This window comes from Antennarius striatus, chromosome 1 (assembly GCF_040054535.1).
Source record: "Antennarius striatus isolate MH-2024 chromosome 1, ASM4005453v1, whole genome shotgun sequence".
In the NCBI taxonomy this organism is placed as follows: domain Eukaryota; kingdom Metazoa; phylum Chordata; class Actinopteri; order Lophiiformes; family Antennariidae; genus Antennarius; species Antennarius striatus.
Window position 1 is genome coordinate 21,134,977 of NC_090776.1, and position 137,527 is coordinate 21,272,503.

Consider the following 137,527-nt stretch of genomic DNA (forward strand, 5'->3'; position numbering starts at 1 on the left):
GGTGAACATCTTCAATACAAAGGACCCACCGGGGCTGAGCAGCAGCAGCGCCGCCGTGGCCTCGCAGTAATGCAGCGACGCCACCAGCGCCTCCTGCTCGTCTGGTTTCTCCTGGCAGTCGAAGCTACCGTCCGCAGTTACCAAATCAACTCTGTGCATGTTCGCCACGAAAACCTGCAGCTCCAGCAAATGCTTCTGGACCATGATGTTGCCCGTGTTGTCTGAACCGAAGAACCACCAGGGCAACGTGTTCGCGATCAATCGATCGTCTGCGATCGTTTGGCTCCCGCTGTTGCCCTCATGGTAAGGGTTGAGTGTGTTCGCAGCCCAGCTCCAGTCACAGTACTGTGTGGATTTGCTGGTTTTGATGTAGTGGTTGAGAGCGGTTATAAAAGCTCCCGGAGCCTCACACAGATGGACCGTGTTGAGCTCTCCATCAAGAAGAGCTTCCTCTGGCAGAGGATGAAACGTTCCCAGGATCTCGTAGAACTTGCACCAGGCCTGAGTGCAGATCTCTGCGTTGGCCACCGAACGCACGGCACTGATCACCTTTCCCGCTCGATTGGTGGAGTTGGTGTGTTGATGCCAGACGTGCACATTCTTGTCGCTGAGCTGGTTCTTCACAGCGTTCAACGATGCCTTCAGGGCCTGCAGGCGACAGTTTTCCTTTGCAGAGTCTTTCAGAGCAACGCTTGGGTCTGGGAGGTGCCACTCCCCATTGGACGGCTTCACATAAGTTCTAACCTTACTGAAAAGACTACAAATCTCTACTTCTGTTTCAGGATCCAACGGTAGCATGTTGTTGGAATGATGCAGCTTGCTGACTTTCCTCCGGGTCCCATTGCCTGAGGTCATCCTCTAAAACTGCAGCAAAACAGTCACAACTGGGTGTTAGAAATACTCAGATTAAAAACACATCTGCATCATCCTGGTTCGATGTAATCCAGCAGTGTTGATGTGATCTACTTACATTACACAGGTAGAGTCCCCCCCAAAAAAGAAAAATCCAATTGATAATACGTTTCACTCCACAACCCCTTCGTTCTTCCCAACATTAGTGAGTGTTATCAGGTTATGAATGGTGAATAATTGTGATGTCATGCCCTCAGGACGCAGGGCTGACTGTAAAGTCGGATTTATTTTCTCTTGAGCGACGTCTGAATAACATATTTTCTTATATCACAACAGCAATATACAATCTCAGATAGTAAGTCCTGACAATGATAATATTCACTCAATACTGACATTGTTAGTATTTGATGGCAGTGTGAGGGAAGTTATTTTAAAGAATTTGTTGCTGTCCCGTCAGCGATGGTACAACCTTATTCTAGATCAGCAGGGTGTGCTTAAGATAAGTTTTAACAATTCATGAAATTACTGGGTAATTTTAAATTCATGACACAAAATAAATTTAGTCAGAATAAAATTAGGCCCGGGGGCTAATCCTCTGCTCATGCGCACATGATTTAGATGACTACACGGGCCAGGATTGCATATTTCTGAGTCATTTCTTGATTAGTCTACAATGACTCAGTGATAAATGGCAATATTTGGTGTATTGCTAATGGAAGCACATTCATCAATTATTCCTCATCAATCAAAACGTTAAGCACTGCTTGTGTTTATGCAAGAAATCTGCTCTACAGAAATCTACTCGAAAGGTTTCAGTTGTTGGTGAAAGATAGACAGCCTGATATATTTTTCTATCCAGAGGGAAGAAGAAATCCTAATGATTTTAGGTGGATGAAATTGATTTTTAATAAGTTTTACATTGATGATCAATCATCAATAATCTTCATTACATCAGAATTTACCATCTCAGATGTGCGATGGTTTGTTTTTGTTTTTTTGGCCTTATCTCTGATAAAAGCTAATAAATACAGACATCTCAATACTAACAGTGAATTACTTTCCAGCTAAAACAATATGCAAAACAAGAGTGATTACAGAAACACCCAAGAGAACCATTTTTAAAAAAAAATTCTGATAGAAATAAAATAGGACGTGTGAGCTGCCTTTGGTTCTGAGACCATCTGAGGTCCATGTGGGATGATGTGGTGATCAATGATTCAATCATCAAATTCATTCAATGATCAAATCAATTCTAAAGGGAACAGGAGCCAATGTGACGATAAATCAGGCCTTACGTACATATTCCATATAAAAACTGTAGTTTTCTAAGCTTCAATCTGGAGGTGCAGAACTGTAATAGACTTTTATTATAATTATTGTCTAGCCTGCTTAGTGGGGGGATTGTTGAAGGCATTTTATTGAGGTGTGTCTTGTATTTTTAATTTGAATTTACTTAAATGATCCACGTAGGGAAATTCTTAAATTTTAGATTATTTTAATCTGTCCTGATGTTAAAGTATAAATTAATTATCTTCGACTCTAAGTCAACTAGGTCTATTCACGGACTGTTAACAGCAGTCAACACTCCTCATCATGGCCATTTTTCCTGCTAGCAGGCGAGCTTTGCCTCCGAACTCCCGCACAAGGCTGGACTTCCGGCCTCACGGTGACCGGAAGTTCAACAGAGACGGTTCCGGTCCAGAGTTCAGGCTGGGAACCCAGTTGTGGGTCAGAGAACCCGGTCCCAGACCAGAGGGACTCGGCTAGCCCTACAACAACGAGGAGAAACTCACCGGACTTTATGTCTCCGCGAGCAGGAACCACGATGTCATGTGACTAGGAACAACACCGCGCATGCGCAAAGTGACGAGGGCTCGGCTTCATTTAAACGAGCAGCGACGTTATTTTTAAATTAATCAGACAGAATGAGCAGCGATCACAATGTTTGATGAAAAATAAGGTGAAGACAGGACGCAGCCATCCCTGTCTAAACGTGTTCATTACACTCCAGGGATTAAAAATGTAAAACTCAATCTTAGTCCGATTTGAGAAAAGCTTTTTAATTAAAAAAAAATTTTTTTTAACATGTATAAACAGGTCTGAGATCATTCTCAACACATGGGAATAATCTGACTGACATGACTGATCTTTTTTGAGTAGGCTTGGTTGTGAAAAGGCTATTTTTAAAGAAACAAGCATGATACATTTATCTAATTTATCCTTAATGACAACTCAGTTGTTAAACTAACGATCTGGAGAACCCTAACTTTAACCCTAATCATAATCCCCAAAATAAACGCTATTAAAAACCTTTGGAGTCAGGAGGAGGTTTACTGCTGTAGGCAATAAATGGTGTGGGACACACTACTTACTGAAAGCATAAACGAATGTCATTTAACAATAAACACAGAAAGACATGTGTAAGACAAATAACTAGAACACATAGCAAAAATAGATAAAGGTCTTCATATCAGTAAACTTCCAGAAATATGTTATAATCTGTTTTAAAATAAAACAGTTGTTTAAATTTGGTGGAGTTTCTGCAGGTTTTTGAGGAACATAAAAAAGGTCTCATAATAAGGGCATCAATCAGTTCAATCACCTGTTACTAAACAGGCGGTAAGAAGAAAAGTCACCCTAAAACTACAATACTGTATATGGCAGCTTAATGCACCTAAATCTGTTTGGATGTTTATCTGGATGAACGATTGTTATCATTTCATTGGACTGGATTTGTTCATGAAAAATAGTAGTTCTATTTTTGATTGGGTGAGATCATTAGAAGAGGAAAAATTCATATGCATCTATAACGTAGAAACATTCTTTTGCTATTGTAAATTGTTGATTGTTTTTGTAGGTTAATTAACATAAGACTACACAGACTTTATTCTGATTGATCCTGCGCATACTGTACATGCCTTGATGCTGTTAATTTTAGTCCTTGGTTTTAGCTCTGTGGGATTTTCATGACAAGACAATGTGTATTTTTTATGTAAATCGAAATGTCTAAATTCAGACTATATATAGATCCACGTTGAAGTACTATAACTTTACATCCTAGATAACTAAAAAGAAAAAAAAAGAGTCTCTGAATAAACTATGTGATCCTCTTCGGGATTTGCTTGTGTGTGCATATTTCCAAGCAGATTATCCACAGTGAACTGATCTGTGTCGACTGTTATATAATTATTAGAGCTCTTTAAAGTGTAATCTGGTGAAAACAGACTTTTGAAATGTTGTGTTTTGTGCCATGTTTGAATGTGGTCCACCAATTCTGTCTGTCTCTACAATTGCTTTCCTTACAATAATAAATACACATCAAACAGTCCATGGGGTAATCATGAAAAGGAAAAACAAAAGACTTCATAAAGAAATGTCGGGTCGGGTGCAGTGTGGCAGTGACGACAGGGGGTCACGACGGACCAGACCCGGGCGGCAGAAGCTGGCTTTGGGGACGTGGAATGTCACGGCGGGGAAGGAGCCGGAACTTGTGTTGGAGGTGGAGCGTTACCAGTTGGATCTGGTGGGGCTTACCTCTACGCATAGCCTCAGTTCTGGATCCAAACTCCTGGGTAGGGGTTGGACCTTGTTTTACTCCGGAGTTGCGTCAGGCGTGAGGCGCAGGGCGGGTGTGGGGATACTCACAAGCCCCCGTCTGAGTGCTGCTGTGTTGGAGTTTACCCTGGTGGATGAGAGGGTCGCTTCCCTACGCCTTAAGGGTGTGGGAGGTAAACTCTGACTGTTATCAATTCAGAGTATTCGGCCTTCTTGGGGTCCCTAAATGGGGTCCTTGATGGGTGTCCTTGATGGACACTCGGGTGAAGAGAGGGGCAGAGCTGTCAACTGATCACCATCTGGTGGTGAGTTGGGTCCGTTGGCGGAGGAAACCTTTGGATAGACCTGGTAAGCCCAAACGAGTAGTGTGGGTGAACTGGGAACGTCTGGAGGAGGACTCCATGAGGCCCTCAATTCACACCTCCAAAGGAGCTTCTCGTGCATCCCTGTGGAGGCTTGGGGCACTGAACCTGAATGGTCGATGTTCAAAGCTTCCATTCTTTTTGTGATTTTCATGGATAGGATATCGAGGCGTAGTCACTGTGAGGAGGGGTTACAGTTTGGTGGCCTGAGGATTGCATCACTGCTTTTTGCAGATGATGTAGTCCTGTTTGCATCATCGGCCTGTGACCTGCAGCACTCACTGGTCCAGTTTGCATCCTAGTGTGAAGTGGCGGGGATGAGGATTAGCACCTCCAAATCTGAGGCCATGGTCCTCAGCAGGAAACCAGTGGACTGCCTTCTCCGATTGGGGGAGGAGGTCCTTCCACAAGTGAAGGAGTTTAAGTATCTTGGGGTCCTGTTCACGAGTGAGGGAACAATGGAGCGTGAGATTGGACGGAGAATTGGGGCAGCAGGAGCGGTATTGCAGTCGCTTTACCGCACTGTTGTCACAAAGAGGGAGCTAAGCCGAGAGGCAAAGCTCTCCATTTACCGTTCAATCTTCGTTCCTACCCTCACCTATGGTCATGAGCGATGGGTCATGACCGAAAGAACGAGATCGAGGATACAAGCGGCTGAAATTGGCTTTCTCAGGCGGATAGCTGGTGTCTCCCTTAGAGATATGGTGAGAAACACTGCTGTTTGCACACTGCTGTTCGCACGTCCAGCTGGGAGGAGACCTCGGGGCAGACCCAGGACCAGGTGGAGGGATTATATCTCAACACTGGCCTGGGAACGCTTTGGGATCCCCCAGTCAGAGCTGGTGGATGTGGCCGGGGAAAGGGAAGTTTGGGGCTCCCTGTTGAAGCTCCTGCCCCCACGACCCGACTACGGATAAGTGGTGGAAGATGGATGAATGGATGAATGGATGGATGGATGGATTATATCCTGACACATTCAGTGTGAACAAAACTGGAGGATATCCAATGTAATCAGGCATTTGAAGAGGTTTGGTGAGGACAGGTATTTGAAAACTCCTGAAGAGCAGAAGAACTGTGTTCTCTTGTGTTATTAGATTTTGCCTTCTTTAATCGACTTTTTTCTTGCATATTATATTAGCTGCAAATCTAATCTGTTTCAGCTGCATTAGCTCTGATTTCTGAGTTTGAATTTGTTGCCTGTGACTTCTTGCAAATTGTTTTCTTCTGTGGACTTTGTTTCTGCGCTTACAAAAGTTTTAGAACGTGCAAAGATATTCAGAATAAACATTCAGATTTCAAAATTGTGCGTCCAAAAAAATGTCTACCAGAAATTCAGTTTTGTTGACACATCATCAGAGATGTAACCTGAGATCACTGGGTGTTTGGGGCCTTCCAAACATCAGACCCATCTGAGGTTGATCTGGTGGAAATGATAATAATCCAGGTTGAGTTCTCTGACTGTGGCTGGAATGTGGTGCCTCTCCAGTGCTTTGAGGACCAGTTTGTGGGGCATTGAGTTGATTTGAGCCACCTTTCTGCACTGAAATGTCATTTTGTATTAATTCTTGAGAAGGCTGAAGAAAATCTTCCCTTCATCGCTGATCAACAAGATGATACAGAACTTGCCTCCACTTAAGGATACACAAAACTTCTGGAAAAACCCATTGCTGCTGTTTTTTTCCTCTTCTCCAGATGACCTTCAAGATCTTCCAAAGTCACTGTAGAAGTGTGGGACAGTGCTTGTAGATCTTGTAGGATGTTCTGCCACGCCTGAACTTTTTTCAAGAACCCAGAATCTGATTTACTTAAGATTCTCCTGGTGAATTATATTTTTAAATAAATTGCATGAATGAATAAATTGGTTAAATACGTTTTTTAACACATATTTTTCTGAAAGAAGATAAAGTGATGTAAAGAAAAAAAACCTGGTCCTTTATGATGAGGGGGAACGTATTGCAATCCTCAAATCAATGGCGACAGCATACTCTATACATCACAAATTTTATTCTAGAGATTAGACTTTTAAAGGTCAAGTGGGACTTTGAAAAAGTATTCATTACAAACAGGGAGAGACAGACTGCATCTATACTTGGTGTAGTATATTGTTCCTAAAGGGCAGCCACTCCAGTTCCATCCAGCATTCATCCAGGGTCACCTTTCTGTGGAAGCTGCCTTTATACCTGCGTACAATACCAATACAGTAAAAAACAAATCCATTATGGACCCGACAATCAGGCTGCAGTTTAAATGACTAACCTAACCATATCTTTGTAGATAGTTTACAATGGGATTTTGGATTTTGTACATTTGGAACATTTTCTGTCTCTATTTTTTCTTAATTTTTTGCTATAATGCAAAGTTTTTGGAAAATGTGACATCTCAAAAGTGTCTTGGACAAGAAATTATCAAAAACTGTGCATACTCCCCCTGAATTTGGTTAATAAATAACCCTTGCATGTTAATATTTGAGGTGTTTCCATTTTTGTTCCTGATTATTCATCGTTATAAGCAACCCGTCCTCCAAAGAACACATGGTTTCCTTTAAAGGTTGGAATTAATGATGTTTTCATTCAGGAGGTGTCTGCGAATGCTGTAGTCATAAATGAGATATTTATCATGCCCTATATGCTATCAGTGGATGGAGAGATGAAGGAAAGGATGAATAAATTCATCATACGTTATCATTTATCTTTGTCCTTTCTTCATTGGTATTCTTAATCTCATGTTTGACTGTCACAGAAGAATTAAATCCATGTATCATGTTTCTTTTTCTGTATGTTCATACACCATATCTAACTACTATAATAAATGTAATTATTCATACTTGTAGCGCGAAGATCGTCTGAAAATCCTCTTACTTTTTAAGGTCTTTGTGTTACTTTAGGCTTTTGTGGAATTGTGTTTTACAGAGACAAACATCATGTGGTTGTAAATTTATTTTTACAGACATTTCAGAAAAATATGCCACTTCCAATTTCAGCTAAACCAAACTTCTGTGACTTTAATGCTCAAATAGATAATGGGATAAACCATGGGATAGGAACAGAGATTAATTGATGCAATGATTATTTATAGCAGATAATCTACACAGTCTTGCCAGTATGGAATCAAGTGGGTTCTATCACTAGTATGGTGTGTTTTCACTCAATTAAATAAATGGAAAAGATTGTGTAAATGCAGAAAAAGCAACAATCAAATCAATATCTGAGCACATGCAAGATGTTATGACTTCTACGAAAGTGGAAAGGAAGGGAATGCTGAGTAAACCATAAAATTGTCCAGAAACCACCCTTGAAATGAATAACAAATTAAACATTAACAAAATTTGGACCCTTCTCAAGAACTGACAAAGAGGTGTGCAAAGCTTCACGCCTATTGGACCGAATGGACGGATTAAAGCAATAATCTACCAGAATAAAATAATTGAAATTGATTTGTGACATGCAAAGTATGTATAGGTTGACAATGTGCTGCAATGACAGAGATGTTGATGATCAAGGGGACGGGAATCTTTCAAGCGAATGGCTTCTGCCCGTCAACCCTTTTTTTTTCTTTTCAGATGTTGTTGCTGATGTCTCAACACTGAAATCTGCTGTAATAACAGGTCTGGAAAGAAGAAAATAAACGGAATAAATAAATAAATAAATAAATAAATATCCTTTACCTGCTGTGATTATCCTGCTAAATTCATCTTAGAGGTCAAAGTTCAACTGCTTCCATCTGCAATAAAGGTCTGATCAGTGAAGTGATGGATGCCTGATATCTCATCAGGATGGTCTCAGCCTGCTGGTTATGACCTTGATATATAGGAGACAAGGTCAGATATATACAGTATACAGTACATGCACACAATGATGTCATGCAAGTGGAACTCTTTTAGATTTATTCAGTCACAACGGTGATAAAATAACATTCTACTCGCATTAATGATTGGAATGGCATTGTGCTACAAATTTCCATTCCATTAATTAGGACTGCAGGAAACAGACGTTACAAGTAATCCTTCAGTTAGTCAATACAGGGGACGGCATAATAATTAGGACTGGAAATAATGTTACACAGGCAAAGGAAAATTAAAAGATAATCACATGCAGACAGCGATTGATGATTTTTTTTTAGTTGAGAAAGGCGGTGTGGTTGGTGGGTTGGTCCACTTCTTTAGTTTCAACCGAAATATCTCAAAAAAAAACCAATGAATAAAGTTGGAGGGTTGTTCTTGTTTAACCAATTAAACAAGAAAAAATAAACGTGTATCAGGGTTATACATGTTAAAAAACTAACACAAAAAAGACCATATAACTGAGTGACTGTGTAATTTCCCTCCGGGGATTAATAAAGTGTACTTCTTCTTCTTCTTCTTCTACATCCTTACCTTTCTGTTTTTAAATTAAACTCGAAATCTGATTTCTTCTGCAATCTCAAAATTATCTGACACCCTCATTAGCATCCCTCAGAGGAGCTCACATTTGCAAATCAGATGTAGTTAAAATATTGTTCCAACCTTCCTAGACTTGCTTTGGTAGGAGTATCCTGTAGTTTTTCCTAAATTTACATCAGGGCTCTTTGCCAAAACTTCAAGACGCCATTGCTGCCGAATAAGAAAAGCAAAGTCTAGATTGTAAAAATTTGCATGTATATAAGAGAACATCCTGCCTGCAGTGAAGCACGGCTGTGGCCCAGTGACGCTCTGGAGAAGCTCTGGTTCCTCACGCACTAAACGCCTGCAGCATATAGAGGGTATGATGGATTCTATCAACTGTCAGGAAATCCTGGAAGAAAAAATTCTTCACATTTGCAAGTAAGTTGAAGCATGGCCATTTTTGTGACATTCAAATCAGTCCTGAAAGTGCACCAAGATTTGAGTTCAGAAGACGTCCTGGGGGGAGGTCAATCTCACAGAGTCGATGGAATCCCAGAAATAATCTTGACTGGGATTTGAGGTCAGTGGTTGTAGCGGTTTCATCTAGAGATGTTACACAGCTGAGGCTTTGTCCATAAGGAATGGGATAAGATTCCCAAGGACTGCTGCCAGAAGCTGATTACCAATGTATCATGTCTGCAGTAGGTAAGAACTAGAGACACATGATATGAAAAGGGTTCAATCCTTTTGAGACTGCAGCTGTCAGTAAAAGTAGCATTTTGATTTATTTTGAGGAAATCAAATTGTACTTAAGTGTTTCTGTTTGATTTGTTTGCTGCAAACATGATTAAAAAGGACATTTTGCAGATAAACTAAATCATAATAGTTATCTGATTGGTTGATGAGGAATATAGATGTGCCTCAATTCACAGTTATCTATCCATCCATCCATCCATCCATCCATCCATCCATCCATCCATCCATCCATCCATCCATCCATCCATCCATCCATCCATCCATCTAGTTCACCCTAAAATTTAAAGTTTGGTTCAAAACATTAAAGACTGGGTCAAAAACTGGTACACATTAATGTTCCGGATGGAATGCCTTATGATTGAATGAACGTAATGTCACTTCATTAAAGAATCATTAATTGACTGTTCCCTCACCTCATGCATTTTCTTCTGTTCTTTGATTTACAATCAGATGTCTGCAAAACTAAGCGTACCTGACGTTTCATTAGTACTCCTTACGTTAACATATGATAATATATGCTATATTTACATGCTATGTAAGCATACTGTACATGCATGTATGATAAGTTCAGCATTTGGTTTTAACAATCACAACCTCACAGAGTGACTAATGGGGCTACAGAGGCTCAGTTTTCTTTTTGTTCATGAAACTAAACAACGTTTGTTGTAAAATTAAGATTTACCAGGTTGATCTTTTTGTAGTGAGTCATATATAGGATTCAAGATTCCTATGTTTAGTGGATTAAATAATTCATCAAGCAGGTTGAAATATAATGCCCAGGGGAGACGTAGCATGGACCTTTTGTATTTTGAGGCTTCCCCTGAAGGATAATCACTCTGCACAAGATGAAACAAACCTGTTGCATAACTGAAGCTTCAATAATTAGCCACTGTATGTGGTTCTCCATGGTCTATTTTTTAATCTATTTCTGACTCATTCCATGTGTGCGTTCAAACAAATAAGGATGGTAAAGGCACACATATACACACACACATATACACATACACTGCACCTACTTTGTGGATTTGACGATTTACACTCCGGCGGTGTGCCATAACTCCTTTAAGCTTGAAGCCAATAAACAGTCAACAGTAATATTCAGCATACACTTCAAACATCAATCTATGCTCAATGAAAGCTGCAGATTTATATCGCTTATGTCACCCATACCAGGTGGAGGTCAGAGAAGAGATGAAAAATACAGGGGAAAGGATAGAAATCATGATCCTCGATGGGAAAAAAAAATGTGTCATGTCATTTGCTCACATTATGGTTGAGAAGATGTAAACATTTATTCCAAGGGCATAAAATCCATCTGTTTACATTGATTTACATGTAGCACAATCTTGTCAAAGTGGTCCCTCGGGCCATAATAACAATGATGCAAACACGTTTTTCTCTTAACTGTGTTATCTTTATGGCTTCCATTCATATGGAACATAAAATAAATAAATAATGCTTGTGTAGCACAACACAGCCCCCTGGCAGTGGTTTCAGGTACATGCGATTCAAAGTCTGTATGAATACAGTATACAATATAAAGCTCTAGTATGTTAGTGGTACCAAATAAAACACATACATTCAAATGTGATTTTTTTTCTGTGCATTTTACTTTTTAAACACCTACAAATGCATCTTGATACCATTATTATCCATTAAACATCACACAAGGAAAAAAAAACACGTTTTAGATCATAAATATATGTTCATCTTTATTTAAAGTGAGCGTTAAAAACCTTTCAAAAGTCACAGTAAAGCTGTTGCTGCAGAGGGATGTAATGATGATGTCAAAATTTGTGGAAAAGCTCCATAATAGCGATGGTTGTGCTCTGTCCAAAGATGAAGGTTCCGACTACAATAGTGATCACCCCCCAGACAGTTAACATCAACCTGCAGAGAACAGTATCATGGGAAAAAACCAGGACCAGTTGTCAAGCAAGATGATGAATGTTCTGCTTCGCAAAAACTCGATCATTAACCATTATTGCCTTGATTCTAAGTTTCTCGTGTGTTAACGCAAAGGATCAAATCACCTCTGAATTAACAACCAGACAGGAGTTGGATTCATGCTCTGAAAGTCAAATTGTCACTTTGCCACCAGCCAGAATTTGAATTGGTGAATTTGTAGAAAAATGAATGATCAAAGCTGTGGAATGATCAGTTTCTTCACTTTTCTAAATGGCAGTCTGACCTGAAGGCAGCGTTCTTCTAAATATTTATTACAAGGAAATGAGAAATTTCTTTAAAACCAAGTCAATCATAATTCATTATATTACAAAACTTTCTAAATACATTACAAAGTGAAAGTTCACATGAAACCCGTTTAACTTTTTCATGCTGTGACGTCACTTAAGGAGCCTTTAGGTATATTAGCAGATGGACTTCAGTAATTGAAGGTGTACCATCTGATCTTCAGCTGTTTATCCAGCGATTAGTGAAAAGTCGTCCAGGAAATCTCAAGGAAACGATCAAGGACTGATAAAATGTCAAAATGGATTGTCCAAAAAAAAAAAAAAAGCCTTCATATTTTTAGAAAAAAACAAAAAACAAATAAGCACTTACTTTAATTTTGGTGACACGGATTCTGTTTGCATTGTGAAGACTAAGCAGAGACCTGCAACACACAAACACACTAACTCTCAATAACATGCATGACTATCAGTCAAATTATATGACACACTTTACATAGATTTAAATCCAATTCAGAATGATTTACAGGTGACGGGCATGTATATAAAAAGACATATAAACATAAACTGTTCAGGTGTATAATTATAAATCAAATTCCAAACACAGATTCATGAATTTCTTTATATACCAGGGAAAATGAAGATGAAGAAGGCGCAGATTCCTCCGATGACACTGATAACCTCAGCCATGTCTGGGACAAACATGGCGACCAGGAGAGTGACGCCAATCCAGATGATGGTGAGAAGAACTCTGCAGCGATTCTCAAATGAATGAGTCACGATTCCTCGATGATGCCTCTGAACGCGCAGAATCAAGTTCAAGATGACAGTTCTGTTCCACAGAAGGTGAAAACGTGGCAGGTGTTAAAACATTTCCTCAAAATAAAACCCCACTAATGATGTTTGATGAGGCTCACCTCCCCAGAAGAAGAATAATCGGATAGAGGGTGATGATTGAGACTCCAAACAGTAGCCTAGAAATGATCATTGTCACGTCATTTCCTGGATATGACATTAAAATATCTGAGGCCACATCTCGTCCGAACGTCATGAAGCCGTAGACGCCTGCAGACAGACAGGCAGACAAGACAGACAGGTGTGATCAGCAGCTCGCAGGTTGTGCTCAGACCATCAAGAGGCTGATGGGTCGGAGGTGAACGCACCGGTTAGGGTGTAAATGAGTAAACAGAAAAACATGGAGATCACGGAGATGAGCACCCAGTGGGAGATCTTCTGGTTCTCCATGCTGCTGTAGATCGCTATGCAGGCTTCATGGCACTGCAGACACACACAGGTCACAGGTCACTGGGTCAAATCTTAATTTACCTCTCTTCTGTACTTTCTTGCTGCTTTTCAAAAATTATGTGTCTTATTATCATTTTTAAGAAAAAACATAAGCCCTTTTTTGTCGCTGAGTAATTCTTGAAATGCTGATTTAATTTTAAAAATGATGTCAGGGTGCAAAGAGATGCAGGGAAAAGCTGGAAAAATCACCTCCAATTTAAAAACAAATCTCTTAAGCACAGCATGCACCAGTGATGGCTCAAGATGTTCTAAATCACATGTGTCAAACTCAAGGCCCGGGGGCCAAATGTGGCCCTCCACATCATTTTATGTGGCCTGCGAGGGGATAAAAGGTAAGTGTCGAAATATAAGTAGGTCAAAAGTGTGCTTTGACCAAAAACTACATTTCCCAGAATGCAGTAATTAAGCCCATTTTAACTCTGACAAAAACTTTTTTAACAAAGTAAATATCCTAACTTGTGTTTGAAGTTGTTTTTCTTTATTCATTGATAGTTTGATCTTTGATTGATGGAGTTTTGTGGGTTTAATAACCTGGCAAATTAAAAGGATTTATTATAACAAAAGCAACAAGGAAAACTTTTTTTTTTCTGTGCAACTGTAATGTTTAACTTGAATAAGTAATAAATTCAGGGCTATTTAACATTAAGAAGTTGTTGCATTTATTTTGCATTACATTGAGTTGCATATAGTTATATTTATAAGTTACATTTGTCCACGATGCTGATGTGGCTCTGTTCTAAACTATTGAATGAGAACGGCGTATGTGTTTGTGCAGGGCACAACACGCTACAGCCGTGGAGATTGTAATCATGTGTTATCACTTCGTCTTTACAGTCATTCCCTGTTTTTCTTTGTTAATTTAATGTTTCAAAAAGCAACAAGAAACTATTCAGATAAAAAAACCAAAACAGCAAACACAACAAAATATGCAAAGCAAAGCACAGAGGATCACATTTCCAACCTCTGAGCCCCCCTGTCTGTTTTTTTTTTACCTCATTAAGGAGGGAAGTTTCCACAAACATCTGTTGGTTTGTTTGATCATCTGTTCAGTGTAAAGTCGTTCTAATGGTGCATGTCTTTTATCTGCTTTAACGTTGACATTTGAATTCAAATATCATTTGATTAAGCTTTTGCTCCATGTGGGACATGGCAGAGGAGCTCTGCTGAATGTCTGTACCAGTTGTCTTTGCTTTTGAATTGCTTTTTTTGGAGTTTGCATTATTCGGTTTTTGTATCAGTCGTCTGTGGGTCAGAAAATGTGATCAAATGTGGGAAAAGTGCAAAAAAATCTGATCCTGATTGCATTCATAAAAAATCACATCATACATTTGAAATAAAAACCATTCCTCGTTTCGTTGCTGTCTTATTTCCCTATCTAACCTCTTCAGGCTGTTCATCACACGGACTAAAACCATGCTGAAGCTCATCCTACCTGGAAGCCAAAGCAAATGGTGGGCACAACGCTGAACATCGACGCCCAGGAGCTCACACTGGAAATCAGAATAACACACACACAAAATTACTGATGCACACAAAACTGCAGCTGCATGCAAGGTCAGCGAATAACTCCACGTATGTATCTGGTGAGAACCTACTTACTGCCACTGCTACTGACCCTTGGCTGTGTTCTGGTGTTATTACAGCAGTGTGGTCGTCCATCAGGAAATACTTGACAATCACAGCCACGCACAGGTACGTAGCAGCCAGCGTCCCTAACACACTGACATGAGAACACCACCATTAAAACCTTTAAAAAGTTCCCCTTTTGTCAGTAAAAACCAGTTAAAATCAGTGTAATTCTGACCACATGATATTTGTGCACCTTGTGTATTTCTGGATACCGATTTCTTTTGAGACAGACAGGGGTAGGATGATGACGAGGCATATGATGAAGAGGGCGAACCGTTGGTCGGTGTACCAGTGATACGGCATCTCTTCCTCCATGGATCCAGTCACAGTCTCATAAAGAGAAACACACACTGGAGGAAAGCAAACCAGTCAGACTGAACTTCATTATCTGCTGATCTAAGAGTTTCTTTGGGTTCTGGCACAAGACTAGACTGATTGAATCATTCATTTATTTTACACTAAGGAGTAGTTACATTTATTTTACATCAAATTGAGTTACATTTAGTTACATTTATACATTACGTTGGGCTTTTTGAGGACAGCCATGATGCTGATGTGGCCCTCTAACTCAACACTTACACTTCTCCAGCTGGTCCTGCACCACCACCAGGAAAGCCACACATATCATGAAGACGTTGAAGCAGAAGCAGACTTCACAGAGCTGACCCACGGCTCGTCCACACACCTCACGCACCACATCCTGATAGGTGGTCTGTCTGCTGACCGACGACGCGTAGCCCAGGATAACCAAACCGCTGATGAGGAAAACCAGAGAAACCTGCACAGACACCAAGAGAAGACGTCAAATGTACTCCTCATTTACACACAAACACAAAATGATAGATTCTTAAACAATGAGCCCAGGACAGAGGAATGACTCCGCTTAGCCAGAATTATGAAAACTGCAGCTGAATTTCAGGACTTTGTTCGTTTGCAGATGAAAAAAAAATGAAGTCGTTTACAAGTTGCTTTTATTTTTAAATGATCTATTGATCTGAGGATAATGAACTGAAGGTGATTAAAAGAATATCAAACGCTAAAGCTGATTCATATTCAATCATCTATAATTTCTCTAACCAGAAAAGAAACTAAAAGGCAGCCACAAAATGTTTGAAAACAGCTTCTAAAAAGGTATCTATCTTCTGAGCATCTAATCGTCTAGTTCAGTGGTCCCCAAATTATGGCCCTCGGGCCAGATGCGGCCCACCTCCAAATTTGGTACGGCCCCCTAAACAGTACCAAAAAACACCCTAATTATTATCTATTTCATAAATGATGTTACTTATTTCATTAATAGTGTTATTATTTATTTCTTAACTTGTTTTCTATTAAGATCCCAGAAAGGTTTATGAATATTTAGTTATGTGTGGCTGTGAACCCCAGGGCTCATTTCTAGGAAGGAGCTGTGATTTGAGTCATGGGGGGCCCTGAACCAGAAGAGGTCTACACATTATATGTTGGGGTTACAGCCAGTAGATGCAGGGCAACGAAAGTTCAGGCCTTCACCTCATGTGGAAGCTTCATTAGAGCTCACCTGTGAAACAGATAGGTCTCCTTCACACCCAGGAGTCAGAGGCAAACACACACACACACACACACACACACACACACACACACACACACACACACACACACACACACACACTGTCTACTGGCGAATTGACAAACGGACCCCGAGAAATAACAAAATATTCAAATGTATAAATAAAAATCACATCATTGAGAGGGAAACTTTCTGGTTATCATGTTCATACCAAGAATTTATTCATTCAATACATTCTGTGTGAGTAACAGGTCGTTAATGTCCAAATCAAGTCGCCACAGTCACGGTTAGTGACATCCTTACCAGCTCCACGCTGATGGCGGTGGTCACCCCTCCCGCCTTCTGGAAAGCCCAGGGGAAGTTGAGCAGCCCGGCTCCCAGGGAGGACTTCAACAGGATGAACACGGCCCCGAAAGAACCCAGACGCGGCGGCTCGTTGTGGGACGCAGAACGGGCGATCAAGCTGATGCTCTCCCGGGCCAGTTCCTCCATGACCCCCACCCAAATGCAAGATTCCCAGCAGGGAGACGAGAAGCTTTAAATTAAACTTCACTTAATTTAATAAATATTTTTGCTTCACTAACTGGTCCAGGTGAGTTTCATTTGGATCAGTGAAATGAGTGGTGGTCTGAGCCAGTAAAATATATAACCTACACCCACCAGTCACATGGTAACGGGGCATTTTGAAGTTTTAACATTTCACCCTATGGTGGCACATTTGTCACTTTAGTGAGTGTGGTCTCTCTCTCTCTCTCTCTCTCTCTCTCTCTCTCTCTCTCTCTCTCTCTCTCTCTCTCTCTCTCTCTCTCTCTCTCTCTCTCTCTCTCTCTCTCTCTCTCTCTCTCTCTCTCTCTCTCTCTATCAGCGCAGTTGAAGAATTATTTTACAAACTACAAAAATCCACATTTTGTGTAATCCACTTAATCTGACTTCTGTACAAAGTGGAATCTTAAATACAGTATACTATAGATATTTTACAGAACTTCACTCGGTTTTCAGTTCACATTACTTCATTTCACTTCACTGTGTATATGATATTAAATATACAAACCTAAATTATGTGGAGATTGCATTAAGATATCATCTGAACTGAAGTGATTTTGCTTGTACAGATTCATTTGTGCATATTTGATTTTGGGTGTAGTTTACACAACTGTAGATACAAAATAAAGTCCAAGTCATTTATCTCAGATTATACAATCCACTGCATATTGAATCTGTAATCCCAGACATGTTTTATGTCACAAACCATCTACTAAACATCTGAATATTGTCCTACGTCTCACTGATTTTCTGCTGGAAGGGAGGATAAACTTTCGTGTATTTTAGATTTGAACAGCTGCATGCAGATTGTCAGTGGTTCTGGGGGGCCTAAAAAGATTTGATAGTGATGTCAGAGATTTCCTCAAAGGAAATGTAGGAGGACACATAAAAAAAATACACATAACAATTCCCTTCTCCCATTACGCATCAACACAGACACTGACGTATTGAATCATTACACTTGTCTTCTCGTTCCCTGCCTGTTGTTGTTATGCTTTCAGCCTCTTACACATTTCTTACATTTCAAAAAATAATTATTAAGCCTGATTGTTGGATTAAATTCTAATTCTGCAAACCAAAGTTGGGGGAGGCTTTGTGTTCACCCCTGCTGAACTTGTTTCGTTTTCCATTTTCCAATGTATTTGGATGAAATGTTGTGCATAGAAGGATCATAGAAGAGTTGATTACATTTTCAGGTGTTTCGTTTCATGCAAAGTTGTGAGATAGGACCTTGTTTTCTATTTTTGCAAATGGGATGGAAAAAAAACAGCCTCTAGTAGGTTAAGATGAAAGAGTGACAATAAGGAAATTTAAATTATTTCTGCAGAGAGATTGTTGCACCGACCGTGTTTTGCAATCAATGCTGAGGAGAAAATAGATCAGTGTTTCATTACCTGTGGTAAAACAGTTAAGAAAACGTAGTGGTAATGAAATCACTAAACTTGGTGTACATGCTATAAACTGTTATAACAGAGAAGTAATTACAATGGACCAGTCCAAATAAAAAATGGCCAGACATAGATAGCTCATCATTTTCTGCTCCAGTATGTGTAATTGGATCCAGATCTACATCTTATTTCTAATCCAGATATTGAGAGTGGGTCAGCTAATGATAATGACAATATGATTACCATTAGAAAAAAAGGTTGAAGGGAACTTATTGTTAAAATAAATACTGAAATAAAGCATTTATAATAATTTAAGTAAATAATACAGTGTTTGCACCTCGAAACGCTTTTGTTTCGAGATGCAAACGGTTGCAAAGACACAAGTTGATTCTCCTTGTTGTCCTGATGTTACCAAACAGCTGGAGAACATGAAGAATACTCACAAACACACAAGCGACAAAATAACTTCATGAAGCAAAGTTAAAATGGAGAATCAGTTGTTGGATTGTCAGCCTTTAATAGAAGTTGTTTTTTTGGGGGGGGGGAGGGGGTTAAAATCAAATAAACTTTAAAAAAAAAAAAAAAAAGATCAAATAACCACAACCAGAAAACGATACGGTGAAAACGCTGCTAATGTGAACATCAGTGAGTCATGATAAATAGAAAACATTCACTAACATGATGACAAATGTTAACATTATTTTCTACCCCCCCCACCACCACCACATGCAGCTGATTTTTTTCTTCGCGTTGTTTTATTCTCTGCGCTTCTTTGAGATGTGTCCCTTTATACGTGTCCCTTTATAAAGCCCCACAGGGGATGCAAATTCATCACATTGATGGAAGTCAAACTACATCAACATGAAACACCCTAAAAGAAATAAATAACTGGGAAACTACTTAAAAAGGGATCACATGACTTTACTTCCACGTGGTTTGATGTTTAACCAGTCATACAAGGTAATCAATTAATCTTACTGGATAAAAAAAAATCTCTCTTTGCGCTGACATAATTTAGTATTACTGCAGAAGTGATGAAAAAATACTTAACATACAAAATTATCTTATGAATGAGTCCTTTTTTTATTTTCTAATAATTTGTAGGGTCAGGGTACTTAAACTGTTATTTATTCCCACGTCTAAGTATTCAACCATATAATAATCCATGGTGATACAGGAGGTAACTTGTGTTTTCCCAGCTGTCATCACTTTAATTAAAGGATTTACACGAGTTAACTCTTGAAGAGCAGGAACAGGACACTCCATGCAGGAAGTAAGAGCGTCGCCAGGGTGGGGCCGTTCTGGTTTGTTTGCCCTTTCAGCGTTTCCTGGTTGGCCTGGTCGGAGGTGGGGGGGCTCTGGGGTGCAGGCACAGTGCTGGGGGGGAGGGTGGTGCGGCTGGCGCACATGTTGTATAGGTTTCCAGAAAACTGGGTCTTCCTGGACTCTTGCCTCAGAGACTCCCAGATCGCCGCTGCGTCTCCAGGACAACCGTCCAGAGCTGAGTTGGCACAAACGTGAAACGCATTCCAGGACCTTTTGAGGGATGAATTAAGAATCAAGCAGATTACATAATTTGCCTGATTGTTGAGTCGAAAATAATGAACAATAATGTGACTGAAGCCTGAGCAGATGAGTTAACACTCCAAAAAATGTGTGTTTTGCTGACTTTAAATGGCTGTACTGTAATTATATACCAGCGTAGGACTGGAGTGAGGGGTATACAGAGACTTATCTAAGAATAATAATAGAATAATCCCACACAAGTCTGTTTAAGTTCCATGCAAATCCCTTAGCAATGTTTTCAAAAGAAAACCTGGATCTCGCCCTTTATCCAGATCTGATTTCTTTCCAGATGCATGTAAATTATATGGAAATCCATCCAGGAGTTTTTGCATCATCCTGCTGACAAACAAATCTACAAACGGCTAAAAACATAACCTATGGAATCAAAGCCGTCGGATGACTTTCTAACGCGTTCCTCTCAGATCCCCTAGTTTGACAAAGTAAATACATTTGAATAATAACCATCACCGACGGCCAGTTTCCACTTTGAACTGACAAACGTGACTTACCAAAGAGCCAACACCATGGAGGCAGATTGAACTCTGTGTTCCTTGTTAAACGCCACAAAAGACACAAAGGGTTTTCACTTAGTACCTCAAAAAATAAGGTGTTTTTATGGCACGCCATGAATTTAAGAGTGACAGGATGCTATTTGAACATCCCCACTCGCTGAGAGACGGATGGTCGTCAGTTCTGAACCCTCGGCTTCCACCGCCTCCCGGTCATCAGCTGCATTTGACTGCATGCAAGAAAATCAATATTTGGCGGAGAAGTGCCTCTCGTCCCTACGTGTAGGAGAGGCCTAGTGATGTGCACTACAGATTGCACGTCAGACAGCCAGGTCATAAAAATGTTCATCTTTACTATGGGATGGTAGATGAAGTACTACAAATATAGGGAGAATATTAAAATTGGTTGCTGTGATCTTCCAGGAGCAGAAACGATGCTCCATGAATTCAACTCGTTCGTGTCCTTTATATATGAAACACAGATGCTCTACAGCTACAACACGTGTCAAAGTCAAGGCCCGGGGGCCAAATGTGGCCCTCCACATCATTTTATGTGACCCGCGAGAGCATAAAAGATCAGTGTCTTAAAATAAATAGGTCAAAAGTGTGTTTTGACCAAAACTAAATTTCCCACAATGCAGCAATGAAGCCCATTTGAACTCTGACAAAAATGTTTTGAACAAAGTTAATGTCCTAACTTGTGTTTGATGTTATTCTTCTTTATTCATTGATAGTTTGATCCTTGATTGATGGAGTTCTGTGGGTTTAATAACCTGACAAATTAAAATTAAAACAAACAAACATGTTTTTTTCTGTTTAACTATGATGTTTGTAACTTGAATAAGTAATAATTATTTAACACTAAGGAGTAGTTACATTTACTTACATTTATTAGTTACATCTGGCCCTTTGAAAACAGCCATTATGCTGATGTGGCCCTCGGTGAAAATAAGTTTGAAACCCCTGATCTACAGCATACAGTATTTATATCTTGTTTCCACATGATCTAGTGATAATCAAAGTTTAATCATTTTAAACACATACAAAACTGATTGAAGTAATGCTACCATCCTAGTATTGAATCCCAAGAAATAAGTGGAAACGTAACGGAAAGGGTGGATGGAGCTGTGGGTGCTGGTCCATGTGTAACTCAGTGTGGAACAAGAAGCGGGTACCCTGATTTCTGTTGGGGTTCTCTTTCTGAAAAAACGTTTTGAAATGTCTGTCGATGTGATAAAGCATTTTTTTAATAAAAGTTGATCGATTGATTGCTGTTGTGAATCAGCCTATGTCAACACATCTGTGTGAAGTAGGAGTAAAAATACTTCCACTCATGTCAGAACAGTTTTTGTGGTCATTGACACGATCACTTTCTGCTGTCTCAAGATAGTAATGACAAGAAAACACACACACACACACACACACACACACCTGCAGATTGCATCGATGTCCTGCGTGTTCTGGTCTTTTTGTGTTTCCACCAAACTGTCTCCTAGAGTGAGTAAACACTGAGCAAAACTCTTGTAGATGGACCCACATGAAACAGGAAGCGCAGCCCCAAAACACACAGGAACCAAACCTGTTTGGAAGAAAAGACATAAGAAATATTAAATACAAAAATAAAAACGTGACATTTAAATGATTTTATCCAAACTATATGTTAGTGCATGTGGAGAAGAGAGGAACACGATGACCAGGTTTTTAAGGTTGGGGGTTTTCATCATGTGGAGATAAGCGTAATGTTTACAGATATGTGATCCATCCAGTGCAGAGATGGATGAAACAAACACAGAAACATGCTGCGGCCCATTCATCTGCAGGGATTATATGTTCTAAAAGCCCGTCTCAGTGTAGGAACACAGCTGTTTGAGTACACACATGAGCACACACTTAAATATTTCAGTCATCCGACTCTTTTGAATGAAACGGTGTGATACAGGTTTGAGGTGGAGGTGTTAGTGAGTAAATTCTTCCATTAACTCCATCGGTTCATGAGTGTATGGAGGCTCTCTAGTGCAGGGGGGTCAAACTCATTTTCACCGAGGGCCACATCAGCATAATGGCTGTCCTCAAAGGGCCAGATGTAACTAATAAATGCAACTAAATGTAACTCAATTTAATGTAAAATAAATGTACCTACTCCTTAATATTAAATAACTCTGAATTTATTACTTATTCAAGTTACAAACATTACAGTTGAACAGAAAAAAATGTTTGTTTCTCTGTTTTAACATAAATCCTGTTAATTTGTCAGGTTATTAAACCCACAGAACTCCATCAATCAAGGATCAAACTATCCAAAGGAATAAAGAAAAATAACATCAAACACAAGTTAGGACATTAACTTTGTACAAAATGTTTTTGTCAGTGTTAAAATGGGCTTGAGTACTGCATTGTGGGAAATGTAATTTTTGGTCAAAGCACACTTTTGACCGATTCATATTTAGACCTTTTATGCTCTCTTGGGCCACATAAAATGATTTGGTGGGCCACATTTGGCCCCCGGGCCTTGAGTCTGACACATGTGCTCTAGTGAGTCCCACGTCGGGGCCACTGCTTGAACAGATCCAGATGTCAGCAGCCTTCTTGCAGCTCTTCCATTGTTCAAAGTTCACGACGTAGTTGCAGCACGTGAACATCTGAGCCACATGTGACTTCTGAACACCTCACCTCGGGCCGCATTCACTTTCCAAAGCTCATCGTTCAGTGTTTGTTTGCTGCTCAGGTTGTGTTTGGTTAAACTGACGGTGGACATTTATAATTGGACACAATCTGTATCCCACTCTGATGTGAACACATCCGTCCGCCGATATTAGAGTCATGAAAATGCTGATACATTTTAGCAGGAGGCGTCAGGACACATCTCATGACATTCAAACCAAAACGCAAGAGTCACTGTATGCATTAGTTTCAGTTAGTCTCAGTTATCAATTTTCTTTATTATTTTTTGTTATTAAGACACTTCATTTTATTTCTCAATGTCCTATTTGTTTTAAAACCTTCAGAAGTATCTTTTACAATAATCTTATCAAGCAAAAATTAGCTGACAGTGTTGTTTTTCCTTTACAGAATAGTCTTAATGTATAAAACTAAATTAAATTAAAGCTAAAGACTCAATGCTTATAGTGTAATAAGTGAGATGAAGACCAAACGCACACACAAACACAAACACGGATGGAGACGGAGAGGCGATCAGAACACGAGGGGATGGCGAACATTTCATTAGATTAAGTGCATTTATAAAACCATCCTCTCCTCCACTTTTGAACCAGCTAAATGGAATCTTCTTAATCATCCATCGTGACCAGTTTGAGCTTTACCTCTGATCATCTACTGAAACCCAACCTGACCTTCTACATTAGTCCAGTTGGTGACATCTGAGCAGAAAAAAATCCAACAAAAAAATAAAAGTGACAAACCACCAAGACAACACGAAACACAACCGCAAAACAGAATTCACAGGCTTCGTTCAGAAGCCTAGAATGAACATAAGTGACGGTTAGAGAAGCATCCTTACTGAGGCAGAGGCTCACAGGCAGGAGCATCGTCACCAAGCCTCCGTTGGTCTTCATCCTCTGTCCAACCTCTGAACCAGAGGCTCCGATGTGAAGTTCCCACTGACTGGAAACCCAGAGAGCCTGATGTGGATGCGTTAGAATCTGATTCGTCCTGCCATCCGTTGGGAATTGAGATTGTCCTCAGATTGTACAGCAATGCACAGACACAACCCAGCTGGATTAACACTGAAAGGGGCCAATGCATTGTAGCGTGTGTGTGTGTGTGTGTGTGTGTGTGTGTGTGTGTGTGTGTGTGTGTGTGTGTGTGTGTGTGTGTGTGTGTGCGTGTGTGTGTGTGTGTGTGTGTGTGTGTGTGTGTGTGTGTGTGCGTGCGTGTGTGTGTGCACATGCACATGTGTGTGTGTGTTAGGGAGGGGCACAAGGCAGGAAACTTGACCAATGACGGCATCACAATCCAACAAGCTGGATTAGCGCGTTCTAATTTCCGGTCTTTATTATCAAGAACCTTTATTTGAAATAATAATGATGTCATAAACACACACACCGTCTCTGTCATGTTCACACACTCTTACTTGCTTCACACACACAAGAAGTTTGGGACATGAGCAGATTGTTTTTTCATATGTAGACAGATGGCCGGCGAACCGGAGAGGATAACTCTCACCTGGGACTAGAATACGCCAACCCACTGAGAATCATCAACAGCTATGTGGGTCATGAGGTGCCCCTAAATAGAAGAGGTTACGTGTAACTGCTCCAGCAGAAGATTACAGATGCACCACCCTGTTTTTAGACAGATGATCTACCTTATTCACAACTTTCCTTAATTTCATCCCCCCTTAAATCCATCTTCCTCTCAGCCTGCAAATCCCTTTCCTAGCCCACCCCCCCCCCACCCCACCCCCAGATGGCTTGCATGCTGTGCATTAGTATAAGTCCTAGTTCACATCTGCATACTGACACAGGAGACGTGGTAACCCATTGTTAATCTACAGTTTAAAGCCACCATTAGCTGCAGAATAATCTGCATGTATCTGAAGCCTCTGCCACAAATCAATACATTATGGAGCACCGAGCAAAGAAACATTTGCAATTACCTGGATAGTTTTTTATAAGGTCTAAACTTACATTGGCAGTGGAGTAGAGGCCAACAGGTGCCAAAAATCTTGAGAAAGATTACCAAGAAAAAGATGAAATAATTCATGCATGTAAAACCTTCTTTAAACACTGGACAGTGAAACAAAGAAAGGCACATCATTTTGTACGAGATGAAAAAACAGCTGAGTCAACTGTTTCAGCCGGTCACATGTGTGTAATAGAGATTGTCATCTCGCTCATGTCTTTAAAAAACACGACCCTCTCCCGAACCGTATTTCTTTCATACCCTCCGCCATCACCAAGCCTCCAAGATTCAGCAAAAACATCTATGAAAACCTTCACCAGGTCATCGGCCACCACCACCACAAGAGTTTATCCTCCAAGAGGATATATATCTTATTTCTTTCCAGGACAGTTCCTCTTCAGTCTCAGGCTCCCTGGAGAGGCTCAACGCCAAACACTTAGTGACAGAATCATTAACACAAATCATTTGATGTAGTAAATATAATTTACGTCAACCACCAGTCTCTCCCGATTGAAAGACTTTTTGATGATTCAGTAAAAACCCATCAATCCATCCTCTCTGCTTTTGTGGGTTACGGGGGTTTGCTGGAGCCTATCCCAGCAGACTTTTGTGCAAGAGGCAGGGTACACTCAAGGCGTGACGCCGGTGCACCACGGAGTTGCAAGAAAGACAAACATCCATTCACTCACACACTCACACCTACGGACAACTGCTGAATAATCCACCTCAAGTGCCTTTTTTGGAAACCGGAGAACCAAGAGAGAACCCTTGTAGGTTTTCATGTTAGACTGTTGTTCATCACCATGCATGTTATTATTATTATTATTATTATTATTATTATTATTATTATTATTATTATTATTATTATTATTATTATTATTATTATCGTGATATTATTATTATCGTGATATTATTATAATTATATTATTGTTGTTGTTCATTAGTGAGTTACTACAATTTAACATATTAGAACTAATACCTCTACCCAGGTGCAACAAATTTCACAAACTGATAAATATCGATTGATTATTTAATTAATAACCTACTTCAGTGATTCATTCAGGTAGTTATTCTCTGAGAAATTAAGGAATTTTTTTTTAAATGACCTAAAAATCTCCTCCCATCAATGTTACTTTAAAATATATGTAGAAATATAAACCCTACTGTTCATTTAACAAAGGTTTTAACAACTTAATGTTGTCTGATCACAGAAATACTACTAAAAGCTAAAATGCTACCATTCTAACAGGTAAGACTTTGAATTGAAGTAAATCTAAGACCGAGCCACAAAATAATCTGAAATATTGTCGATAACATAATAACCAGGACAAACCTTTCAGTAAAGTCGATTAAATAGTAAACTTTAAACGATTATCATATATTCATACCTTCTACAAAGTTCATGGTCTGAACCAAACATCCTGATTAACAGCGGAATAACCTGCTAGAGTCTCCTATAGACTTTATGATGCGTATCAACATTACAGTCATGTAGTATGCTGAAAAAAGATTATTTGATAGCACGCCAATGTTTCTTTAGGAAAACGTTCTGTTAAGTATTTTTAAAATATAATCAAAAGTGTCAAAAGCTTGCTCTTCACCATCGTCAGTACTTCATATGAAGCTTGAATGAACAGCAATTATGGTAAATTTCAGCTAACATGGAAAAAGGAAGACAGGGTTGTCTGAGTTTGATCGACCGCTCTGGATTACGGCATTATGCAACGCTGCTGAGAGTAAAAAATAAATCCAGATGAGATTAGGATCTAGATCCTCACTCTCTCCAGTGCTTTCTGGGTATCCATTCATCTGTCCCTCTCTGTTCCCTGTAACAACATTATCACTATAGGTGTCCAAAATAACACATTTAAACTGATGAGCTGAGTGACAGCATGGAAGTATCCCAGTCATATGAAGACATTCAACATGAAGTGACACTCAGGAACATGCTGCATCACACAGATGGATGGAGCAAATTAGGCCAGATAGACACGAAGCTTAACTCCTCTCAAACGTTTATCCTGTCGCCATCTAGAGGGTGAAAACAAAGCTACAACATAAGGAGGTAAAAAGACATGACTGGATGTGACTCTGAATGAGACTCTTACCAAAATGAATGAATTCATTCAACCGAAGGAACGGTCTGTGTGTTTGGATTCAGGAGTAACTAAAATAAAGGGTTACAGACTTCCTGTTTATTTAAATAAGGAAACACTTGGGTCATGATGCTCTCTTAACACTTGTTCCACAAAGAGTTAATCACATGGGCCGACCTTATTGTATTTAGTCGGACTTATTTTAACTTGATTTCAATAAAGCAAGCTCAATATAGTTTAACTCAGTTACTATAGCAACAGATGCTGGCACACTAACCTGGTCAGGGTTGGGCTATAACAGTATATTTTCATACAGCCATCAACAGATGATCACAGATTATCTGCATGTTGTTTTCTGAATGCAGTTTTCTCGGTTATCATGGTCTTTATTTATCAAGATTAATTTTCTCAGTAAGTTGCCATAGTAACAAAACATGACTTATGAAAGCAAATCAATGAAAAATAAGTCAGACTAACTGGATAAGTCTGTATCATATAAGTTCTTTATGACACAAGCCCCAGGTGACATCTGGCATTAAACTGTTTACTATGAATGTTTCCATGTTGATAATAAGTACAGTATTTTCTGCACTATAAGGTGCACTGGATTATAAGACCCAGTGTTGGTTTTTGAGAAAATTAAAGGCTTTTAGCTGCGCCTCATAGTTCAGAAAATACTGCATGTTGTGTTGTCCTTGGTATTAATTTATAATTGTATACACCAAATAAATTCAATTTAATTCAATCAATGCATGGGGTGTGCACAACAGGTCACAAAGCTCAGACTTGAGGTTTCATTCCAGTCACAAATGAGAAAATGGATTACTGTTTCCAGTTTAACACTCATTCATTAATTCATTCATCTTTTTGAAGAGAAACGATCAGAATCGTCTCCACTTCATCCACTTGTCTGGAACATTGGTTGTGGGTTATGCTGGGTCCTATCCTGGCTGCTTACCACAGCACAATTTATCATAGAAAATGTAAAAAACAATACATCTGGTAGTTCACAATAAAGGTAAAGTCACTGGAGATTTTTTCTCTACTTTTTAAACAAGACCTCCTGATATTTAACTGATCCACACAAAAGTGGTAGAAAGGTTAAAAATAATCAGTTTCCACCTTGTTGTTGTAGCGCTGGACAAAATCAGGACACATCAGGGTGAATCAGCTCTATTTCAAAATGAGATTTACTTCCAAATGAAGGAAGATCATCGTTTTCAGACCAAGTTAAAAGTCAGAAATGTATGTAACATCATTACCAGGCAAACAATCAATTCAGACAAATAACTTGTTATCTTTGTACTTGTCTTCCTGATCAAATGAGCGCTTCTTCAAGTTTTAAGGAATTACTTGTCATCTTTTTTTCTGTTGCACAAAATCTGTGAAGGCAATTCAGACACAGTCGCAGGTATAAACTTGCCAAGAATAGTGTTTTCTTCTTTTAAAAAAACCTAACAAAAACAATCTAAATGTTTCACGTTGATCTACGTAACCTCTGAAAATCTATTATGAGATGTTTCTTGCAACAACTTCCTACTTTGAACTCACAAGAAAAAAAAATGTCACAGGATTTTTAAGAAAAACAAAAAACCTTTAATGCAAATTCGGGTACCAATCTGTTTGACCCCGACTAACTAGTTCCTCAGTGCAAACTTATTGAAGGGATAAAACAGAGGTTATTATGCATGTTTGTATTTACTTATTAGTTAGGAGCTACATCAACTAGTTTTAATATCTGGCCTAGGAATAAATTCAGAGCTGCTTATTCAAAATAAACTCGTGTTTTTATACAAAATAGGGTTGGACCCCTCTGTTCGTGTCCGCTCATCAGATTTTCTTGCGGAGGCTGAAGCCCGCAGAGTTCCCGTAGAGCAGCCGGTCCCTCTCCCGCACCTCCTCCTGCAGCTTGGCCTCGGTGACCCGCAGCGCCCGGATGGTGGCCTTCATCTCCTTCATCTTCACCTCCATCAGCGCGATGATGTCCCGCTGCTCGTTCAGCTTCCTCAGCAGCTCGGTAGAGGTGGTCCCGGTAGTCAGCGAGTAGGAGTGGTCCAGCGGGCTGCTGGTCACGCTGACGAACTGGACGGGCCGCTGGTTCCCGCTGGTCTCCACGGATGAGTCTTCGGGGATCAGCTCCCCGGGGCTCCCCACCGGGGCGGTGTAGCAGGTGCCTTCGGACTGCGCGGGGAGCCTCGCCGTGCCCAGGTACTCTCCGTTCTGGCCGATCTGGACCACGGTGATGGTATCATCGCCCGCCTCGCCTCCCACGCTGCTCTCGGCTCCGGGGGTGCTTCCCAGGACGCTGCTGACCACCACCCCGGCGGTGGCTGCAGCGGCAGCGGCTGGAACCGCCGCGGACACCTTCCTCCCTCTCCCCCGCCGACTCCGGCGCTCGTTCACCCCCCGCAGCGGGAACAAGGACGGGACTCGGATGCTGTAGGTTTTCCTGCCTCCGGCGAAATGGACGCTGCAGACTCGGTGACCGGTGGTGGGCTGGAAGGTGCTGAAGCAGCCGCTCACCCCGGCCCGGGAGATGTTCCTCAGCCACAGCTCCCTCAGCGTGGTGTCTTTGGGGAACGTGTAGAAGCGCAGGTCCCGGTCCCGGTGCGAGTTGTTGTAGCAGCCGGGAACACAGCAGGTGAAGCCAGGCATGTTCCCCGCGAAGACAACGCTCCAATAAAAAACCTCTGGTTAAATTCGGCTTATTTTGTTGTTGTTTCTTTATTCTAAGCGTTGCTAAAATAACCAGTGGCCTGCAAACGGAACTACACGTCCCACAACGCTAGCAACTTCCTGTTTATTTTTCGCCAAACGCGAGCTCCTCTTCTGCCAACCACGAAAAAATCCACCTTCATTTAACCGAAATCCAAATAGATCCTTTTACTTGTACTGGATTCAATGTTTTTATGTTATTTTCGGAGAAAAAATACCTACATTTGTTCTTCGTTATGATACAAATCCGACCGTCAGCCAATGAGGACTAGAAGTCCCATAATTCTCTGTGCTTCCTGCGTCGCTTCTGTCCCAGTAGCGCCCCCTTCTGGCCAGTGTGTGGAACCGCTACACCTTGACCTTTACATCCAGGGTCTGGGTTGCAAGAGGTTATAATAAAAAAAAATAAGAATAGGAGAAATAACTCAATACATATTTTATATATTATTATATTATTGTTTTTAATTTGGAAATAATCCCCTTTTCTTTTTGAATTATGTTTTAATTCAATTTAAACCATAATTCAAATTCCAGTTATGAAAGTATCATACCGTAGATTGGTTAGTAATTTTAAAGAACAGAAAGTAATTTTAAAGAACAGAAAGGAACATTGATTGACGCACTCTGACGTACCTGGATCTGATCGAACATCACCCTGAATACAGTACATCCTCCATGCCACCATACAGTCATCCACGCAGCTGTAATTGTGCCTTGACTTTAGCAACCTTAATCATATTGATACTGTCTCTACCTGGCCTATCTGTCACTCTCTCTCTGTCTCTCTCTCTGATGCTGTTCTTATCTTCCTTTGATTTCTTTTCCACCCAACCGGTCGAGGCGGATTGCCGCCAAAAAGAGTCTGGGTCCTGCCCGGAGTTTCTTCCTCATCGAGGGAGTTTTCCCCCGCCACTGTCGCTTATGCTTGCTCTTGAGGGTTCAGTTGGGTTTCTCTGTCTGTTAAAGCGCTTTGAAATGTCTGCTGCCATGATTAAGCGCTATATAAATAAAACTTGATTGATTGATTGATTGATTGATCCAAACACAGAAGGTAGTGTTTAGTTCCATGCACAATAGTGCAAATACAAGTATCAATAAGTTGTGAAATATCCTGTGTAGGAGTTCCATTTTTTTTTAAGTAACACAAGTAGACTCATTTAAAAGCCATTGATAGACATACTGGGTCAGCAGCAGCACATTGGAGTTGAGTGTGTCCATGTGAGAAATTGTTATCAGACACAGTACTTATCTTTCCACCCAAAGTGAGAAATTTGTTCACAGATATATCAAAAATTCCACATAGCTCTGATCTTATAAAAGGATAAGCATGAAATAAAAAAGTCTTACTTCACAGGTTTGGTCAAGGGTTGCTAATTTACATCATCATTTTCTGGTAAAAAAAAAAAAATCTTCAAACACGACAGCTTGGAGAGTGAAAACCTCTGCCAAGGCTAGAATATTTGCAAGAGTTTGTGGAAGAGGTTTATTCTAATGCTTAATAGACATGTGCTTTGCATTGTTCTAACAATAAAAGTGTATGAAAAGCAGAATTCTGTCGACAAAAATTACCAAAACCAAAACCCAATCCTGACAACAATGTATTCACCTCTTGGAGTCCATCTTCAGAGAAAATTTTATACAATTCCATCTGTTGATTTTTTTCATGGTTTATTCTAAGAATCAAACAGTCAAACAAACAAATCGAATTAATCACATAACTTCCTTGCCAGAGGCAACACAAATCCATACTGTAATACGTTTAATGCATTTATTTCAGTAAGTTGACAGTATCATAAGAGCAAATATGTCCTGAAACAAGCCGCACAACAAATAATGGAATGTCTCTCCCTGTATGTACAGAGCTATTCCTGGAGTGTAGAATGAAAAAACAGAAACACTGAAATGCTTTTGGCTCATCTTTGTAACACTAAAATGAAATGTAGGGCATTCTTGGGGATTGTTGAGACAAGTCTGCATGCAAGTGGAGAAGCTTGGAACAATTTCATTCCTAGCATGACATTTCATCACATCTGCCACAGTATCTGGGGTGTCACGAAGAGATATGCTAACATTACTGACATCGTAAAATTAAAAACCAAACTAATGATATTTTAGCTCATTTCCGACCTTGTACAGCTTTAATTTTAACTCGCATGGCAATGAAAAGAAAGAGTTCCAGAATCAGGTAACTCTGCATCATAAACTTCATCTCTGTACAAGTTTTTTCCCCCCAAAAGATAACTTGTACACACAAGATTTAAAAAAAGAAGAAGAAGAAGAAGAAGAAGGAGAAGGAGAAGGAGAAGGAGAAGGAGATTTGATTTTTGCAAAAACACTTTAATCTCATTCAAACATTTTGCAGTTTTACATCAGATGAAAGCATTTAAGTGCCTCAGAACATCTTTTCCAAACAAACTTCAATCACATTTAGAACATTTAGAACATTTAGAACATTTTACAAATTTTCATTAGATGAAATTTCAAAAACACTAAACACTCAAAAACATTAAACACCAAGAAACAAAGGGAAATACAATATAAGAATTAGTGCATTATAACAGGAAGTTTGCAAAAGTGAGGTGGTCATCAACTAAAGTGCATAGGACATTTTTGTAACACCAGATGTTCCTAAAGTTATTCAGGTCTTTTGTCAATTTATAGAAACCAAATTCTAGTTTTAAGCGACATCTGATGTTACAGCAAAAAACAGTAGCTGCTTCTTGAGCGGTATTGTTTTCAATTTTCCTCTTCCTGGTTACATGAATTGCAAGTTTTGCCTCCCCAGAAATAAAATTTAAAAGCTGCCACTTTCTCTGATTCCATCTATTGTACCCAGGAGAAGGAGAAGGAGAAGGAGAAGAAGAAGAAGAATTACATGGCACATGACTTTGGGGACTCTTTACAATCACACGCCATAATACTTAGAATTTTAATTTGTAGTCATTAATGTGGCCCAGTTCCTTCAGTGCTTTTGTTTTCAGTCTTATGAGCATAAGTTATCATGTGAGAACAACGTATTTCTCTTGCGTGTACTAGTCATTTGTCTTGTGTGTGGAGGCTATCTGTCCAGCCGACGCTGGACAGATAGATAAATAGATAGATAGATAGATAGATAGATAGATAGATAGATAGATAGATAGATAGATAGATAGATAGATAGATAGATAGATAGATAGATAGATAGATAGATAGATAGATAGATAGATAGATAGATAGATAGATAGATAGATAGATAGATAGATAGATAGATAGATAGATACTTTATTAATCCCGGAGGAAATTGCACATATCCACTGCTCAGGCATTACATAATGAATAAATACTGGATAAACACCAGGAGAAAAAGAAAAACTGACATCACAGGACATACCACAAGACATACATTACACTAAACAGTATAAAATTAAATAAAATCCATTCAACCACGTGCTGACCTCGCCACCTCCCCCTGCTCCTCCTGACAGAGTCATTGTACCCCCTGATGGCACGGGGCACGAAGGAGGACCTCAGCCTCTCTGTGGAGGCGCTGTGTGACAGCAGTCTGCCGCTGAAGGTGCTCCTCTGCTGGGAGAAGGTGGTGTGTAGGGGGTGCCTGGTGTTGTTCATGATGGCCCTGAATTTAGACATGGTCCTGCTCTCCAGAAGCGTCTCCACAGAGTCCAGGCTCCGCCCGACCACTGAGCCCGCTCTGCGGATGAGTCTGTTCAGACGGTCCATATCTCTTTTCCTGGCCCCACCACCCCAACACACAATGGCGTATGACAGCACACTGGAGACTACGGACTGATAGAACATGAGAAGGAGCTTAGGACAGATGTTGAAGGAGGCCAGCCTCCTCAGGAAGTACATCCTGCTCTGCCCCTTCTTGTACACACAGTCCGAGTTGAGTGACCAGTCCAGTCTGCTGTCTAGCTGCAGTCCCAGGTACTTATAGTTTTCTACAACCTCCACCTCACTGCCCTCGATGATCACTGGTTGTGGAGAGGGGGGTGCCCGCCGGAAATCCATCACCAACTCCTTGGTCTTGGAGACGTTGAGCTGGAGCTGGTTCTGTTGGCACCACTCCACGAAGTCAGCCACCAATGCCCTGTATGCCCCCTCATCACCCTCCCGGATACATGAAACAGTTGCAGTGTCATCAGAGTACTTCTGTATGTGGCAGGTTGTGCTTGAAGTCCGATGTGTAGAGGGTGAAGAGAATGGGGGAGAGAACGGTCCCCTGTGGCGCCCCCGTGCTGCCGGTCACCATAGAAGACAAACAGTCCCCCATACAGACGTATTGGGGTCTGTCCGTTAGGTAGTCCGTGATCCAGCTCACGAGGTAGGGGTCCACAGCCATGGAGGTCAGTTTATCCTACAGGAGCCGGGGCTGGATGGTGTTGAAGGCGCTCGAAAAGTCAAAGAAGAGCACCCTGATGGCACAGCCCCCGGCGTCCAGGTAGGAGAGCACACGGTGGAGGAGGAACAAGACCGTATCATCAACCCCAACCTTGGCCTGATAGGTGAGCTGGAGAGGGTCCATTGCACCCTGCACCTGTGGACGCATGAGCTCCAGGACCAGTCGCTCTCGGGTCTCCATTATGTGGGATGTAGGAGCGACCGGTCGGTGGTCGTTGAGCTCAGTAGGGCGTCCTTTCTTGGGTACAGGGACAATGTAGGAGGTCTGCAGTGATGACGGTCTCAGTCGTGGTGGGAGCAGGAGGTCGTGGCAAGGTTGGAAGTCATGTGGTTGAGGTGGGGCCGTTGAGCTTCGCAGTTCTAAGAGTCGGCTCGGGAGAAGTGGCAGGGGTGGAAGGAGAGGAAGCACAGGAGGAGGGAGCATCAGTGGAGCGGTCCACAGGGCCAGGAGAGGCCTGGAATGAGGAGCCGGGAGAGGTGGGGGAGCCGAAACGATTGAAAAAGCTGTTTAGTTCATTCGCTCGATAACTATTCCCCTCTACAGTGCTGCGCCCTTTCCCGTGTCCGGTGATGGTTCTCATCCCACTCCAGACCCCCTTGGTTGCACCCCAGCTGCTTCTCCAGCTTCCTCCCATACGCCTCCTTGGATTCCCTCAGGCAGAGTCTCATTTCCTGCTGGGCATTCTTCATCTCCTCCTCGTTCTTGCTCCTGAACGCCCGCTTCTTCCTGTTCAGGCTAGCCTTGAATTCCTTTGTTACCCATGGTTTGTTGTTGGGGTAACACCTGACTGTCCTGACAGGGGCCACGGTGTCCACACAGAAGTTCGTGAGATGAGATGATGAGATGATGACCTTGACCTTGAGAAAACTAGGTCGTGGTCAAATTTCAACTTTTGTACCCCCAGGATAGAAAGACAAGGGAGATGACCAGTGTGAGTAAGACCATAGATCAAAGCTAGCGTTTTGATCAATGAAAGTAGGTCAGAGCACTAGCTTTGACCTTTGACCTATGCAAGTAGGTCAGGGTAAAATTTTTGAATTCAGGGGTGTCGCGGGATGTTGCAGTTTCTGACTGTATTGGTTCTAAAAAAAAATTATTTTTGTTTGTTTTTTAGACTCGCGTTCTGTTTACAGATTAGTTTTTTAAAAATGCTGAAGTTATTAGGTGTTAAGCTGGGGCTGCCGGCCGCTCCGTGCTGCTACCTGCAGGGGCCGTGTCTCCATCCTGTAGAGCCCGGAACTCCCTTCAATCCCTCCGCTGACACTGAAGTTACCATTAGCAACTGGGCTGCGCCCGACGGAGCAGCCTTCATCTGTCGGTGGTGTCCAGCTAAACCCATAAAAAGCCTCTCATGGTACGTTTAATCCTGAATTTTCATACCAGCTTCAAACGCCATTAGACACACGAACTGTGACGACAAACGCTGCCAGGTACTAACTCATGTATCGGAAGGGTTTTCCGTTTGCGTTGTCGCTGTCTGGCCGGCTAGCTAAAAATGCTAGGTAGCGTTCTGTAGCTAGCTCGGTGTGTTTATCAGAGGCGGGAGCCGCGTTCAGCTAGCTGGACTCAAACCTAGCTCCAACCGGTCTCCTGTTGCCCTCCAGTGGGGGGGTTTTGCGTGGGGGAAAGCGGTGAGTAGTTGTTGCGATAAACGTTGGTGTGTGTGTGTGTGTGTGTGTCTCGCTGGTTTCGGGGTTTGCCCCTCTAGCTGGGGCTTTGTGGGGGTAACGCAGGTGCACCGACACGGGGTGGGTCCCAGCATGTCTGCTCTGACAAATACGAGATGAATGTATTGTGTTTAACCCGTTTGTTTTAGCATTAGCTCGTTACAGTTAGCTGTAAACACACACACACACACACACACACACACACACACACACACACACACACACACAGGTGCTGCCATCACACAGTAGTGTGACTGAAAACAGTCCAGGTGTGGCTCCATCAGGAATGACTCTCATGCATTTTCCTGCAGGTGATCTGAGCTCAATATTTCATATTTAACTTGCTGAACAGGTAGAACCGAGTTATGTAATTTTGTGCAAACATAAAATATAATGAATATGATAAATTGTCTGATTTGGATGCAGTGGAGCCCACAGGCACGTATTGCTTGTGCTTCAGAGGTAGAGATGACGTGGACTCCTGTCGGGTGTGGATCTTGTGGAGAATGGCATGTTAGTTATGTAGAAGTGAACAAAAGCAGGAGCTGTCAGAGAAAACTGATAAGAAAAACTAGTTTAGGCCTCAGTTCAGCATGTTTGTCCTGTCCTAGCATTAGAGCTGACAGATAAGTCCTTATCCACACATTAGGGTGTGCTCTGTTAACACATATGATAGGACGTTAGTGGACATTGAAATGTGAACATTTCTTAATAAAGAGCTGATTATTTAAAGGGGTGTACTCATTTTTTTCACACTGTATGATGTAATTTCAGTCAGGCACATTCAGTGGCTGTCACTTCAGTGAAGCAGAAACACGAGGAAAACATCCTCTACGTGATAGTTCTAGTTCTTGTAAATACAGTCTATAATAACTGATATTAACTCACCGATCCACTCAAACTGATTTAAATATGAACATGGTTGACTATCGACATAACCAATCACTTTTGAGGGATCTGATCATGTGAACACATTTTCAGTCATTTGAACATCCCAAAATGTGATGAGCCAGTTTATCATCATTTTGAACTCTGGACTAGAACATAAATGACATCACAATGACATCAGCACACGTGTTACTCTTTGATTTTGGTCATAATATTGTATATAGATCAAATGTAGTGTCCTGCCATATAGAAAAGTTATAGGCTGATGATTATCAGAACTTACTTATGTGATAAACATTAAATGCTTTTACAAGTACTGTATATCCATTATCACTTTCCTTAAGTTAAAATGTTGGTTAAAAAACTATGAATTGACACAAAATGCTTCATATTTGATTTTATTACCTGGATTCATTTGTCTGTGCTTTGACTTCACAGGTACGATCAGAGACCTTCACACACATGTGAGTCGTGGGCTGTTCAGATGTTTTTTGGCCACGGTTAACATGTAAGGTCGTGGTGAGCGCCGCCGCCATGTTGCCCGGGGTCGGCGTGTTCGGCACGGGGAACACCGCCCGAGTGCTGGTGCCCATGCTGAAAGCTGAAGGCTTTGAGGTCCGTGCCCTCTGGGGTCGAAGTGAAGAAGAGGCACGCTGCTTGGCAAAGGAGCTGAGCATCCCTTTCCACACCAGCCGATCTGACGACGTGCTGCTGCACCAAGACGTGGACCTTGTTTGCATCTATATTCCACCTTCAATGACGAGGCAGATCGCTGTCAAAGCACTGGGTAAGCTCAGCTTAAGATGAACGTGTTAGATATTCATTTAATGTTGTTTTCATGTCATCCTGCCATTGTTCAGCTATGATGGCGGTTATGTTGTGTCCTGAAGGACACATCCCCATCAGACGGCTGTATTCTTCTGTGGATTATGGTGATCATAGCCACGACCACAGGAAGTAAATTAAAACAAATAAATTCAAACAAAAAAACTTTAGATTGCTCACATTTCTGCTAACAACAGAGTGATAAAAGCGAAGTCATATCAGGGCTGATCTAACCTACTGTATCTGATGGAATTCCTGACCGGTGACCTCAGCGCTTCCTGTTTCAGTTGTAACTTCCTGCGTGTGTCCCTGCTGTAGCTCTGCTTCCAGTGGGTATTGAAAGCCTCTTATATCTGTATTTAAAAAATGTTCTCTTCCCTACGTTATCACGTGTGTTTGGGGAAGAACTCTTTGTTTATTCAAATCACACTCTGAGACGATCAGCTCCTGACCTGACCGACACGACACATCCACCACACGCCATACAATATTTAATTATAAGAAGATAAGCATTTTTAGAAAAAAAATTTTTTTTGGCATTTTGCCTCTGATGGATTAAACAGCTGGAGATATGACAGGAACTGTCAGCTTTATTAGTATTTTTGGTGGTAAATAAAGTCACTGTATACAGTTACGTCTAAATATATTAACCCCTGGCTGTCCCTCCTTCCTCTCTGCAGGTATCGGTAAGAATGTCGTGTGTGAGAAAGCTGCGACTGCCGTGGATTCATTCAAGATGGTGACTGCTGCCAGATACTACCCACAGCTGCTCAGCATTATGGGAAACACCCTCCGCTTTCTGCCTGCCTTTGTTGCCATGCGCCAGCGGCTGGTGGAGGGATATGTCGGCAAAGTGCAGGTGTGTGACGTCCGGGTCTACGGCCCCAGCCTTCTGGATCACTCTTATGGCTGGACATGCGAGGAGCTGATGGGAGGCGGCGGCCTGCACACCTTCGGCTCCGCCATCATCGATCTTTTGAGTTTCTTGACCAACGCGCGAGCTCATCGCGTCCACGGCTTACTGCGGACTTTCGTGCAACAGAACGATTTGATCCGAGGCATCCGCCGCGTCACCAGCGACGACTTCTGTTTCTTCCAGATGTTGATGGGAGGAACGGGGCTGAGCTCCAGCGGCGTGTGCTGCACCGTCACCCTGAACTTCAACATGCCAGGATCGTTCGTGCACGAGGTGATGGTAGTCGGATCGGAAGGGAGGCTGGTCGCCAGGGGTACAGAACTGTACGGTCAGCAAAATGGGAGCGCAAGTGAGGAGCTGTTGCTAGGCGATAGTGGGTGGGCAGGACCAGAGGTGAAAGAGATGCACCTGTCTCACCTGCAGGGGCTGAGCTCCATGGTGAAGGCACTAAGACAGTCCTTCCAGGCTCACAAAGAGCGCAGATTGTGGGCGGAGGAACCCGTGGCCATTGCGCCGACGTTCGAAGACGGGTTGTACGTGCAGACGGTGGTGGAGGCGGTGAAACGGTCCAGTTGTAGCGGAGAGTGGGAGTGTGTTGAGATCATGAGTCAAGAGCCAGATCCGAACCACAACCTGTGTGAGGCTCTGCAGAGGAATAAGAACTGAAAACGATGCGACTACTAGAAATGTTGGTCCAAAACTGGGCTCTGAATGTTTCCCCTCAACTAAGCTGCTCAGACGGTTTCCTGTTCCCGTGACTACTCCTTGCATTTTCACGCTATTTTCACACAAAATATTTTAGTTAAAAAAAACAAAAAGGACGCAGTTCAGAAAAGATTGTTGTTGTTTCAGAGCAAGAATAATAGAGTTGTTTAATTTGTAATAACAAGCATATAATTTTAAAAAAAAGGAAGACATTGCAATAGGTATTTGTAGGTTTTTACGTTGTTTATGCGACGGCAGACACAAGATACCAGGGATTGTGGAAAATAAGCTACTGTATTTAAAATGGGATTATAATTTTTTTTGTTTGTAGCATCCTACCCCCCCTGCTTAAGAAATGCCCAAAGTCAAAGTGATCATTCTTAATTTAAATGTTTTGTGTCACTTGCACTCTGCTGAAAAAAAGGTAAAACATTAGTTTGTACTTTCTTTCTTCACAGATGGAGGAGCTGGAATATTTCAGAAATGACAAGTTTCCATTATGGAAAAAGTTTAACACCTTACCTGCATCGCCTGTATCGTCTCTGTGTGTGGAGCTAACATTTCAACAAAATATTCTACTTGTAAACAAATCCTCCACTTCAGGCTTCAGAGATGTTGATCGCTCCACACAGACACAGGGTTTCCAGTCATGTAGTAGTCAAACACTTTTCCACCATGAAAAATTACAAGTAATGATCTTTTTAACCATTAAGATTTGCTGTGAAGAAGGAAAATACAAACTTTTAATGAGCAAGTTTACAGGAGGTGATCCTCAGTGGACTGATTTTTAGGAGGCTCTTCACCATAGATCTTAAATTATTAGGAGCAGGTCCTCAAAATAAAAGTTTGCTGGCTTTTTATTGCTAACTGATAAAGTTTTAGTTACAAAACCTGAGGGTGTTGGACAACTAAATATGTATCAGAGGTGTGTTTACATGTGATAAGCATTGAAGTAATTGTATAGTTTTTTTTATACTAGATTTCTTTCCATGCAATCTATGCATTTAAAATGGTTCCAGATGTTTAAATCCATGGATTGGGCTGCCATCGCTCTGAAGCCTTACTGTCTTTTCTTTTCATTTAGTTGAACCACTGAATTTGGTGTGTGTGTGTGTGTGTGTGTGTGTGTGTGTGTGTGTGTGTGTGTGTGTGTGTGTGTGTGTGTGAGCGTAGAAATGTGTGCTTCTCTCAGGCGCTCACACAAGAGTAAGATTAAGAACGACATACATAGATACAAGGATACATACACTTTACACGCTTACCTCACACCATCCCAACACTGCTTAACACATTGCATCACGTTTACAGTGTCTTTATGAAACACATCACATTTGCCTGCAGGACGTTCCATAACACACTGATACTGAAAATACATTCCAACTGAGTCCAGACCTTGTTTTAACAGGTGATCTTTTGTTTTTGCACTGATAAAATGCTACATATTTAATTTGCAGTGATGCATGTACCAGCTGCTCACTGCAAAAAATTGAATGTAACATTGCTCAAAAAGGAAGATTATTGTGTATTTATTTATATGCCTTGGTGTGGAGGAAATTTCCTGTCGTTTATTCTGTTTTGTTCTTTTTCCCCAGCCTGTGAATTTGTTTAAAGCTACAATATTTAAATTGTTTAGTTTTAGTGTGGTTTTAATTGGCTGTAAGGCGTTTTTTGATCACAATGTGTTGTTGTATTCAAGTTGGAAAACTGGTCTGTTCAACTGCCTGGCAGATATGTCCTTTAATAAATGCTGTTGTATTCATTTAACGTGCGGTCACTTCATTCACTGTTTAAAACTCACATTGTGTAAATGTATTGTTTCTTAACAGTTCTGTTAATCCATCCTGAACTGGGAGGATGCAAATTTATACTGTACTTATAATCAAATTAAATCATCATTTTCAAACATCTTGTCATCAAAAGGCAGTCTCATCTGCATAGAGGATGATTTTCTCATGTTTCTGCTTCATTGAGGTGACAGCCACTAAAACTGCCTGATTGAAATTAGATCATACAGTTGTGAAAAAATTGGGATGACCCAGTAAATAATCATCTCTTCATTAAGAAATGTTCACATATTAATATCCAATCTTGGTTTTTTTTTATTTCTGGAAAAGAAAGTGATTTAAATGCAATTAAACAACAAAGACTGACATTGTTTCACTCATCAAACAAAAGATATTAACAAAAATGTGTATGTGTATTATATGAAAATGGTTAAAAATCACACACAGGTGTATCACGTCGGGATTTTTTGTTTTGTATTTTGTGTTTGTTTTGTTCAACTAAACGGTTAACAAGCAAGAAGTGTAAATTATTCTTTGTTTCCAAACTGCTAGTTGAGCATTTACTGACGTGAACATTAATCATTTAGTGGCTAAGCCAAATGTCACAGCACCGTCGAGGGCACATTTTAGTTTTTAACCAAATGAAAAAGGAGAAGCCAATAACTTGGAGGGGTATTTGTCAAAATTTCATTAAAAATGTAAATTCCTGAGCAAAAGCGTCAGAGGCCCTAAAAATGGTGAGAATGGGTTCAGCTCAAATTAAGCAATAGAAAACCACAAACTGTTACTGCTGACAAAGGATTAACACAATCCAAACACTTAGATTATCATTTAGCGGCCTTTCTGAACCGCTCAAATCCGCTTTTCGGGCCTGCCATTCCACTGAAACAGCACTAACTAAAGTTGCAAATGATCTCCTATTAAATATGGACTCTGATGCCACTTCTATTCTCTTATTTGTGGATCTTAGTGCTGCGTTTGACACTATAGATCACTGTATACTCCTTGACCGACTGGAGAGGCAGTTTGGTGTCTGAGTTAGCTCTTGCATGGTTAAAATCTTATCTATCTGATAGGACACAATGTGTCTCCTACAATAATAAAACTTCCGCCTTCTCCGACGTCAAGTATGGCGTACCTCAGGGGTCTGTACTTGGTCTTTTGTTATTCTCCCTGTATGTTACACCTCTAGGTCAAATTATACACAGCTTTGGAATAAGTTTTCTTTGTTATGCTGACACACAACTTTACATGCCCATTAAAGCAGATGATCGATCTGAATTAATTAAACTAGAGGCCTGTCTTTCTGCCGTGAATAGTTGGATGTCCAGTAATTTCTTGCTCCTAAACCCAGACAAAACAGAGATGTTAATCATTGGCCCTGTCTGACATAGAAACCAATTTGAACAACTCACATTATCTGGAGATAACTGTTTAATAACCCAAAGTTCAACAGTCCATAATCTTGGAGTAACGTTAGATTCAACTCTCTCCTTTGACCAGCATATTAAAGAGGTGACAAAGATCGCCTTCTTTCATCTATGTAATATCTCCAAAGTTAGGTCCTCTCTATCTATGGCTGATGCAGAATTTTTTAATTCATGCCTTTGTGTCCTCTAGACTTGACCATTGTAATGTTCTGTTATCAGGGTTGCCTCGGTCTAGTACTAGGGGCCTTCAGATGGTTCAGAACACAGCAGCAAGAATATTAACTAAAACTAGGAAATTTGACCATATCACCCCAGTATTAGCTGCATACATTGGCTCCCGATTCATGAAGTACAAAAGCATTAATGGGCTTTCTCCCACCTACTTGTCCGATCTGGTTAAACCTTACACTCCGATTAGGGCTCTCCGCTCTCAGAATACAAGTCTCTTGTGTGTTCCTGGAGTTAAAAAGAGGTCAGCTGGCCAGAGGGCCTTCTCCTATCGTGCCCCTTTCTTGTGGAATAATCTCCCTATAGATAAAGTCTGAATCCGTAGATATCTTTAAATCTAGACTCAAAACGTATCTGTTCTCCCTAACATATAACTAATATTGGGGGGGGGGCAGTCTCAATGTTTATTTTTAATCTAGTCCTGCCGACGAGCCGTAGGATTTCTTAGTTAGGCCCCTGTCTCCCATTAATCTTCTGCCCTTCTGGTCCCTCTAGCACCACTATTGCCCCTGTTCTATCTCTCTCCCTCCCTCTCCTGTTCTCTCTCTCAGGCCTTTGTGTGGTGGGTCATCGGCAATCGGCTACCTCTGTCTGCTTCCTTGGATGGCGATATCAAAAGCTACACAGTGGACCTGTTTCACCATCCACTAGGGGAGTCTGGTTCCATCTCATTGGGGTCAGCTGTGGTTTTTGGGTTTTGGCGGGGGGTAATCATACACTCTAACTTTTTTGAGATCAATGACTTAGGCACTGTTTAGTCTGTCCTCAGAGTGGTGGATCTTCTGCAATTGGTGACCTCTGTGTGCTTCATCGGCTGGTGGTGACTCGCTCTACTGGATGGATCAGCGTGCCTTTGTCATACATTTATTATTGTTATTGTTACTGTCATTGCTCTTATTACTGTGTTGTTAATCTGTACATGCGGTATCTATTGCTTCGTCTGTCCGCTCCTGGAAGAGGGGTCCCTCCTCTGCAGTCTCCCTGAGGTTTCTCCCATCCATTTTTTCCCCTGTTAAAAGGGTTTTGGGGGAAGCTGTTCCTTATCCGATGTGAGGGTCGTGCTGCTCGCAGTGCACAAAGGTCAGAGGGATATCGTCCATGTGTAGATTGTAAAGCCCTTTGAGACATTCTTTGTGAATCTGGGCTATATAAGAATAAATAAACTTGAAACTTGAAAACATTAATGAAACAGATTGTGATCATTTCCCAATTCTGTTAATCTTAAAACAAGCACAAAAATAAACATGTCAAGGGTTTTACGTCAACTCCATTTATTTGTTGCAATAACAAAAGCCTAAAAAATATGTGTAATCCTCAAAAAAAGGAACACTGGTCGCTAACTGTGTGACCAAAAGTCAGCCGTTCATACGTGTTGTTTTTCAGGAACATTCCAGGTACATTCTACCACCTCAGGACAGTGTGACCTCAAGAGGACGAGAGCTCTGGTACCGGACCGGCCAGACCGCCCCCTCATTGAAGACGTGTAAACACAATGAATTTGCAAATACAAAAAAACCTGATCAAGACGGAGTCCCACTCTAAAATTCAAACAGTGTTCCCTCATCTCAAATACTTTGAGTGTTTTTAAATAAACTACAATGTGAAACACAGCTGTACCTAGGGCGGCAGTGGCTCAGTGGTAAAGCGGGCGGTAGAGCAGGTCGTCCTATGATTTGAGATCGGCGGTTCGATTCCCGCTCCCGCCCCCCCAAAAATACCCGGAGGTGAGCTAACAGTGGGAGGTGTCAGCTCATCTCCGGAGCACTGCCGAGGCACCCTTGAGCAAGGTGCCGTCCCCTTTACAAATTGCTCATTTGAGGCGCACCAAGAAGGAGCTGCCTGCCACTCTACCTCCCCTGCATGCCTACAGGCCCCCTTGTGTGTGTGTGTGATACAGGGGCCTGTACTCACATATATGTATGCATGCGTTTGTAATCAGTAGCTAGAGTGTGCTTCTTAATTTCCCTTCGGGGATCAAACCAGTATATATAAAATTTAAAAAAAAATTAAACCTTTTTCAAATGTCTTTAAAATGTCTCTTTTCTCATGTTTCATGCCTCAGTTTGTGTTTTTTACTTTTTGCTGATCCAACACACCTGATCACAGCGCCTACAGGCCTGGTTAAAATTAATATCCTGTGAGCATTCTAGCCAGGGCTCAAACTCACAACATAAAAGGTAAGGGTACGTCATGAGTAAAGTCAAATATTAATGTATAAAGTTAAATAAGTAAATTCATATAAATAAAAGCTGCTAACTCTGGAGGTGGTAGGCAGTAGGCATTAGGTTTGGGCTGGGGACCAGAGGGTGGTCGGTTCAAGATCCGCCCGTGGACCAAAGCTGTGGACTGTGAACTGGTGGTTGGAGAGATCAGTTCACCTTCTGAGCACTGCTTAGGCCTTTGAGCAAAGCACCGTCCTTAAAACAAGTTGCTCATCTGGTGCACCATGAAGGAGCTGCACACCGCTCTACCATTATCCTCTCATTTGCATGTGTGCAGGCCCCTTGTGTGTGTGTGTGTGTGTGTGTGCGTGCGTGCGTGCGTGCGTGTGTGTGTGTGTGTGTGTGCGTGCGTGCCAGGGCCTGTGTATCTACTGCACGTGTTAAATATATGAGTGGCTAAATAATTTTTCCTTAATAAAATAAGATTATTCTTCTACAGAAATGATGGCGATGATGTTGATGATGACGACGTTTTATAAATCATTAAACTATTTATGTAGTTAGTTAGTTAGTTAGTTAGTTAGTTAGTTAGTTAGTTAGTTAGTTAGTTAGTTAGTTAGTTAGTTAGTTAGCTATAACCATGATCTGTTTAGTAAGGCGTCGTGCACAACGTGTTTATAACTCAACTGCTTGACTCTTCAGGTACCGCGTGAGTGTTGCCACAATAAATATCTCCTTTAAGAGTTGAGGTTGTACGTCATTTGGTATGATAGATGTCAGCTAGAATATTAAAATCGATCATCTGGAGGACAATGATGAAGAATTTCGTATTTCTTTTCGAGTCAGACTTAGTCCTGCCAGAAGGCGCTGCCTAGCAAGCAAAACTCAGGGACGAAGAAAACCCAGTGACGTGCTCCGTGACGGTCGGAAGATGGCTGACGACGGAACCCTGTCGTTGAAACGAAGCGACTCCAGCTCTGTGTCCTCCGTCAGTATGGACACCATCTCGGCCCTGACGGAACTGGAGGACCTGGAGAAAGTTTACCAGCAGCTCTGCCAGCAGGAGGTTCGTGTGGACGGCCATTACCGGCAGCTAGCTTGACGTGATCACACTGTGGCGTCATCCGCTTCAGTTCCGGGAGAAACGTCACGTCTTTAAAACACAACCAGAATAAAATAAATCGTCGCTTCAAGTCAGGGCGTGGACGAAGTTAATGCTTATTAATTGTCAGAAATAACTATGTAATATTTTAGCTACTTGCCAGCACGTCAATACGTAGATGTTATTTAAATTCTACATGCGGAACTGGTCCTGTTTGGAGGTTCCGAAAAAGGTTCCGCTTTGGGGGACAGGTTTTGATGACGTGCCAATATTATATCAATGTGTGTCGTTAAGCGTAAAAAGACAAGTAGAGAAATATTGTTCATAGATCCTGAAAATAAAAGGACAAATAATGCTGTGTTTAATCCAGAGCCTTGCTAATTGTAATAAACGACTTCCATAGGATATGTCTCCTCCCCTACAATCAGCTATATCTAGATCTGTGTGGTTGGATGGAAAATGTGTCACGTACGAGATACTTAATTCAATCTAAAATGAATCTACACAGAAAGAAGTAGATGCTGAGCTGGAGAGACTGGTTGGGAAGGAGGGTTCCATTCACACCAAGATGCTGGCGCTGCAGAGGATGGGGTATGGTCTGTTTATTCTCATCATCATTTATTTGAGCTCCGACCATCTCAGCCTGTTCTTTAGATCTTAGTATCTGTTCTCTTCCTCCAGGCCCAACCTGCAGCTGATCGAAGGAGATGCGACCCAGCTCTCAGGCATGATCACCTTCACCTGCAGCCTGGCTGAAAACGTTAGCCGAAAGGTCAGACAGTTAGACCTCGCCAAGGTAAATACACACGATTACTCCAGCTTTCACACAGATATAACCATAAATTTCAAAACTATGGCTGCATTACACATATTTGTTTATTTTTTGTAGACACGGCTGTATAATGTCATCCAGCGCGCTGACGACATCCTGGATCTGAAGTTCTGCACAGACGGTGTACAGACAGCTCTGCATAATGAAGACTATGAACAGGCTGCTGCCCACATCCATCGATACCTCTCTCTGGACCAGTCGGTTATTGAGCTGAGTCGTCAGGGTGAAGAAAGTACGAGTCCTCCGCTTCGCAGTCATAGAGAAATATTCAGTGTATAATTAATCTGTTTGGGGTAGTTTTACGCATACATCTCTGCCTGCTGTTTAAGTAGCAGCACAAATCCACTGTAAACTGTATGTTTGCTCTATAACACTGTAATTCTATCATGTGTACAGGCAGCGCTGTGGATGCCAGCCTCCTAATGCTGCAGGAGGCCGAGCAGAAGCTGAAGGTCATTGTTGCTGAGAAGCTGGATGAAGCCGTAGCGGCTGTCGACCTCGCTCAGGTAGAAAGATTTTTCAAGATCTTCCCTCTGTTGGGTCTCCACCAGCAAGGCCTCGCCCGCTTCGGCCAATACCTCTGCAGTCAGGTAAGAATTTTTTACCTTCAGGTATCGAAACACTTTCAATCAACTGATAATCATTATTTTCTGTTCCTAAATTCAGCTGTTTTTAAAGATGCTGAACATTTATTGTCTTTCTGTGTGGCTTGTTCTGGATTCTACTTCCTGTTGTAATTGTAGTGGCTGTTTGCTTTCTGGTTTGTTTTTTATTTTCTTCATTGCATTTACAGATCTTATAACAATGCATATTATCATGAACATATGAATATTTTGGATCCTTGTACAGATTTTTATTGAAATGATGAATTTAGAGACTCTCGCAGATGTAATTGACCCAAATAAATCAGGAATCTTGTTTACTTGTGCTGGTGAAACATTTAAATTATTGTCTGTTTCTTTTTTATCATCCTGGTCCTGATGTAACACTCCTTGCATTTGATATAACACATGACAGTTGGATGCTAAATCTGGGGGAAAATGAGTTCATGATTGTCAGAAACATCAGAGGTCATCATCATAAATCCATCTTTTAAACAGTCCCAAATACGTCTCGTGTTTGTGTTCTCGTTCTGAACCTGTAACACAGCTGGCCTCCAAAGCCGAGGAGAACCTGGTCCTGGCGACGGGAGGAGACCTGAATGAGAAGAGGGCGCTGCTGGTGTTTGCAGACACTCTGACGCTGCTGCTGGAGGGTGAGAACCCAGGCCTGACGCTCTGCCTCTATATTGTTTTTTTCTGTTTTCCACAGATGACGTCAAGTGTATGTTCACAGGTATCGCTCGTATTATTGAGACCCATCAGCCCATCGTTGAGACATATTACGGTCCGGGTCACCTGTACACACTCATCAATCACCTGGAGCAGGAATGTGACCGACAGGCCCAGAAAATAGTCGACAAGTTCATCCAGCAGAGAGGTTACCACAACAAGGTGAGCATGTGGCGCGACACGCGCGTTTGAGTGACAACCGTGTTTTCATACGGATTCCGTCTCCTTGATGTAGTTTCAGATTGTCCAGAGCAGCATGATGAAGAGCATGCCGGGGGAGAGGATGGAGCCCAGGTATTTAAATCTGTCTCAGTTACATCCTGCTCCACTTCCAGCGACGTTTTGCTCGTAACGTCTTTCATCAACAGGGAGCTGGATCCGGTACTGACAGAGGTAACCCTGATGAACGCCCGCGCAGAACTCTACCTTCGCTTTTTACGCCGTCGCATGATGGCCGATTTTGAAGTCGGAGACGCTCAGAGCATCACTCAAGGTAAATGACTTGTGAACACGTGTTGATGCATACTCTGTTTGCTTTTTGAAATATTCCCTAATCTAAAAATTTGATTTGATTTTTTTCTGCATGGGAACAGAGCATCAGCAGGACGTTGAAAAGCTCCTGAAACACTGCCAGCTGAGCAGGACGATGCAGGAGCTGATCGGATACTACATTCCAATGGAAGAATACTTCATGAGAGAGTCTGTCAACAAGGTCAATGACTCTGTTTTATTCCGTGTAATGTTCCGTACATATTTGTAAAATTAACTAACTAATCAGAGTCGCAGCATTAAATGTGTGACATGTAATCTGAAGCAACTGGGACAGAATTCAAGCTTATTATGACCAACAGAGTTTAGCAATGAGGGTTTAGACCAGTGGTGTCAAATTCATTTTTAATGTAATATAAATGTAACTACTCCTTCATGCTAAATAACTCTGAATTTTTACTTATTCAAGTTACAAACATTACAGTTGCACAGGAAAAGATATGTTTGCTTGTTTCTCTGTTAAGTAAGTTAAGTTCTTTTAATTTGTCAGGTTATTAAACCCACAGAAGTCCATCAATCAAGGATCAAACTATCAATGAATAAAAATAGAAAAAAAGAAAAATAACGTCAAACACAGGTTAGGACATTAACTTTGTACAAAAATTTTTGGTCAGTGTTAAAATGGGCTTAAGTACTGTGGGAAATGTAATTTTTGGTCAAAGCACACTTTTGACCTATTTATTGTTAGACACTCTGACCTTTATGCTTTCAAGGGCCATATAAAATGATGAGATGGGCCAAATTTAGCCCCCGGGCCTTGAGTTTGACACATGTGATTTAGACTCAAACGTAACAACAAACCCAGCGATACCTGATTACAAACCTTTAACACTATCAGATAACAACATGTGATCCATACCGAATGTACGTAAAAATGACTTGTGACGTTCTGTGTATGAAATCCAGTCAGTCTTCTAATTCCAAACCCTTTTTGTCTATAAACTTGAGCCATTGTTTCTTAACTGTCCATAAATTGGATGAACACGCAGGAGCTCACCGTCTTTTGTCAAGTTTCATTTTATTGTGGAGAATCTCACACGCCCCTTTGTGCTTCATCATTATTTATGAATGAGACCCCCCCCCCCCTTAGGGTACAAAGACACAATCAGCCATGTCTGGAGTCTGACACACAACTATTATTGTTCCTCCAAGTCAGCTGTGGCGACAGGAAAGTGCTGCAATTTACTTATATATAGTCTTCAATGTGTCTGAATGGCTTCACTAATGAGAACCACCAGCCTCCACGAAGACGTTTCAGTTCATTATTCATTGCAAATATTCTAAAGCAAAAATCATTTACGTTAAATTTTTTTTAAAAGTGATGAATAAAACACACCAGAGCTGTGAAGGAAACGATTTATTCATGACACCGCATTTCTCTAGTTAGGAGTAACATTGACATCTAAATCAACCTTCAGAGCATATTGTGTTGCATTTAAATGAATCGTTATTTTTTTTCTTCTCAGGCTGTTACCATGGATACATATGAAAAGGGCCAGCTGACCTCCAGCATGGTGGATGACTGTTTCTACATCGTGAAGAAGTGCATCAGTCGAGCTCTCTCCAGCTCCAGCATCGACTGCCTCTGCGCGATGATCAATCACGCCAACTCTGTGCTGGAGTCCGACTTCAGGTGCGCATTTTCTCCATTCCTTGACATATTTTAACCTTCTCTTAGGTGTTTTTTTTTTTTTACATTTCTCTGCTTGGTTTCTCTTCATGCATCAGGGAGGTGCTGTATAACAAGCTGCGGCAGGGCTTTCCAGCTACAACCCTTCAAGACATCCAGCGTGGCGTCAGCAGCGCTGTCAGCCTGATGCAGAGCAGCTTGCAGCAGGGAAAGTTCAACACGATGGGCATCGAGAGCACGGAGAATGCCAAGGCTGCATTCCTGGTACGACACACGGTCACATGTTTACTACCCCAGGCTCGCTCTGAGGTAGTAGACGTTGGCCAGAATATAATGAAAATGAAATATTACGGCATAACTCTTGATTGTAAATGAAGTAAGTAGTGCTTTAATTTTTAAAACACTCTTCACTGAGCCATTTGTCAAAGGTGTCGTTTAACTCCAGTCACATTTAATGATGGTACCAGAGGGGGGGAGTCAGACCGAATCAGTTCCTCATCTGTTCTCCTCTGTCAGGTGACACTGAACAACGTGGAGGTGTGTAGTGACAACATCACGACCTTAAAGAGGAACCTGGAGGTGAGTTTCATGTCTGTGCTGTCGCTCAGCATCTCTGCTACGTGTCGTCATAGTTTTACCTCATTGTTTTTGGATTCTGACCCCCACCCCCACCACAGAATGACTGCAACAAACTGTTCAGTCAGGGCACCGGCTCTGGTGATCAAGCCAAGATTGAAAGCTGTCTGTCTGACCTGGTCAACACGTCGTCCAAGTTCAAGGATCTGTTACAGGTTAGAGACTCACACCACACATGTTGATCAGCTGAACGCTGGGGGTTATTTTCAGTAGGAAATATCTAATTTATTTATTTAAATGCAAGGTTGCAAAAATGTATAATCTAACTTATATTTCCTTCAAAAATGTGGATTTGGAGGAGCCAGCTGCTCAAAATCACTTTTTTCCATAAACTTAACACCCTAATGTGATTTTTTTTTTTGTTTCTCACAGGAGGGTCTGACAGAGTTAAACACAACAGCCATTAAGCCTCAGGTCAAACCGTGGATCAGCAGCTTCCTGTCCATCTCACACAACATAGAGGAGGTAATGATCTCATGAAGGTGAGCAGGAATCAGTCAGAGGAAGTGAAACATGTTGGTTTAACATTCGCTTTTCCTCACAGGAGGAGTTTAATGACTATGAAGCCAATGACCCCTGGGTGCAGCAGCTCATCGTCAACTTGGAGCAGCTCATGGCAGAGTTCAAGGTGTCTTCTCTGCTCCAACTTTAAATAAATCTGAAGCGTTCATTGCATTAATTTCTCTAAACCCTCTCTGCCTCTCCACCAGACGGCGCTCTCTCCTGTCATCTACGACACCCTGACCAGCCTGATGACCAGCCTGATAGCCATGGAAATGGAGAAGACGGTCCTGAAGTGCTCGTTCAGCAGGGTGAGGATCTAGGTTTTGGCCACAAGGTGGCACCTTAGAGCCCCCCCCAGTCATCACATCACATCAGATTCACATCACATGTGGCGAAAAGCCTCCTAGCAATGATTTATTAATGAGTCCAGAAAGGCCTGCAGGAGCGGCTGGGAATTCTTTGCAGGGTAGCTTCGCCCTATTGTGATGTGTGATGTGTGTGTGTGTGTGTGTGTGTGTGTGCGTGCGTGCGTGCGTGCGTGCGTGCGTGCGTGCGTGTTTGTGAGCTCTGTATTTACAGGAAGCCTAAAAGTGAATTCATGATTTCACTCATTCAGTGTTTCTGATGGTTTTGTTGCAGCTTGGAGGACTGCAGTTCGATAAAGAGCTGCGGTCTCTGGTGGCGTACCTCACCACCGTCACCACCTGGACCATCAGGGACAAGTTTGCTCGTCTCACACAGATGGCCACCATCCTCAACCTAGAGAGGGTAAATATGACTTTATACATCTCTATGAAGTCTAATTTTATATGTTTTTGCCTTGATATTAATGGTATTTGAGTAAGTTTACATATTAGATGTATTTATTCAATAAAATCCGAGTTAGTTATTCTGAGACTTGTCATTGTGACACCAGCTATATTTCATTTTAATAATTTCCCTTTAGAATTATTTATTGTATTCATTCATTTACATTTATCTGCTAGTTTTAGTTACTATTTTCTGAAGAGGTTAGAAATAAATAGAAGAAGATGCCTCCTGAGTCCTCAATCACAGTAAAATGAGCCATCCGGGTAGCCGTAGAAGCTGAGTGTGAAATCACAACCCTTAAAATAAATCAGGAATGCAATAATAACTGTCCAGTAACACAATTGTCTTCTGCAGAAGCTCAGTTTTTCTAAATCAAGATGACTTCTCTACTTTTCACAGCATATCTGGCACCTAATTTAATCTTATTTATTTTGTTCATTACAAAATGTATTTAATTCGCCTTTCTAGACTTTTTTTAATTGAATTTTATTTATTTTGGTTATTTTTACCTTTTTAGTCCTCTGAATTTATTTTATTACTTTTATTTACTGAATTTGAATGTATTCAGTCATCTTTTATCTCCATATCGATCAACTTCTCTCTGGTGTTGCCAGATTTCAAAGTGGCGAGTGAAGGACAGCGTTTCCTCTGTGTTCTTAAATCCTGTTTTTTTAAATTTGTGTGTGTGTGAGTGTGTGTGAGTGTGTGAATGTTGGGGAAAAGGGGGGATATTTCTTGTGTCTATTGTTTGTTGTATTGTTTTTATATAAAGCATTTTGGTTTGCTCATTTTTTATGAAAAGCGCTTTATAAATAAAGTTTGATTGATTGATCTGAAAATCTGAGACATCCTAGTTTTTACACAGACTAATATTTATGTGTTTATATTGCAGGTCACTGAAATCTTGGATTACTGGGGCCCAAACTCGGGACCCCTGACGTGGCGCCTGACCCCGGCGGAGGTGCGTCAGGTTCTGGCACTGCGCATCGACTTCAGGAGCGAGGACATCAAAAGACTGCGACTGTAGATCAAGAACCGGCCATCGCTGCGCGTTACCCACCTTAGGGCGGATTTCACCATCACAGGGTCAAATCCTTTCGCTAGATGTGGACATGGAAAGGGAAAAATGCTCATCATTCATCCTGGAGGTTTCAGATTCTTCCTTCTGACCCAACTGATGTCGTCCAGCTGGGCTTCGGGGGGGAACGGTCTGTGTTTAAGTGATGTGTTTGAAATTAAAGGTGTGTGAGAGAATATTAAATGTAATTAAAAAGTGCTTCACTCTGGGAGTTCAACCTGTAACTATCTGTGAGAAACGGGGACGCTGGCACTGAGGAGAGGAGCTCTGCGACCGTCGGTGGAAACGGAGCCGTAATGAACATCAGACCCATTAAACTGACAGAAGCAGGTCAGACAGCTGATCCAGCCCAGTCATTCAATATATGAATAGCTCCGTGTGTGTGTGTGTGTGTGCGTTTGAACACTTTTAACCTAATAAATTCAGGGCCGTGGTGCGACGCCTCTGATCCCCCACCACCCGCTATATCTCTCCATCCATCCTGCTAAGCAAGACTTGCTCCAATATTTTTTTAAACATATTTCTCACACTAAATCGAAAACAGTGTTCATCAAGCAGCGAAGCATTAAAACCGGTCCATTCTCATAACGTTCAGCCTAATTTCCTGGACTAATCTTTATTCTCTGCGCAGAATAAAACAGGTCAGTGTGTATTTAAACGTCTGCTGAGAGTGGGCAGGTGGGGGGGTGGGACGGAGCTGACTGTAATGAAACTCAGACCTCAAACGGAGGAATAGTTAGGAAAAGTGTGGCTTTAATGTAAACACAACATTCGATTGGCTCAGCACAAACATTCCACTTGAAGAGCAACCAATAAACTACCAAATAGGATAGGGTGTAGCACAAAAACATTCACAGTAAAAAAAATCTGGTATAATCATATATATATATACAGTACGGTGCTTTTAAGGTGAGGAGACAGGATGATGGGGCTGATATGTGATAGAGTATACGGGTATGGGAAGATGAAATTCAGGGTGCACAGGTGAAAATGGAGAGCTGTACTTTTTTTCTCCGAAAAGAGAAAAGCGACAGACGGGGTTAATAGTTCCGTTTCCTGATCAGGGGGAGTAGAGAGGAACCCCCCCACACACACACCCCAAAACACCCCCCTTCCCAGCTGCCCAGATAGAGGCTGCTTCAAATGATATTGTTCTCCTTGTGCTGTTTTTCTATTTCTACAGAGATTCACATCAAAAGGTAAAGCACCACACAGAGAACAAGATGCCAGTGGAGGGTCGCCGCCGACCCTCAGAATCATAGATATTGGTGCCCCCCCCCCCCCCTCTCGGTTATTGATGTCAGGAAATAAATATGTGGCACGGGATTTCAGGATGTTAGGAGGAGGCATGTAGAGTATGAGGCTCAAATAAATAAATCTTTTCGATGATGATACAATGTTCTATCTCTCAAATAATATGAGCTGATGGTGATGATGAAGTATGATTTCTGATACTAAAATCCCCTATTTGTCGTCAAATGGTTGGCACCAATATGACTTTTTGTATTTAGATATAATTAGATAAGCATTTCCTCTCGTTACAGGAAGCTAATGGGTGGCCACTCTGAATAAAATAATCCTCTTATTTAGATTTTAAAGTAAAAAGAGAAAAACCAGAGTGGGACTGGACCTGCAGCCTGATCAGGCCTGCGGGTCTGGGGTGTGTGTGTGTGTGTGTGTGTGTTTGTGTGTGTCGTCCCTTGTGAAGGATGAAACCAACTCCGTTCACAATGACATCACCACCACCACCTCCAGCATCGTTCACACAGCAGCTCACCCAATCAGAGCTCGACAGGCGGGAATCAACGTCTTGAAAATTGCACAAAAAGATGAAAGATGGGATTGAAAGGATTCCACGCGGTGGTTTTGTAATGACATTGCACACTCCTTGCATTGATTTCCTGGGCAAATTCTCCAAAGCTGAATACACTCCTGACCTTAAACCGGCTGATGATAATCGTGACACATTCACCTGTAAAACACACTGCTAGAAGACTAAACTGGGGGGTTCGGATACTGAGATCAAAAAGAAGAGGAAGGGAACAAAACCATGGCATTAATCCGGTGCGGTGTCTGACGGCAGCTCTTTGGGTCCTTTAGGACGTGTAGAATTACATATTTATGTGTTTCAGTATCATCAAAATTATCATTATTAACACCTCATACTCTCCACGACAACCTCTGTGCTTCAGGCTTCAGTATAAACCGCACCCTCTAAGGTTGTTTGCAATAATGATGTCAGTGACGGCATCAAACACTACCTGGATGTTACCTGTGTCTGTGGCACAGGTCAGGTGACAGTAGATCTCTTTATTAGGAGAGCGGTTCTTACTTTCAAACTGAACCTGTATATATGCAGTAGCGTCGTCGTAAGTGTTAGCACCTGGAGAGAAGAGGAGGAAGCAGGGAGAGAGAGAAGAGACGGTGAGGTCTTTGCCGCGTCGCTCGTGAAAACGGAAAATGTAAACAGGAGGGCTCACCTGTGTATTCTGGAAAGCAGATGGTAAGCGGTGACTTCTTGATCTTCTCAGCAAACAGATCCTTCTTGTTGAGGAAGAGGATGATGGAGGTGTCGATGAAGAACTTGTTGTTACAGATGGAGTCAAAGAGCATGAGCGACTCATGCATGCGGTTCTGCGGGGAGGAAAAACGCGGAAACCGTTAGCAGTGATGTAGATTCACACTAAATGTGGAACTGATAAAATTAAATAAGTCAAACTTACAGTCGTCTCATCTTCATGCAGCACCTGATCATATCCACTCAGAGCAACACAGAAGATGATGGCGGTCACGTCTTCAAAGCAGTGGATCCACTTCTTCCTCTCTGACCTCTGACCTCCGACATCAAACAGCCTGGAAAAACAAGTCAATTCATACAAAATTTCATCAATGCCTGCAAACTCACACACATCATCTGCCACGCTGCAGCGGCTCCACCTCTGCCCACCTGAAGTGGAGGTTTTTGAAGGTGAAATGGGTTTCGACGATACCGGTGGTCTTCACTCGGGTTCTCAGGATGTCCTGCTCTGTGGGCTGGTAATCCGCCGCCCCGATCCGGTCTAGACTGTCCAGGTAGCTGATTGATAGATGGATGAGTATGATTAGTTTTGTTTTTCTTCCATGTAAGCGCTCTTAAATTGTTCTTCCTCCACTCACTATTGAGCAGAGTCATTGAGCTGATACTCCCGAGCACGACTGAAACACTCCTGAGTCCCGGCATCGGCCCATACACGCTTCATAGCGGTAAGAAGCTCTGCGGAGTAGGGCTCTGTGTCCTCCATACGACTGACCACGTCACACACCAGCTTAGCATCCGCCTGGAGGAACATATCATAAAAGAAGGTTACAGGTGTCGCATTTGACCTGATTTTTAATCCCTAGAAATCAATTTGAGGGTCAAATATTTCCAAAAACAACAGTCTAACATCATTTCAGTGTGAAAGACTTAAAGGAAACAGATATAAAGAGCCAAACTGAAAAATATCTCCTATCATTCCCTCTTTGGATCGTATTTCAACCCCGCTGCTTGAAGGACTTTTTAAATAAATCTCAGTTCCCCTGCCATCGGTCAACGTTTCAGCTGAAGGGTGAATGTAAGACTAACTTTTCTATCCTTGTCTCCAAACTCGATACCCAGGGAGTCCATGGCTCGGAGGATGGCTGCCAAGCTCTGGATGGTGTTGCTGTAAACCACGGGTTTGTATTGCTTCACATCATCCCCAGAAAAACCATCTTCATGGATAATCCTGTATGTGAACACAGACGTTAGTAACCAACACGGACTAAACAGAAAAATTCCTGTATTGATTATTTTCCTGCTGGTCTAGATAACGAACCACTCATCTTGTCTTGACAGCAAACTAGTTCTCACTCGCTGCTTCTAGCGATCTCTGCCTTAAAATGTGTCTTTAATAGCTATATAACAGCATGAGAATTGATCACATTCTCAGTCTGTAATCGGTAATTGGTGGGTAATTTGATATCTGAGCCATTCATAATTTATGCTGGTCAATAAAGTGGACAAAGTCAGAGCACTAACCGGCATTAAATTCAATCAGCCAGGGCTTATGAGCACAGAGTCTGTCAGAACTTCATGAAGCTAACCTCAAAGATACATAAATAGTTTCTATTCACCTCAATGTGGTCAATTTGAAGAAAAGAAAGAAAGAAAGACGGGCTTTTTTTTTAGGGCATTGTTGGCTTTCTATCTGTAAAGCGCTTTGAAATGTCTTCTGTTATGATTCAGCGCTATATAAATAAAAGTTGATTGATTGATTTCACCTCTATTCAAATCATAGCGACCCACTGTAAAATAGGTTTAATCAATTTTATGAATGTTTCTTTTCTAAAGACGGTGTAAAAACATTAATCTGTGTTTCATATGATTTAATATCCAAAGCTTTAAAATGTTTTTTGTCCAAATAACAAAAATATAAATATTATGTTCATTTCCCAATAAAAAAGTATGACATTCAAGAATTTAAGAAGCTGAAGCCACCAAAATGTAATATTTTTGCTTACAATTATTACTTATTGATTAATGTCAATGCTGATTGATTTTTAGTCAATCAGATAAAAATAATAAACCTATAATTTAATCTCTTAAATTATTGGACCTATTTTTTATGTATGAAATGCATCAAAAACATTTTCATTTAATAAAACCTAACACAATTTATTTATGTTCAAATCATGTACATGTATGTAGGGCTGATAATGGGCCTCACAAGCCACAAGCAGGAATTAAATTTAATGAAATTAACCACAGCAACCACTGGTTTTATCCACTGATGTTAAACTGTGGGAGTAGAATGCTGATAAATTGTTTGGTTCTGCACATGAAAACTTTTGGAGAGTAAGGTGCCACCATTAGATTAGCTGTTTTTCCTTTATTCAAACAGTCAAAATCATCTGAAATGCAAAAGTATTGAAAAGGAAAAACAAGTACAGTATTATATTTAATACTGTACTAGTTGACCAAATTTAAGTGAATACTTCCTGTGTTTGAAAACAAGCGAGAGTAAAGATGGATTCCATAGACATTTCTACAAACTAAAAGGATAAAAGGATGATTAAATCACATGACCCACATCTATGTGTGTCTGTGTGTGTGTCTGTGTGCGTATACACACACACACACACACACACACACACACACACACACACACACACACACACACACACACACACACACACACAGACCCTTTCCAAAAACTTAGAATTTTGTGGAAAAGTTGTTTCATTTCCATAATTCCATTCAGAAAGTTAAACTTTCATATATTACAGATTCATGGCCCACAATTTAAACAATTTCAGGTATTTATTTGTTTACTTTTACACAATTTTGGCTTCCAACTCATAAAACCCACGAAAACACGATTTCAAAAAATTAGAATACTGTGAAGAATAGAATACTTTCTCAGTTTTTGCAGAAAAGAAAGAAAGAAAGAAAGAAAGAAAGAAATCAATCAATATATGGTTCTTTCAAAACCATGTATCAGTCATCAATACTTGGTTGGGAATCCCTTTGCCTTTATCACTGCCTTGTTGCGATGTGGCATTGAGCCAATCAGCCTGTGGCATTGCATAGGAGTTATGGAAGCCCAGATTTCTTTGATGCTTGCTTTCAGCTCTTTGTTGTTGGGTCTGGTGGCCCTCATTTTCCTCTTGAGAATACCCCATAGATTCTCAATGGGGTTTAGGTCCTGCGAGTTGGCTGGCCAGTCAAGCACTGTGGTGGCATGAGCGTCAAACCAGGTTTTGGTGCTTCTGGCAGTATGGGCAGGGGCCAGGTCCAGCTGGAAGATGAAATCTGCATCTCCATACAGATCCTCAGCAGAAGGAATCATGAAGTCCTCCAAAACATTCTGGTAGACTGTTGCGGTGACCTTGGATTTAAGAAAGCAGAGTTTACCAACACCTGCACTGGACATTGCACCCCAAATCATGACTGACTGTGATTATTTCACACTGGACCTCAAGCAGTTTGGGTTCTGTTCCTCACCCGTCTTCCTCCAAACCCTTGGACCTTCATTCCCAAATGAAAGGCTCACTTTACTTTCATCGGAAAAGAGGACCTTGGACCACAGGCCAACAGTCCAGTCCTTCTTCTCCTTGGCCTAGTTGAGCCGCTTCCTATGTTGGCTCTGGTTTAGAAGTGGCTTGACCCGAGGAACCCGACAGTTGTAGACACATCTCCCTGATGCGTCTGAACGTGGTGGTTTGTGAAGGTGTGACTCCTGCCTCAGTCCACTCTTTCTGGATCTCTGATTCTTGAATCTTCTCTGTTTGAGAATCCGCTGAAGCCCATGGTCATCTCTTTTGCTAGTGCATCTTCTCCTGCCACATTTTCCCCTTCCACTAGACTTTCCATTGATATGCTTGGACACAGCACTCTGTGAACATCCAGCCTCCTTAGCTATGAACTTTTGAGGTTTACCCATCCTATGGAGGGTATCAATAATTCTGGACAGCAGTCATGTCTGCAGTCTTCCCCATATTGAACCGAACTGAGACAATTGAACCAAAGCAATTAAATAACACCTGTGGAAACCTGTGCATGTGCTTTGGGTTTAGTAGATAAGTGTGTGACACTCAGTTTAAAACATTCATGCCCTGATGATTTCTTCACAGTATTCAAATTTTTTGAAATCCTGTTTTCATGGGTTTTATGAGTTGGAAGCCAAAATTATGTAAAAATAAACAAATAAATACCTGAAATTGTTTAAATTGTGGGCCATGAATCTATAATATATGAAAGTTTAACTTTCTGAATGGAATTATGGAAATTAAATAACTTTTCCATGACATTCTAATTTTTTGGAAAGGGTCTGTATATGTGTATGTATGTATGTATGTGTGTGTGTGTGTGTGTGTGTGTGTGTGTGTGTGTATATATATATATATATATATATATATATATATATACACACTGTATGTGTGTGTGTATATATGTGTATATAGTGTATACATATATATATATAAGTGTATACATACACACACACACACACACACACACATATATATATATATATATACACAATTTTATATAATTTTATGTCACCATCCCCCCCCCCCCCACAATCCGAGATTGGGTACAGCCTCAATACAAGAGCTGCTGACCTGAGAAGGAAGATCGTGACCCAAATGGAAACCTGGAGCCTTCGACAAATACCGAAGCTAAGTTGTCAAGTACCTTCAGAAGATCTGCTAGAAGATGTGAATGCTGCGATAAGAACCATATGTGTGTGTATATATATAGATATGTAGATATATAGAGTTATATATATATATATACATCTATATATATATAGTTATATATACATATAACTAATATAACTATGCTGTATATATATATAACTAATATAACTATACTGTATATATATATATATATATTTATGTGTGTGTGTGTGTGTGTGTGTGTGTGTGTGTGTGTGTGTGTGTGTGTGTGTGTGTGTGTGTGTGTGTGTGTGTGTGTGTGTGTACAGATATATAGATACTGTATATAGTTATAGATAGATGGATAGATAGATAGATAGATAGATAGATAGATAGATAGATAGATAGATAGATAGATAGATAGATAGATAGATAGATAGATAGATAGATAGATAGATAGATAGATAGATATGACAGGTGAGAGTCACTGTTACTGCTATGGTGAAACCAGCCGGCCTGGATAAAACAATATGAGACGCTTCGCCAGTTTTATTAATCTGCACAGCTTGAGGACAAGCGGCCCAACACAAAGCTAAATTTACCCTCCAGTATCCAACATTTATGACCCTCAGTGTGAGGCATTAAGCAATCCAGCCGGTGTGTGTTCAGCTATAACACACCCTGGAAAGTGTTTGAAAACACTATTTGACCCAATGTCTTGTGTTCAAGGAGGAGCAGCGGCTGACTGGAGACCACAGGGAAGGTAATGAGGTGAAGAAGAGGAAGTAATTCATGGAGGGATAGATGGATGGATGGATGGAGGAGGGAAGTAGGAGGGTGCAGCCAGCGCGCTGCAGGCCAGGATGGCGGAGCAGGACAGCGGCAGGGACCGACTCACACCTCCACCCACAACAACCGAGAGGGGCGTTTGACAAAAAAAATATCTACAAAAAAGGACGATGCCTAACATTTAGAAAGTTAAATAAGAGGTTTAGAGAAAACAAAGGCAGTGATTTAAAACATCAAACAGTGATTTAGCTTAGACGGGGAAATGTTTAGATGTGGTTTTAGGAGCCATATTTCTGCGTAAATCCGCTTTATAGGCAAAGTACTCCCGGCGATATCGGGCACTTAAAGCCATTAAGATTAAAAGCAGAGGTATTCACTAATGGCGCTGTGGTGACCTCAATGTAACACACACACACACACACACACACACACACACACACACACACACACACACACAACACACACACACAAACATGCACGCGCGCACACACACAAACATGCACGCGCGCACACACACACACACACACACGCACACATAGGAACAACACCCACATATTCCCAGTCGCACACTCCCTGTAGTCAAGGAAAGCCTTTAACTACATTTCAGCACCTCGGCGGCGAACAGCGCCCTGGGACGCCCCGGCCTACGCAGCCTCTCTGTCGGTCTGCAGGAGGAGCTCGATTCGCCGGCTCTCCTTCGGGGCTACGGCCTCTCGAAACATGGCGGCTCCACCTGCCTTAGCTCAGACTGGGGAGGCGCAATCTCGGGCCTTTTTCTCCAAATGTATTAAAAAAAGATTAAAATAAGCTAAATAAAAATAAAAATACAAACACTTACTTCATCTGCTTGACGATGGTGCTTTTACCGGACTCCCCGCCGCCTGTAAAGAACGGAAGGCAGAGTGAGAGCCGGCAGTGAAATCAGTACCGCGGACAGCACCTCCGCCCCAACTCGGTCCTGACACACGCAAGCCGAGCCCCGCCACGCCGAGGCCAAGCCGCCCCAAGCTCTTCTCTTACCGAGCAGGAGCAATTTGACGTCCTTGGCGGCGACCATTCCGTCCTCTTTCAGGTTTTTCTCGATGGCCTTGCTCCGGTCCAGAGCGGCGCGCTCCTCGGCGCTCAGTGTACATCCCATGTTTCCAGGCGAATGAGCAATGCCGTCGTCTCACCGGTCCGCCCTGTCCCTCCCGACTCTCAATCAGTGCGCTGTCTCTGGGTAGAGCTCTCCTCCTCCCGCGGTGGCTGCTACTGCATTAGGCCTGACCGAAGAGGGCTGAACAGAGTCCCGGAACACTCTTTCCTCGGTGGGCGTCTGAGCCTCGGCGTTCGCTCTCTGAGGGGAATGGGGGTGGGGTCGCTGCGCTCGAGCCTGCGGGGTTGGGGTTGTTGTTAGGCGGGGAGGGGAACCTCGCGCGCTCGCTCTCTCTCTCTCTCTCTACTGCACTCTCTCTCTCTCTCTCTCTCTCTCTCTCTACTGCACTCTCTCTCTCTCTCTCTCTCTACTGCACTCTCTCTCTCTCTCTACAGGGCGGCAAGCGCGCGAGCGATTTCAACCGTATCTCAAGCAAGAGGGGCGCGCGAGGGGAAGAGGAGGGCTATACGCGCGAGACACCGTCTCGCTTACGTCAGAGCGGCTGAGCTTTAATCACGTCCTATGAAAGATTATTCAAACGTGAGAGAGAGACGTGAAATGGCAAATTGTTCCTTTTTGGTTCTTAATATTAGTCGGAATAATTATAGAGGAAGTTGAAAACGACACAAACTGGAAGAAGCGTGTGTTTAAGGGGGATTAACATGCACATGGCTTTAAACAGGGCGCTGGAAGAACTGCACATTAACAGCTTGTTTGTAAGCCCTCATCAAAACTTTCATCAGCACAACCATGCAAAACGGAACCATTAAAATCTGCATTAAATTTGAAGTTAATTTCATAATCTCATCATGGGATTTTTATATAATAACAATAATAATAATAATAACAAAAATACATAATTACCATGTCTTTTGTGATTGTGCATTTCCCACTTTGAGATCAATAATGTTTATTTATCTATCTATCTATAGCTGTTGGATAAATGTGCCTCAGAACTTTTCTTTAATACATGAGTACATGTATTCAGTTAAATTGAACATAATTTTAAATTATGTTAATGTAACCACATTCTGATTTTATATACTAATACTATTCCTGGTCCAATTGGTGAAACATTTTCAAAGATGGCTATGGAATAACGAGAAAAAAATGCATTTATCCCTGAAAATTTGCTTTATAATGTTTATTTATAAAGTCTTAGTAGTATAAAATACAGAGACTCAAGGACAGTACTTGAATACATGCATTAATCCCTCTCCCACTTGTGAGGATGATCAGCATTACAATCTCAGCCACCAACAAACTACAGATTAACTCCGAATAATATTTTTTAAACATACAATATACTGTACTGTTTTTTCATTTATTTAATTTGATCACCCTTAATTGTCTAAATTTGGTTTCAAAACAACATGTCCTACACTGCAGGGTATTAAACACGTCAATATACAGGCTTAGAGTATGTGTAAAATCCATTTTTGCACAGTGCAAACTCCATTTTATGTAAAAAACGACTATTTCCCTGAAATGTGGGGGTTGTGGCCATGCCGTATAGTGTTAGTGTGTGTGTGATAAAAGCTTCTAATCCATGCTTCACATCTGGATGGACAGTCTACTGGACTAGAAAGTGGGGGTTGTGCTTTTACAGTGGACCATGAATGAAAACCAGCTGGAGAGATCAACCTGAGGAGACCGGATCCATCAGTAAATTTCCTCTTTGACAGCCAGGCTGAGATAAAACCCCAACACACACACACACACACACACACACACACCTCAGCTGCAATCACCACCTCCCTACCCTGAAGTGCCATAACGTGACAGGCTTTCAGCCACAATATCAGTAATCAGTGCAGTTTTAATCATGAACATGTTCACGTGTGTGAGTGATGGAACGGAGGCAGGATTAACACCAAATTATACCTGAGGGAATTTTGACAAAATGTTTTCAGTTTTTAATTACGCTAATGCATCAAACACAAACAAGATGGTGTGTTTTTTTTTTTACGACCATTTAATTTGTATGAACCCATTTCGTAAAAAAAAATAATAATAAAATCAATCAATAACCTTCCACTGCATCAAGATGCAACAGGTTCTATCTAAAGGTGGATTCATGAAGCAGAAACAAAGACAGAAATATGATGGAAACATTTTGAGGAGTGTCTTAAACTCAAATGTCAAGAATATGTTTTTATACAGTGATGTCAGGCCAGTTCATCTACATGAAAACAACAATCAATAATACTAATCAGATAAGAATCAATTGTCACAATGTCTGAAACATGCACACACACACAACCACATACACAGGAATGATTGTGAACAGAGCGGACCAGTTCCCTCGGTTTTACACACGCACACGCACGCACACACACACACACACACACACACACACACACACACACACACACACACACACACACAGTTACTCTTACTGCTGCGTATCCACCATGTTTTCAGCCAGACTGGTGAGTTTGCAGTCCTCCAGTGCTTTGACCAGTCGGCCCAGCTTGGCCTCTCTCCCCTCCGCCTGGATGAAGCGGCTGAGCAGCTGATAGGCTTGCTCGTACAGCCCTTCTCTCTCGTACTCGTAGGCCAGGTTGTCTATGGCGGGGCCCTTCAGAGCCCGGCAGCTCTTCCCCAGGACCCTCCCTACATTCTTCCACTGACGGCCCACTCCGTTGGAAAAGCTCTGAACGTCTGCCGCCGTCAGCATTCGATCCTCTGATAGGCCAAAGGATGAAAGATGGAAGAAAAAAGACGTTAACTGTGATTTTATAAGCAGCAGTTTATAAAGTTATGCATGTTCAAATAGTTGGCAGAAAAACTTACAGTGAAACACAAATCCATTTATTATATGTTATTTATTAGTTTGACTTTGATATTTTCCACATTTATTTTGAGACTGAGGGCTACAGGAGAGAGGACACGCACGCATATGTGTGTGTGTGTGTGTGTGTACATGTGCGTGTGGAAATTGAATGTCAGCAGAGATTAACTGAAATCAAAACTAAAATTAACTCAATTAGAAAATCAAAGACACTATAAAATCTCAACAAGCAATCAATTCACTGGTTCAGTAAGTCAACAAAGTTTACTTCATGCTATATGAATACATTTTGTGTAGGCACTGATCTCTTCTCATAGTCGGACCATTACAGTATTTTCCGTACTGGGCGCACTGGACTATAAGGCACACCTTTAATGAATGGCCTATTCTAATTTTTTTCATATATAAGGCACACTGGATTATAAGGTGCACTGTCGGTTTTTGGAGAAAATTAAAAGCTTTAGTGCAAAAAAATGCTGTAATTTATAAATGGTAGGAATAGACAATCAGTTGACACAGAACTGAATTTAAGTCCTGGGAGAATAACTCAAGGAGAACATTGAGCGAAGTTGAATACTTTGAAAAAGAGTTTAAAAAAAATCTGGTTTGAAATATGATTCATGGTTATTTTGTGTATGTAGAAAATGTTTTACATCTTCAAGTTCATCTCAATGAAAATGGGAGCAAAAACAAAAATATTGCATTTATATTTATAAAATATATATTTATATTATAAAATATTATAAAATAATATATTTATATTATAAAATTATTTAATAATAGACTGTCGACTGTCCGGATAAATTAAATCATAATAGTTTAAACAGCTCAAGACATCGGGTTATAGGTATTGTATGTATTTTTTAAATTGTTTTTTTTTCTACGTTGAGCCCAATATTCCACTTTGTTGACAGTAACTTTTAAAGGTTAATGTGATAACCAAGCAAAAAAATATTTAAATATTGAATTGCATCTTTTGTTAGATATAAAATAAATAAAAGCCTTTTTCAGCTGGCTACGGGTGAAAGGCAGGGTGCACCCCATGTGGGGCCAACTCCTCGCAGGGCCTGGCGAAAAACAAACAACCACACATGCTCACACCAGCAGAAACGGTCATTTTGACTCACCAAATACTCTGTTCTGGAACTTGAAGCAGTTGCTGGGGACTTGTGATTCCTCTGGTGTGCTGGCAGGCGACTGCACGGCGGGACGGAGCGCCTGAATCTTCAGCAGCTGCTCCAGACGATCGATCTCCTCGTCACAGAGGCGCTCCGGCTGACGCAAGATGAAAACAAGCATTTTATGTGTGTTCAACCTTGTTGTAGTAAACTTCCTAAAATTGTTCAAGTTTGAACTTTGTTGGTGTCTGTAGACGTGCTCTGAATATGTTTCATCACCCACAAGCTACTGGACGTTGTGACACTTGTGAGCTCTAGTGTTTTGTGTCTGAAGTATGTATTTCAGTTAAAAAAATGTTTATACCCAGTCAAACAGAAGAAGATGAAGATAAAGAAAAAAAAGGACAAGAAGAAGAAGAAGAAGAAGAAGAAGAAGAAGAAAAAGAGCAAGAAAGCAAAGCAAACAAACTTAGAGACTGATTTGGTTTGGGATAAATGCTGATGATGATGATGACGATGATGATGATGACGATGATGATGATGATGATGATGACGATGATGACAATGATGATAACGATATTATTCAGTATCAGCAGTGTGTGTGGGGGCGGCTCAGGGAAGTGAGGTCAGGGAGTGACACACTCATTTTTAGCAGGTGCTGCGTTCTGATTGGCTTTCTCATATAATGCAGCAGAGCTCTGAGCCATCACAGAGTCTGTTTACCGATTTATGTTGAGATAACAACTCCAGTTACCAACCATTACTGTCGGTGCATCACCGAGAGAACCCACGTTGGTAGTAGAGAGTACTGTCATTGTAACAAACATGGAGTTAAATCACAAATCATGCGCCCACATTACCTGTGACAGGTGAATATGTTGTAGACACAGTTCCAGCTTGTCCAGGTGGAGATCCAGGATGTGTGTGCTGGCCTTCAGCTGGGTTTCCACTCGGAGCTCTTGGGACAGAGCGAGGAGTCGGCAGGAGTGCTGAGAGAGGGATTGGTGCACTGCTCCAGAGCTGTAGCTTTCAAGGAACTGCTGACATACCCCCACATCCACAAACTTCACCTCCACCCCCAGAAAGGGATCAGCGTCGTGGACTTTGAGTATCTCATAACCACCCAGACCTCCTGCAGAATCTGTCCAGGGGGAATAAATGTTTGACTTTGGTTTTAATTAGCATTCTTCGCACCGATAGAGCCTGAATCGAGAGCTCACCTATGAGTGTCAGCTTTATGACTTTGAAAATGATGAACTTTCCCTCCTGCGGGTCTTTGTAGAGAGAGAGCAGATTCACAGCGGGGGAGAGAGACTGCAGGAACATGACAGCACATCCTGTCCACGGCCCACAATCCACAGTCTTATCTGCCATCCTCTGAACACACACAACGAGACACACGGGTCACAATTTCAGTGGTGAGCAAACCAACATCAGGAGACACGATAATGTCCTAGAAGAAAGCTGCAACAGGTCATGTGATCGCCTTTGTATGACTGATTCTACCCCCGTAAGATATTTTTAAATAGTTGATGACATTTTGACGTAGATGTGACTGCTAATGGAGCTACCAGATGGGCCATAATAATCTCATGATAGAGGAATAATTGGAGATTAGCATAAGAAAACCTGTCCTTTGCTAGGACCTGGGTGCGCTGAGTCAGCATTTACAGGGAATGAACGCATTGTGCACACTAATAAAAACACCCATCGCTTCTTTCAGGTGTCTGAGCGCTCACAGAAAGTTCTGATAAAGTCTATCGCATGAGAAAATTATTTTGCAAATGTTCAGGTTTTAGTGACGATGACGTTGGTATCGGAGGAGATATCGATCTCTGAGTGATTTCTAGCTTGACAATATGCAAAGACCAGGTCATAATTATTTCCACTTTATTTGTGCATGATTCTCGTACTCACAACATTATATATAAGGCAATCGAACAAAGGTGCTTATTTGTATTGGGTGTCCATAGGCTTCCTACAAAGTTTATTCTGTTAAGATGATTGTGCACGCTGTTCAAATTTAGGTTGAGAGCTGTGAAGGTTAAAGACTATCATGATCCAAACAGTCAAATTCAACTATAAAGAGCAAAACATCTATTTATGAGTGTATTTGAAGCATTATGGGTACATCTCTGCATCCTTTTCTAATCACATGTATTATGAATCCAGCAATAATTGAATTGTTCAATCCAAATCACCGCTCTATATTTTAATTCCATCTGTACTCTGTTCGTGGGATTCATCAGTAGAACCAACATTAATATTAGAGACAGCTTTTTTTGTTCTTTTCACAACTAACTCTGGGGATTTTTCAGTCGTTGTTACGTAACACTGCAACCATTTGAGATGATGATATCATGAGATAAAACTAAAACCAACAATAGATTAGAGCCATATATTCATGATTGTGCTTGATATTTTACAGTTGTGTGTCAACGGAATTCATCTATTCAAGTAATAAATGTCCTTTTCCTTTCAGCTGCAGTTGATGTTTGAGAGGTTTATCGTTGACATCAAAATACATGATAGACAACGATTTGGTGTAATATTATTTTAAAATGTGAACATATGCCATTCTGTATTGTTGTAAGTTGAATATATTTAATTTGTTGGTCAAATTTAACAAGACTGTTAACAAGACTGTTAAATTTAGTTTAACTTTTAATGATTTTCTGAAATGCTGCAGTCTAAAAAATTGAGTGTTTTCATAAAACCTTGTGTCAGTTACACAATTCTTGTAGTGAACTACCATTAGTTTGACAAAATTATTGCAAATTTTTCCCCATTCATCTGATGGAAAAAAGATCATGTTTAAATTAATCTCTCAGTCAAAGTGTTACGCCAAGACCTTTAAAACCACTTGTCTTCTAGTGGCCCCTAGTTGCTATGCCCAAACTTGACTTGAACATTTTCATCCCAGCCTTATAAAACCTTCATTACATAAAAACATGTTTAATCTCAGGCCTCCCCTCTCCCAGTCAGCCCCTAACTCCTGCATTCTGAATGAACCGCTGAAGCCCACTGGATCACCCTTAGCGTTTGTTGTGTCCATGCACAGCACGCTGAGCGCTCTTCTTGGAAAGAGCATCCTTTGAGCTGGATTATATACATGCCCCCATATTCCAATAATACATGGCTTGCTTGGCTGTCGGGTCTACAGCATGTACACAATTTATCCAGCATGTAATTATACGCTATCCTATCTACTGGTACTCTGGAAGTCCACTGTGAGATTTGTTCAGCAGCTGTATGAGGATTAAGTGATCATCAGGAGCTTAAAATATAGCATTTAGCTTTAGCTGCCAAAAGGCAACCTTTAGTATTTCCTGGAGAGCTTTTCTAATATTTAAATAAACTAATAATAATAATAAATATTATTCACACACACTGTTACATGTGAGCAATTACACTTTTTTGTGATGAGGTAATAGCTACCACCATGATTTCAGTGCCAGTCAAATCTCTTAATTATTTTTTGATCTATCATTAATTTCATAAAATGTTGATCATTCTTTTACATATATTACATGACAGACATCCCATAATGTATTATGTCACTCAGTATATTCACACTGGTTCAGATTTGTCTGACATCAAAACCATCAGACAACATCCATTCAGTTTGCAGTGAATATGAAACTAAGTAGGAAAATAAAGTCTAAACAAAAAACAAAAAACCCTTAAAATTAGAGTTAACAGGAAAACTGTGAAAAGGAAAACAGGTAAAAGCTGTAATTTAATAATTTAACACACTCCTTTTCTAAAGGTGCACAGACACAAGGCTGGTAGGAGGCATCAAAAGAAGTTGTTGAATGAATTGTTGTTGTGAAGTGAGATGAAGGGTACAGAACATTTAGAGTTTGAACACGTGAAGATAGCTAGTTACCTGTACTGGTACAAATTATATATTTAGCGAGATTTGATACTGGTTTTATACTTTGATCAACCAATTGACGCCAATAATCGTTGTTTAATGGATTACACGTTTGTAAATGTGTTGTTAGCATAAAGATATCAAGTATTCGATGGATGATCCGTACTGTAGTCACACTGTCGGGAATCCCGGGTTTGACCGACAGGACAGCTGAGTTTTTACCTGACAACTAAACGCCGCAGCCCCTGGTGTTCCTGAAATCTCATTCTACCGATTAACGGGAACGTAATCTCAAGTTATAATCGATTCAAAACTTACCTCTAAACTTTCTTATGTTGTTCGTTGACGCTTCCTACTGTCGAGCCACACCCACTGACCTAGTCATTGAGTTCTGGCCTCCCATTGGCTGATCAGAAATCAAAAACACGCTCTGATTGGTCGGAAAGAACAGCTCGCCATGGCTAAAACTCATTGCAGGAAGGAAGTTTCTTTTTTTTCAATGACATTTAGGAACTTCTATTACTAGAAAATATAAAATAGTAAGTGATCAATTAATCGATTAGGCAATCAATCTAAGGTTATTCAATAACTTTTTTTATCATGTGAATCCTGAAACTAAATCGTACGCACATGAGTGTTATTTTCTTTTTTTACAATATGAGTGTTGAATTTGACAAAACAATTTAAAGATGACGTTTAAAGTGATTATTCCTGTGACTAGCAAGTAATTATTTGCAATTTTTTAATAGAACTGAATGAATTACTAATTAACTATGAAATATTAGGACTTACAGTCCCAGTATCGCCATTAGTGCATTTCTACGAGTAGCTAAATTAATTTTATTGTAAAAATTTTAAGGATTCAAACATGTAACTTACATTGACTGGGTTGTACAATACTAGAAAATGCATTTCTGTAAATAATTGCTGAAAATTTTTAATATTGATAAATCTGGCTCAAATTACATAATTCTATATGTATTGTACATGCAATTATGGTTGTGACATCCTGCTCCAACAAAAAATACCTGTAAAATTCCTTTCCATGAGGCACTTTTCCACTATAACGCAATACAGTACTGTAATCTTACAATTTAAGCAAACAGCTTTCTCTGCCATGAACAAAATATGTCCTTCAAGTGAACCACACTGTACTCATTGAGAGCTGGACCAAGAGGGTCAATATTAATTGATTCTTTAACATTCTCTATTCTGATCTGCAAGAAAGAAAGTCTGGGACAGGATTGCCTCATTCATTCTCACTTATCATATGCTGAGGGCTGCAAAGACAATTGTAATATTCATGAAATGAACATGATAAAATCCTTTTAGGGAAAGGAAAATATCAATTAAACCTAAGTCAGTAGTCTTCCTAGAAAACTGGGAAAATCCTAGAAAATCTCACCACAGGAAAAAAAAACTGCAGTTGGCTGAGAATGAGCAGATGATTTTTGCGATGTAGGTGAGTCTACACACACACACACACACACACACACACACACACACACGCACACACACACACACACACACACACACACAGTATAAAGTATGAAGAATAAGTATTTATTCATAGTACACAAAGCAGAAGTCATACAGTGTTCTGCAGGTAGAAGTGCTGGATGAATCCGTGGAGCTTCTGTGGTTGACATGTTTGACAAATTTGAGGGTTTCTTTGTCCCTGTAGACCAGGGCGAGGGAATTGTCCTCTGGATAGACTGTCAGAAGCTGTGATGAGGATGACACCAAAGCAACGACAACCACTGAAGTGTGAAGCACACATGTCTTGTATCATATTTATCCTTTCTACGTTTAAATTTATACTGGAATCAACACTCACTTCCTCATCCTCTTCATTCGCCACATAACAGGTGAAGCCTCCGAACTCTGACTGCCAATCTATGAAGGATAAATGGTGAATCAGTCGCCATATTGAGGTGCGTGCGTGCGTGCGTGTCTTTAGACTCACCTGTACCACAAAAAGGTAAGACGAGATCAAGGGCGTACTCCGCCCGTGCAGCTTCAGCATCATGCAGGAGTGTGTAGCTGCCATGAGTCCATCGACGCAGCTCACCACTGCATAAAGGTGTGCTCAGCTCTGAGAAACACAAATAAGTGATGAAAAGGACACACTCAGCTGTGTGGACTGATAAAACCGACACACACACACACACACACACACACACACACACACACACACACACACATACCATCGTCCCTGCTTGCATGTGCTGATTGTGAGGATTCTCCTTCACGTGTGTCATCCTCTGCCTTTTTCTTATCCGCACCGTCATCATCGTCAGCCGGACACAGGTAGTGCAGTCGAAGGCCGGTGAAGTTGGAGAGAAGCAGGAAAAAAGCCTCTGAATGCAGCAGCTCCCAGCATGCACTCACACACTGTGGCAGGCTGTCCAGAGAGGCCACTTCATAGCATCTAAAAGCGTATGAGGAGAAGAATTTGGTTCAGCAGAGCACCAAATATCACCCCTGTAAAAATTTAAAGATACTTGTGTACTAAATGAATATGGACGATCACATGACCTCCCTGATGAAGGGTGGAACAGTTCCTACCTCTTATTGGGTGGACCCCTCTTCATCCACTCAATTTGGGTGAGTCTTAGTGCTTCTCTGACCTCTCTGAACTTCTCCTCCTGAGGACAGTCACATGATCAGGAAACAAGAGTGTACGTACAGGCTGAAACACACAACCAAACAATTACAGTATTTTCCGCACTGTAAGGCGCACCAGACTATAAGGCTTATCCTCAACGAATGGCCTATTTTAGAAAAGAAATTCATATATGAGGTGCACTGGATTATAAAACGCACTGGATTATAAAGTGCACTGGATTATAAAACGCACCTTCAATGAACAGCCTATTTCAAAAAGTTTTTCATACACAAGGCGAACTGAATTATAAGGTTTTTGAGAAAATCAAAGGCTTTTAGGTGCACAAAATACTGTACCTTGAGAAAATCTTTCAGCTGAATTTCTGAACTGTCCTCAAACTCCTCCTGAATCTGCTCCTGATAGCTGATGTCCAGGTAGACAGGATTGATCCACTCCAGCAGCACAGTTTCCTGAGACAAATACAAAAAGATCAATTGTTGCTGAAATTTGTCCATTTTTTTCTTCTGGTCTTTGTGCAGAATAAACTGATGCTACATTTAGAGCTAGGTCTTAATATTCATAATTTATAGAAGGATTTATTTTACATTTTGACAAAGATTTATCATCTTTTTCACTCTAAGTTGAGTCAACTTGGTTGCTGTCAAACAGATGAGATGCCGTTTCTTCTCATCTGACTCCGTAAAGCAAATCAATATTTCAATTTCAATTCCTGATAAACTACTTTAATGAAACTGTACCCTTAAAACAAACTCACATCTCTTGGTAGGTGTGGGTTTCGAGGGATGGGGGCCTCCGTGTGGCGAGGAGGACGTTGCAAAGATGGTCCATGAAACCAGCCGCTCAGAGACAGACGATGCTTGTCTTGCGTCAGAACCTCAGACACCTTGATAGACGTGACAAACATCATCAATCTGCAATCACAGCTGCGTGCATCATGAAAAAAAATTAAGGGAGCAGCAATTCTTACTTGGTGAAAGGAGACTGGAGAAACTTCAAAAAGGACGAGCGTGTTTAAAGATGGTACAAGCGACTTCATGATAGTCTGAGGCTGCAAATTACCTGATGAGGAAGAAGAATAAAAGAAAAAGGTGAAACTTATACAACATCATCTAAAATAATGAACACACATAGAAAAAGGATTCTTACTATCAGTGGAGTAAAGGTCGAGGGTTCCCCCATCGCTGCTCTGCCACGGAGGCACGAGATACAGGATGAAAGCGACGCGCCTTCCCTCCAATTCATCATCATGACACAAAAGAACATCTAGAACAAAGGCGGAATAATAGAAGCATACAGGAGATAAATCAACAACAACCTGTCTTAAAGAGGCTGAAAACACACTCAGGCTCACCCGTGTATTCATATCTCGCACATGACACGTCCACTGTCGTCTCCAGCTCAACCCCCAACACTTCCCCGAGCCAGGAGCGGAAACACCCAAACAGAACGGTCCTGAAAACAGATGGATTGAAATTGCATTCAGTGCATCTCATTTATAATGACAATCAAGCTGAGCCTTCAGCCTGGTAAAGGCCTCAGCACACCAATGGAGTTCTCAACTGTTCAAACCTACCATGACATTTTGTTGCGACATAAATAATAGATGATCACAAGAGGAGGCTGTTATTGTGCATCTAATCACGGTATTTATTTTTTCAAAGGCTGTGTTCACTCAGCAGGTATAGTACAGCCAATAATCACTGTATATCTACATATTTAAAAGAAATTAGATGTTCAACCCCTGTAAACACAGCTCATTAAATATTTTGTATTTAATTATGTTGGAGTGAATGTGAGATTTGTCAATTATTTTTCACTCTGAGTAATTAAAGTCTTGTCTTGCGCTTTAGTCTTGATTTATACATCAACATATTAATATGCTCTGGACCTGAGTCAGACAATAAATGTTTTGGCAGGTTTGCAGCTCTTACTGCTGCTTGTAAAATCATCACCAAAGCATCTCAGATGATTCAGTGCAAGTAAATCAGTATCAATTCTGCCTTCTTGATTGTCATAACATGTCAAATGTTAATGCTACCACTGCTCAGAGTCAACAAGACTAAATGAATTTAAAAGAAATTTACATATCTCAGTAATAATTAGGATATGTGATCTGTCTCCACCTGGTGGAGACAGATCACATGCCCTAAACTGAAAAATTCTCCAGCTGGTGGGGAGTTCCAGGCATTTATTTAATCATGTTGGTTAATATCCTTCTTTAAAAAAAAAAAAAAATCCACTCTCCTGTATTTTCAATTCCATATTGGCCAGTTGGTAAACAGGGAGAACTGTTTGATTAAAACAAAGTCGTTCCTTTTAAGCTTTCAAAATGTGTTATAGCTGTGTTATTAATGTGTGGCGATAAACTGTGTGATCATTTTAATAAAGATGAACAGATAATCAGACGTTTCTTGTGGATCTTTCATGTTAAATGAGAATGTTTTGAGTTTTCATTTTTTACCAAGAGTTAAAGATAATTTGATTTATATAATATTTATAGTCAAAATGTGTTAGTGGATTCCAAAAAAATATCCTTAGTGAAACTGACAACGGAAAGGGATTTATTTATGATTTACACTACAAAGTTTTGAAATGTTATTCAGTTTGATTTTAATCTTTGGGGCTGAATATAAATTCTTATACTTTGATAAATCTATAGTATTGTACAGCATGATTTGTGTCTGTCATTTCGAAATGTTTTTAAAATAGGCATAAACCAGGAGTGGTACTAATGCAGATGACATCTGAAAACTATCACATAAAAGAGTTTGGCCCTCAACAACTGCAAGGCGTAAAAATTATTTTACTACTGTATTTAATTCAGAAAAATAATTTATTTCATGTAAATAAAACAATATAAAATTTAATTATTTAACTTTAATATATTAAATTACTTATTTCATTGAATTATTTATATAGGCGAAACAAGTATGGTGGGCCCTACATGGCACAGAGTGATGCACATGGATACAGGGTGATGCACATCAACATAAAGTGATGCTGGTACCTCAGTACTGAGATATGTGGCTCGGTTCTCTTCTTCAAGTCATCTGACTGTACGGAACAAAAACACAGTAACGTAAATAAAACACCAACAACCACTGAAATAAATCAGTAAAAACATCTGCTTGATCAGCAACCTGTTGAAATTTGTACAGATCGTTTGACTTGTTGTGAAAACCGAGCTCCAGCAGTTCTCTCTGCAGGTTCTCTACGAAAGCCTCGCTGCTTAGGAAGTTCCTAATGATGCAGTGAGGGAAGGGTTGGCAGTCCAACTCCAGATCTCCTAGAAACAAGTGACACACGATCATCAGTGTGCAGGACACGATGATCCTGTGCTTATGCACAGGATCTACTAAACCAGAGGTGTCAATCTCATTTTCACAGAGGGACACATCGGCATAATGGCTGTCCTTAAATAGCCAGATGTAACTCACAAATGTAACTAAATACAACTAAATGTAAAGTAAATGTAACTACAGTACTCTGTAATGTTAAATAACTGAATTTATTACTTATTCAAGTTACAAACATTACAGTTACACAAAAAAAAAGTGTTTGCTTGTTTCTCTGTTATAACATAAATCCTGTTAATTTGTCAGGTTATTAAACCCACAGAACTCCATCAATCAAGGATCAAACTATCCAAGAGAATAATAAAAAAAACCATCAAACACAAGTAAGGACATTAACTTTGTTCACAATGTTTTTCTCAAAGTTAAAATGGTCTTAATTACTGCATTGTGGGAAATGTTTGTTTGTTTTTTGTCAAAGCACATTCTGACCTTTTATTCTCTCGCGGCCCGCATAATATGATGTGGAGGGCCACATTTGGCCCCGGGGCCTTGAGTTTGACAGATGTGTATTACATAAACCCAACATGGACAACTGGACAATTAAAAACATAAAATGTGCACATCATCAGGGATTTTAACGTTTTTGTTTCTGCTGTTGCAGTAAGTAAGTACTATGACATAAAATGAAACTGACCGTGGCTGAACTGAGTCCTGCGGCTCCACGCCTCCTTCACGGCCGCCTTCACCCGCTCGTCTCCTAAAACTGAACTGAGATTCGCCGCTTCTTCGCGGGGCTTTTTCTTCCGGTTCTTCGCGGTCTTGTCGCCGTCGCCCCGCTGCCGCTTGGAGGCCATGGCGCCGGGACGTCAGCGGTGGTGTCGGCTGGTTCACACCGGCTTCATGCACAGATTCAGTCCGACTTCTACCACATTGACAGGAGTTACGAGAGTCGCTGCGAATGGTTCATCCGTCGCGCATGAATGACGTATTCGCACTTTTTTTGTTTGTTTTTTTGCCCTGCGTACGGACTTGAAGGCAGAATGGGGGAAAGAATGAATTTAAATCTCATTCTCAAACACCCAAACTACATATCCTGATTTTACATCAACCAGATCAGTAACTTTCATAAGTTGTCAATTTAGATCCTTCTCTCCTTTTGAATAACTTGATTCAATAATTAACGTTTGCAGACATGAAAACTGATTTTATATTTGGATTGCTTTTAAAGAGGCTTTAGATAGTTATTAACAAACTATTTCAATCTTTCGTTGGAAATTCAAGGCGAAACAACTTTTTACGACAGGACACACTGATCAAGGTCCAGGTTGAAATGCTTCCGATTTCAGCACGGACAAATATTTATTTTGGCTGAAATATTATTGTTAATTTCACTTCGTGCCCCAGCATTGAACATTTGTTGACAATGTTAGCAAGATCTCAGCTTGCAAGTATCAGCCTCACAAAGGCAATCATGTAAACACCCTTCAAACACACCAATTTCACTGTCATCAGAAATACTTTTGATAGTTTTCCACACACTGTTAACAGTTTTTTAACATGCACCATGTAACCAACCACATACTCTACATTTTATAAAAACACACTCAAAAGGATTTCTTTATTTTAAAAAAAAGCATTGTTACAGGTTAAAATAACAGGAAAATCAATTATGTAGTTTGTTCAATCAAACATGGGCCTTCTCCGAGGACATAAAACCAGTTTCTTAGTCACACTGCAACAGACTTGAATACTACAAAAAAAATTAGTTTCTCAAGATAAAAAAAAGAACATAAACACGACAATTTCCTTTTCTTCTAACAGTATCAACACCCCTGTGAAAATGTCAATATACCTGACATTACAAGCTTTTCTTTTGTGACAATCAAAGATGAGACATTTTTTTCATCAAATTGTCTCTCATCTTCAGTCCGACAGGGCTGCACTCACAGAGACAACCAGACGTACCTCTGTCCAGTGCACTTAATTATAAATGAAGTTGAACCTAAAAAAAGAACAATAATTTTTACTTAAGAATTCAGTTCGTCGAAAGACTCGTAATAAAAAAAGCTGAATGAATAAAAAAAAAATTTTTTTCAAAAAGGAGGAAGGTTGTGCAGACAGGAACTCTGATGAGGGCTTAAAAATATAAAATACCTGCTCAACAGCTGCGGTAGACTGGAAATGATTGGTCCATATCCAGGAGCATTGTCATACAGTTCAAATAGAGGTGCTGCCACCAGTTTATAGTTCTTGGGAACGGCAAACAGCGCTGCAGAAAAATGAATCACAGATGGGATCAGAAGCTATGACACCCTCATACCTTTTTCTCGAGCAGATTTTAATGTTCAAATACATTTCACAAGACACACATCATTCATACTGACCTTTTTCCTGCAGCTGAACCAGGAATAGTTTCTTGTGCTCTTTAGGCTTGGTAATGTGAGCTGGAATATAGGGATACTGCAAGACAGAAGACTCACAATCAGTTCAAAATAGCAGGAATGAGCCACATGATGACTGACTCATCAAATTCCTGCCTTCTGCTACACATTAGTTATGAATTAAACAAATATAAGACAAGTCCCTCTCACCAGTCATTTGAATCTAAATAAATTAAGTTACATCAATCAAGAAAGATTTTGAAAGAGAAAGAAGGTTTTATAATTTTATAGTCGTACCAACAGTAAATGTGACCACAGGTCTCATAATCCTAAAAGAATTTAATTTCCAAATGATAAAAACATATTTTGTAGACACTGGCTGCTAAAACACACTGACATATCATTGAATATTTATCATTTAATATAACTATTTTTCATTAATTTGATTATGTAAATCCTCTACTCACCTGTGGAGGCTCAAAATTGGGGCGCCACCAGTTGCCAATACAGTCATCAATCACCCAGTCCTGCTTCACGCCATCCTGTCGTCCAAGGATCTAATATTCAAACACATGTTAGTTCATGTAGAGTCAGACACCTTCACAGCAGCAAGATGCTTAAACTGAGCCGTGATGCGGGTCACCTCGGTCATCAGGCGTTTCAGACCCTCCACCTCATCTTCACCCGGACTCAATTCTCCCCCAGGTCTGTTGGAGCAAAGACAACGGTCAGACATTGCTTCAAACTGCTGAGCAATATTTCACAATAAAGACTCACAGTTTGAAGAACGTGGTGCCCAGCTGTAGCAGTAACACGTGAGGTAGCCTGTGTTCATGAACGATAAGAACTCCCTCCACTGTCCTTCGCATTCCCATTTTATCAAACTCTTCCCGCATCCTCTGGAATCGGGCGGCCACTGAGCTGTCCTTCTCATACAGAGGCTCCTTGGTACCAAATGTGTAGTTTGTGAGAGGATATCTGAGGTACGAAGACACACATGAAGGTCAGGGAGTATGACCAAAACACAGCTGGAATGTACACATTATTATTATTATTATTATTATTGTGGTTAACTTTAAGTAAACAACAGAAAATTGTCCTTTTTGAAAACTCTTATTAATCAGAATTTCCCAGAAAATAAATTACTGTCTTCCAACATGCATCTCATGCCTGAACCGAAGTCTAGAAAAGCACACATAATTCATCTAATTTATTAATTCATTAATTTTTTAATGTAAAAACAAACAACTTATAAATAAGGGATCTGAGAACTTGCAGAGACATTTCTCACTATGTTATGACATTTCATAGTTCAAATTAAATTATGCAATCAAGTCAGTTGACTAAAAATGACGTAAAAGAAACAGTAAATGTGTTCATCATTTTCTACAATAACTTTTGACTATTTAATATGTGTATTCATGTACAGTAATGTAATTTTTAAAAATGCGAAAGACGGGTTAGTGTAGTGAGAGTTCCTCAGTTTCATGAATGACAATGACACAAACAATCCACAGGTATTGAGCAGAAAACCTGAAAACTAACTGATTCCATACCTGCTAAGTCTTAGTTGATCCAACTAATATTACAACTCTGATCTAAAATTAATGGATTTCTGCAGCTCAAAATGAAAATGCAATGATAATATTTGAACTTATCAAAGAAATCATGTGATTTTTAGCAGAACAAACAATACTGTATTCTTAGAGATTAAAACCCTCCACACATTTTCCTGATTTTATAATTAGTCTCATGTTCATTATAAGCAAATCAATTCCTTTGGAACACCAAAGCCCGTCAGTAACAGTCCGTTCAGTGGGACATCCGATGTGTTGCGGAGCTAACCATTAGCTTAAAAGGCTACATCCAGATGAATGAACGAGCGTCACGTTTGAGTGTCGGTTGTCGGTGTCCGTTTACCAGCAGGTTTATTTATTTACCAAACGGAAACCATCTGTGTTTTAGAACTCACAGGTTTATGGTCCTCTCCAGCGTGAGCGGCTTCGCGGGCCCGCCGATGTATTTGTTCCCGAACTGAACGGCACTACCGCGCGGCCAGCCGGTGGACGAGCGACTGGGAGGGACGATCGACATCTCCAGAGAGCGCACGACAGGACCGAATCCTCCTGGAAATGTGTTTTATCTCGGGTGGAAGGTGGTTTTGAAGCTCGTTGGAATATCTTTGCAGAAATTTTTTACAGGAAATCAACAACAATTCCCCTGGAGTCGCTGCTGCTCTGCCTTCTTCTTCCAGGTTAAGTTAGGGTTTTCTATGTGACGCGTCCTTCCAGCGCCTCCTGCTGGTGTGGATGAGGCACAGTAAGTTTTGTCACATGACATGGATTTTGCTTGGATTTATCAAATCAGATAAAAAATTGATAGTCATAGTCATAATCAAGGAGGAAAATGTAGTGTTTAAATAAAATCTCGTTCCATTTCTTTGAATGTTTCACCATTTCCTACCCACAGTAACAAAAGGTTTCTATTTGCCAGTAATGTTGGGCTGACGGGGTCTGCAAAGTCAAGATGAGTAGTGCATTATGTGATGTATTCCACTCTGGTTTTCAATAGAAACTTGGAGTTCATTTTATCTCGTGAAAACAAACACCTTTTTGCAAGTTTGTTGATAAATTCAACAGAAAACATTGCAAAAGCAAATTAAACCAATTTAAGCTTTAGTTTGGGATGGGGATGTCAGTGTATTTCAAAATATCTTCAAAATAATTATTTCAACATTAATTGTTAAGGTTTGTTACATTTGAATAAGCGGCATAGAAATCAAATTAAGAAATACCATTTGTAATCCGCAAATTTCAAACCTCTGCAAATGCCAGTGATTTCAGAGTACTATATATCATTTTACTAACATTACCTGTAATGAATATATGCATCTATATACAAGACATTTTAAACCCCGAATGCTTCAGACAAGTGTTATTTTTTTCACCTTTAAATTGGTTCTTGACAGCAGCAGTAGTTGGAACTGTACATAAATAAATAGACAAATGTAGGTCTACCTGCTAACGTTCTCCTGGGCTTTCAGTAGCAACACTTGGTCTTCACATTGCATCAAAAAAGAGTTGGTAAGTGTATCTTGAGTGAAGTACAAAGTATTTAATCAATATAAAAAATGACTCAGTCTGTTCAATATTCCATTTAATAGTCATAACTATGTCTCTTATCCATCTATTGTAAACATGGTGTGGTTTACCACAGTAGTTGTCTTATGGTACATAATCATACGTGCAATGCAAAAGTTCAAACATAATTTAAAAAAAGGACAAACACATTGCTGGATTTGTTGATTACATCACAACAAGGGGATCTCAGTTCTTTGGTCCAGTGGCACACCCTGTGTGGTGTGCTGCTGTAACATGGTGGTCCCTGTAGGAAGTGCCATGGATCATCTATCCCACACCCCCTGTATCCTTTACTGTGGCCTCTCCTGCACCCGTCACAGTAGTTGGTCCCGTATTTTAACAATTCATTTATTTTTCAATTACTTCTCATGCACTGTCTTGGTTTCTTCTGGTTTATGATCCTCTATTACCTTCTCACTGCTCGACGGGACACCATCTTTCCCTGATGCAGGCTCAGCCATTACCAATTCTATTTTCATTCCTTCTTTCACACTTTCCTCTGGCACTTCATTCAGAATCTCTGCGCTGTCGACAGAAGCTGATATATCTTTTCCTTTCTCATTCTCATTCCCAACGTTGCCAACTCTCTTGCTCTCATCTGTTTCCAGTTCTTTGACCGTTTGAACCACCTCAAACGCCTCATCTGCTGTTGAGATAGAAAAATCACGATAATCACAAAGATATCCATCCGTTCAAGCATAAATTATATCATATTGCACAAGTCAAAATTTACCTGTGGCCTTTTTTGCTGGCTCCAAACAGGGTCTTTCTTCAGGATAAACCTGTGAAGATAGTGCTGGACTGCTAACTTGGTCAGTAGAGCTTGAGTTAACTATAGGGGGAAGGCTAGAGATCGTTGGTGTTGGGGCAGTATCGGTGTCATTGGGATAAGGTGGGTCTGAGTCAGTCTGGAGTGGGGAGCTAATTGCAGCTGCAGTTGCTGAACTGGTGGTGGAAGTGGTATCTGCACGGTTTAAACTAGTGGTGGTCGTGGTGGTGTCTGTAGGGTTTGTTTCACTGGAGGAAGTGGAGGGAGAAGAGATATCAGCAGAACTAGGGATGGCTGTCTGACTAACGGCAGAAGCAGAGACAGACTCCACATCATTGGTGGATGTCGGGCTTGCAGTGGCTGTGGTATCAGAGGTGGAACTGGAGGGAGGAGGGGCTGAGGAAACCAGGGAGGAGGACGAGACCATTGGGGATTCAGGTTTAGCGATATCAACTAAGTCAGAAGAAGGAGATGTTGCTTTAATTACTGATGAAACTAAAGTTACAACACTAGTGGTGTCAGAAGCGACATCATCACTAGATTCAGTAACTGAAGTCGTAGTACCACACGGATCTGACGTAATGGTAGGGGAAAAAGAATCTGTGGCGACAACAGAAGCAGAAGCATGGAGAGTGGCATCAACTGAGACAACACCATTTGGCTCTGGAAAAGTTGATCTAGTTGGTAGATTTGTTGATGTGAAAATTGGGCTTTCATCGCAAGGAACAGAAACAGTTTCTGAGGTGGGAACAGAAGGCAGAGTGACTGTGGTAGGGTTGGACGTGTCCGAATGACTTCGAGGAACGGACTCAGAGGCAGCGGACACAAGTGAGACAGTGGTGGGGAATTCTGTGGGTGTTGCTGGGCTCGTAATGGTTGTCGGGGAGCTAGTGGTTGGTAGTTCCATCGTAGTAGTAGTCGTAGTAGTAATAGTAGCAGTAGTAGTAGCTTTAAATTCGGGGGTAGAGGGTTTGTCGTTGAGCTCTGTAACTTTTGTAGGTGTGGCTGATGCAGTAGCATTAATATCAGTGCATATCTCTGTGTCAGAGGTCAGTACAGTACTCGAAGGGGAAGTCGAGACATTAGTTGAGTCTGGGACCGAGCTCGAGATTGTCAGTAGAGTAGGACTGGTAGTAGTAGGGGGGGCAGTCGAGGAAGAGAGGCACGGAGCTGCAATTGGACTCTGTTCAGGGGGAGTGTTTGAGTCCCCTTCCTGTATTTCGGCTAGCTCGTTCTCCGGTGTGTTGCGACCAGATGTTGTGGGAGGGGGACCCGGCTTGAGAACTGGCTTGGGAAGCAAAGCGGGTTTCCCTGCTGACTCGTGTGCTGACACACTTGCACGAATTTGATGTCTGGTATCTAAAAAAAGCAAAAACAAACGTGCAAATTGTTTGTCTCATCGGAAACCATGAGTTGGTGAATTTGACAAGTGTTTGAGTTTCACCTGATGATGCAGACATTGTTCGTGGTTTTGTAAAAGTTGAGGGTGCCTCAGGTTTATTGTCAATTATGGTACCTGAGGCCAAAATATCATAAATTACAAGAGGAATTGATTCGAAAAACAAAAACAAATTCATGTCCAAAAATTTCTAATAATTAATAAAGAATAATTTAAGTGAGACAACTTTAAATTATCCATATAGATCAGAGGATATACCTTCAGATTCCGCTTTTTTCATCTCTCCCTCCTGATTCTGCAAGAATAAAACAAGTATTCATACATTTTAAAGACTTAAATGCAAAACACATATCTAAAAACCAGACATCCACACACCTGTGTCTCTCCTGGCTGAGCTTTGGAAACTCCAATGCGCTGAAGCATGAGATGGAGTTTCTGTTCAAAACTATGCTGTCCTTCAAACTGTTTCTGAAATCACAGCAGAGTAATGTGAGCTTTGACTTCAACGTGCAGATCTATCACCCAGAGTCCGCTGACACTCACCTTTGCAGTGTTTCTGGCATTAGTGGTTCCTGCTGCTGACGAGCCAGACAGCAGAATTAGAGACTGGGACTTCCCCTCTCTGAGTGCTCTACGGGGAGGCGCTCCTTCACCCCTCATCGGGGGGGCACCAGGTGTCTCCTGATCAGCTGTGTCTCCAGCAACAGCGATGGGATGTTCTTTCGCTTTCTCCTTTTCATTCTCCTTGTCATGCTCCTTCACTCTGTCCTTATCTTTCTCTTTATCGGCTCTGCCGACCTCTCTGAGCGGGCGAATGAAATCAGCAATGGAGGCCTTTTTGGGACGGCCCTCCTGGCTGGTTTCTGATTTTAGACCTCGTCTCTTTTTGAGTGTAAAGAAATCACCAAGTTTCCTCCTGAGTGTTTTCGTCTGGGGTGGACAAGGGACAGAGCTGGCAGGGACAACTTCGTGAACTATGATAGATTCCTCATCTTGAGTAGTCCTAGATGAAGGATCATATCCCAAATAAATAATGTGTTTGTTTGGTTATATAGCATACGTTTAGGCCAGCTCAATGTCAAAAGACAATAAAGTGACAGCTGGTGATACTCACAGTGCATCAGTGGGAAGGACTCTTTTAGTAAAGAACTCTTCAACTCCTTCATCCACTCTCCCCATCAACTCAAGGACTTCATTTTCACTCTCAATTATTGTCTCCTAATTAGCACACACACACACACACACACACACACACACACACACACACACACACACACACACACACAACACACACACACACACACCACACACAAAATGCATTGTACATAAAGACTAAGACAACGTAAGCTCAATATCAGCTTGCATTATATGAAACTTTTCATTACATAAGACTCATCTCTGAAAAACCCACACATTCTGGCACTAGTGTTACTTGTGCCTCTATTCTCTATTTTGGTTTGAATCTCTCATCTAGTCTTGCTACAAACCAGCCTCCTGGGGCTGGGAGTCAGTTGCTCAGTAACGTACAAAATGAGGAGGGGGTGGAGGGGGTGTCACTGGTTTTACATACAGATTTAAAGCACAGTAAAAATTTCTTTAACATAATAACATGGCAGCTTTGCAGTGTTGCATGACTCTAATCAAATTGACATCTGTGCCCACAAGTGGCAACAAAAACCTGGATGTTGACTGCAGATCTCAAAATTAGCACAAGTCATGATATTTTGTCGAGGGAATTGCTCGAATTTCATCTCCCTGGGCACCGGTTTCAAGGGAGTGCCTATGGTTCTGCTGCCAAACAGCTTCGTGAGAACCTGATCAGCTCCATCGAAAATGGAGATGATCACACATTCAATCCTTTGAAGCAAACGCTAACGCCACTGGATCTCTGTCGAGAGATCTAAAGGAGACATCCAGGGAAAATTCCAAGTGTGGTTTCTTTAAACAGCCAGGAACCATTACAATAGGACTGCCTTATTCAAGCAGGGACTCGGCATCTTTCTCAGCACTCCCCCTCCGTCCTTCCCTTCCCCCTGCCTCTCCCCTCTGTACCCTATTAAATCTCTCCTCTCTTACTCACTCCTTCCATTTTCCTTCACACTCCTTTTTTTTTTTTTTGCTAACCCTCCCTGTGCTCACCCTTCACAGTACCTGCGGTCTGCTGGGACGGTAGTTGAGTTTTTGGCGGTGGGGTCTCGGTCTGCTCTGGGTGTAGTGCCTGAGCGCTGGTCCGCCCAATGGCAGCTCCATCGGGGAGACACGGCACGCTGTTGCTGTGGAGCTCTGTTGCCGAGGCGCCGTTGCTAAGAGCTGGAGCAGCAGTATGTAATGCCTCTACCAGGGGGGCGGGGCCAGGCTGTGGCTCTGCTGAGGAGGGGGTGTGGTCAGGCCGGCTAGACTGACAGACCGGACAACAGAGCCTCGCCTTTTTCAGGCCCCGCCCCTCCGAGAGGAAGACCGTGAGGAAGAAATAAAAGAGGCACCAGCGCTGGGAGTCACAAAGTGACCGCACACATGTCAGTGTCACCCGTGGATCCTGAGCCGCGACAAGCTATGAACGTACTGCAAAGACAAGCCAGAATGGACAAAATGTTCTGCTGTTACATAACGAATTAATTATTTATTTCATATGCAGTACAGATGTTTTAGTATGCTGGAAGGGACAGCCTTAACTAGTGCAGTGTAAAATAAAAAAATAAATAAAAAAGACAATAAAAAAATATGAGTGTACCTTGAATTGTAATTCCCCTTTAGTGCATGTGTACCAAATTCCATTCCTGATATTCAAACCAGACAATAAAATTCCCAGTTTGAGACACCTAAATGCGTCATTTACACCGGAGATTAGAAAACACTCCATTATCAAACATAACTTAAGACAACAACAATTAATTTTATCATTTAACAATGTGGATAATATTTCTTTTATTTAGCAGAGAGTATTTTGTTTATCTCCGGTTACCTCCCAGAGCGGTTAACTCTAAACCTAATACGCAAAACTGAACAAACAATAAACAACTTGTTTTTTTAATTACCGAGCCAGGTTTTCCACATAGACTAGTATGATGTAACAGGTGTGTGTGTGTGTGTGTGTGTGTGTGTGTGTGTGTGTGTGTGTGTGTGTGTGTGTGTGTGTGTGTGTGTGTGTGTGTGTGTATTCCCTCTGGTTACTTGGCTTCCTGCCACCATCAAAAACATGCAGGAGAAGTGACTCTAAATTGACCGTGGGCATGAATGTGATTGTTTTCTTTCCATGTGTCCCTGTGATGAAGCAGATGTTTAGTCCAGGGTGTGCTGAGCTTCCTGCCCAACGTCAGCAGGTGTAGGTTCCAGCCCACAGTGACTCATACTTAGGATAAACCCTTACAGAAAATGAAAAAATATAATGTAGTCTAAATCTTACTTGTTTTTCCAAATAACATTTCTACATCCATGAAGTACATAAGCATCTCTGTATAATCTGCAGGCTGCAAGGAAGTGGAGGTTAATATCATCCCAACAGCTCATGTTTATCAGTCAGTGTTTCCTTATTAATGTTTTTTTAATTTAATTTAAATTTTAATTAACTGTACTGATCCCCATATGGATTGAGTCCTTATTTGTATATTGAAATACCTCATTAAATGTCCACAGTTGCATACAGTAGTAGATTACTGTATGCTGACACCCTTTAAAGACTATACCATCTCAAACTTGTTGAGGGGCTGCCCACACGCACAAAGTACAACCCTCAAATGACTAATTTAACAGAATTGTACTTATTACCTCATGACGTCGATTTAAAAAATAACTTTAGGTCATTTTAAATTTTTTATGTCAATCTTGGGGGAGTACAACCTTTTCTCCTCACTGAAATAATATTCAATTTACCCTGTGAGTTCTATCGACGATAATCGTCGCTGGAACCGGATACCACGCCCACACGAGAATTCAAATCTGGCGCCCATCACCCACAGCCGCAGCCTGACCACGCCCCTTTCCTCTTTGGGGCATCGTGTTTGCGCATGCGCGATAGCGCTCATAGCCCGCCATTTTGTGTTGGGCCCAGTCTTGCTAAAGCGGGAGAAAACTATTAGTCCGGTGCTCGACCAGTACGAACGGTCACAGCGGGACCGACGCCAGCGACCGCAGCCGCCAGACTTCGGAGAGAATATAACGGCGAGAAGAAGAACCCGAGAGTGAGTGGAACGTTTACTTTACCCGTCAACGCGGAAACGTTTTTGTAGGAGCCGTCGACGGCCTCTAGGTGTCACGGTAGGGCTTACCGGCCAGGCGGCTGGTGGGGGGTGTTTGTCTCCCTCTATCGTTGTCCAAAATGCACTAAATCCGTCTATAAACCGTAACTCCCAGTCACAGTTGGGCGATTAGGCGCTCCGTGGCGGATATTTCGAAGGATTCTGGCGGGGATGGTTGTGTTTGTGCGTCTTTGGGGTTTTAGATGTGTTCGGGCCCGTCGTCCATCTTCTCGAGCCCTTTGTTTCCTGTTTTCAGACGCTCTCGCGCCACCGAGTTGACTGACGTTAACCGACAGCACGAGCGTTCGGCTCGAGAGTAGTTTAGATCAAAGCTTCGGGTTAGAGATCGATCAATCGATGACTCGATTGGGAAATATGGTGAAACAGGTTTCGATTAATACGCGCGTGCAAGCGCGCGTATTAATCGAAGCAGCCCTGCTGGGCTGTTAGACCTGGATTGCTATTATGGGATAAACAATGACGGCTGGTTTTATTGTATTAGGATACTTTCTACCACAACTTGTTTGTTAAAACATTTAAATTCTTCCACTAACAACAGATATAGATGGAGGGGGGGTCCTAAAACTCTACAAGTAGGTGATTGAATCAGTCTTTTCCAGTGTGTAGGTTCACCAACTATCAATAAAGTTCGAAGTACGCGGTCCACTGTGATCATCATCTGAATTACAACTAAATCCTGATTCTCAGTGGAGGTTTGTGTGAATGCAGTCACATTTTTTTGTTCGTCTGCGCAACATGTGTCAAACTCCCGGCCCAGGGGCCAAATGTGGCCCGCCATATGATTTTATGTGGCCCGCGAGAGCATAAGTTGTCAGAGTGTCTAAAAATAAATAGATCAAAAGCGTGCTTTGACACATGAAACTACATTTCCCACAATGCAGTTACTTAAGCCCATTTAAACTGACAAAAACGTTTTGAACAAAGTTACTGTGCTAACGTGTGTTTGATGTTATTTTTCTTCATTCATTGATGGTTTGATCCTTGATTGATGGAGTTCTGTGGGTTTAATAACCTGACAAATTAAAAGGATTTATGTTATAACAGAGAAACAAACTTGAATAAGAATTTAGAGTTATATAACATTAAGTAGTAGTTACGTAGTTACGTATTTTAAATTAGCTACATTTATTATTAGTTACATCTGGCCCTCGGAGGACAGCCGTTATGCTGATGTGGTTCTCGGTTAGGGTTTTGGTTAGAACGTGACACCCCTCATCTATGCAAAGCAGAATTTAACTAAAGGTGTCTCTAGTTTTCTGAAATGATAAAGTGTAATTCGACATCAAAGTAATTTGCATTATCACCACTAATGGTCTTGTGACAACATGGAAACATCCTACATAGAAACGTGTGTCAACCTGATGGTTTTAGTCCCTTATAGGAAAATTAACCCCGCGAGAGTTCTTTATTAAACTTGTTCCTTATTTAGGACTAAAGTCATACCTGATGTAACAGGAGTGTGTGTTTTTATAGTGAACTGATGTGATGGTAAAAACAAAGTGGTATGTTAACAGTGAAGCTTGAAAATTCTATAAATGCATATTTAAGTCTGTTTTTTGATCCATGTCCTCTACATTAAGGGTGTTATTTGGCCATCGCCATGGAGGGTGAAGTTGTTTCCATGGAAACCACTCAGGCGGACGGGAAAGTCCTGTCAGAAGGTGGGGAGACGATGATACAGGGGACGGCCATAACGACGCAGGGGGAGGTGGCGGGGAACATGGAGATGATGGTGATGGACGCGCTGGACCCGACTCTGCTGCAGATGAAGACTGAGGTGTTGGACGGTGGCGGCACAGTGACAGTTACCGGTGGCGACGAGGGTCAGATCATCACGCTACAGGTTAGCGTAAACCAAAGGTTAAAACTACAGCTTGTCGTTTGGCGTTTGACCACATGGAGGCGTCTCTTTTATACCCGTTAGGTGGTGAACATGGAGGAGCAGGCGGGAGCCGCTCTGGGGCTGGGGCAGCTTCAGCTGGTGCAGGTACCCGTCACCACGTCCACGGTGGAGGGGCTCCACGCCACTTACGTCGACGCGTCGGCAGCTAACAAGGACGCAGAGCCGGTGATCTGCCACACCCTGCCTCTGCCTGAGGGCTTCCAGGTGAGCGCTGACTCTCTGTGGGCTCCTGTGTTCCAGCTTCAGCCGTTTTCACCTCGTCCCTGGTTCTGCATCGCTGCTGAAAAGAACTTAAGTTTGCTGTAAGGCTTAGTTTTTCCCCATGTTTTCTTGTAAGGTGGTGAAAGTGGGTGCCAATGGTGAAGTGGAGACCGTCGAGCAGGAGGAGCTCCAGGCAGCCCACGAGGAGCTCCAAGGGACGAGGGCCGAGGAGGAAGACGAGGAAGAGCCAGCGGAGGAGGAGCCCCCCGCGCCTCAGCAAGAAGACCCCGAATGGTCCAAGGACCCCGACTACCAGCCTATCACCACCGTCCGCAAAGGGAAGAAGGGGAAGAAGAGCCGCCTGCGTTATGGAGAGGGCGACCGTGACATGGATGTATCTGTGTACGACTTTGAGGAAGAGCAGCAGGAGGGGCTGCTGTCGGAGGTCAACGCAGAAAAAGTGGTGGGGAACATGAAGCCGCCGAAGCCCACCAAGATCAAGAAGAAAGGTTTGGATTCAGCGCAGCTGCTTAAAACTCACAAACACAGTATTTTCCGCTCTTTAAGGCGCACTGTCAGTTTTTGAGAAAATTGGAGGCTTTCGGTGCACCTTTATAGTGTGGAAAATACTGTAGTCAAAAACACTTTTATTTTGTTTTTTGGCTGTAAAAATCATTTTACCCACGATGCACCGAATGGACATATCGCCCCCCAGGTGTGAAGAAGACGTTCCAGTGTGAGCTGTGCAGCTACACCTGTCCCAGGCGCTCCAACCTGGACCGGCACATGAAGAGCCACACAGACGAGAGGCCGCACAAATGTCACCTGTGTGGACGGGCGTTCAGGACCGTCACGCTGCTGAGGAACCACCTGAACACACACACCGGTAACGCAAACGGCGACATTTAACTAAAGATTTTGGCATGGGATGTAAAGATTTAAAGAAGCGACGCTTGAACGTCTTCCGTTCGTTTAGGCACCAGGCCACATAAATGCACAGATTGCGACATGGCGTTTGTGACCAGCGGGGAGTTGGTGCGTCACCGTCGCTACAAACACACACACGAGAAGCCCTTCAAGTGCTCGATGTGCGATTACTGCAGCGTGGAGGCAAGTTACTACGAGTTATGTTCTATGCAGATGACGTCTCACTAGAGGAAGGTCACATCTTTAGCTTCCTGTTTTTTCTCTCTCCGTAGGTAAGTAAGCTGAAGAGGCACATCCGCTCCCACACCGGGGAGCGTCCCTTTCAGTGCAGCCTGTGCAGCTACGCTAGCAGAGACACGTACAAGCTGAAGAGACACATGAGGACACACTCAGGTAATACACACTATATGAGTAATGATAACTGTTTGAGAAGGATTGCTTCACCAATGAAATTCTGTTCTGCGCCCAGGCGAGAAGCCGTATGAATGCTACATCTGCCACGCCCGATTCACCCAGAGCGGCACCATGAAGATGCATATTCTGCAGAAACACACAGAGAACGTGGCCAAGTTCCACTGTCCACACTGTGATACCGTCATCGCACGCAAGAGTGACCTCGGTTCGTTAAGGCTTCTCCTTTCTTAAAATCTTTGTGAAGTGTAGTAGAAAATTTACCGTTCAACATTTTTTCTTGTTGGTTATTCCAGGCGTTCACTTGAGGAAGCAGCACTCGTTTATCGAGACTGGGAAGAGGTGTCGCTACTGCGACGCCGTGTTCCACGAGCGATACGCTCTGATCCAACACCAGAAGACCCACAAGAACGAGAAGCGTTTCAAGTGCGACCAGTGCGACTACTGCTGCCGACAGGTGAGCGTCACGTTGGGACAATGATGCATGTCTTGCTCTAGTCATTCCATTTCGCTGTGCTGAATCATTTTTTTGGTGTCTAGGAGCGTCACATGATTATGCACAAGCGCACACACACTGGAGAGAAGCCGTTTTCCTGCAGCCAGTGTGAGAAAACGTTTCGGCAGAAGCAGCTGCTGGACATGCACTTCAAGCGTTACCACGACCCCAACTTTGTCCCGACTGCATTTGTGTGCAGCAAGTGCAACAAGACTTTCACTCGCCGGGTAAGACTAGGCTGCGTTTATTCAGCCGTGATGTTTTTATTCGCAGCAGGACACTGAACGGCAACATTTGACGCGTGTCGTGCTCCACAGAACACCATGCTGCGCCACGCTGATAACTGCTCCGGAGAAGTCGCCGATGAAGAAAATGGAACTCCCACACCCAAAAGGGGACGCCGGGGGAGGAAGAGGAAGATGCAGAGCAGAAAGGATGATGACGATGAAGACACAGGTACGTCATGTGTTGGCTATGGTGGCGGTTCAACACGCAAAGATGTGTGTTAACAATGAGTTGGAGAGGCCCTTAAAGTAAAACTATTTTCCGCAATATAAGGCACACCTAAAAACCTTTAATTTTTTCAAAAAACAATATATAATCCAGTGTGGTTTATTTATGAAAAAGGTTTAAAATAGGCCGTTTATTGAAGATTTTTATTACATTCTTTGCCCTGTTTTTACTAAACATTAATCTTTACAAAAGTACAGTGACTTACTGTTTAGTTGAAAAATGAGTGACGTGATTTCAGTTTTGAGGTCATCTCTGGAGACACACACACACGATAACCAAGCCAGTGCTTAAAATCCACACTGAGATGGACTCTGATTTGAATGCATTCAGAAAATTGTAATTAGAGGTTTTGTTCCCGGTCACATGACATCATCCACATGCTTACACTCTGTGAATTTCTAACACACACGAAATCCAGAGGTGTTTTGAGGTTAATTCATTTGCTGTTTTCTCATCAAAACTCAGCACTGCTGCCACCTACAGGCCATCAGTTTCGTTACTGCAACGCTGTAAAGTATGACATTGACAGTTGTGAGGAGGTGTTCTAAAGCGGTTATAAATGACTGTTCTCTCTGCTGACATTCTGACTCCGTGTGTAGAGGTGGAACAGGAGGAACCAGAGGAAGAGGAAGATGAGTTGTCCAGTGAGATCGAGGTGGAACAGGCCCCACCCGTCACCCCTATTCCAGCCCCCGTGGAGCCCCCAGTCAAAAGGAAACGTGGACGCCCCCCAAAGAACAAGCCAGAAGGTCAGTGTGAGGAGAGCGCTCACCCCCGTATCGTTCTTGATGAGCTGCTCTTTACAAACTGACCCCACTTGTCCCCCACAGCGGCCGCGATCATCCGCGTGGAGGACGAGGCCACCGGCGAGGTGGACGACATCGTCGTCAAAGAGGAGGCGGGCGCCGAGCACGAGGAAGACAACGAGGAGGCCGTAGAGGAGGTGGTGGTCGGCGGGGGGAAGTCATCCCTTCAGGTGGAGCCGTTGTCCCAGGAAGAAGGGGCCGCCCCGGAGGCACAGGCGTCCGAGGGGCCCAACGGAGACCTAACCCCCGAGATGATCCTCAGCATGATGGACCGGTGATGGACGCGGGCCTCAAACGTGTAAACAGACGCGTCACATTTTTTGTTTGTTTTTAATTATTGAGGATTTAGTTTGACAGTTTCATCCTAAACATAATGTTCACCGGTATAATTTAAGATTCCAGTTTTTTTTTTTCTGTTTTAAATCATGTTTCCAGGAAAGACTTGGATCAATGAAAAATGGTTTTAAGAGGACTTTCTTATTCCTTCCATCATTGTTGCCTTTTGGTGTTAAGATTTTCACTCAATGAAAATCTTTTTTTTTTCTTTTTTTTTTTCTTCTTCTATCATCACTTTCCTCTCAGCCCCTTTTTGTCTTTTACATTTTCTACATGAGTGTGTCATCGGGTTGATTTTAAATAGATGGGAGTGGATCCGTTCTATAGATAATGCTTTATTTTATTGCCACACTTCCAATTAATGTTCAATAATCCTCACTGAAGAGCTGAAAGTATCTCAGTTTGAAAAAAAAAGAGAACATGTCTTAAAAATTGCAGAAATACAAGGGCAACTTTCAGGGAGATGTTACTGCCATTAATCAGCCACATTCAGATTATTTTTAAGTCTCTTACATCCATTTTTATCTAGATTTTTAAAAGCTGAATAGACAGTTTCTTTTTTGTTTTTTTTATAACAACCCTAGATGATGTATATGTACTAAACTTTGTCACTGGTGAGTTCAAGGAGAGAACGATGTTCCTTTTGTGTAGCCATTCCACGTTTTGGGGGGGTGGGGGTCATATTTTCTTATTTGTACCATTGGCAATGCAATGTTACATAGCGGCTTGAATGATTTTAGTAACTGTACAACCAATAAAAAGTAGACGTGGAGGCAGATGTTTCAAGATGTTGTAAGAACCCTGATGGAGGAGATCAGTCTTGTTTTGGCCGAGGTAGATGAGTTAGTGGTTTTTAAAAAAAAAAAGAGAAAAAAAGGACGGCTTGAATTGTTTATCGAAATTAGCGAAGAAATATCTGAGTGCTCACACAGAAGTGACTGTGTATTTTGCTTGCAAATATATTTTATTAAATGGATGACTTTATGAAGCGTTTCAATAATTTTTATGCGTGAACACGTGTGTAGGTTCTGTGTAACTCGACTGTTGTCCCGCTGATGACATTTTCACTATTCCACATTTTCACTGTGATACCAATACACGGGGAGGGAATAATGTTTGATTTTTCTCCCATTAACTAAAAAATTCCCACTTTTTAAAAAAGTTTTGGTCATTTAGTGTTTTTAAGTGTAGTTTGGGTTAATTCTGTGTTTTTTGTGTAACTGATGTCCAAACTGGACGTTAATGCAGTTATAAAATATTATTTTTATTATGACCCGCTCGTCAAATATATATTTGAAAGGGACAACTTTAGTAAAGTGGCATGAAATCCCAAGTTAATTTGATTAATAAATGTTCATTTTATATAAGACTGATGTGTCATCAGTATTATTGATCATCGATCAATAAACTTGACTGATAGGGTGATCAATCTGTCTACACGTGACGGGAGCAGCGTCAACAGGATGATGGAAGGAGAGTGAAACTAGTCTGCTTGTGACTTGTCACATGAAGCCATCATGTGACGTCACACATCATCATGTGAGGAGTCCTCCAACTGAGCATAGCTGATACGTTTCAATATTAATCAGTTTATATTTAGGAATAAGTAAACTAATTCTGTCTGATGGAAAAAGTAAATGTATGAAAATTATTTTAAAAAACTGACTTATTTCACTTGGGTCAACACGGTTAACCACGTGTTAGTGTGAACCAGGTGTGTGTGGGTCACTATAACTGGTCATTACTGCCTTATTATTTATTTATAAAGTCCTGGGTTTAGGGATGCACTTTTTTTTAAAGAACTTCTGATAAATACGTCCACATTTTAACATGTTTAAACTATTTTTTAAAAAAGTTTCATAAGTCGCTTTAACTTTATTAAAGTGTCTTAAGTGTGTGTGCAAATCAGATTATTAATCTCAGTGCTGGAATATAATTGCATTCTGTGGTGGAATTAAATGCGGTTTGCATCGAATGGTGATGTAACAGTAACTAGTTCGGTTCTGTGGATGATGGCGATGCTGTCGGGCCGGACAGATGCAGAGGAAAAACAAAACGCCACATGCACTCCCTCCGCCTCGTTCTATTAAACCACACATTGAATTAATTATTAGAAACCGAACCGGACGTGGAGAATCTCTGGTTCCGATTCTCTGTCGGAAACATCCCCCCCCTCCACATCTGATTCACTGTGGCGTCGTCACAAGGAATCAACGGGAAAACAGTGACAGACTGAGATACAGTCCTGTTGCCACAGCAACTACATGAAACGTGATATCCGGTTGGTCGAGCTACATTTCAAAATAAATGTACATATGACAGCAGAAGAAGCAAGAATTCTGCCCATGCAAGATGATTGCAATTGTTTGTGAAATTAACTTTAATAAAGCTTTAATAAAAGCTTTAATAAAAATGTAAAAAAAATAAATGTATATGCACTACAAGTTAAAAGTGTGGGCACACTTTCTCATTCAGTGTTTTTGTTCTTAATTTTTAGTACAAAATTCCTCATTCAACCACATTCTACATGTCTTCAGACATGAAAACTATGAAGCAAGATATGTGGAGTTATGCAGCAAACCAAAAAATGGTGCAACAACTCCCAGTATGTGTTATATTTTAGAGTCCTCAAAGTAGCTTCATGAGGCAGTCACTTGAAATGGATTCCGCTCCACAGATGTGCTTTCTCAACATTGATTTGTGTTTTTCTTGCCTTCTTAATGGGCTTGAAACGATCAGCTGTGTTGTGCAGAAGTCAGGTTGGTTACACAGTTGACAACCCCATCTGACAACTGTTAGAATCCAATGTATGTCATGAACCAGTCAGCAAAGTGAAAAGGAACAACAGACCATCATGACTTTGTGAACTGGCGGTCAGTCAGTGTGGAAAATTGCAAGAACTCTTGGTCCTCCTTTCCTGGGTCGGTCCTCATGTGAGCCAGTTTTGTCACAGCACTTGGTGGTTTTTGTGACGACACTTGAGGAAACATTCAGGCCTTTTTAGTCATAGAGCTGCTGACAAAAACACTTCTAAGAAAAATCAACAAGCAGAATAGATTTATTTTGACCACGACCATGAACACAAGAACTGAACATTTGACCAGTGGAAATCTGTGCTTCGGTCTAATGGAGGAGGTGTGAGGGGGCTTTGCTGGTGACACTGTTGGGGATTTACTCAACATTGAAACCGATGTAGCCCCCACAGCATCCTGCAGCGACATGCCATCCCATCCAATTTATGTTTAGTTCTACCATCATCAGGACAATGATCCCAAACACACCTCCTGTGTAAGGGCTATTTGACCAATAAGAAGAGTGATAGGATGCCCCGTCACATGACCTGGCCTCCAGAGTCATCTTACCTAAACCCAATCAAGATGGTTTTGAATGAAATTAAGTGTATTTATTAACTTTTTATTTCCGGACTTTTTGATATGACAGACTTCGCACCTTCATCACATTTACAACATCAACAACAACATCCGAAAAAAAGGGCTGACGGGTAGAAGCCAATAGGCTTGTGAAATGGACCACAGTGAAGACAAAAGGGCCAACAAGTGCTAAACACATCTGGGAATTCCTTCAAGACTGCTGGAGAACCATTCCAGGTGAAGAATCATGAAGCTCAATGGGAGGAAGCAGACATCAAGGAAAGGAGTAGTTGAAAAACCTGAAATATAAAATGTGTTTTGAGTTATTTGTTCATTACATAATTCTATATTTATTCATTCTATATCTATTCATAGTTATAATGCCTCCAGTGATCCTCTACAATTTAAACAGTCATGAGATTAAAGAAAACCACTAAATGAGAAGGTGTGTCCAAACTTTTGACTGATAGTGTACAGTATATCTATATACTGTACATGTATATATTTGTGTGTGTGTGTGTGTGTGTGTGTGTGTGTGTGTGTGTATGCGCGCATGTCTTTTTTGTGAAGATCCTTCTTGAAGTTTGTTGCCATTCTGTTCTTCTATCAACTGTAAACATCGGTTCTCTTCCAGAGCTTTTATTGTGAAAACCCGCCACAGGAAGTAGCTCGATCCAACTGCAGTTAGCTTGAATGTGGACAAAAAACTGCGAAATCAAGCAGAGGGACAGCGCCCAGAATAACTGTTCCCCTCTGCTAACTGCGTGGAGAATCGCGTTGGAAATGAGACTCCCGTCGTGTTCTGTGGTTGTCGGACACTAAAACAGAGGTAGGCAGCTGTTTTTATCGCAAAGGTCACGACAAGAAGCCCGTTAATTTTCCTCTACGTGGGCTGAGTCCGTCCGAGCTGGAGTGAAGTTGTTCCCCAGTAATGTCCGCCCGCCGTCGGGGATCGACCCCCCCTCGTTCCCATCTGGTGTTCGGCGTTCGCTGTGGGTTCCGTGGAGCAACACTTCAGAGGAAAACGGCCTTGGGGTCCTGATCAGATTTGGACGGGGGGGGGGGGGACTTTTTGTGGCCTGTGTCGAGGGGTGGGGGTGGGGGGGGGATGTGGACGGAATACCAAATCTGGCACGGAACCATGTTTGAAGTTTGTTTCCGTAACTCCGTTTTTTTGTGAGCACCGCCGTGATGTGTTGCTTTTTTAATCCGACTCATGGCCTGCTGCTGGGTTAACGTAATCCAGTAATCTGGAATAGGGGAGGTTGCATTGTATTGTAACACCATCCTCCTCCTCCTCTTCCTCCTACAACACACACACACACACACACACACACACACACACACACACACACACACACACACACACACACACACACACACACACACACACTGTGGATGAACACTGCTCTGCTGCTCATATTCCCTCAAATCCATCAATCAATAGCTGATCAAGTAATCAATAGAATGTCCACACACGAGTGGATCGATTTTGCTTGATCTGCAAACGTAACACGCCCACAGTGGGTAAGAAAATAGACCACATGGGGCAAACTCGAGGCACGGGGGCCAAATGTGGCCCGTTTCATCATTTGTGGCCCGCTAGAGCTAAAAATAAATAGGTCAAAAGTGTGATTTGACCAAAACTACATTTCCCAAAATGCAGTAAATAATCCAATTTAACTGACAAGAACGTTGTGAACAAAGTTAATGTCCTAACTTGTGTTTGATGTTATTTTTCTTTATTCATTGATAGTTTGATCCTTGATTGACGGAGTTCTGTGGGTTTAATAATCCGACAAATTCAAAGGATAAATGTTAGAACAGAGAAACATTTTTTTCTGGTCAACTATAATGTTTGTAACTTGAATAAGTAATAAATCCAGAGTTATTTAAGGTTAAGGAGTAGTTACATTTACTTTACATTACATTTAGCTACATGTATTAGTTACACCTGGCTCCTTGATCACAGCCATTCTGATGATGTGGCCCTCGGTGGAAATGAGTTTGACAACCCTGGTTTAGACTCTGTTCAGTCCTGTTATTTTACAATAAAAAATGTTGATGAGTGAAAGTTATTATGGGTTGGCAGCCCGACCCAGTTAACACACATACATATGAGTGTTTACTGGTGGAAGGACCAAAACAGGCCCAGAATGCTGCCTGATCCAGGCTGTGTGTGCAAAAGTCCAGTCTTGTGAGGTGACTGGAAACAGTGTCGTCTTTGTTCTCTTTGCTCTGTGAAGAGGATTAATCCAGCTAATGATCTGTAATGTAAGGAAGGGGATCAGCAGCACATCACATCACATAGGAACCTGTGTGAGCAGGACACAACCTCATCAGTGGAGCTGAACCCTGCTTCACCTTCAGATGTCTGTTTAGTGGTGTGTGTGTGTGTGTGTGTGTGTGTGTGTGTGTGTGTGTGTGTGTGTGTGTGTGTGTGTGTGTGTGTGTGTGTGTGTGTGTGTCTTTCTAGAAGTGCATCATGATGCCTGAGTAAAGTTTGCATCCCAGATACTCCAACTGTTTGGTCCCATCTCGTTCCACCGAGGGCCACATATAATGATGCGGAGGGCCACATTTGGCCCCCGGGCCATTACTTTGACATATGGGTCCTAGAGCGAAGCCCATTTCTCTGCTGGTCCTGAGTTTGCTGTAAAACAAGAGAGAGCTGATGCGACTCGTTCTCCGTCCTGGGGGGGGGGGGGTCTCTCCTGTGTAAACGTGGGCTGGGCTCCTGCTCGACAGATTTAGCGTTCTTTAAGTCGCTAATCTCTTTTGTGAGTCGATCCGCTCAGGAACGACCCTCTCTTCCTTCAGTTTTCCTTCATAATCTGCACGTTTAGTGGATTACCCCCCCCCCCAGGGTGTAGGGAGTGGGGGTCAACTTTTTACACTTTGACACCAGAAGATGGATGGTTTTATAGTCTCGGGGCAAACTTGTGTGCAGAATTTCCTGTGCAGAGTCAGCCATGAGACTTCCTGTGTTCTGATGCTGGATGTGAGGGAGGGCGGGGGGGTGGGGAAGTGGGGAAGGAAGGGGAAGAGAAGCAAAGCAGACTGGACTCCTTACTGTTGTCATCCATGCTGCCAGGCATCTTCTAACACAAAGTGGTCAGACTGAGGAAGTGAAAAATGGTTTATATCCTCTTTTCGCAGACGCAGCTTTCATCCAGCGACGTTCTTGATTATCAGTCGGAGGAGGAATGTGAGGTATGAAGAGAGGAAGTTTGTCTCTAACGTCTCCTCTGGTGTTTTTGCAGGACATGTCCTCTGGTTTGTTCAGGACACACGGCACTGAACTCTCCATAAAGCATGCTACAGTAGCAACAGCCTCCCCCCACCCAGCAGGTGAGCACAACTCTCCTGCTTCACGTTGTCGTTCCTGGAATGATCAGAAACGATCCCATCTTCCATCTCTCTGCCCCTCCTCCCCTCCCAGCTCCCCCAGCACCGTTTGATCAGAGAGAAACGTGCCTTGTAAGGAAGCAGGATGTTCACAGGATCCACCAAACTGCCCCCCGCTAAAACCCCCCAGCCTGAGCGGCTGGATGAAGTCTACGCCGCCTTACGCAGAGGATTACAGTGAGTAAACCACACAAGGCCCCGGGGGCCAAATGTGGCCCGCCACATCGTTTTATGTGGCCCCGGTCAGAGTGTCTAAAAATAAACTACATTTCCCACAATGCAGTACTTCAGCCCATTTTAACTCTGACAAAAATATTTTGAACAAAGTTAATGTCCTAACTTGTGTTTCATGTTATTTTTCTTTATTCTCTTGGATAGTTTGATCCTTGATTGATGGAGTTCTGTGGGTTTCATAACCTGACAAATTAAAAGGATTTATGTTAGAACAGAAAAACATTTTCTTCTGTGTGACTGTAATGTTTCGTCCCTGAATATGCTATGCTGATGGTGATTCTGTCGGCAGGTCGTACCTGCAGGTCCATCAGCTCGAGCTGGACAGTCTGGGTCAGCAGATCAGAGAAAACAAGAGGAACGGCCGCCTGGTGAGACATTTGTCAAACCGGTCAAACCGGTTCTGCCTATTGCTCCGTCGTCTCCTCCTCCTGAGTCAGTCAGGATGAGGGTTTGACGTTTAGTGATGCTAATGATCCCGTTCTTGTTCTTTACTTTGCAGGGATCTTTGTATGAACAAGACAAGGTGAGTTTGTTCAAAGCCGTCGTATTCGGCGAGTACGGGACGTTAAAAACATTTCCTGTCTTGGAGTGTTAACATTAACCCTTTGTCTCTTCTGTAGCAAGTGAAAGCAATAGAAAGGTTCATGCGTCGCTTGGAATTCCATCTCAGCAAGGTGTGTATGTGTGTGTGTGTTCATGACGGTATGTAAATATTCAGTATTTAATTAAACAGACTCGTGTGTGATGTTAATCTTTAGTGACAAACCCAGACAGAATTATCACCTGACTTTTCGACGTCTTTCAGTTCATTGTTTCGGTTTCCCTGGCCGCTAATTTGTGGTTTTGATTCATTTCTTTCTGCTGTGGCTATATTTACCTCAGGAGTCAGTGGAGCTAAAGTTAGAATGATTGATTAGAATGAGGCTCCAGATGAATAATAAAGTTCTCTGTGTTTAAACACTCATCTGTTTGCTATAAAGCTCAGGACCTGAAGGTTTCCATCGCTGGGTTTGCTTCCAGATAGACTCAAAATGTTTAATATGAACATTTAAAGAATGCTTCTGCTGCTCTCTCACTCCCACACAACCAGTTTATGTTTTCCATAAAATTACTAATACACTAGATAACAGGAAATGCATCCCTATATTAATTATCTCCTCTCTTCGAGTGAATATTCCTTGGCTTTCAGTTGAACTCTGTGAGATGTGTGTCCTTCCAGGTGGAGGAGCTGTACGATGCTTACTGCATACAATGGCGACTGCGTGACGGAGCGAGTAAGATGGTGGCGGCCTTCAACTCGGCCACCGGCAGCAAGGAGGCCAGAGAGAGTCTGAGCGAAGCCAACAAGGGCTTCAGGGAGTGTACGGAGGTGAGTGGCTGACCTGAGGTCAGTGTGTTAGTGCAATTCAGGACTAACAGTAATCCCTCGTTACTCGCGGTTAATGCGTTCCAAGACCACACCTGCGGAAAACCAAATTCCGCAAATTATGTGTTGTTTTATCCTCTGGTGAACAAATCACTATCAGATCGTTGAATTCCCGCCATCTGTCTGTCTTGCAGCACATGTGCTCACTTGAGAGCGAATTGGAAAGCCAGATGGGAGAGTTTCATGTGAAGATGAAGGGTGAGTCACATTCCGCTCCAGCAGGTATTCTCTCTTTCTCTTTCTAACTTTAAGTCTCCCGCTATTCTGATTTGGTCGTCTCAAACGTTTCAGGCCTTGCTGGGTTTGCACGACTGTGTGCCGGTGACCAGTACGAGGTAAGAAATGTCAACAGGAGATGGTAGACTGGTGTTTTTATAGGTGGCATCATGTTAGCTCTCTGACGCCTCGTTTAGGTGCTGATGCGTTACGGGAGGCAGCGCTGGAGGCTACGAGGCCGCGTGGAAGTCAGCAACAAGCAGATATGGGACAGCGAAGAATACATCTTCTTGCCTCTCATCACGGAACTGTTGTCCATCAAGGTAACGGAACCAAAAACCAACTGGTGGGGGTAAAAACGAACCTAGTTTCAAGGTTGTTTGTTTGCAGTTAAAAGATGCTAACTCCATCTGACTTCTGCTGGGTTCGGTTGCCAAGGTGACGGAGTTGAAGAGCCTGGCCAATCACGTGGTGGTGGGCAGCGTCTCCTGTGAGATGCTCGACCTCTTCTGCCCACTCCCGCAGACCCTGGCGGTGGACATCAACGATCTGGGGACGGTGAAGCTGAACCTGGAGGTCACCTGGAGGTGATGAACTCCCACCACCCCCACCGCCGTCGTGAACGCGTTATTCTGGCATCCTCTGTTTCTTCTCACGTTTATTTCCTTTCCATTTTAGTCCGTTCGATAAGGACGACCAGACGTCATCGACCAGCACTGTCTCCAAACGGCTGCTGTCCAATCAGAGCCCCCCGGACACGCCCTCTATGCGAGAGCAGGTGTTTTATGTGAGTGACGCCGACGACGCCGTCACACACATCTGTATATTCTCTTTCATTCTCACTGACGGTTATCGTTGCTGTCATGTCACCGACTTGTTCTGTTGCAGCTGCTCCCCCACTGCTGTGTGTGTAGCGGTAGCTCCGGTGTGTGTGTCGGTATTCACAGAGTCCTGTGTGTTAGAAGGCGTGGCGACGGGAGCGGCGTGTCGGACACGCGGCGAATGAGTGATAGCGTTAGCGGGATGTACGACAGCAGCATGTACGAGCAGAGCTGTGGTCCCTGTAGCTGTTTGTTAGTAGTGGAGTAGCGCTCCAACGTGTCCCTCCTCTTCCTCACCTTTGCATGAAGAGCGAGCCTGGCGGCGGGCGCAGACAGAGCCGGTACCCGGTGGAGGCGTTCCACGCCGCGTTGACGGACAGGACGGCGTCGTCACCTCGTGAAGTCGGCCGTGCAACGCGTCCGTTCAGCGCCGTTCCGCCGGTGTGTGTTGGGTCGTAGCGCTAGCTGAGGACACAGCGGTTTGTTTTGTAATTGGAATCATTTGTTTAGTTCTGATCAAGTCGGGCTTCTGATAGTAAAAGTCTGGATCTGTTTAACCTGAATCTAATCTGTGAAAATATCACTGGTGTTTTTTTTAATGTACAGTATTTTCCACATTATAAGGCGCACCTAAAATCCTTCATTGTTCTCAAAAACTGACAGTGCGCCTTATAACCCGGCGCGCCTTATATATATATTTTTTTTTTAAAAGTTTTAAAATAGGCCCTTCGTTGAAGGTGCACTTTGTAATCCAAATACAGTATTCTGTCTTTAATTAATTTGTCATGTTTTAACTCTAATGTGTATTTTCCTGAGACAGACAGTTCAGGGTTGCAATTTCTGATATTTCTATAACTTAAATTAATTCAATACCGATTTTGTCTTTTAAAGTGAGTGATTCATATCTTTAACAAGATTCAAGCTTTTTTATCAGAGGTATTCTTCGACAAAAACTAACTAATAATGATTTACCTGAGTTTGTATTACCTTGTAAATCTTGTGTGAACCGTGAGTCTGGTTGCTAAACAGTGATGATGTAAATTAAATTGAATCGTGTCTGGATCCATTCATCCAGTGGTTCTCCATACATGCTTTTGTCTTGTCTCCTTGACGAACGCAGAAATAACATTTAGTTTCTGCCCCTGTTAGCCTGTCATTTATTTACCTACAGCATTATTACACCAAACCAACACCAGCGTCCTGCACTTAGGATTAAAACGGTTAAAAAGTTTTTTTATCTCCCACTAACAGAGAGAAGGATTCAGGAGAGAATTGGTTCCTTCAAACTCATTTTCATCGAGGGCCACATCAGCATAATGTCTGTCCTCAAAGGGCCAGATGTAACTAATAAATGCTACTAAATGTAACTCAATGTAATACAAAATAAATGTAACTACTCCTTATTGTTAAATAACTCTGAATTTATTACTGATTCAAATTACAAACATTACAGTTACACAGAAAAAAAATCTGTTTCTCTGTTCTAACATAAATCCTTTTAATCTGTCAGGTTATTAAACCCACAGAACTCCATCAATCAAGGATCAAACTATCAATGAATAAAGAAGAATAACATCAAACACAAGTTAGAACATTAACTTTGTTCAAAAAGTTTTTGTCAAATTAATTGCTGCATTGTGGTAAATGTAATTTTTGGTCAAAGCAAACTTTTGACCTATTTATTTTTACACACCCTGACCTTTTATGATCTTGCGGGCCACATTTGGCCCCCGGTCCTTGAGTTTGACACATGTGACCTAAAGTGTCCAGACCAGAATCCTTGTGTTCACACATTCGTCTTTCTTCCTCCTGACAGTCTGTGAGTTGTACACATGTTACTCTGGGATAATCGATAAGTGAATCTGTTCCTCACTGGTGTTCCTGTAGGAGCGGTAGATAAATATAAATAACTGTTATTCTTAACCGGTCGGGGGAACCGCCGGATGAATGAATTCTGCGTTTATGTTGCTTTTTTCTGGATATAATCTGACAGCCGTAGAGAAACCATCGGTAGCCTCTAACGCTCCCGTCTGTCTCCTGCAGTCTCTTCTGAAGCGACAGGGTGAAATGGAGAATGGGACGGTCTGGTCCAACTCCTCTGAATCCTCCGACGACTCGTCCAGTCCCGCGTTGGCTCACCACGCTCAGCGGCTGACGGCCTCCAACATGCTGCACGCCACCCTGACCAATCAGATGTCGCTCACGCCGCACAAGTCCAGCGCCTCCACGCCGTCACTCTCCTCCAATCAAGAGGAGGACGAGACGGAAGCCAGCGAAGTTTTCTCTCAGGCGGACGCCGTGCCCAACGGCCACCCGCTGACCTCCTTCTCTCACAGCCAATCAGAGAGGAGTCCAGACTGTACCGCCACAAACAGGGCCTCCATCCAGTCGGTCGACCTCTCTGAGTCCTCGGCCGACCTCAGCTGCTCATGTCCCGACGTTTCCTCTGTTCCTCCGGTGGCGCTGATGGAGAGGAAGGAGGATTCACCTGAAAACCGCGTCCCGCAGGCGTACGTCTCGGTGGAGGAGGCCAACGACGAGGCTTCTGGGAACTCGTCAGCACAGGTTGGACAGAACCAAGCAGAAACAGACAGAACAACTGAAGGGTCGGAGACGCTTCAGCCCGTCCAGGAGTCCAAACAAGTGGAGAACGCTCCGACGGTGAGCGTCCGCGGTGACTTCCTGTTTCTTTAGTAACGACGTCTAAAAACGTGGATCTGTTTTGGTTTCCTCCGCAGGTTCCTTTTCCTACTTCTTCTAGTTTCACACAGGAAGTAGAGACGGCCCTCGAAAGCTTCGACTTTCTTAACTGCGCTGACCTGGAGGAAGAAGACGAGGGAAACGATGATGAGGAACAACAGGAAGAAGGAGAGGAAGAGGATGAAGGAAAGGAGAACCAAAACGAAACACAGGAAGGAGTGAAGGAAGAAGAAAAGGAAGAAGAGATCTTTTACTCTGGAGGAAGGTCAGTGTGTGTTTTATTTTTTTTGTGTCAGAACTGGAATGAATTAATTTTTTTGTCATTGTTCAGTTTTTGAATCCTCCTTTCCTGCTTTCATGGCTTCAATGTATTTCAGATGGAAAATAGGTTGGTCCAAAAAAAAAGGATGAAAGTTTCCAATCACTTGTCTTAACCATGAATGAAAACACTAAAGTTTAAAACTGTATTTACATCTGAACTCATTCCTCAGTGTGTGTGTGAAGACGCAACCCAGTTCTGCAACGACCGCTTCTCCCTCAGCGATTCTTTATTACTGCTAGTGGTGAAAATACAAATAAATAGAATAGTTTTAAAAGCAGAATGATGATATTTTCTAAGAAGCGTTCCTCAAAGCTGAGACTAGACGACGATAAACATTAAAGGAGCTCCTTTCATTTGAGGTGAAGGGGCTGAAATGATTGGTTGGTCTCACTATTTGGCAGATCTGGGTCCAGATGGGGATTCCTGATCATGTTAAAAACTGTTTAAAGGAGACTTTTTTTTAAACCTTTGTTTTGTTATTATCATAAAAATAGACTCTTGTTCTGCTGCTGCTGGGCTCAGTTCGATCGACTCAGCAACAACGTGAATGCAGGATATTAAAGACTATATTTAGAGGTGGAGGAATATTGTGTTGCAGTGTGATAGCAGACAGTGGAGACAGGACACAACAGCCTGAGACAATCCAGATTCAGTCTGATGGTAAACAAAACGGAAAAACCAGGGAGGAGGAATTAGGTGGTGGAACTCGGTTTTGGATTTGAATGTAATGACATCACCAAGGTCTACATTTTGTCTCCCTCTGCAGTGATGATGATGAAGCTGACGGTCTGGAAATCTTAATGGAAGCTCCAGAAGGGTTCAGGAACTCAGACGAAGACCGTTTCTCTGAATCACAGGTAATAAAAACCACGCTAGGATAATTTTTTATAATTTATTTACAACATAAACGGAACATAAAAATGTTTTTTCATTTACTAAAAAAGGAATCCAACTTGGAAGATGAGCAGGATTTGGGTCAGATCGAAATCCCCGAGGTTCAGGAGGAGCACAGTGAGGAACGAGGAGACGAACGTCCTGGTGAGAAGAAGTTTGTCGGTCGCCCTCCATCGCTCAACAGCAGATGTGAGACACATTTTTGTTTCCTGTTTTTAGATGTTGAAGGAGAAGAGTCCTCACACGGTCCAGAGGAGCATCCCTCCAGTCCCAGTCCTTTGGATGCTGCTGCCGTCTCCTAACAACACGGCGTAACCATGGCGACCCATCTCCTCCGCCCCGATCACATCTAGCTGTCACCTTGCAGGATTCCACGTCTTGAGGAAGTTTCTCTTCAGTCTCAGACAAACAAGCTCTTCCGTAACGGATGGGTTTGTGCTCTTTTATTTGCCTTGTTCTGACCAAGAACGATAAACGTCATGACTCACAGTCCTGCCCCTACAAAGACTCCCCCCTTTCAAGTTCTCATTTATTTCAGCACACTCCATCATCATTGCCTGGGTCGAAGTGGGGGAACCCCTTAGTTTACACTTTCATCAACTGTTTCTGTCCTGTGGAAATTCAGTGGCCAAAATGTAAACATTTCAGGAACAACTGCGCGTGGCCTTGTTTTCTGTTTTATTATGGCACATTTATGACTCCATTTTCATGTAATTGTAAAGTTATTATGTTCAAGTTGATGGGTGTTTTAATCAGGGAGGCGGACAAGCACTTACTGAACTGTATTGCTAGAACATTTCAGCACTATCAGTATTTGTGGATATGAAAACTGTTGGATCACTATTTTCAGTATTAAATCAGGGTACATTACTCTGTCAGGAGACTTTGTGAGCATGTGATTAATGTCACTGCAATCCAGACATGGACACGTTATTTTCAAACATATAATGTACCCTCAACACCAACAGGATCTCCTCTTCAGACGTTGGGAGAGAATCAAGGAGTGCAGGAGTTACATTCATCCTTCAGATCGAGAAACATCAATGATGTTACAAACAGTTGAAGGAAAACAGTTACTTTTATGTCGGTCCAGTTTTTAAAAATTAAACCTGTTTGCAGTGTAAAATTGTATTTCAGCCTGCATGTGTAGCTGCCTCACACTGCCAGCATGTCTCTATAAAAAAGCTTAACCGATCAGTTTCAGTGTGGACGCTCAGCTCTTGCGGGTGTGTGGACTAAAGGCGCCTCAAGATAGCGCTAGAGTCTCTGTCAGCATCACGATTCATGTGTTACAAAAGCCTTGTCATTCAGAAAGTGCCTCAAGAGACAGATGTAAGATTTTAAAAATGCCACGACTAGGAGAGAGCAGGCAAAAGATAAGTGTTTATTTTCTGAATTACTCAAGAGTGTGCACAATAAGAGATATTTACTGTTTCATATTAAGAATTGTATATGTCTTGAAATGTTCAAATGTTTATGTTCAGAAATGTTTAAACTTTATAAAGTTTTCCTTAAAATGAACTTGTCTGTTGTGCAGAATGATTGTTTAGGAGAGTAAAGAAACATTTCCCAAAGAATTATGTTGAACACCCTTAAATAGGGAAATGTTCCTTTGGGCGTTGACGAGATTTAGACATTATAAACGTGTTATTTGCTAATGCTATTTGCTATTTTTGCTAGCTTCACAGTAGTCAACTTTAATCACACTCATTTAATCTTTGCAGACAGTTGAACCCTATCCCAGTACACAGAGCTCACAGAACTCATCTAATCTTTTCTCAACCACTTTTCTCACCCTTGAAGTCTGTACACATTTGAACAATCACACACACACGCATGCACACACACAAACCCTAACACTAACCCCAAACCCTATCCTAACCCTAACCCTAACACACGCACACACACACACACACACACACACACACCCAAGGTAACAGTTCCATTTATGGAAGTCTTCACACTTATGGGGTGATCAGGATGTAGGCAGGATTGTTTACAGGATGAGACCGGAGACGGAAACCTGTCACGATCGGATTGGTCCAGAAGACACCACGTCCCTTCATGCATATTCTTAATCTGAATTGTTTAAATTTGACTGGGCCAAGATTAAATTTGCTCTTCTTCAGCTGCGTCTGGTGTAAGACCCGTGTAGCACCGGCAGTCTGGGACTGTGGAGAGCCTGGATATCTGTATTAGACTAGTTGTCGGGAATAAACTTTTTAAAATTATGACGATCGTCTAAGTCTCCTACTTTACCTCAATAACAAGAACCCATGGAATAAAGAAGCTTTGAAAGGACTTTGCTTCAGCGTAAATAAACGCTGTTTAATTTCTAATTTTAGCAAAAAGGCCATTCTTTCACTTTCTGACAAATATATTCAATACAGAGAAACGAGAATTTATTCAGACAATCTGTGGACACCTACAAATAGAATGAAACCATGTGATGTAAACCCCACAAACATCACATCAGTGCAATAAAACATCACAGATGAAACAGCAAAATAAAACCAGACGAACTCTCTTCTTCGCCGTCTTCTTTTGCCTCCGTTCCTCAAAAAATAAAACAAAGACATTTTAACAAAACTACCTGTGTAACGGTTGTGAACGGGCCGGCAAAAGGATGACTCAAATAGCAGAGTTTTGGCTTCTTTATTTTGTGTCCTGTGGGAGACAACAGTTATTTAATCTCCCCACGTTTCTTTTCTGCACCTCTGCTTCCCCCAATACCCAAAACATGAAAAAAAAGAAAGAAAAGGCGTAGTCTTTATAGCCATATAGGTATCAAGTTTAATAATATAGGCTCCTGTTAACACAGAATAGATTGTGCAATAATGGGCCTAATGATCTCTCACTTTAAAAAACGGTGGGGAGAATAATGTAAAAATATAAAAATTAAAATAATAATATTTTAAGTCAAAATGGTCGCCGAGTGAGCCGACTACAGATGAGTGATGAACAGCAGTTATTACTATGCAGGGCTCGAAATTACTTTTTTTTTTGGTAGCACTGGTGCTCCCAAATGTAGAAGTTAGTAGCACCAACAAAGACTTTAGGAGCACCAACCCAAAAGCAAGGCAGTGACGGAGCGATAGAGACGCTCCGTCCACCTCCGTTCCTCCTCTCTCCCTCCCCCAGGAGAGCAGCCGCAGCTGCGCTCTCACTGTTTCCTGGCAGGACCGCAGTCTCACAAAAAAAGGCGCACCAGATTTTTTTCCCCTAGTCGCACCGGTGCTCCCAAATATATTTAATAGTCGCACTGATAAAAATTTGGGCGCATATGCGACCAAAATGGGCGCAATTTCCAGCCCTGTTATGTAACAAATAGACCTATTTAACAAACTAACATTTATTAAATGGTAACAAATATACTACTTCGCCACAAAGAATCAAAATAACATAGGCCCAAGTTCAACATCATGTTTTCTCTTTCGAGTACGAGTCTCATTGTGTTCTTTACCCCCTTCTCCCGATGAAGTGTCCGGGTGAGTTTTCTGTGTTCTGCGCTCCTTATTTTAAGTTTCCCCTGTCTCGTCATCTTTTCCTGCTGGATTTCTTCAGCCTGGTAGACTGCACAGCTCTCAGTTGTGGCCAATGTATCCTGTCCTCTTTCATTTCTCCCAGATTTAATACCGGACAGACGGCCCGTTTTCAACCAGTTATGCATTTCGGCATATTATTGTTGTTGCTATCACAACAAGCTAGCACGTAGCTAGGAGAAAGCCAAGTGCATTTTGGGTATTTTTTTTTAATTGAAAATTTTCCCAAAACGTTTTTTAATTGAAAATTACAAATGATTTCCGTGAATTAATTTAAATATTTAAACTGTTAATCCTCCATTAAAAAGTATTTAAATTATTTATTTAATTATTTATGTATTTCAAGGTGCTCAGCTGCCATTACACTCGCGCACCCCCTAGCGGCAGCTCTGCGCGCACCACACTTCGGGAATCCCTGCTCCAGAGGATCACAACAGTCCTCAATTACAGATATTACATTGCAATAAAATAAAAATAATCATGTGGCCGAACAGAAAGACTAAAATGATTATTGACATTCCAAAATAAAACATACCAGTGTGAGACAACAGTTATTTAATCTCCCCACCTTTACTCTCCCGCCTCTCCGTCGGTCACATGACCCGGAGCTGCGTCTCAGTTAGCGCCAAAACGTCACCTCGTTACAACAGAATAAACTAGAAAAGGATTCCAGAAACAAACCAAAACTACACAAAACATCACAGAATTATAACCTGTTATGACATTCTTGAGGTTACAGCGCAAACAGTTCGCATTCGACATTAAAAACAGAAAAATAGCGGAGCAGCGCTCCCACACAACCTACCCCCAGCAATGCAGTTATCATTCTGGGGGACAGACGGGAGGAACTACGGAAGCACAGGAGGTACAGAAGTAACGAAGCGAGCACAAGGCAAGCTTAGCAATAAAAAGAAAAGAAAATAAGAACAACAATGTTTCGATAAAATTCACATAATCTATCACATAACCATCACTTAATGAAAAACAAAACTCTCAAAAATAAACAACATTTTAACTCCGTTACACCTGCACATAAGGCACAAAATACTTCAACATCAACACTCATGAACAGTTTCTATTAACAGTCGTAAAGTTAAATAAGTGTTTTAACCCATTCCACGGAATGGCCTGTGGGACCGGAAAGCTGTAGTTCCGCCGTGGCCCTCCAGAGGGCAGCACTTCTTCACACGGCGGCAACTCCAGCAAACCGACGGCGGTGAGGAAGAGGAGTCAGAAACAGCCGAGGAAGAGGCAGTCCAGGTATTTGAGACACTCGAATTGTTTCGTCGGTTTAATATCGAAATATCACAACTTGTTTAACTTTAACCTTTCAGTCAGTGAAAGCCGAGGGAACTAAAAGAAGGTGATATTATGTCCGGTCCTCAGTAGTTTTATTGAGCTAGCGTCATGAAGGGGCTAAAGGGGTGTCCCTTCATGGACTTGACGTAGATCAGCGGTCCCCAAACACCCGGTCACGACCCGATCCCGGGCCATTAGCTACCGGGGGGCACAGAAAGTTGTTGTTTGTTCTCTCTTTTACGGAATGACGAACAGACAGGTCTCGGTCACGTGACAGGTCACGTGACAGGTTAGAAGCCGTTACCCCAAAACCGAGTCCAGGGGCCCACAGCTGAGCCGGAGTCTCGGTCCAATCCAGGCAGAATGTCCAGAGATCGCCCAAAAAGCACTGAAAACGCTGCTTCCGCCCCCAACTCCCTGTCTCTGTGAGGCGGGATTTTCTTCGGTGGCCAAAACTCAAAACAAATGACGGAGTAGACCGGATGTGCGGGAACGCACTTCCGGTGTCATCGTCTGCCGTTATCCGGAGGTGGGATCGGGTTTTTTCATGTAATTATAAAAAAAAAAATCCTCGTTCTAAAATGAATAATTTAATTTACAGAGGTGTTGATTATTAATTTGTGAATAAAGGTTGTTTATTGTCCACCGATGTCTGCATTAGACATTAGATTTTCGAGCAAATTAAGGCTGGTCCGTGGAAATGTTGTCTTATATGAAACCGGTCCATGGCGCAAGACAGGTTGGGGACCACTGATGTAGACCATGTTGGGGACCACTGATGTAGACCATGTTGGGGACCACTGATGTAGACCATGTTGGGGACCACTGATGTAGACCATGTTGGGGACCACTGATGTAGACCATGTTGGGGACCACTGATGTAGACCATGTTGGGGACCACTGATGTAGACCATGTTGGGGACCACTGATGTAGACCATGTTGGGGACCACTGATGTAGACCATGTTGGGGACCACTGATGTAGACCATGTTGGGACCACTGATGTAGACCATGTTGGGGACCACTGATGTAGACCATGTTGGGGACCACTGATGTAGACCATGTTGGGGACCACTGATGTAGACCATGTTGGGGACCACTGATGTAGACCATGTTGGGGACCACTGATGTAGACCATGTTGGGGACCACTGATGTAGACCATGTTGGGGACCACTGATGTAGACCATGTTGGGACCACTGATGTAGACCATGTTGGGGACCACTGATGTAGACCATGTTGGGGACCACTGATGTAGACCATGTTGGGGACCACTGATGTAGATAATAGAGTTAGAACACTAAGTACAGATGGTAATCAAGAAGATCAAGACTCAACAGTTGATTGTTTTCAGCTCTTTTTCCTGGATGACACAAGACAAGGGATGTTCAAACAACAAAGGTGCATTTATTTCCATCTCTCATCCAAAGGGATTGTCTTGGTTGTTGTTCCTCTCACAAACACATAGCAACTAACTAGTATGGGTTTATTCAGTGTTACTGAGAACATATGTACACAATATTGATCCCATGCTAAATACGTGTTTGTATTCTAGCCGGCCGAATTACCCCTGCTGCCCGTACTGTGGGAAAACGCTTGAGCCTGATTACAGGTATTGTCCATCATGGGGGGGGCGAAGCTTCTCTGGTCAGATCTGAGTCTGTGAGCTGAGCGGCGTCTTCAAGCCTATAATTATTTGACTGACACAGAGCTGTGGGTAGTTGGACAATAAATAAATGTTGTTTGATAATTTACCAAACTAGTTGTTGGTCAATTTAGAAGTTCTTACTTTTGTAGCGGTCCTGTTGGTTTCCTGTAATCTGTGACTTCAAATGAGAGTGAAATAAATATTTTGGGGGAGATCAACAGCTTGAGTTAGTTTGAGTTAGTCCTCTAAGGAGATCAAGAAGAGCTAACAGGAATCAACAGTTGATTGTTTTCAGCTCTTCTTAATTCGCCTCTACCTGGATGACCGAGAACCTACACACACAAGTGATGTTCAAACAACAAATGCAAAAGTTTATTTCCATCTCTCAATCAAAGTGATTGTCTTGGTTGTTGTTCCTCTCACAAGCACATAGCAGCACATATTACTCCCTGAAAAACACACTAATTGTAGAGTTTCATGTTAACGCATGTTTGTATCCTTGCAGGATGCCGTTCCATTTCTGCTCACACTGTGGGACAAAGCTGGGGAATGATTATAAGTTTTGTCCATCATGTGGGAAGAGGATTCCCTGTTCAGGTGTTGAATCTAGGTCTGTGAGCACAGCGACGTCTTCAAGCCACTCTGCACTGAAAAGCAATAATCATGTAGAATGTGAGTAAAATCTTGGCAGTAGTGTGTAGTTTCTTGATGGAAACCGTAGATTTTGAATGTTGTCTGGTTGTAATCTCATGGAATGTAAATTATTTCGACAGCATCGAACGTCACAAGTCCAGTTACGGCTCGCCCCGCTCTGCAAAAGAGTCGTTACTCCCTTCGACTTGAGAGAGAAGTTGAATCGAACAATAAAGATGAGCTTCTGCCCCCCACTGACCCTGTGCAACATGGTGGGATAGAAGGTATCTGAGGTGCTCTACAAGCACCGCTGCTTCTGCCTTTAACTTTGACTATCGACACATAACCAAAATGGAGGTGCAGCTTAAAAGAAGGCTGTTTTTTGCAGCAATAGATAGAAATGCTGGATTGGTTCGAACTCCTCCGAGGCAGAAAAGCGTTGATTTCACACAAGACAAAGCCGTAGGGCCAACTCCGGGGTCCCCCTTTTCACCTGTTGGGAAATCTCCACGGTCTGGTGAGTGTAAATACAGAACATGCACAAATTATTAACGGTGAAAAACATGCATTATTGTTCTCCCTGTAATTTCAATAATCTTCTTCTCTCACCCACCTTGGCTGGACTCCTGAACAGTCAAGGGGAAGGCAAAACTTTCCAGTCCCACTTTGAATCGTGTTGAAAAGGAAAAGAGGTTGAGTCGTAAAACAGAGGAGTCAGTTTCCTCTCCAGTTTCAAGGTCTCCCTCTAAAGGTCAGCAAAACATTTTATACACGCTTAAAGAATGTGACAAAGTTTTATTAGTCAGTTGTGTGTTAAAAAGGGAACCAGTGATCAACTTTTTCCTCATCGTACAAACAAAAAATAAATATACGTTTATGTTTTGTGTGGCTGTTCAACTGCAGGGGGAAGAAGAGCCAAGAAGGCAAAGCAAACCCCCCCAATGAAACCGCTGCCGGAGGGCGAGGAGCTCACCGACACGATGAGCAAGAAGTGGAAGCTGGTGAAACTCTGCAGTCAGAGCACCACAGAGATGTTTTATGAAGGTGAGCTTCAATAAGTGAAAGCAGAAAAAATATTGGAAATTTAAAGACAAGCTAACAAGTTTATTGTGGGACAGTTATATTACATATTAGCGATGGCAATCTGTCAGACATCACATTTACTGTTAAAGACCTTAAAGCAGACATGAGACATCCTCAAATAAAATAAGACCACGATAGACAAATCAGGAAAATGTTCATGCAGTAAATTGAGAAAAAACAACTAAAATGTAAAAACAATTTATACATCAGGGAAAACCATCATAATCTTTATGCCATATACACACACACACACACACACACACACACACACACACACACACACACACACACACACACACACATATAATGTTTTCATGTCAAAATAAAAATGTTACAAATATCTGCTTTTAGTTTGTTCTGTTTTTAATTTTTGCGAAGAGTCATGTGCATTTAATGTTTTCATGCTGTTCAATAAGATTTGGACCAATGAGAGACGACTAAGCTAGTTTCTGAGTTGTCTTGATTTAACATTTGACTTTCAAAAGAAGTAAGCGCAGAAAAGTTTAATGATCACAAGTGATTCTAATGTAATTTTGGCCTATTCAGTTTCAAGATGCGGTTCCAAAGAATCAAATCACATCCTTAAACTGGTGAGTGCGTCCTCAACACGACAGTAGATGAGAATGAAGAAGTAATCACCTTTCCATTAAACATTCATGTCATTGGGTGATTCCATTTGTTTTGTTTCTTGTAACCCATAATCCTTCAGTCTTCCTGGGTGAGATCAGTGATGTTTATCTTATCGTTCTTCCTCTCAGGGAGCCAAAGATGGAAAAATCTTCAACGAGCAGAATTTTCTGCAGAGAGCTGCTAAGCCTGCATCTGGTGAGGGTTTACTGTGGGTTTTTATTCAGTATTTTAGTTCCAGAAAGCAGGTGAAATGTCTCTGATGGCAGAAAGATGTGAGGCTCCTTGGAGAGGAACAGCACAGTGAAGAAGTGAAGAACGTGCATTATCTTCGGCCCTCTTTATCTGGAATGTCTTTACACCAACGTGTTCCTCCTGTTGACACGCTGTCTCTCTCTAGTGGACAAGTGGATCAAGCAGAACCAAATGGATTTCCTGGGGATTCCTTCCTGTGTTGGTTTTGGTCTTCATGCAGATTCCTACAGGTGTGACACATCTGAATGTTTCCACTATGAACGACGATGACGTGACCTCAGGGTGTCCTCTTTGTTCTTTGGCAGATTTCTGATTTTCCCTAACATGGGGCAGTCACTCCAGTCTATAATGGGGGAAGATGAGCTGCTGTCAGAGAAAACAGTTCTTCAGCTCGCCTGTAGGATCGTAAGTGTAGATTCATTGGGTTGTTTTTACATCAAAAAATACAAAAGAAGTGATGAGGATCAATACTGATTCCCCACTTATTGAACCTTCTCCTTTTAGTTGGACGTGCTTCAGTATATCCATTCAAACGAGTACGTTCACGCTGACATCAATGCAGAAAACATTTATGTTACACAAGAAAAGAAGCCACAGGTGAGAAATAATCTGAAGGTTAACCTGTAATTTGAGTATCAGATGATTGAAGCTTCTCTCTGTGCACACGTGTGTTTAGGTGTATCTGGTGGGATACTGCCACGCCTTCAGGTTCTGTCCAGGTGGAATCCACGTGGAGTACCGTGAAGCCAGCAGGGCGCCACATGACGACAACGTGGAGTTGATCAGTCTGGACGTTCACCGGGGAGCAGGTGAGCTCATCCTAGTGAGGAGGGTTACTGCTGTAATAATACTGATGGGGGACACACACATATCTGAGGATAGTTTTCTGGGATTGATGTATTTTTATTGATGGATTATTATTGATGTAAATATCATGGAGACATAATTTCCTATGTGTGTGTGTGTTCTCTTCTCAGCTCCATCTCGACGCGGCGACCTGCAGTCTCTGGGTTACTGCATGCTGCGTTGGCACACAGGAACGCTTCCGTGGACCGCCCTCCATCACCCGGACCGGGTCGCCACGGAGAAACAGAGGTGAGCGTGTTCGGAGAGACGCATCGGATTCGGAACACAACACAAAGAAAACAGAAATCATGCAAATACATTCTCATTTTAGGTTCATGGAGGATGTTCCTGCACTGTTAAGTCACTGTTTTGGGGGGAAGAAAGTTTCCAGTGAGTTCAGCTAATTCTTCCCGTCAGCTGGTGTGTGATGTCATTAATGTCCGTGTGCGTGTGCGCTGTGTCGTAGGTGCATTTTATTCGTACCTGACCACAGTGATGACTGTGCAGTACTCGGAGCAGCCGGACTACTCTGCCCTGAAGGCCAGCCTCAGAGCCTCCCTGTTGCAGCTGGGAGGGTCACTAGAACAGCCGCTCAGATTTTAGGTGAGTGATTACACCCCCAAAAGTCAGGTCCAAGAGTGTTCTGGTCAATCTTTTTTATTTATTTATTTTTGCTCTGTGTGCATGTCTGATCATTTGAAGTTGATTTTTGAAATTTACAGTTAACAAACCAGCAATCACAGAGAATCAAGATGAACAAGTGACTACATTGCTCTTTTTTTATGACGTGTTTCTGTGATTAAACGTATCTTTTAACAGTGGTATAAAAAGACAAAAACTGTGTTTTATTTAAAACAGATTTAACTTTAGGGCTGTTAATAGAAGAAACTGTTCATGAGTGTTGATATTGAAGTATTTTGTGCCTTCTGTGCAGTTAGTTTTATTAAAAATGTCTCCTGTGTTTTATTTTTAGAGGAGCGGAGGCAAAAGACGACGACAGGAAGAAGACAGTTCGTCTGGTTTTATCTTGCTATTTTATCTGTGATGTTTTACTGCACTGATGTGAGGTTTGTGGGGTTCAGGTTGTGAACAGCGGAGGGCTGTTGTTATGCTGGGGGGGGGGTTTCATGTAGTAAGACGTTGACACTTACACACATCGTCCATTGAGACTCATCGCAAACACATCACAGCGTACCACCGAACCGGCTCTGCTTTTAGGGACTGACTGATCACTTGTTTTAAAAGATTTCTATTTCATGCAGTATTTTTAAGGAACTTATTTTGCTCTTAACCTCAGGTATGAATCAACACATCACATGGTTTCATTATGTTTGTAGGTGTCCACAGATTACGTGAATAAATGCTCATTTCTCTATTGTGAGTTAAGTTGTCTGAAAATTAAAGAATGGCTGAAACAGCGTCTATTTACACCCAAAGGAAAATTTTTCTTTGGGCGTAAGGGTGTTGAACAATTCTTTGGGAAACTTTGCGTTACTCTCCTAAACAATCATCCAGCACAACAGACAAGTTCATTTTAAACCGAGAGAACCCACTGCTGGGAAAAGGCACGAAGTGAGGGACGCAGTTCTCTTGCCTCATGGTAGGAGGCACTGGTGATCCCAGGGATTTGGCCAAGGATTCTTCTTCCTCGGCTGTAGAGGGGTCCATAGTAAATACGTACTGAAAAAGTTATATTTGCGCAAAACTATCAGAACACCTCACGCGTGCCGAGTGATAAGTACCGATCTCCACACAGAGGTGGAGTAGCATCCCTCTTAGCCAATGGGATGCCAGGAAGATACGTAATAGGTAATAGCTAATGGCAGAGCAGCTATGAGAATGTTGCGTTCATGAACCTGTGGGAGATTCAAGACTCAACCGATACTGTGTTCTTATTCGAGTATCAGCCGATACTGTGTTTTTACGTTACGTAAGTCGAAATTTCTTTCGTAAGTAGAGTGATATTTTCCTGCTGAGAAATTTCCTAAGTAGAAAATTTCGTAAGTTGAGACATTCGTAAGTAGAGATATCACTGTATACAGCAAGGGACAACGTAACGAGCCGATAGTATCACATTTATTTATCAGGATATCATCTAAAATCATGTCATCAATAAGATTCTGACAGATATCCAACTATTCTGACAGATCCAACTACACACAGTAAACCGTTTTGGTTTACTGTATGGAAAAGTTAATCGCGCTTCCGATACTAACGCGCTAGCCCGTCAATAGGATTTGCTATATTACAGTATGTTAGCATTGAGCTAACTGCCTTTCGTTGCTGTTGGACTGTGGAATTAATAACTCTAGTTTATATTAACATATCTTGTATTTACAAAAGTATAAGGATCAAGGCCTGACATGCTGTTTTTGTATGTTTTATTTCAGTTTCACAGATCTTCTCAGTAGTGACCTTTCAAAATGACTTTTGATATTGTTTACTTTTCGCGAGTGCCATAATCGCGTGATAATCTGGTCAAAAAAAGTATTTATACTACATCTCGAGTAGCTCCAGACATTAATTAGTTATCCACGAAAACTTGGGAATTCAGAATAAATAATATGGGTTGTAAGACAATGATCTTCCCTTCAAATCTTTTTTGGAAATCATCCGGGTGCTCATAGCAGATTCTCAGATCTTTGGTCACTTTGAGCCTGTTTATCCTTGCTTTCTATTTCCTTCCAAGCTTTTAAGAAGGTATTCTGAAGAAAGACAGGTTCCTATCTTTGTGTCTAACTCCTGTGGAGTTGGAACAACCATTCACCTCACAGGTAACCATAACTTTATCGGGTTTATCGCTTCAGTGATCGTATTGTGTTCTAATGGCTGCCCGGACAGACGAAGCAACAGGTTTCCCGATTACGTACGACCCCACATGTCCACTGGATACGGAAGCTGCAACAGCACAAATTTTAAGGTTTCCTGACAACAGTGATGATGCCAGACATCTGAAAAAAAATTTTTTTTTTTCATAATGATAAACAAAATATATGTCACTTAAAAATGAGTTTACTGTCCCTTTAACTGTAGGTTAGTTAAAGGGACAGTACACCACTTCCAATCCTATGTAACATGAAATTGATCATCATCTTATGGTATTTTACAGGACAACAATCCTTTATACCACAATGGGGAATAAACAAACACACACACACACACACACACACACAAAACCTCACAGATTAAAAGAGGCGTTTCTCACTCAAACATAATGAAAATCAACAGCACCACCACCACAGAATTGTACTTCAATAGAAATATTGAATGTGGGACATGAAATATTTTCTCACTGGCATCTAAAACATTTTTAATGAATGATTTTATATCAACACAAAATATAAGAAATGTAATACAAAATATAATACAAAAATCAAAAACATGAGAATCTGAAGTTTCCTTCTAAAACATGCTGTTTGCATGCTGTAATAACGTGAAAACATGCTAGAACTGAAAGATACCATCTTAGAATGTTGTTCAGTGGCTCCTGCTGGTGACACTTCCTCTTAAATAAGATGATAGTCAAGATAAAAGCTGAAGTCTTTAACCCAAAAAAGAAATGGCTTAGGAGTTTTGTAAGATACTGAGAATAAATTAGTTAATTGTAGTTACAGTCATGAGTCTTTTTTAAAAAAGGGACTATTTCAAATCTAAATGCTGAAAAAACACGAGGTTAAATATCTTCTACAGCATCTTCTGTCAGTTGATAACCGAAAAACATCGCCTAGAAGTGGCTCAACTGTTTGATTGTACAAAATGAGACATTGCTTCAAGGAGTATATAAATAAAAAATTTATTTTTGTGACATAATTTACATCTGTGTATAATAAACAGGATGATATAAATGAACATTTATATCAATATTTATTTCACTCTAATAGAATTGAACTCCAGTAATAAATTTTTCAAAGAGTGGGAAAACATCTCCATGTTTTCTCTGAGTGAACACACACACGTCTGTTGGTACGGGAAATGATGACAGTCATACGAATGCAGAGGGTTGTGTGGGAAACGGTTACAGTTGTGAAGACATTTTTTTGTGTGTCACAAAAATAACAACAAAAAAAATAGCACGACCACACTGCATGGAGCGACACCTCCAACAGTTTTCCCCTGATGTTCAATATATTACTTCATCAAAGTCTATAAACGCTTCATGCAGAGACGACTTGATGTTTCAGGTGTGGCAGCAACATCACGTTATATTAATCATTTTATTGCATGATTTATTAATTGGGTATCATTATGGGGCCTGAGGACGTGTGAAAGAAACAACAATACGGTTTAAGGAAATTCTAATTAATTTGATAAAATCAATCATTCAAAGCAGTGGGTTTTGTCGCAAGTAAATTATAATACTGTACTAATAATGACAGATGGTTTGAGAGGAAAGAAAGTTAAGAAGTAATTTCATTTACTCTCTTACAAAATGTCTTAATAGGGACAAAACTATTGCATTAAGCTCAGAGCAGCTGCTTTGAGAAATGTTCATGAAACTCCAAGCAGTCAAGTAAAATACAATTATATGATCTGTGCCATTTAAACTGAGGTGATAGTTAAGTTTTAAAGTTTAATTTAGACCTAGTCAAAACTTGAATTATATTATGCAGTTTTTTCCTTTAAAATATATTGACTTTTTTTCAATTACATATTTATTATGCAGTTGAGCAGAATGTGAAATCCGGGCTATGTTTCTAGTCAGTGTTCTTTATAAATGTATGCCCCTTATCAAACAACTGAGCATCAAAGTTTTCAATGGTCAAAACAGAGAACAAGCATAAACAAAAATCAGAAAAGAAAATGCATGACCATTAATTAATGTATATCGTCTTCTCCATGTATTTAAGTGTGTGTATATACAGTTTTGTGTGTCTCTGCGTGCTTACTTTGCTGTGACTTGAGCCATAACGATTACACCTGATAATATGCAGCTGTTAAGCTGGATTCAGCCAAAAAAAAAAAAAACATCTCATGAATTCAATTTTCAGAAGATTTAAAAGTATGAAGTGAAATCCCCAAATTTAAAATGCATGTCAGTGAAAGCTCAGTGGTCACACAGGAGCTCACGAACCAACACCTTCCACACAATCATGTGTCATTAAACCTCTGCTCATCACGAGCCACACATGTATTTTGGATTATGTTCCCAATTTATTTCAAATATCTTGCAGCGTCAGATTTAGAATAAACTTTAACTAAAAACTGTGATGGAGATGAAATTTAAAGTTGTTGTTTTTTTTCTACATTTTTCATCTCAACAAATGTCAAAAAGGATTACCCAATGATCAGTTCTATATAAACACACAAGGGATTTGAAAGCATAACACTCACTGTTTGGATCAATTAACAAAAATGTTTTAAAAACCTCGATTGAGCACCTCAGCCCACATAGAGACATATTATCTCTCCATCTCTATGTGGGCTGAGGTTTGGTCACCGTTGGCAGATTCTTGTGAGAAATAGCAATTTATGGTGGCCGCATGTTTTGTGCTGTTTCTGGTCCTGTCAGTTTGATTCTGTCATTGATAAAACTACTCAAGAAAAATTATAAATACACAGTGGTGCATTTTTTAAAAATACCTTGTGTGTGTGAATGTGTTTTCCTATTTTTCCCTCCTTCCACCTAAAACAAGCTCCTGATAATGTTAACACGCACATTTGCTTTTCTCAGCGCCCTCTGAAACATCTGGGTTTGTGGGCCCGTTCACCCGGACCGTCCCATCAGGGATCCAGGACTTGTCGACACATCTTTCCATCCTCTTCATGATGAGATCCAACAGGACGTCCACAGCCTGGCTGACGTTCTGCCCGTCGGCGGCGCTCGTCTCAAAATATGGGATTCTGCATGGAAGTAAAGGCCTTTAAAACATTTTACACATCCCCGCTATAATATTTACGTCTTTGGTCAAGGCGTGTCCAGCAGGATATTTTGCATATGTTGGCAAATATTTGCTTTTTGGAGTGTGCTACATTGGTGTGACATTGTCCTGCACAGACTTACACAAACTGTGGCCACGGCCTTCTTAACAAACACAGGAGGGAGAGGCTGATGCTCAAAAGGATTAATTCAGACACATACCCGTACTTCTCTGCCAGCTCTCGGGCTTCTCCTTCACTCACTGCTCTCTGATCCTTCAGGTCACATTTGTTGCCACACAAAATGACGTCTGGACTTTCGCAGTAAGCGTGAATCTGTAGCTGACCTGAAAGATTCAATTCAGTCATTCTGAGTTCTTCACGTCGCGCTCTGATGTGCAGCGTCGTTTGTGCAATATATCAAACGTACTCATCCAGTTCCTGACGTTCAGGAAGCTTTGTTCGTTCGTGAGGTCAAACAGGAGGAGGAAACCCATGGCGTCTCGGAAGAATGCCGTTGTTAAACTTCGAAACCTGATCCCATTCGAAGAGAAACAACAAATATACTAATCAAAACAATATTTAAAAAGATGAAAGTGAAAAGAGTAGATCGGATTGAGGGGAGGAAGACCTCACCTCTCCTGTCCGGCAGTGTCCCACAGCTGCATGTGGATCTTCTGTCCTCGGGATGAAGATCCGTTCACACCAGTTGGTTTGTAAACCTGAGCGACACAGAGAGTGAGCTGGAAGTGGAGCCGGATGGCCTCAGCACCAAAGAAAACTGATCTGAACATCTTCAACAGCAAAACACAAGCTTCACAAAAACCAAAAAAAATCTTGTGCTGTTCCAAAAACCTTCTAACGCTGTGCTGATGCTGATCATGAGGACCGTCCCAGAACGGGAACCAAATCAATCTAATCAATAGCAGCTCAGTTCAGAGACGCTTCACAGAGTTAAAGTAGCAGAGGGTTAGTTTATAATTCCATCCATTATATTTCAAATTCAAATTCAAAAAAACTTGATTAGTCCCCCAAGGGGCAATTGAAAGCACATAAAGCAGGAAAGGTGTTAAAAGTACAAACATACAGTGTAAACAAACAGTGTAAACATAAACAATAAACATAAATAATAAATAAATACAATGTTTGTTAAATAGTAATTCAAAACCTTGTTAGTTTAGAACCTAATTTGTTCAAAACCTAATGGGTTAGTTAGTCAGTTAGTTTAAAGCCTAGTTAGATCAAAAACTACTTAGTTTAAAACCTAGTTAGTTCAAAAACCTAGTTAGTTCAAAGTTAGTTCATTTCATCATTGAAGCTATTCTCCGTGTATTTTTCACATCTAGTGGTTAAAATTAAATCTTAGGCGCCAAGAGTCTTCAAAAAACAATTTCAGCTGAAAAGTATCTTTGGTGTTAGGATTATATTTATTGATGCTGCTCCTGTTTACAGCAGTACGGTTCAGAGCTCTATGGTTCAGAGCTCTGTACATAACGAGTGGTGTGTTCACACACACCAGACCAGAACAGATCCACACTGTCTGGTGTCTTGTTTTCACTCTGATTTTAACAATCAGAGACAGGAAGCACCGCTCTGGGTTGTTTGAGGCTTACGTTGATATTTAAACATCAAAAGTTATTGCTGACATTTACAGTTTTGAAGCTGCAAATTTTCCCCATGCTGTGTATTAACCTTAATGTTAATAATCTAATTATCTTCGTAATCAGAAGAGGTGAAAATACTTGTAATGAAACACGTGTTGGACAACCACTTAACCCAAATGTCCAGTTCAGCTCTGATGGTGTATCAGTAGACAGATTCTTAAGGTGGAAGTCAGCAGCATTAAAGAGTGAATACTGAGTCAATATGAACTCAGTTGTTTGCCAACGGCTTCAAGTGTTTATTCTTAAGGAGGGTTCTGCCTGCCATGACCAATACTCATTACTCAGACTTCTGTTGCAACATTCATCAGCAGCCTTTTGTTGTAAGAGACTTACCCAGGGGTGTAAGAATGCACTTAATACCACGATTTGCCACACAGCACACGCACACAGCAGGAAACGCTACACGAGAGGTGCAGTGTAAAATACACGCTTTTAAAATGACGTGAAGGAAATTCCACAACAACTTGGGATGAGGTTTCACTCACAAACGGATTTCACTCACCACTCTTTTTTCTCTGAAGTCGATTCCGACTGTAGTGATGAACTTGGAGTTAAACTTGCCATCAGTGTACTGGTACAGGAAGCTTGTTTTTCCCACGCCGGAATCACCAAGGGCAAGGAATTTGATTAGGTAATCATAGTCCCCGTCGGACATAGTGAATGTCTTTCTGTAAATACCAAAGCAAACAGAGTCAGGCAAGCAGTCGTCACAATATTGGGAAAAGAAATTAACCTCAAAATGAATGGTTTGTTTATTCTACCCTCAGACGACAAAGTGAACTTGGTAATTTGACAGAACTCTAAGTGTGTGGTGACCCAGACAGGCGTTAGCACAACCACACACACACACACACACACACACACACACACACACACACACACACACACACACACACACACACACACACACACACTCAAATATCACACAACCCTTGAATTGCATACACCTTGAAACAGGCTGAACTAAATGGTACAGGATGAAAGTTATGTTTAGTGGATCTTTAAATTCATTCTTTTACTCTGATCAACTGAGAATCGAAATAAAAACACCAGAGAAAATTAAAATGACAACAAAGGTGCAATAAATCAAATTATATCATTCATCTAATTATCTGTGCAATCTTTTTGTTTGTCTACTGAACACAAAACCCCAACAGCTACCTTCAACAGGAAGAATCCAGGACCTGTGAAATCCATCAAGTGTGCAGCTTTGACATCAAATGTCCTAGTTTTTAACACTTTATAGAACATCTTAGGAGTAATAAATGAGGCTCATACCCACTACAGTTCCTTAAAATGTTAGAGAGACAACACAAAACACCTTTTACATTTCAACATTACGCAAGGCCTGCAGACATGGATTTGGTAAGTGTGTTGTGGGCTAATAATCTGTGTGACAAAAGAAGTTTCATCACAATGACTCCATAACAGGAAACATTTTAAATTCTTCCGCCCTTCAGATGCACCAGCATACCTACAGGGCTGGGAAATCGTATTTGCACTCATCCTGATTTCTTGGGGTTTTTTTTGCGTATTTCTCAAACTTTGATGTTTCAGGTCATCAAACAGGTTTTTATATGAGGTGATGATCACCTGTGTAAATAGAAAATGTAGTATTTAAATGACAATGTAATCTATTAAGGGGGAAAAAAGCGATCCAATCCTTGTTAGAAAGTAATCTTTCCCGTTAAATCATGAATACTATGTGAGTAATCAAATTTTTTTGAAAAGCTGGGTTCAGGTTTATTTGACCCGCCCAGGCCTGTGTGTTTCCAGACCTGTTGAATCAAGAAATGACTGAAGTGAAGTAAGCTAAAAGATCTCAAGATGAAACACATCTTCTCATGATTTAAATAAATTCCAGGACAGTTAATAAATAAAGTCAATGACGTGTATCGGCCTCTGAGGTTTTGGGACTCCAGTGAACCACATTGAAAGCCATTATCCCTATATAATCCAGGGCACCACTATAAGGCACACTGAACTATAAGGCACACCTTCAAGGAATTGCCCATTTTAAAACAATTTTCATATGTAAGGCATATATAAGGAAAAAATGTAAAGGCTTTTAGGTGCACCTTATAGTGTGAATACTGTACTAAAAAGCATCTTGATGATCCCAACATGTTTATGAAAATGCTCTGTGGACTACCAAGACAGACGTGGAACTTTCTGGAAGGTGTGCGTCTGATTACATCCGGAGTAAAACTAACAGTGTTCTATAACACCAACATGGTGATCGTCGTGTGACGGTCTGGGCGTCTCTGCTGCTTCAGGACCTGGATGATCATGAACTCTGATCTCTACCAGAAAATCCTGAAAAAACATCTGTCCTTAGTCTTAAGAGCTCTTAGATTAAAAAAGACTCGCCGCCGAAGGTGATGCAATGAATTCCTGGGTTAAGGGGACAATTACCCTTTTACATGGGTGATTTAGGCCTTAAATGACATTTTACTTTCACTGAATGGAATAATCATTTAAAAGCTGCCTTTCTTGTCTATTTCAGGGTCTTTTTCATTTGTTGATCTGAAAAATTTAAATGTGAGAAATAAATACCAAACAAAAAAATGTTCAAACACTTTTTTACAGCACTGAGGATCAACCGCACAGCCTTCTGTCACCCCCCTCCCTCCAGGGCAGGACAGTCTCACTCTTTGTCTCCACTTTGATTTCAAGAACTAATTGAAGGGGCGTTCATTGTCTTAAACTAGCATCAGGACGTCTATGGAATGAAACATTTTCACTTGATATGCTTGACCATATCCACTCAAAACCTTTCAGACAAAGAGCAGCTGTATCATGTGACCAGCATGTAGAAAACTATTTGGACTGGTCCCACATTCTTTAGCTGGGAGGCCCATGAACCTTTCATCTGGAGACATAAGCAGCTTAAAATCAAGATCCGTGATAAATGTACTCTGATGGAAACGGTTCGTCTCAAGCTCTAAACGGTGAACAAAAACATGAAATCCAAACTCCCACTAAGGGCTAAAAGTTAAAAATCAAGAGTTTTCTAAGTTAAAGGCTTCTATAAGAACGGAAGCCCTGATCAGATGCAATCAATGACAAAGCAACTCTTGAAACACACAAACACCAGCTAAATATTTCAGATTTCATCTTTTTTAAGGTGAACTTTTTATTTACTTCTTATTGTTAAGTCTTCATAAGACTTACTCTGTTGTAAAGCTCTTTATACAGCTTTCAAATGAGCTTTACATATCAAACTCTACACAAGCCAATGCACTCAGGTTAGCATTAAGATTCCTACCCTACTCAATGATCAATTAAACACAAACGATCTAATCAACAGGGCCTCATATTCCTCACAAATAGACTTAAATCCCACAAAAAAATTTGATCCGACCAGAGAAGCAGTTTCAGTTCAGTCGATAAGAATCACGCTGATCAGATCACAACAACGGTGTCTTTATATTCGATCAATCAGTTAGATTGGCCAGTTTGTGACACATTTAAACTTTCGGTTCACTCATCCTCCATCAAAAGATCCTGGTTTAAACTCAGCAGTCAAACACATTTGGAGATTGTAGCTCTTGGCGCTGCTCATTTTCGTTGCATTAATATCAACGATTTATGTTTTTAAATAACAGGGTGGTATCAGCATTCAGTTATAAAGACAATTATAAAGACAATGGCTGGAACACATTTATTTAAAAGGTGCTGTTACTGCAAATGACGTCCCATCTTAATTCTAACTGGGGCAGAGATGTAATCTATGTTATTAGCAACACTGGTGCTTTTCCTGCAGTGAAAATAGGTCTTCTTTTACATTTTAGTTGACCTCATGCAGTCAGATTTTTTTTCTCGGTCACAATTAATTCTAAATTCAGATATTCAAGTTCTGACATTGTTAAAAAAAATCCTAGTTCTGACATTGTTAAAAAAATCCTAACGTTGAAAACTCAGTTTCTAATTTCTATTTGAGATAAAACCAGGTCATAGGAGTGACATGAAATCATGCAAAGCCACATCCCTGGAGATGCAGACAGTCAGCAAATTTCTGCAGAATACAAACACTCGACACCAGACACCGGCAGGAAAGATCAAAAATAGCATCATCTCCTGTTAGCAAGAAAGAAAAAGGTATGATGGCAAGAAAGAAAATGTGGGTATGATGGACAAAAACAACAACACTTTAAGTCCGGTTCCTTCACATACTTCACATAGCAGCTGTAGAAGGAAGTGAGTTCTGATGGCACAGAGCAGAAAAGACTCAATGTTTTGAAGATGTTATCTATGTATTGCCCCCCCAAAAAAGGCAGCTAGTTGCAGTTAGTAGCTACTGCAAATCAAAGTTAAGGAAAAGGTAAAGCACAAGCTCCTAACCTGTGAGTAAAGGATGACATGATTGTTGTTTATGATGTTACTCCACTGATAAATAGATGCTTGATGCCCAACACTGCTTTGTTACATGTCACACCTTTTGCTTCCAGGACGCCAGCTCACGATTTAAAACCTTACACTGGAGCTGCTTTATGCTCCTGTTGGTTTGTCCAGTGTAAACAGATAAAAGGCAGCAGGAAGGAACAACCTCTAAATAAAAAGGATGAGTCCAAGACCAGAGCTGAACAACTAGGTCTTCCTTTGAGAATTTGGCAACTACCTTCATTCAAGAATGTCAAAAACACGTCAGTATGTAAAACACTTTGTCCATAATGGTTTCATAGAAAGAGCATTCAGCTAAAATCACAAGACCCACAACAACAACGGTAATATTAATGACTGGAACCTAAAACACAACTAAACCAACTAAAACACACCTCAGGAGAACGGTCTTATAGGATCCTATTGGAGATCAATTCATTCTTCTGTGGTGAAATTAGCTCAGATATCTTTTATTGGTACAGTATTCTGAACAGATGGGAGAGTTTCTAAGAAACGCAGGGTTCTCCTTGTTTGGTAGCTTAACCTCTGTCCACACTCTCTCCCACAGTGGGAGTTAACCTAGCAGCTGTGTTTACTAGACACGCACCACCAGCACCATCACTAACCAGCACCAACCAGCACTATCACCAACAAACACCACCAACCAGCACCACCAACCAACACCACCAACCAGCATTATCACTAACCAGCACCAACCAGCACCACCATCAGTAACCAGCACCAACAAACACCACCAACCAGCACCACCACCCACCAGCACTAACCAGCAGCACCAACCAACACCACCAACCAGCAATCCCACCAACCAGCACCAACCAGTACCACTACCCACCAACACCACCAGCAGCTGTAAATGATTTGTCAAGGAGGTGGATGTCCCACCGCTGGCTGTTCTCCAACAGACTCCAGCAGCTCCTTGTAAATGTCGATGTGATGGAAACATAAACCTGAAACAATGCAGCCATGATGATGATGTCCAACTAAATATAATTATGTCCATCTAAATATGATGATGTCCAACTAAACTATGATGATCTCCAACTCAGAGTGAACTCAGATTAATGCTCTGGCTGCCAAAACTGGAACTCTCTTATCACAACACCCTGTGGGGATTTATCTGCTGTAGCTCCACTAACACCACTGCCAAGCAGAGACAACAGAGTCACACACTCAGATCCATAAAGTGTAACAGACAGAGAACCTAATGGCCCTCAGCTGGTCCTCATGTGGCTCTCTGGTGGTCAGGGGCCTTCCAGGCGTCAATAATCCTTTCTTTACTTGATGTGAATAATTCTAAGAAAAATAACGCCACATTAAACTGGATGCCAAATTTCTTCCTTCCTGTCAGACATGAGATCAAACATCCTTCTGTGTTTCAGCTCATTTACTTCATAACTGATTCAGCAGCGACGCTCCTCTCAATCAGTTATGAAGTAAATGTGAAGTAAAAAGAGAGGACAGACAGGTGTGAAAATGGTTCTGACAACAGATCAACTGGGATCAAACATTAGCAGGTGGGCATCGAGCTGACAACCTACTGCCTCAGACTGAAGGGAAACTTGTGAGCAGCTCCAGATGCTACGGGCTGACATTTCCTGAAAACATTTAAATACACTCACCAGCTCCGGGGCGTCGCAGCTGACGGTTTGTGGCGGTCAAAAAACAACAACAACAAACAAAAATAGTCGAAAGTGATCGGAGAAGAATTTTTCTCCACAGTGAATTCGTGAAGACTTGACTTGTCCCGTGTCCGTGGGGCCACAGCTGACATGAGAGCAGCTCCACACTGAGTGAGCAGCTGCTTCACTTTCCGGGCTGTGGTTGTGGTGAAGAGCAGCGCCCCCCCGCGGACAGACGCGCCGCTGCACTGTGGTCGTGGTGAAGAACAGTGCCCCCTTGCGGACACAAGCGCCACCGCACTGTGGTCGTGAAAGCCGCCTCTCCACCAGATCACCCACGATGAGACACGACCACTAGGAAATTATTATAGTCTTTTAGTAACTCTATTGTAATAACTCTATTACAATAATAATTTTATCATTGTAATTATAATTTTGCATTAAAATTACCGTTACTTTCCTAAAGGTTGATTTAACAGAAACTGATGAGCGTAACACTGCTCTGCACCGATTACAAGATTCTGTCCAAGGCTTTGGCTACCAGGCTGAGGGAAGCTATGGAGCAGGTCATCCACCGGGATCAAACCTACTGTGTGCCCGGCAGGTCCATGGCAGACAATGTCTACCTAATTCGTGATGTTTTGGAGGTGTCCAGATCATTGGGTATAAACGCTGGTCTCATTTCGTTAGATCAGGAAAAGGCATTTGACCGTGTTGAGCACAGCTTCCTCTGGACAACCATGGAGAGGTTTGGGTTCAGCACCGAGTTCATTGCCAAGATCAAGGTGTTGTACAGTGACGTTCAGAGTATTCTGAAGTTTAACGGCAGTTTGTGTGCCCCCTTCGGGGTGCATCGGGGCATCCGGCAGGGTTGTGCCCTGTCTGGGATGCTCTATGCACTCTCTCTGGAGCCCCTCCTCTGTAAAATTCGCAAAAGCATCGACGGTTTGATTTTACCTGGTGTTAGAGAGAACATTCTTTTATCTGCCTATGCTGATGATGTTGTTGTTCTTATAAAAAACCAAAGGGATGTTAATGTTCTAGTGGGTTTGACAAACTCATTCAATGTTTTAACTGCTGCAAAAGTAAACTGGAACAAAAGTGAAGCCCTTGCTGTTGGTGAGTGGCATGGCAACCTCCCAGTTCTTCCTCAAAACTTGTGTTGGAAGACTGATGGTCTCAAATATCTCGGTGTGTACCTGGGAGATGAGACAACAACCAGGAAGAACTGGGAGGGCGTCATTGACAACATAGAAGGGAAACTTAAAAAATGGAAATGGTTGCTCCCCAGAATGTCATACAGAGGTCGAGTTTTAGTGATAAACAATCTGGTAGCCTCGCAGCTGTGGCACCGCTTGACCTGTATGGAACCTCCATCAGGGTTTCTAGCCCAAATCCAGACCAAACTTGTTAACTTTTTCTGGGATGGGCTGCATTGGGTACCTCAAGGAGTGTTGTTTTTATCAAGAGAGGAGGGGGGACAGGGCCTCATCCACCTGGCTAGCAGAACAGCCACGTTCAGATTACAGTTCATCCAGCGGTTTCTGACCGGACCAGCGGATCTGACGTGGAGAGAGGTGGCCGGCTGCATATTCAGACGAGTGAGCCACTTGGACCTGGATGCTGCACTGTTTTTAATGGACTCTAAGCTTCTAAAGTTGGAAGGTTTGCCTCCGTTTTATCATGGTGTTTTTAAGTCGTGGGCCCTTTTTAAAAGCAGCCCAGGAAAAAACTCTGACTCTTTGTTCTGGTTACTGAGGGAACCACTAGTGCATGGGGCCAGGCTGGACGTCTGCAGTGGAGCCACACCTGGTCTGTCTACAGCGCTTTGCAGAACCAGGACCGTGACCCTCCAGCAACTGGTAGACAACGTCGGGCCTGCGCTGGCGGATGCCCAGGCTGTGAGCTCCCTGCTGAACATCCAGTCCACCAGGGTGGCTCAGAGGGTGCTACAACTGTGGAGGCAAAGACTTTCCTGGAAGGAGAAAAGCCTCCTCCTGGACTATAGTACAGGGACTGTACCAGACAGCAAAGATCCTTTCCCAGAGGTCCACATCAGTCCCCTGTTTGGAGAACTGGAGGGTCCTCTCCTCGGAGATGAACGACAGATCAGCCTGCACACGGCCAACAAAAAAATACTGTACAAACAATGTGTAAAAGTAATCAACAAGAAAAACCTGTGTAACAGAGCACCTACTACCTGGGCCAACAAGATGACGGGAAATGGACCTGACCCGCAGTGGAGACTTCTGTACAAACCTCCCCTCAAGAAAAAAACAGCCGACCTCCAGTGGAGGATTTTGCATGGTGCCGTCGGTTCCAATGCTTTTGTCTCTGTTTTTGCCCCTGCGGTGTCCAGCCAGTGTCCCTTCTGTCCCCTTCAGGAGACAGTCTTTCATACTTTCAGTGAGTGTGGGAGACTTGCAGTACTCTTCACTCTTCTAACAAATGTTTTTAACTTGTTCAATGAAAACTTTAGTATCAGGAAATTCATCTACGGTGCTGGGTACAATAGATCGAATCAGAGAAAGTGGCAGCTTTTAAATTTTATTTCTGGGGAGGCAAAACTTGCAATTCATGTGACCAGGAAGAGGAAAATTGAAAACGATACCACTCAAGAAGCAGCTACTGTTTTTTGCTGTAACATCAGATGTCGCTTAAAACTAGAATTTGGTTTCTATAAATTGACAAAAGACCTGAATAACTTTAGGAACATCTGGTGTTACAAAAATGTGCAATGCACTTTAGTTGATGACCACCTCACTTTTGCAAACTTCCTGTTATAATGCACTAATTCTTATATTGTATTTCCCTTTGTTTCTTGGTGGTTAATGTTTTTGAGTGTTTCATATTTTTGAAATTTCATCTGATGAAAATTTGTAAAATGTTCTAAATGTTCTACATGTTAAATGTGATTGAAGTTTGTTTGGAAAAGATGTTTTGAGGCACTTAAATGCTTTCATCTAATGTAAAACTGCAAAATGTTTGAATGAGATTAAAGTGTTTTTGCAAAAATCAGGGTTAGAAGAAAAAAAACACAACAGTGTTGACCACTGTGGAGCCTGACGTACAGCTGACTTATCAGTGGGAGGCAGGGGACACACTGAGCACAACGCCGGTCAGTGCGCTGCAGAGCCACACGAAAGACAAACAACCACTCAGGCTCACACCTACGGGCAATTTGGAACCAATCAATTCACCTAAGATGCATGTTTTTGGATGTGGGAGGAAGCTGGAAAACCCAGAGGGAAGACACGGGGAGGACGTACAAACTCTGCACAGAAAGGATTAAAACCCAGAACCTTCTGGCTGTGAAGTAACAGCACCCCTCTCTAAATTATGAACTGGCCTTAATCTTCTAAATTACTGTAATCCCACATTCACACAGGAAAACCTGTAAACACATGTTCAAAGCTGGGACTTGAATAAATCCATTTCCCCCACACATTTGTGTGCATTATACTTTTATTTCTTTGGCAATGGTCTTGGTTTTAGGCGGTTGTGATAGAACAATGTAAAACTGCACAACTTTAATAAGTACACATACCAGATTTGGCGTCATTTAAAGGGACCGTAAAGTTAATTTCAAGTGACGTGTGTTATTCATCATTATGAAAAATAGAAGAAAAAATACATTTTATATGTGTAGCATCATCCGTTTGGTCAAAAAAGCTTAAACTCTGCGCCGCAGCAGCTTCCGTATTCAGTGGTCACGTGGGCGTCACATGTCACTGGGGCCAAACATAGTTTAGCAGCCATAAGAAACAATACAGCTCTAGATACGATTAACACCAAAAGTATCATGGTTACCTGCGCGGTGAACGGTTGTGTCAACAGAACAGCAAAAAGACAATCTTTCAAATAAATTCTCTGTGGAATTAATAACAACTAGAGTTGTCCAATTGTAATAAATGGCGATTTGCTCAATGCTAACATAATATGGACAATCCCATTGACGGGCCAAGCGCGTTAGCATTTTCAGCGCAATACCTTCCCAGAAGGTATTGTAAAGAACGACAGGTCCTTGTCTTCGCGTCTTTTTGCTGTTCTGTTGACACGTGACCACTGAATGAATAACATATGTCACTTAAAATTAACTTTACAGTCCCTTTAATTATTTAATCATTTATACATTTTCCCTTTGTAGAGGCTGGAAATAAATCCCCACATGACACACTGTGTTGTGACCCATAGATGAATCAGAAAGTCAACTTGATAAATACTTTACTTTTATTCACTAACAATCCTGCAAGAACTAAAATTACACATGAATTTGTCTCTGTGCTGGTTGTGTATTTCAGCTCGGACAGTCCTGCAGCCTCCACTGTTGTTTTCTAGCTTCTGCCTTGGAGTGACGTTGATGAAGAATTGTCTGATTCACTTTGTGTCTTTTGTGTGTCATGGATTTCCTGTCCTGAGGTCTTCTGTTCAGGGACAAAGAAAGGCGTGTAGATGTAAACACCACCACAGACTCCAAGCAGTGTGGCAAAGACCACCTGTGAGAAAGGAATTCTACTTCTCAACATGACTTCTTTTAATGTGAAACTCCAATGTAGAGAAATGAGAGGATCCTGGAAACAGAGTAAAAATGTGTTTAGAATTTGTTTGATAAGACTAATGTCACTTTAACTTAACTTTACATTATAGATAGATAGATAGATATATACTTTAATGATCCCAAGGGAAATTCAGGTGACATCTGCTCGCAAGAGATACAATAAATACAATAAATACACACATGACAGAAAGTATAAGTAACATTATATACATGCTGTTACATAATTATAACAACAGGAAAAAGAATAGCCTAAAATGAAAGGAAGGAAGCATAGGCACATGGGAGAAGAAGAGAAGAAAGAGCTTTGGGAGTCGATGAAGTGTGATGAGTAACACGTGAATGAGCCGAGCTGTTAACTGGTTAAGGACCCCCACAAGTGTCCCACAGCGCATCCACAGTGCGTCCCAGACCCCCCACGTCTATCCTTTCTCACCCGACCTTGATGACCCTGCGGCTTCAGACCCCCTCCTCCTGAGAGAGTGGTTGTGCCCCCTGATGGCACGAGGCACAAAGGAGGTCCTGAGTCTCTCAGTGGAGGAGCTTGGTGACAGCAGTCTGCCACTGAAGGAGCTCCTCTGCTGGGTGATGGTGGTGTGCAGGGGGTGGGTGGTGTTACCCAGGATCGACCTATTTATTTCATGTACATTGTAAAAACGTTTGAAACAAAAACAGTCAGATCAAATGGACCTACACACATTATACATGAAAGCAAAATCAAATTTGATAGTACCCTGTCGAAAATGAATTTCCTGGTCATTAAAACTGTTTCTTGGTTTTATTTTGAAAACCCTGTACAGTATTTACTATCCATTTATTTGAGTCATGTCAAATATAATATTATTGCTAGATGAAGGTTTTTCTCTTTCACGGTCATAACTCACCGTAGAAGTATTCGAAGTGTCTGTAATCACCAAATACAGACAGAAAAACAGGTCAAAATACAACGGACTCCATGAAAGACAGACGTGTGTGTGCAACCAGAGGGTTTCCTTCTTCTTCTACTACTTTTTGTTATTCGTCGTCTTCTTCGTTTGCGTTTATTCACGGCTTTACATCATTTCTATTGAAATACCGCCACCTTGTGGAATAATGTGTTCCCTACGTCTGTGGAGATTCTCAGTCATCCGGGTCATGTTTGATCTCTGACACTGTTGAATCAGGTCTTCTCTCTACTTTTTATCGCTTAAATAGTTAATTTTATGATATGAAGGTAATAATTCAGAAATATAAATAACTTTCTAAACGTTTAACACTCGCATTCATGTGTCGCAGTCTCGGACGTTTATTTTGAAATCAGCGAGTAACATTTAACCGGAAGTACCTTTAAATGCGGAAACGATGCTCTGATTCTTGGTAAGGATTCCCCCAGAGACGACCAGGAGCTTGATGTGAATTCATTATCGTCTTGTTGAACTCCTTAAAGTTTAACATTCTTATGCCAACGGATTATTATTGTTCATTTTGTTTTCTCGTCGTATCTGCAAAATATTTCACGATTATTTCGTATATTCAAAGTTTATTGTGTCCGGAAGTTGACTGACAGCCCGCACCTGAACACACGTGACTATGCTGTGCCATGTTTACATCAGACAATCCGACTGAGAAAATGAGCTGATGGAGTGGATCCGACCACGTCTTAAGTTTGGGAATAAGCCGGAGGAAGTGAAGCTAAGGAAAAGAAAATCCCATTTGTACTCAAACAAGAACAAATCTCCACTCGACAATGGTTTGGCCTTTGTTTTGTGATATTTCCACTGTACAAAAAGATAGATTGACGTGACCAGACCAGAGATAGATAATATTTTAATGTGATATGATTTTGTTTGACTCCACAGGTTTGCTGAGAGTCCAGATCGTTGTGTTCTCTGTGGTCTTCAGGTTGATAAACTGTTTCCTGGTTCGGACCAGTTTCGTGCCTGATGAGTACTGGCAGTCTCTGGAGGTCTCCCATCGAATGGTCTTCAAATATCCTTTGACGCTTACATCTGTGTGACTGATGTGACTGATGATTATTATTATCATTATCCGACTGTTTTTCTGTCTGAAAGAAACCCTGACATGTTTGGGAAACCTACTTTCAAAAGCGTGCTTTTGTTTTTTAAGGCTACAACCTCCACCTGATATCTTTTACACTACTAATTTTATTTGATGCTGTTAAAACTTAACATGTGTGACTTATGGGTATCTGACCTGGGAATGGAAGGCAGGCATAAGAGGATATTCCTATCCGCTCCTCTTTGCAGTCATATACAAGATATTACACTTCATAAACTACGACTCAGT

The 137,527-nt window shown here is 41.6% G+C and overlaps 17 protein-coding genes across 28 annotated transcripts in view; 6 read left to right on the top strand and 11 right to left on the bottom strand.

The window, feature by feature from the left end:
- Positions 1-2,667, bottom strand: part of cmtr2 (cap methyltransferase 2) — a 7,696-nt gene extending 5,029 nt beyond the window's left edge. The window contains exons 1-2 of one of the 2 annotated variants that reach the window (XM_068321956.1): positions 2,646-2,667; positions 1-864 (exon numbers count right to left, since the gene is read on the bottom strand). The exon at positions 1-864 is cut by the window's left edge and continues 396 nt beyond it. In XM_068321956.1, the coding sequence (XP_068178057.1) occupies positions 1-855 (855 nt within the window). In that variant the 5' untranslated portion in view covers positions 856-864; positions 2,646-2,667. Of the gene's footprint in view, positions 865-970; positions 1,093-2,645 lie in introns of those variants that run through there. The other variant, XM_068321964.1, reaches the window with a different exon arrangement.
- A 9,005-nt stretch (positions 2,668-11,672) lies between these two features.
- slc38a8b (solute carrier family 38 member 8b) lies at positions 11,673-17,043 on the bottom strand. Its single transcript, XM_068319178.1, has 10 exons — positions 16,855-17,043; positions 15,588-15,786; positions 15,202-15,358; positions 14,995-15,099; positions 14,812-14,869; positions 13,238-13,352; positions 12,992-13,139; positions 12,704-12,906; positions 12,448-12,499; positions 11,673-11,775 (listed from the first exon to the last, which is right to left on the bottom strand). The coding sequence occupies exons 1-10, from the start codon at positions 17,041-17,043 to the stop codon at positions 11,673-11,675; spliced, it is 1,329 nt and encodes a 442-aa protein (XP_068175279.1).
- Positions 17,044-19,714: 2,671 nt separating this feature from the next.
- On the bottom strand, positions 19,715-24,185 carry nrn1lb (neuritin 1-like b). The gene is made up of 3 exons (XM_068322450.1): positions 24,075-24,185; positions 21,989-22,136; positions 19,715-20,018 (listed from the first exon to the last, which is right to left on the bottom strand). The coding sequence occupies exons 1-3, from the start codon at positions 24,127-24,129 to the stop codon at positions 19,715-19,717; spliced, it is 507 nt and encodes a 168-aa protein (XP_068178551.1). The 5' UTR covers positions 24,130-24,185.
- Positions 24,186-27,380: 3,195 nt separating this feature from the next.
- On the bottom strand, positions 27,381-30,364 carry thap11 (THAP domain containing 11). Its single transcript, XM_068315068.1, has one exon. It carries the CDS (start codon positions 29,947-29,949, stop codon positions 29,125-29,127), a length of 825 nt encoding a protein of 274 aa, XP_068171169.1. The 5' UTR covers positions 29,950-30,364; the 3' UTR covers positions 27,381-29,124.
- Positions 30,365-35,670: 5,306 nt separating this feature from the next.
- On the top strand, positions 35,671-41,396 carry gfod2 (glucose-fructose oxidoreductase domain containing 2). 2 transcript variants are annotated; one of them, XM_068313156.1, is made up of 3 exons: positions 35,671-35,762; positions 37,402-37,750; positions 38,469-41,396. In XM_068313156.1, exons 2-3 carry the CDS (start codon positions 37,498-37,500, stop codon positions 39,368-39,370), a joined length of 1,155 nt encoding a protein of 384 aa, XP_068169257.1. In that variant the 5' UTR covers positions 35,671-35,762; positions 37,402-37,497; the 3' UTR covers positions 39,371-41,396. The 2 variants fall into 2 exon arrangements, with proteins under 2 accessions (XP_068169257.1, XP_068169249.1); XM_068313148.1 differs by lacking the exon at positions 35,671-35,762 and adding an exon at positions 35,883-36,039.
- A 4,518-nt stretch (positions 41,397-45,914) lies between these two features.
- Positions 45,915-53,984, top strand: cog4 (component of oligomeric golgi complex 4). The gene is made up of 19 exons (XM_068316296.1): positions 45,915-46,079; positions 46,624-46,706; positions 46,797-46,911; positions 47,005-47,179; positions 47,344-47,537; positions 48,097-48,202; positions 48,283-48,440; positions 48,514-48,572; positions 48,647-48,771; positions 48,872-48,990; positions 50,294-50,460; positions 50,556-50,721; positions 50,974-51,036; positions 51,135-51,248; positions 51,466-51,558; positions 51,638-51,721; positions 51,804-51,905; positions 52,237-52,365; positions 53,300-53,984. Exons 1-19 carry the CDS (start codon positions 45,945-45,947, stop codon positions 53,432-53,434), a joined length of 2,322 nt encoding a protein of 773 aa, XP_068172397.1. The 5' UTR covers positions 45,915-45,944; the 3' UTR covers positions 53,435-53,984.
- A 211-nt stretch (positions 53,985-54,195) lies between these two features.
- gnao1b (guanine nucleotide binding protein (G protein), alpha activating activity polypeptide O, b) lies at positions 54,196-62,583 on the bottom strand. The gene is made up of 8 exons (XM_068316407.1): positions 62,453-62,583; positions 62,271-62,313; positions 57,090-57,231; positions 56,642-56,802; positions 56,433-56,561; positions 56,209-56,338; positions 55,966-56,119; positions 54,196-55,868 (listed from the first exon to the last, which is right to left on the bottom strand). Exons 1-8 carry the CDS (start codon positions 62,568-62,570, stop codon positions 55,681-55,683), a joined length of 1,065 nt encoding a protein of 354 aa, XP_068172508.1. The 5' UTR covers positions 62,571-62,583; the 3' UTR covers positions 54,196-55,680.
- A 97-nt stretch (positions 62,584-62,680) lies between these two features.
- tradd (tnfrsf1a-associated via death domain) lies at positions 62,681-70,729 on the bottom strand. 3 transcript variants are annotated; one of them, XM_068316464.1, is made up of 6 exons: positions 70,675-70,729; positions 67,700-67,856; positions 67,340-67,620; positions 66,489-66,636; positions 64,967-65,255; positions 62,681-62,804 (listed from the first exon to the last, which is right to left on the bottom strand). In XM_068316464.1, exons 2-6 carry the CDS (start codon positions 67,851-67,853, stop codon positions 62,681-62,683), a joined length of 996 nt encoding a protein of 331 aa, XP_068172565.1. In that variant the 5' UTR covers positions 67,854-67,856; positions 70,675-70,729. The 3 variants fall into 3 exon arrangements, with proteins under 3 accessions (XP_068172565.1, XP_068172615.1, XP_068172692.1); XM_068316514.1 differs by lacking the exon at positions 70,675-70,729 and adding an exon at positions 70,579-70,605; XM_068316591.1 differs by lacking the exon at positions 62,681-62,804 and having other exon boundaries at positions 63,706-65,255.
- A 1,159-nt stretch (positions 70,730-71,888) lies between these two features.
- ogfod1 (2-oxoglutarate and iron-dependent oxygenase domain containing 1) lies at positions 71,889-77,386 on the bottom strand. Its single transcript, XM_068315930.1, has 13 exons — positions 76,976-77,386; positions 76,126-76,271; positions 75,993-76,039; positions 74,337-74,437; positions 74,132-74,248; positions 73,953-74,044; positions 73,740-73,868; positions 73,321-73,434; positions 72,925-73,004; positions 72,564-72,787; positions 72,323-72,451; positions 72,194-72,252; positions 71,889-72,081 (listed from the first exon to the last, which is right to left on the bottom strand). Exons 1-13 carry the CDS (start codon positions 77,133-77,135, stop codon positions 71,920-71,922), a joined length of 1,560 nt encoding a protein of 519 aa, XP_068172031.1. The 5' UTR covers positions 77,136-77,386; the 3' UTR covers positions 71,889-71,919.
- A 481-nt stretch (positions 77,387-77,867) lies between these two features.
- Positions 77,868-81,292, bottom strand: nudt21 (nudix hydrolase 21). The gene is made up of 7 exons (XM_068316286.1): positions 80,635-81,292; positions 79,440-79,640; positions 79,306-79,369; positions 79,130-79,219; positions 78,666-78,741; positions 78,436-78,550; positions 77,868-78,283 (listed from the first exon to the last, which is right to left on the bottom strand). Exons 1-7 carry the CDS (start codon positions 80,754-80,756, stop codon positions 78,262-78,264), a joined length of 690 nt encoding a protein of 229 aa, XP_068172387.1. The 5' UTR covers positions 80,757-81,292; the 3' UTR covers positions 77,868-78,261.
- Positions 81,293-81,806: 514 nt separating this feature from the next.
- LOC137592991 (uncharacterized) lies at positions 81,807-89,140 on the bottom strand. 3 transcript variants are annotated; one of them, XM_068311548.1, is made up of 9 exons: positions 88,236-89,140; positions 86,122-86,532; positions 85,085-85,188; positions 84,514-84,973; positions 84,346-84,438; positions 84,229-84,265; positions 84,016-84,087; positions 82,536-83,930; positions 81,807-82,445 (listed from the first exon to the last, which is right to left on the bottom strand). In XM_068311548.1, the coding sequence occupies exons 2-9, from the start codon at positions 86,218-86,220 to the stop codon at positions 82,162-82,164; spliced, it is 2,544 nt and encodes an 847-aa protein (XP_068167649.1). In that variant the 5' UTR covers positions 86,221-86,532; positions 88,236-89,140; the 3' UTR covers positions 81,807-82,161. The 3 variants fall into 3 exon arrangements, with proteins under 3 accessions (XP_068167649.1, XP_068167639.1, XP_068167655.1); XM_068311538.1 differs by having other exon boundaries at positions 81,807-82,448; positions 88,236-89,137; XM_068311554.1 differs by lacking the exon at positions 84,016-84,087 and having other exon boundaries at positions 81,807-82,448; positions 88,236-89,137.
- Positions 88,007-94,803, top strand: LOC137593006 (transcriptional repressor CTCF-like). Its single transcript, XM_068311567.1, has 13 exons — positions 88,007-88,148; positions 89,807-90,069; positions 90,151-90,333; positions 90,467-90,839; positions 91,046-91,216; positions 91,307-91,440; positions 91,530-91,650; positions 91,727-91,876; positions 91,965-92,125; positions 92,209-92,391; positions 92,482-92,620; positions 93,277-93,426; positions 93,508-94,803. The coding sequence occupies exons 2-13, from the start codon at positions 89,827-89,829 to the stop codon at positions 93,759-93,761; spliced, it is 2,262 nt and encodes a 753-aa protein (XP_068167668.1). The 5' UTR covers positions 88,007-88,148; positions 89,807-89,826; the 3' UTR covers positions 93,762-94,803.
- A 3,058-nt stretch (positions 94,804-97,861) lies between these two features.
- LOC137599276 (rho family-interacting cell polarization regulator 1-like) lies at positions 97,862-108,732 on the top strand. The gene is made up of 17 exons (XM_068320118.1): positions 97,862-98,019; positions 100,454-100,541; positions 100,633-100,775; positions 101,122-101,200; positions 101,332-101,355; positions 101,453-101,506; positions 102,052-102,201; positions 102,393-102,456; positions 102,550-102,593; positions 102,672-102,797; positions 102,913-103,061; positions 103,153-103,261; positions 105,339-105,956; positions 106,034-106,260; positions 107,084-107,174; positions 107,262-107,355; positions 107,431-108,732. The coding sequence occupies exons 3-17, from the start codon at positions 100,684-100,686 to the stop codon at positions 107,511-107,513; spliced, it is 2,004 nt and encodes a 667-aa protein (XP_068176219.1). The 5' UTR covers positions 97,862-98,019; positions 100,454-100,541; positions 100,633-100,683; the 3' UTR covers positions 107,514-108,732.
- Positions 108,733-111,184: 2,452 nt separating this feature from the next.
- On the top strand, positions 111,185-118,516 carry vrk3 (VRK serine/threonine kinase 3). Of its 4 annotated transcripts, XM_068321388.1 has the most exons (18): positions 111,185-112,013; positions 113,406-113,452; positions 113,607-113,663; positions 114,205-114,371; positions 114,473-114,616; positions 114,721-114,849; positions 114,967-115,083; positions 115,236-115,376; positions 115,962-116,005; positions 116,174-116,240; positions 116,443-116,527; positions 116,603-116,702; positions 116,802-116,894; positions 116,974-117,106; positions 117,275-117,392; positions 117,475-117,533; positions 117,610-117,746; positions 118,117-118,516. In XM_068321388.1, exons 2-17 carry the CDS (start codon positions 113,436-113,438, stop codon positions 117,744-117,746), a joined length of 1,608 nt encoding a protein of 535 aa, XP_068177489.1. In that variant the 5' UTR covers positions 111,185-112,013; positions 113,406-113,435; the 3' UTR covers positions 118,117-118,516. The 4 variants fall into 4 exon arrangements, with proteins under 4 accessions (XP_068177489.1, XP_068177497.1, XP_068177506.1 ...); XM_068321396.1 differs by lacking the exon at positions 113,406-113,452 and having other exon boundaries at positions 111,189-112,013; XM_068321380.1 differs by lacking the exon at positions 111,185-112,013 and having other exon boundaries at positions 113,168-113,452.
- A 2,404-nt stretch (positions 118,517-120,920) lies between these two features.
- On the bottom strand, positions 120,921-130,874 carry rab27a (RAB27A, member RAS oncogene family). Its single transcript, XM_068320727.1, has 6 exons — positions 130,687-130,874; positions 125,166-125,331; positions 123,636-123,721; positions 123,430-123,533; positions 123,223-123,346; positions 120,921-122,984 (listed from the first exon to the last, which is right to left on the bottom strand). The coding sequence occupies exons 2-6, from the start codon at positions 125,316-125,318 to the stop codon at positions 122,789-122,791; spliced, it is 663 nt and encodes a 220-aa protein (XP_068176828.1). The 5' UTR covers positions 125,319-125,331; positions 130,687-130,874; the 3' UTR covers positions 120,921-122,788.
- A 3,272-nt stretch (positions 130,875-134,146) lies between these two features.
- LOC137593249 (protein PIGBOS1) lies at positions 134,147-136,262 on the bottom strand. 3 transcript variants are annotated; one of them, XM_068311964.1, is made up of 3 exons: positions 136,126-136,262; positions 135,683-135,871; positions 134,147-135,257 (listed from the first exon to the last, which is right to left on the bottom strand). In XM_068311964.1, the coding sequence occupies exon 3, from the start codon at positions 135,210-135,212 to the stop codon at positions 135,021-135,023; it is 192 nt and encodes a 63-aa protein (XP_068168065.1). In that variant the 5' UTR covers positions 135,213-135,257; positions 135,683-135,871; positions 136,126-136,262; the 3' UTR covers positions 134,147-135,020. The 3 variants fall into 3 exon arrangements, with proteins under 3 accessions (XP_068168065.1, XP_068168057.1, XP_068168071.1); XM_068311956.1 differs by having other exon boundaries at positions 135,678-135,871; XM_068311970.1 differs by lacking the exon at positions 135,683-135,871 and having other exon boundaries at positions 136,126-136,235.
- Positions 136,263-136,564: 302 nt separating this feature from the next.
- The window catches only part of pigb (phosphatidylinositol glycan anchor biosynthesis, class B), a 3,794-nt gene continuing 2,831 nt past the window's right edge, over positions 136,565-137,527 (top strand). The window contains exons 1-3 of the mRNA XM_068311945.1: positions 136,565-136,970; positions 137,080-137,209; positions 137,420-137,527. The exon at positions 137,420-137,527 is cut by the window's right edge and continues 10 nt beyond it. Coding sequence (XP_068168046.1) covers positions 136,859-136,970; positions 137,080-137,209; positions 137,420-137,527 — 350 coding nt within the window. The 5' untranslated portion in view covers positions 136,565-136,858. The remainder of the gene's footprint in view (positions 136,971-137,079; positions 137,210-137,419) is intronic.

Bases quoted from the DNA above. Each gene is read 5' to 3' on its own strand.
- slc38a8b (XM_068319178.1), bottom strand. From the start codon at position 17,043: ATGGAGGAACTGGCCCGGGAGAGCATCAGCTTGATCGCCCGTTCTGCG. The intron at 15,359-15,587 runs GTAAGTGTTGAG...GCTTTCCTCCAG, and splicing joins GCAGGACCAGCTGGAGAAGT to TGTGTGTTTCTCTTTATGAG. The intron at 12,500-12,703 runs GTATATAAAGAA...TGTGTGTTGCAG, and splicing joins CTTCATCTTCATTTTCCCTG to GTCTCTGCTTAGTCTTCACA.
- nrn1lb (XM_068322450.1), bottom strand. From the start codon at position 24,129: ATGAAGACCAACGGAGGCTTGGTGACGATGCTCCTGCCTGTGAGCCTC. The intron at 22,137-24,074 runs GTAAGGATGCTT...TCTTCCAAACAG, and splicing joins GCCTGTGAGCCTCTGCCTCA to GTTTGGTTCCTGTGTGTTTT. The intron at 20,019-21,988 runs GTGTGTGTGTGT...ATCCCTCAAAAG, and splicing joins GACATCGATGCAATCTGCAG to GTCCTGGAATGCGTTTCACG.
- thap11 (XM_068315068.1), bottom strand. From the start codon at position 29,949: ATGCCTGGCTTCACCTGCTGTGTTCCCGGCTGCTACAACAACTCGCAC.
- gfod2 (XM_068313156.1), top strand. From the start codon at position 37,498: ATGTTGCCCGGGGTCGGCGTGTTCGGCACGGGGAACACCGCCCGAGTG. The intron at 37,751-38,468 runs GTAAGCTCAGCT...TCCTCTCTGCAG, and splicing joins GATCGCTGTCAAAGCACTGG to GTATCGGTAAGAATGTCGTG.
- cog4 (XM_068316296.1), top strand. From the start codon at position 45,945: ATGGCTGACGACGGAACCCTGTCGTTGAAACGAAGCGACTCCAGCTCT. The intron at 48,772-48,871 runs GTAAATGACTTG...GCATGGGAACAG, and splicing joins CGCTCAGAGCATCACTCAAG to AGCATCAGCAGGACGTTGAA. The intron at 51,559-51,637 runs GTAATGATCTCA...TTTTCCTCACAG, and splicing joins TCTCACACAACATAGAGGAG to GAGGAGTTTAATGACTATGA.
- gnao1b (XM_068316407.1), bottom strand. From the start codon at position 62,570: ATGGGATGTACACTGAGCGCCGAGGAGCGCGCCGCTCTGGACCGGAGC. The intron at 56,339-56,432 runs GTGGGCAGAGGT...TTGTTTTTCCAG, and splicing joins TTCAAAAACCTCCACTTCAG to GCTGTTTGATGTCGGAGGTC. The intron at 56,120-56,208 runs GTAAGTTTGACT...TCCTCCCCGCAG, and splicing joins TGCATGAAGATGAGACGACT to AACCGCATGCATGAGTCGCT.
- tradd (XM_068316464.1), bottom strand. From the start codon at position 67,853: ATGGCAGATAAGACTGTGGATTGTGGGCCGTGGACAGGATGTGCTGTC. The intron at 66,637-67,339 runs GTAATGTGGGCG...ATCTTGCGTCAG, and splicing joins AACATATTCACCTGTCACAG to CCGGAGCGCCTCTGTGACGA. The intron at 62,805-64,966 runs GTAAGAGTAACT...CCAACCCCGCAG, and splicing joins AACATGGTGGATACGCAGCA to GCTCGAGCGCAGCGACCCCA.
- ogfod1 (XM_068315930.1), bottom strand. From the start codon at position 77,135: ATGGCCTCCAAGCGGCAGCGGGGCGACGGCGACAAGACCGCGAAGAAC. The intron at 74,045-74,131 runs GTAAGAATCCTT...CTTCCTCATCAG, and splicing joins CGACCTTTACTCCACTGATA to GTAATTTGCAGCCTCAGACT. The intron at 73,435-73,739 runs GTGAGTTTGTTT...TATTTGTCTCAG, and splicing joins ACCCACACCTACCAAGAGAT to GAAACTGTGCTGCTGGAGTG.
- nudt21 (XM_068316286.1), bottom strand. From the start codon at position 80,756: ATGTCGATCGTCCCTCCCAGTCGCTCGTCCACCGGCTGGCCGCGCGGT. The intron at 79,641-80,634 runs GTGAGTTCTAAA...TTCGTACCTCAG, and splicing joins CTGGAGAGGACCATAAACCT to ATATCCTCTCACAAACTACA. The intron at 78,284-78,435 runs GTATTTTATATT...TTCTTTTTTTAG, and splicing joins CTACCGCAGCTGTTGAGCAG to GTTCAACTTCATTTATAATT.
- LOC137592991 (XM_068311538.1), bottom strand. From the start codon at position 86,220: ATGGAGCTGCCATTGGGCGGACCAGCGCTCAGGCACTACACCCAGAGC. The intron at 83,931-84,015 runs GTGAAACTCAAA...TGCTTTTTTTAG, and splicing joins AACAATGTCTGCATCATCAG to ATACCAGACATCAAATTCGT. The intron at 82,449-82,535 runs GTAAATTTTGAC...CTATCTCAACAG, and splicing joins GCCAGCAAAAAAGGCCACAG to CAGATGAGGCGTTTGAGGTG.
- LOC137593006 (XM_068311567.1), top strand. From the start codon at position 89,827: ATGGAGGGTGAAGTTGTTTCCATGGAAACCACTCAGGCGGACGGGAAA. The intron at 90,070-90,150 runs GTTAGCGTAAAC...TATACCCGTTAG, and splicing joins GTCAGATCATCACGCTACAG to GTGGTGAACATGGAGGAGCA. The intron at 92,392-92,481 runs GTAAGACTAGGC...CGTGCTCCACAG, and splicing joins ACAAGACTTTCACTCGCCGG to AACACCATGCTGCGCCACGC.
- LOC137599276 (XM_068320118.1), top strand. From the start codon at position 100,684: ATGTTCACAGGATCCACCAAACTGCCCCCCGCTAAAACCCCCCAGCCT. The intron at 102,202-102,392 runs GTGAGTGGCTGA...TCTGTCTTGCAG, and splicing joins GCTTCAGGGAGTGTACGGAG to CACATGTGCTCACTTGAGAG. The intron at 102,798-102,912 runs GTAACGGAACCA...TCGGTTGCCAAG, and splicing joins CGGAACTGTTGTCCATCAAG to GTGACGGAGTTGAAGAGCCT.
- vrk3 (XM_068321380.1), top strand. From the start codon at position 113,313: ATGTTGGGGACCACTGATGTAGATAATAGAGTTAGAACACTAAGTACA. The intron at 116,006-116,173 runs GTGAGTGCGTCC...TCTTCCTCTCAG, and splicing joins CAAATCACATCCTTAAACTG to GGAGCCAAAGATGGAAAAAT. The intron at 116,241-116,442 runs GTGAGGGTTTAC...GTCTCTCTCTAG, and splicing joins AGCTGCTAAGCCTGCATCTG to TGGACAAGTGGATCAAGCAG.
- rab27a (XM_068320727.1), bottom strand. From the start codon at position 125,318: ATGTCCGACGGGGACTATGATTACCTAATCAAATTCCTTGCCCTTGGT. The intron at 123,722-125,165 runs GTGAGTGAAATC...TGTGTCGCTCAG, and splicing joins ACTTCAGAGAAAAAAGAGTG to GTTTACAAACCAACTGGTGT. The intron at 123,347-123,429 runs GTACGTTTGATA...TGAATCTTTCAG, and splicing joins GAACGTCAGGAACTGGATGA to GTCAGCTACAGATTCACGCT.
- LOC137593249 (XM_068311964.1), bottom strand. From the start codon at position 135,212: ATGTTGAGAAGTAGAATTCCTTTCTCACAGGTGGTCTTTGCCACACTG.